Here is a 144,179-nt window from a genome sequence, read left to right as displayed (position 1 = left end):
GGAATGAACCCTTGGAGAAGAGAGTGGCAACCCACTCCAGTATTCTAGCCTGAATACCATGGACAGAGGAACCTGGTGGGCTACACTACATGACGTCGCAAAGACACACTTAGCAATTTACACACACACATATCATCTCTGTATTGTAATACTTGAGCTAGATACTCCTATGCTACATACTAAAATATAATAAATACAGGATTGTCCCTCTCTTTTTATACAAGTATAATGAAACTTCACTAATTTGGAAGGAACAAATCATTCTGATGAAGGTTGATCTAAAGCGTGTATTTTCATGATGTTTAAAAAGGGGTTAACTGGTCAAAAAAATAAGTAATACATATGTCAGTAGGGGCAGAATTTGACCTACTCCAGGAGGAAATATATATATATTTTTCAGTTCACTTCACTTCAGTTCAGTAGTTCAGTCGTGTCCGACTCTTTGCGACCCCATAAATCACAGCACACCAGGCCTTCCTGTCCATCACCAACTCCTGGAGTTCACCCAAACTCATGTCCATCGAGTCGGTGATGTAATCCAGCCATCTCATCCTCTATCGTCCCCTTCTCCTCCTGCCCCCAATCCCTCCCAGCATGAGTCTTTTCCAATGAGTCCACTCTTCACATGAAGTGGCCAAAGTATTGGAGTTTCAGCTTTAGCATCAGTCCTTCCAAAGAAATCCCAGGGCTGGTCTCCTTTAGAATGGACTGGTTGGATCTCCTTGCAGTCCAAGGAACTCTCAAGAGTCTTCTCCAATACCACAGTTCAAAAGCATCAATTCTTCAGTGCTCAGCTTTCTTCACAGTCCAACTCTCACATCCATACATGACTACTGGAAAACCATAGCCTTGACAAGACAGACGTTTGTTGGCAAAGTAATGTCTCTGCTTTTGAATATGCCATCTAGGTTGGTCATAACTTTCCTTCCAAGGAGTAAGCATCTTTTAATTTCATGGCTGCAATCCCCATCTGCAGTGATTTTGGAGCCCCCCAAAATAAAGTCTGACACTGTTTCCACTGTTTCCCCATCTATTTGCCATGAAGTGATGGGACCAGATGCCATGATCTTAGTTTTCTGAATGTTGAGCTTTAGGCCAACTTTTCCACTCTCCTCTTTCACTTTCATCAAGAGGCTTTTTGTTCCTCTTCATTTTCTGCCATAAGGGTGGTGTCATCTGCATATGTGAGGTTATTGATATTTCTCCCAGCAATCTTGATTCCAGCTTGTGCTTCTTCCAGTCCAGCATTTCTCATGTACTCTGCATATAAGTTAAAAAATCAGGGTGACAATATACAGTCTTGACGTGCTCCTTTTCCTATTTGGAACCAATCTGTTGATCCATGTCCAGTTCTGACTGTTGCTTCCTGACCTGCATATAGGTTACTCAAGAGGCAAGTCAGGTGGTCTGGTATTCCCATCTCTTTCAGAATTTTCCACAGTTTATTGTGATCCACACAGTCAAAGTCTTTGGCATAGTCAATAAAGCAGAAATAGATGTTTTTTCTGGAACTCTCTTACTTTTTCCATGATCCAGCGGATGTTGGCAATTTGATCTCTGGTTCCTCTGCCTTTCTAAAACCATCTTGAACATCAGGAAGTTCATGGTTCATGTATTGCTGAAGCCTGGCTTAGAGAATTTTGAGGATTTCTTTATTAGCATGTAAGATGAGTGGAATTGTGTGGTAGTTTGAGCATTCCTTGGCATTGCCTTTCTTTGGGATTGGAATGAAAACTGACCTTTTCCAGTCCTGTGGCCACTCCTGAGTTTTCCAAATTTGCTGGCAGTAGAAACATTCCTTTGCCAACAAGGGTCCATGGTTTTTCCACGTGGTCATGTATGGAAGTCAGAGTTGGACTGTGAAGAAAGCTGAGCACCGAAGATTCGATGCTTTTGAACTGTAGTGTTGGAGAAGACTCTTGAGAGTCCCTTGGACTACAAGGAGATCCAACCAGTCCATCCTAAAGGAGATCAGTCCTGGGTGTTTATTGGAAGGACTGATGCTAAAGCTGAAACTTCAATACTTTGGCCACCTCATGCGAAGAGTTGACTCATTGGAAAAGATTGTGATGCTGGGAGAGGTTTGGGGCAGGAGGAGAAGGGGATGACAGAAGATGAGATGGCTGAATGGCATCACTGACTCAAAGGACATGAGTTTGGGTGAATTCCGGGAGTTGGTGATGGACAGGGAGGCCTGGCATGCTGCAACTCATCGGGTCTCAAAGAGTTGGACACGACTGAGCAACTGAACTGAATGCACCACTTTCACAGCATCATCTTTCAAGATTTGAAATAGCTCAACTGGAATTTCATCACCTCCACTAGTGCTGTTCGTAGTGATGCTTTCTTTTTCTTTTTTTTTTTTTAAGAAAGTGATGCTTTCTAAGGCCCACTTGACTTCGCCTTCCAGGATGTCCGCCTCTAGGTGAGTAATCACACCATCCTGATTATCTTGGTCGTGAAGCTCTTTTTCGTATAGTTTTTCTGTATATTCTTGCCACCTTTTCTTAATATCTTCTGCTTCTTCTAGGTCCATACCATTTCTGTCTTTTATTGAGTCCATCTTTGCATGCCATGTTCCACTGGTATCTCTAATTTTCTTGAAGAGATCTCTAGTCTTTCCCCTTCTATTGTTTTCCTCTATTTCTTTGCATTAATCACTGAGGAAGGCTTTCTTATCTCTCCTTGCTATTCTTTGGAACTCTGCATTCAGATACCTATATCTTTCCTTTTCTCCTTTCCTTTTTGCTTCCCTCCTTTCCACAGCTATTTGTAAGGCTCCCCCACCCAGACAGCCATTTTGCTTTTTTGCATTTCTTTTCTGTGGGGATGGTCTTGATCCCTGTCTCCTGTACAATGTCACGAACCTCCTCACTTCCACTGTATATTCATATGGGACTTAAGTCATACATTAATGGTCATAGGTTTTTCCCTATTTTCTTCAATTTAAGTCTGAATTTTGCAATAAGGAGCTCATGATCTGAGCCACAGTCAGCTCCCGGTCTTGTTTTTGCTGACTGTATAGAGCTTCTCCATCTTTGGCTGCAAAGATTAATCAGATTGATTAATCTGATTTCGGTGTTGACCATCTGGTGATGTCCATGTGTAGAGTCTTCTCTTGTGTTGTTGGAACAGGGTGTTTGCTATGACTAGTGTGTTCTCTTGGCAAAACTCTATTAGCCTTGCTCTGCTTCATTCCATATTCCAAGGCCAAATTTGCCTGTTACCCCAGGTGTTTCTTGACTTCCTACTTTTAGAATGCTGCAAAGCAAATACATGAAAAAGTTATTTTTTATAGCCACAGAGCTCTGCTATGCTTAGTTACTCAGTCGTGTCTGACTCTTTGCAACCCTATGGACTGTAGCCACCAAGTTCCTCTGTCCATGGGGATTCTCCAGGCAAGAATACAGAACTAGTTTCCAGCAAAGTCCTATCTGGAATCCAGCTTCCTTATTTCTGTTCCATCATAAGCCTCAATAATCAATCTAAATATTTGATTCACTTATAAACACTCCTAGAGTAGAGCAGTTATTCAGAAAACACTTGTTTTATCAGAAAAGAAAGATGAGGATCACTGAGATTGCTCAGGTCCTCAGTTGTGTCTGACTCTTTGCAACCCCACGGACTGTATCTCACCAGGCTCCTCTGTCCACGGGACTTCCAAGGCGAGAACACTGGAGCAGCTTGCCATTTCTTTCTCTAGGGAATCGTCCTGACCCAAGGATCAAACCCTGTTGTCCCATAATCCAGGCTGATTCTTCACCACTGAGCCACCAGGGAAGCCCTGCCTTGTGGCTAACTGAGCGAAGTGAAAAACTAAAATATGACCTTGCTGGTTATACTAGTCAGTGGTTCCACAAGGACAGAGCTTCTCTCTGTTTTTGTTCACTGATGCACTCCCAGTGACTAGATCAGAGCCTGCCACAATGCAACTTAATTACTACTGAATGTTTAAATGGATGACTTCTATCTGTTTCTACACCGAGTGCCTGAAAATGGGTGGATATTATTTCCATTTTATAGACCAAAAAATAGAAGCTCAACAAGTTAAGTAACTTGCTCAAGTCTAGAGCTAGCTACACCCAGAACTAGAAACTGGGACTTTGCTCCCAGGAATCAATTAATTATTCTGTATCAGAGATAAAGATATGGAAATTTCGGCAACATTCTGAGAAAATGCACACCACTGCAGCATTTTCTACTGTCATTACGTACATTCTGGTCCCCATGAGAGGCATCATTTCTATCACAGGTCCTGTGATTCCATGCTATCAAGAAGAAGAAACAGTTTTGCTTCTTACTCTTCAAAGCTTTCTTTCTCTTCATTGCCTTCTTCTCAAAGAAATGAAAGAGGTATCTTAGTACCTGTCTTTCTAATAAAAGTCCTCATGTTCTCCATGAGAGTTTGTGCAGCTGGGAATACACTGAAGACTCTACTGTCTGACCATCTTCTCCTCAGGAGAACTTCATCTTCTGGGTTTTCACAGCCTTTCAGTCCAAAAGTATGACACTGAAACTTGGCTACATGCCTCTTCAATGCTTCTGTTTTAACCTAATCTTTTAAAGGCATTCTGCCTATTTTTCCTTCTAAAGCAAACTATTTTTTAAACAAATAGATCTTATAGTTCACACTGTTTTAATTACAATAGAACAGATTGTAGAAACCCCAAAAATTCAGAAGTGAAAGTGAAAGTTGCTCAGTCATGTCCATGTCCAAAAGTCCGTGGAATTCTCGAGGCCAGAATACTGGGGTAGATGCCCATTCCTTTCTCCAGAGAATCTTCCCAACCCAGGGATTGAACCCAGGTCTCCCACGTTGCAGGCAGATTCTTTACCAGCTGAGCCACCATGGAAGAATTCAGAGAGGGGAGAATTAAAAGTGATGTTTTGGGAGGAGAGACTGAGGTTTCATTAAGAGATATAGGGTGTGAAAAGAACTTGTAGAGGAAGAGGAGAAAAGCTTGAACAAAGAGGCTTTCTGTACAAGAGTCAGAAAAGCACAAGTACAGTTTGCAATTATGGGTATTTTGTTTGGGGACTAAGATTGAGTTAGAGCTAGGCAGCAGTGGGAGAGACAGAACAGCTACCCACCTCAAAGAATAAGACTTTGCCACAATTTGGGGGGTTACAAACTGATAATTGGTAGTTAAAAACCTCGTACAGGAAGGAAGGCTAAATGTTAACAATCCCTTCTGAGAGGAGCATTCCAGACTACACCTAGCAATAGTTGCTCCAGTCTCCGGCTCTCAGAATACCATCTACCCCCTCGCACTCCTGTTGCAGTGTTTCACAGCTGGCTCCTCAGGAGACTCTGAGAAGTTGAAATACACTGAAGTTGTACCTCATCCCAGAAATTTTACTTCATGCTACCAATAAAGGGAAAAATTAAGGGGGAAAGTTGTCCCTTCAGAAATCTGGCCTACATTATATAAATGAAGTTCAGGAGTTTCTCAACACCCTAAAAGCCTGGCCAGCCTTTTATGGGGAATATTTCAGGGCAGAGAAATTTTGACTGCAGACTACTTCTCTGTGAGAAGAGTATAATAGTTTCTCCCATAGCAGTTGATAGAATCTTTGGATACCATACTTTCAAAGAGCCAATTAGTCAGTTTTCCACTGCTAGGAAAATTCAAATCTCTTTTCCAAACAAAACAAACAAAAATAAATAGTTGTTTTTCACTAGGAGGACATTTTACTCAGATACTAATTTCAAAATTCCAAATCAAACTTATCACCAAATGTAAGTGATTTTTGTTTTTTATTTTTAATGTATTTGAGAAATCCTTTCTTCCCTAACCATACTGCATCTTTCTTAGTTCCTCTTCAATTACCTACGCACAGGGTCACTGCAACCTTCTTTCATTTCCTAACTGATTTCTGTGTCTCTAGTCTCTGCTATAACTCAACTCTCATAAAATCCCACATTCAGCCTATGGTATAGAAAAAAAGTGAATTCTAAAACAGAAACAGACTCACAGACATAGAAAACAGAATTGTGGTTGCCAAAGTAGAGAGAGAGAGGTAGAGGGGTGGACAGGGAGCTTGGGGTTGGCAGATGCAAGCTATTACATTTACACAAGGCCCCAATATATATAAATGACAAGGCCCTAATATATATAGCACAGGTGACCATATTCGATATCCTTTAATAAACCATAATGGAAAAAATAGCTTTTCATAGTGGGAAAAAATAGCATAAAAAAGCTTTAAAATAGCTGAGTCACTTTGCTGTACAGCAGAGATTGGCACAACATTGTAAATCAACTACACCTCAATAAAAAAAAAATTCATTATTGAAAAAAAAACCTTGTTAGAATACTGGTTCCACTAGTTATTAGCTGTGTGACCTTGAGCAAGTTACTTGGATTTGCAGGGCATTAGTTTCCTCAGCTGGAAGGACTGATGCTGAAGCTGAAACTCCAATACTTTGGCCACCTCATGCAAAGAGTTGACTTATTGGAGAAGACCCTGATGCTGGGAGGGATTGGGGGCAGGAGGAGAAGGGGACAACAGAGGATGAGATGGCTGGATGGCATCACCGACTCGATGGGCATGAGTTTGGGTAAACTCTGGGAGTTGGTGATGGGCAGGGAGGCCTGGCGTGCTGCGATTCACAGGGTTGCAAAGAGTTGGACACGACTGAGCAACTGAACTGAGTTCCCTCAGTTAAATGGGAACAGTAGTAGTTCTAGCCCATAATATTATCAGTAGGATTAAAAGGGAGAATGTACGGGAAGTCCTTAGAACAGAGCCTAACACAATGACACAAAGTAAGCTCTCAGGTAGTATTAGCTATTGCTATTGGATCAACCAAAAAGTCTATTGGCTTCTTCCATAAGATGTTATGGAAAAGCCTGAACGAACTTTTTGGCCAACCCAATATTTCAGCTACATTAGACATGTCATTCTTTATACCAGCTGACCTACAGACCCTTGTAAGGGAAGTTCTTCAGCACACAATACCACTGAAGGGGCATCCACACCATATTTTGTACAAGGATTATGAAGTGAAGAAGTGAAGTGAAGTCGCTCAGTCGTGTCCAACTCTTTGCGACCCCATGGACTGTAAACTACCAGGCTCCTCCCTCCATGGGATTCTCCTGGCAAGAATACTGGAGTGGGTTGCCATTTCCTCCTCCAGGGGATCTTTCTGACCCAGGGATTGAACAAGGATTATATATATATCATACTCAGTTGGACAAGGCATAAAACCTAAGACATTGCCTTGCCAGTCAAGGAACAATGAATTGACAGAGCAGATATTTGCTCTCTTGAGAATCTGAATTCAGAAATGTTGAGAAAATAAGGAAGTTAGCAGCAAGACCAGCACCAGGAGGAACCAGATATGGCAAGTAAGCAAAAATTATAAAGTTAAGAAGTTACATTGACAGGAGAGAGAAAGACTCAGCAGTTGAAAATGGAAACACAATCAAACAGGTAGAAAATAGCTAGATCCAGAGATGGTAGAAGACTAGCAAGGCTTTCATTTATTTCAACAGTTGATTCTCTGGATAGTGATCCACCCTCCAACTTCAGCCTACCTACTCCAGACCATAGTCCATTAAAATAAACCCCCCGTTGCTTGAGTTAACCTGAGTGGCACTCCATTGCTTACATCCCAAAGAAACTAAACGACAACATTGGTCCCTGAAGACACCTTGGTTGAGTTGGTAATTGGATCCCTATATTTAGCAATTATACTGCCCATTAATTAATCAACTCACTGCCCTCCAGTTCACCCTATATACTTTCCCTATAGTTCTCCTCATCCTGAATGGACTCCCATTCTTTTGGGGCATATGCACAGCTTAATTTTCTTCCAAGAACTATGTCAAACCCCACTTTTTTCATGAATACCTGGGACCCACACCAGATAGAACTAGATCCAGGCTTGCAGAATCTGAAGAATATACAGCTTTCTTTAGTTAAATACATGTAAAACTAGGCCCAGGACCTAGGAAAAGACCTATGAATGGAAAGGTTTTGAGGCCTGAGCTTCGCTAGCTTAACCATACATCTGTCTCTGGTGTGAACTTAGGAGAAGCTTTCCCTCTATCAAGTTATTCCACCAGGTACATTTACAGCAATGTGTATAATCATACAGACTTGCTAGAAAAATTGTTACAGTCTTACACCTTGCCTCCCACTTTGAGAACTTCATTTGTGACTGGGCTGCAACAGTCTTCCTTCCTTTTGGCTAGAAATAGGGATATTTGGGGGGTTCCCAATAGCACAAAGGGTAAAGAATCTGCCTGCAATGCAGGAAACACAAGTTCCATCCTTGAATCAGGAAGATCCCTTGGAGGAGGGCATGACAGCCCACTCCAGTATTCTTGCTTAGAGAACCCTATGAACAGAGAAGCCTGGCAGGCTACAGTCCATGGGTTCGCAAAGAGTCAGACATGACTGAGTGACTAACTCATACACACATACACAGGGATATTTGAACATAGTCAAATTCACTTAGAAGTGTCAATATCACCTGGTTATAAGCTCTGTGGAAGCAGAGTTCATATCTATTTTGTTTCTGCCTTAGGCCTACATATCACAGAGCTTTGCACAAAGGATGAACTCAATAAATATTTGCTGAATGAATGAATGAATGCACGATCTTTTCAAAAAGACCCTGGCTCTTTAAAACAGGGACTATGCTCTAAATACTCTCTAATGCCAAAGAGCCCATAATGATGTATGGCACAGAGTGACACTAGTTAGCATTTGCTGGCTGATTTATGATGCACTATGTATGTATAAAGGAGATTTTTTTCTTTAAGCTTCGTGATAACCATGCACACCTGGTCAAATTCACATCCTGCCTTATCTTGTATATACTCCCCAGGTCTGTAAAGGTAAATTGTGAAAAATGAAGACCAACTGATGGGCATCAGCAAGACAGTACAGTAGAGACTAACCCTTCCCTATACCTTCCTTGCTGCTCTCTAATTTATTGAATTTGGTTGGTTCATTCCACATCTGGAGTTTCCTGGGTCTCAGAACCAGGAGGATGTAGACATAGACATAAAGTCTGGATGGACATAGACTTTAATCTGAGCCTGGTTCCTAAAAATTTCTGAGCTGCTGGGTTTTATTGTCATGGAGACCTTGAACTGGCCAGAGGCCTATTAATGCACATAATTGTTGGGTTGAACAATGAAAACTTGTTGTTGCTGGATATACACTACTGTATGGCTTAGCTATTGTAGCTATCTGTTATGTTGCTAATTCATTTAAATAATAACACTATTTAGATTGATCAAAATAACAAAATTATTTTAATTATTTAAAATTACTAAGAAAAGAATAAAGGTAGCCTAGAAACTCACAACCTACTCATCAGTTTAAAGGGAAAATATTTTTTAAACTTATTATTTCAAGGATGGGAAAAAATGAATCTGTGAAGTTCAGAAAAATAGGGAAGGTATTTTGATGAAACAATATTCTTTGAAGTGTCAAATATCTCTTAATTTTTCTTTTTTCTTTTTTACTCAGTGAAAGTACTGCTTCCCATCTCCTCCCCACAGCCATGGAAAACCTTCCATCATTCATGTGTGTGTGCATGCTCAGTGGTGTCCCACTCCTTGTGACCTCGTGGACTGAGGCCACCAGGCTTCCCTGTCCTTGGAAGTCTCTGGTCAAGAATATTGGAGTGAGTTGCCATTTCTTTCTCCAAGGGATCTTCCCAACCAAGGGACTGAACCCATGTCTCTTGTGTCTCCTGTATTGGGAGGTAGATTCTTTACTTATAGCATCACTGGGGAAGCCATCATCATAGCTCCAGGCAAATGGGACCAGTTTAAGGAGGAGAAAATGGCTTAGAGGAAGACAAAAGTCCTTGTAGTGCTAGGAGGAGGGGATGATACAGAAAAGAAGGAAGAGAGATACCTTTACTTTTCTATTGCAACTGTCTCAGCATCAACCCCCAGAACTGGGAGGGCGACCAAAGAGATGTTGTGTTGTTTTAGTCACTAAGTCATTTCTGACTCTTTTGGGACCCCATGGACTATAGCCTCCCAAGCTTCTCTGTCCATGGGATTTCCCAAGCAAGAATACTGGAGTGGGTTGCCATTTCCTTCTCCAGGGGATCTTCCCAACCCAGAGATTGAACACACGTCTCCTGCATTGGCAGGCAAGTTCTTTACCACTGAGCCACCAGAGAAGCCCGACCAAAGAGTAGAAGCCTCAAATAGAAAGAAGGGATGGTTACAAATCTTTGAGGACACAGCCTCAGAGCATGCCTTGGCACACATATAGGGAAACTTCTGGATAAAGGCAATGGCAAAAAGAGGTCATGATGATTCTCTGAGTGTCCCTCAGCCCCCACATGATAAAGAAGTCTCCCCAGAATCTCCCTGAGGTGCATGGTAGGGAGAGGAAAGCTGAACTCCAGAGGGGGCTGCCAGGGAGCTGCTACATTTAGGGTCAGAGTGATTCCCTGGCATCACAGCAGTTCTTATGGATTGAACAGTTTCTGGAGGAAGGATGTGGCAGAGTCTTGAAGGTCTGCTGTGACAATGAGACAACAATGGGACCAAGTCAGCAAAGTAGGACCATAAGGTTCAAGTGTGCTGAGGAAACAGTTCACAGGCTTCACCAGCTCTGAATCAATGGGGGTTGCCAACAACTATCCAGCAACTGGAAAGACCAAAATCAACTCTAAGGAGGGTAGACAGGACCCAGTGGACAGATCCACGACCTGTGTGTGAACAAGCTGCCTCTTTTCTGCCCTCATGAGGGAATATTAGCTTTCTCCTTCACACAGATGCCATGTCAGCTAATGGAAGAAGGAGCTGGGAGAAGCCATGAAGAAAGAACATGTCTCTCAAAGAGACTCAGATTTAATGCCAACTGAGAAAGCAGACGGGCAGCATACTTTCAACTGTAAGTTTAAGAACCCATTCTCTACTGTCCCACCTCCCAGTCCCAGCAGAGAATGTTGACTTGTGAGGAAGTTCTGTTCTGTATAGAATATTTTTAATACATTTAAAAAATACCTATCAGCTTCCCTGATAGCTCAGTTACTGGCTTCTCCCAGTTCCTCCTTCCCTTAGCTGACATGGCATCTGTGTGAAGGAGAAAGCTTATTTTCCCTCATGGTCATGAGGTCAGAAAAAGAGGCAGCTTGTTCACACACAGGTTCTGGTTCTAAAAAAAATGCCTAAATTGTATCCTGTATAATTATCACCCTAGCCTTTAATAAAAGTAGAGACTCTAAGAGCCAAACACATGCTGATAGCATTAAATAAATACAGTGTTTTCCAGTTTAATGCATTCCAAAGATCAAGAGGAAGCTGAGACAGTGCTCAAGATGACTCATAAAAGAAGTCTGTCATAATTCAGAGCAAGTCAAGAATATACATCTAAAAGCCAAATTAAATCTAATATTGATTGTCAGTGTTGTTCTGTAGTATTACTTCCAATCACACATAGTCAATGGAGAGTCTCATTGCAATTTTATGTCCAGTTTTTAAAAGGTAAATCACAGGAAATATGGCTCAGATAAAAAGAAAATAATCAAACACATTGTTATCATATATTATCATAATGATAGCTGAGAAGGATTAAATAACATTAAAAACTATCATAAATATGGTAATTGCACTGAGTAATGGATTTCAAGAAAATTAGAGATACCAAGGGAATATTTCTTGCAAAGATGGGCTCAATAAAGGACAGAAATGGTATGGATCTAACAGAAGCAGAAGATATCAAGAAGAAGTGGCAAGAATACACAGAAGAACTGTACAAAAAAGATCTTCATGACCAAGATAATCACAATGGTGTGATCACTCACCTAGAGCCAGAGGTCCTGGAATGTGAAGTCAAGTGGGCCTTAGAAATCACCACTATGAACAAAGCTAGTGGAGGTGATGGAATTTCAGTTGAGCTATTTCAAATCCTGAAATAGCTGCATTCAATATGCCAGCAAATTTGGAAAACCCAGCAGTGGCCACAGGACTGGAAAAGGTCAGTTTTCATTCCAGTCCCAAAGAAAGGCAATGCCAAAGAATGCTCAAACTACCACACAATTGCACTCATCTCACATGCTAGTAAAGTAATGCTCAAAATTCTCCAAGCCAGGCTTCAGCAATACATGAATCATGAACTTCCAGATGTTCAAGATGGTTTTAGAAAAGGTAGAGGAACCAGAGATCAAATTGCCAGCATCTGCTAGATTGTGGAAAAAGCAAGAGAGTTCTAGAAAAACATCTACTTCTGCTTTATTGACTATGCCAAAGCCTTTGACTGTGTGGATCACAATAAACTGTGGAAAATTCTGAAAGAGATGGGAATACCAGACCACCTGGCCTGCTTCTTGAGAAACCTGTATGTAGGTCAGGAAGCAACAGTTAGAACTGGACCTGGAACAACAGACTGGTTCCAAATAGGAAAAGGAGTACATCAAGGCTGTATATTGTCACCCTGCTTATTTAACTTATATGCAGAGTACATCATGAGAAACGCTGGGCTGGAAGAATCACAAGCTGGAATCAAGATTTCTGGGAGGAATATCAATAACCTCAGATATATGATGACACCACCCTTATGGCAGAAAGTGAAGAGGAACAAAAAGCCTCTTGATGAAAGTGAAAGAGGAGAGTGAAAGAGTTGGCCTAAAGCTCAACATTCAGAAAACTAAGATCATGGCATCTGGTCCCATCACTTCATGGGAAATAGATGGGGAAACAGTGGAAACAGTGTCAGACTTTATTTTGGGGGGCTCCAAAATCACTGCAGATGGTGACTGCAGCCATGAAATGAAAAGACACTTACTCCTTGGAAGGAGAGTTATGACCAACCTAGATGGTATATTAAAAAGCAGAGACATTACTTTTCCAATAAAGGTCCGTCTAGTCAAGGCTATCGTTTTTCCAGTGGTCATGTATGGATGTGAGAGTTGGACTGTGAAGAAAGCTGAGCACTGAAAAATTCATGCTTTTGAAGTGTGGTGCTGGAGAAGACTCTTGAGAGTCCCTTGGACTGCAAGGAGATCCAACCAGTCCATTCTAAAGGAGATTGGTCCTGAGTGTTCTTTGGAAGGAATGGTGCTAAAGCTGAAACTCCAGTACTTTGGCCACCTCATGCAAAGATCTGACTCATTGGAAAAGACCCTGATGCTGGGAGGGATTGGGGGCAGGAGGAGAAGGGGACGACAGAAGATGAGATGGCTGGATGGCATGACTGACTCGATGGACATGAGTTTGAGTGAACTCCGGGAGTTGGTGACAGACAGGGAGGCCTGGCATGCTGCGATTCACGGGGTCACAAAGAGTCAGACAGGAGTGAGTGACTGAACCGAACTGAATGGATTTCATGATAAATTAATCCTTATCATCCAGTTTAGAGCTGATTTGCATGATCTCTATGCACTCGTGTATTCTGGAGGATTTCCCAGTCCCTGAAGGTGCAGGTATGGCCACTGTCTGAGGCAAAACACTTGTATATTTAGGAATTTACCTGATCCCCTGCAGTCCCTTCTATGCATCACAACAACCACAACCATCCAATACAATCAAATTAAACAAGAGCTAGAGTAACAATGTGTTGAGACTAATTGGACACCAACAGAAGTTGAGTCTTTATCAGGCAAATAAATTCCACAGAGCAGTGAAAGTAAATTCAACTCAGCACTCTTTGATTACATATCATGTGCATGTAAGACACTCTAAGAGGCTTTAAAGGGAAATCTTGACTCATCAATAAAAATGTTATAAGCTGTATATAACTAAACAGTATTCATTATGTGGTAAGTCATATATTTAATAGCTATGATAAGTTTAAATTCTCAACACATTCCTATTTCTCTAAGTGATGAGAGCAAAGAAAAATGGCTAAAGTCCCATTAGTCACAATTTGGCCATTTGGAATCTGGGTCTTATATGAAAGTAGTTTAAAAGCAAGATACTTAATTTTAAGTACAACATAATATAGTTAATCATTTAATATCCATCTTCTCTTATTCTTAGTAATATAATGATAATACAGTATATAATAAAATAATATAATAAGTATGAGACTCAGGTTGACGCTTGATAGATTCTTTGACATAAAATAATCAGTACATATAAAAGACAGTTAGAAAATCATGTAGTACAGCCATGAGAAAGAAAGACATCCTGCCATTTGTTGCAACTTGGATAGACCCTAAGGACATTGTGTTAAGTGAGATATCAGACAGAGAAAGATATGGTATGATACCACTTATATATGAAATCTAAACTAGATAAACTCATAGAAACAGAGAGTAAAATGGTGGTTTACCAAGGGATGGTGGGGAGGAGGGAGAGATGTTTAAGGATACAAACTTGCAACAGGTAGTAAATAAGCTCTAGAGATCTAATACACAGTTTAGTGAATACAGACAACCATATTGTATCATAATCATCAAACTTGCCAGGATACTAGAACTGAGTTATTACAACCACTAAAAAAAATTGGTAGTTATGTAATGTAATAGAGGTGTTAATGAGTGCTTCAATGACACATATCATTATATACAAATGGAGCAAATTAACATGTACACCTTAAATTTTACCTTGTTACATGTCAAATAAGTTTCAGTAAATATAAAATTTTAAAATAATTTTAAAGGTAGATAAAATAAGGAACCATTCTTTGTGGCAGAGATTGCCAGCTGTTTCCTGATTTCTACTCTCCTCTTCTTTATAATAGAATCCTGATGATTAGCTGAGAAAATTTCAATACTGCATTTCCAGCTCTGTCCAGTTAGGTGTGGCCATGTGAGACTCAACTCTGGCCAATTATATGAAACCAAGAAAGGGCATGCAGATCAGTGGCTAGAACTCAAGCAACCATATTGAGCCATGAATTAGTAGACCAAGAATGACAGCTAAAAATAGCATCAATTACTGATGATCAGGAAGTGGCCAGATTAGGATGCCTGAACTGACTACATACAGAGTTTATATGAGTAGAAGAGAAATACTTATGATTCTTTTAAGCCACTGTTATTTTAGATTTTTCTTTGCAGCCAATCAAAATCTAACATAATGACAAACCCCTCCCATCAGCCAATAAAAATGTCAAGAGAAAATCTGAAGTAGTGCAGAGAAATAATTCTGCACCCAGATAATAATTCTGGTATTTTAGATCCTGTGATGGGTCCTTTAGGTTTATGAGAGCTTTTTAAAATCTTTAGAGTCATTATTGAATTGTAGGACACCTAGCTGGTATCGAAAAATTAGTGGGGGGAAAAATCCTCATATTTGGTGTCATAACTTTTGAGAGTGTAGAAGAAACAGTTTTTTTTTTTTTTAAAGAAGCAGAACAATTTTTTAATGAAATTCCAATTAGAAGCCTAATAGGCATGACAGACAAAAGAGAGATCTTGAGCTCAGGCTGTGCTAGTAGCTGGTCTTGTACTGTTTAAAACCCAGCTCACCACCTGTTGCTCCTAATTCTGTCTTACACACACACACACACACACACACACACACACACACACACACACAGAGTCATTCCTGTAGATAGGGCTTTGTTGAACCCAGTTGAAATTCTCTTGACTCCCTGATCTCTTCTGCATCTTCCAGTTGTTAGATTCTATGTACAATTGTGTAGACAAATCTAGCAGTAAAATCTCAAAACATGCCCTCCTCTCTACAGTGTTCTCAAGTGGAAACAACCCAAGTTAGAAAAGAGGGCGAGGGCAAGTAAGCATTTCTTCATTTCATTTGATTTCCTTTAAGGCTCAAGCAAATAAAGAAATATAAATTTATAAGCCTCACCATATGCTATACATTTCTCTCAGGGAAACAGGAATGAGAAACGCAGTTTCTAAGCACTTAGAACTTAGCACAGTGACTGGCATCTTGTGCTTGTGCGTGATGGATGATCATTTTAACTCAATTGAATATTATGGCAAAATGTATCCAAGACTCACAACATAAATGGCTCCAACATCACTGGGCAGAACTCTTTGTGATTAATTCCATTAGATACTTGAAAATCAATTTCATTGACCTTATTTTTCCTCTTACTTCAATACAAGAACATATTTAGCCACTCAGTGTTGAGCGTCTTCCTCTTCTAACTCCAAACATAGATTTGAGAGCTGGATATGCAGGTAGTCTCTTAAGAACCTCATCCTTCCTCTTTACACAGTGGAACACATTCATCTTTAATTAATTTACTTTTCAGTATCATTATCCTACCCTGGGTATGCATTCTTTCTGAAAATAGCAGAACATATAACAGATGATGTCTCTTTTAAAAGGAAAGGTCCTCTAGAGACCAAAGAAGATCCCTCGGTTCTTCGTTTGCTTTGTCAAGTGCCTGCCTACACGTGGGACACTGGTGAACACACCTCTGGTGAGCGAGAAGACTCCTCACTTTCTCAGAAATTCACTGCAAGTAGTCTACAATAACAGTCGCTCAGTCGTGTCTGACTGTTTGTGACACCATGAACTGTAGCCTGCCAGGCTCCTCTGTCCATGGAGTTTTCCAAGCAAGAATCCTGGAGTGGGTTACCATTCCCTTCTCCAGAGTATCTTCCTGACCCAGGGATTGAATCCAGGTCTCCTGCACTGCAGGCAGGTCCTTTACCATCTGAGCCACCAGGGAAGCCCCCCAAATTCACTATGTATTGCCAAATGAGCTAGTCCTAGGCAGCAAACTACATTTTGCATAGTTAGGCTAAAACATCCAACACAACTCTCCTTTTGCTCCAGCGCTTTAAGAAGCCTGAGTATGGTTGAGGAGCATTAGTGGAAGATCTGTACTCTGTCTGAAGGGCTCGGAGCAGATTTTCAGGAATGACCTAAGGAGGCTGCTCAGGTGTGTTTTTGGGTTCTTCCAGCCTTTGAGGTGTGAGACATGCATGCATCACGCCTCTAGGTCAATTGGTATCCCTGTGGGGCCCAGCATAGAAACAGGCAGACAGGAGAGGTGAGTGGGTGAATGAAAGATGGAATGAGTGAGAAATAGAATTGATGGGGACACTCTGGTCTTAGTGATATGTGTTCCTGAGAGGAAGCAGAAAAGCATTTCCAAGCCTTAATGCCTTAAAGCTGGTCTGATATCTCCTAGTTCAGCTTCCTTGCAAGTCAAACGGAGGTGGTCAGAACTTGTCTCTCTTGAAAAAGCTACCTGTTCTTGGAAAGGAAGTGGTTTTTTTTTTTTTCCCCCCCCATCTGTATCAGCCTCTGACTCCACAGCTGTATTGCCGAAAGAGCTAGGAGCAAGCATGTGGGATCCAAAGCTCAGGCTATTTAGACCATGCAGCCAAAGGCTGCTCTGCTCCTCACACTATCCTACTAACCACAGGTGTCTTCTCTCTGCCAGCCTGGATGATTGCATCTTAGCCAGCCCAATCCCTAGCTAAGGTTATTCCACAAACAGATGAATCAACACAGGCAAGGTTTTCCCTTCTTGAAATTGAAAGTGTTAGTCACTCAGTTGTGTCTGATTTTTTGTGACCCCATGGGCTGTAGCCTGCCAGTCTCCTCTGTCCATGGAATTCTCCAGGCAAGAAAACTGGAGTGAGTATCCATTCTCCTCTCCAAGGGATTGTCCCAACTCAGAGATGGAACCCAGGTCTCCTGCACTGCAGGCAGATTCTTTACCATCTGAGCCAGCAGGGAAGCCTTCATGCCACCTTACAAACTTATCACAAGTAGAAGTATTTACCCACTGAGACTAATGGTCCCTCCAATTTAATATTGTGTCCAATAATGGCATCAAGGGACTTTTTACTGGGAAGGAATATGGGACATTCTGAGTACATGTATGCCAAAAGTTTGAACACTATCATCTCCAATTTCAGTCCCTAATGTAGTTAACAAATATTTGCTGAAACATGTACTGCAGGAAATTCCCTGGTGGTCCATTGGCTAAGATTCCATACTCTCAACGCAGTGGACTGGGGTTTGATCCCTGTTCAGAAAACTAGAACCCACATGCCACAGCTATGAGTTGGCAGCCCAAAGCTAAAGACCCTGCATGCCACAACTAATACCCAGTACAGCCAATTAACTAAAAATAAATGTTAAAAAATACCATATACTGTATATCTAGCACTGTGGTAAGAACTTTCAATCCCTTCCTTGAACATCCTTGCATTTTTGATTTGTACTATTTCCACTTTGGTCATTAAAATTGATCTAAAAGATATTTCTATGTCTACTATGTGTCTACACTTCAAAGTCTTCACTGGCTTGGAGGGTGGGGTGATGGTGAGGAAAGGAAATGAAAAGGCCTGAGATACTAAGAATAAAAAAAAATGTAGTCTCTTGTTTAAGGAACTAACAGTCCAGTCAGGGAGCTACAAAAATGCACAGCTGACTGTAATACAAGCCAAGCAGGGAGAAATGATCATAGAGGCATAAACAAGGTATTATTGCTGTTGCCTAGTTGCTAAGTTGGGTCTGATTGTTTTGCAACTCCATGGACTATAGCCCACCAGGCTCCTCTGTCTGTGGGATTTCCCAGGCAAGAATACTGGAGTTAGTTGTCATTTCCTTCTCCGGGGAATCTTCCTGCCTCGGGTATTGAACTCATGTCTCCTGCACTGGCAGGCAGATTCTTTACCCCTGAACAACCAGGGAAGCCCAAACAAGGTATGATTCTGCAAAGGAAGAGCTGGTGATTTCAAATCAAGCATTGGGAAAGAATTCTTAAGAATAGGTGTCATTTAAGCTGGACCCTAATGAATGAGTAGAAATTTTTCCCTTAAGAAGAATAACAGTCAAGTAAAGAAAATCGTAGGAACAGAATCGTGTCTAAGTGCACAGTGTATTTGAGGAAAGGATTCCCTAGAAGGCTGGGATCTGTGTTGCCAGATAAACCCAGAAAGGTGAACTGGGACTAGCTTAGCGAGAGCTTTGCATAAGTGAAAACAGTCATACTTTGTACAGTGGATACGGGGAAACATTAAAGATTTCTGAGGGCGTTGCTACTATCTCCACCCTCCAAATAAGAAAACTGAGGCTTAGAAAGAGCAAGAAACTCAATCTGAGGCAAGTATGAAGATGGTAGTTGAACTGAAGCTTTAACTACACCCTTTTTTGTGTCTTTCTTTTTAGGATATAATGCATCACATTAGTTTCAGGTGTAAAACATTATTTGATATTTGTATATACTGTAAAATAATCACTACAATAAGTCTACTTAGAATCCACCACTACATGTGTTAAGTGATTTTTTTTTCTTGTGATGAGAGCTTTTCTTTTTTTGTTGCAGCACTGAGGCTTTCTCTCGATGTGGTGTGTGGCCTTCGTTGCCCCATGGCATGTGGGATCTTAGTTACCCCAATTAGGGATTGAACTCGCATTCTCTGCACTGGAAGCACAGAGTCTTAAACACTGGACTGCCAGGGAAGTTCCAAAGAACTTTTAAGATATACTCTCTTAGCAAACTTCCAAATTCACATTTCCATATTATTAATGAAAGCCAACAAGCTGTACATTACCTCCTCATGACTTGCTTATTTTATACATGCATGCACGCTCAGTCATGTCTGACTTTTTGCAACCCTATGAACTGTAACCCCCAGACTCCTCTGCTAATGGGCTTTTTCCAGGCAAGAGTACTGGGGTGGGGTGCCATTTCCTCCTCCAGGGGATCTTCCCCTAGATCCATCTAGTCTTAGTTTTTACCTGTAAAGTATTGTTAATAATAATATTTCTTTATCTACCTAATAGTTTGATTAAATAAAATTATTTGGGTTGGTCAAAATTTTCATTCAGGTTTTTCCATAACAGCTTATGAAAAACCCTAACAAACTTTTTTGCCAACCCCAGTACATATGCTAAATGTTTTAGAAATTACAGAAGAAGTCTGTAAGTATTAATTTTTAGTACTATTTTATTGTTATCACAGTTACAACTAATATTATTCCTGAAGTCAGCATAAATGCATCTTTGCAAATGCAAGTAGTGTTATTGTTAATACTGGCTATAAGTGATTGAGTTCTACTCTGCTTTGTAGATGTATTATCTATTTCCTGTCACCATGCTGTGAGTCATTATCTCCAATTTACATTTAAGTAAACGAGGCAAAAAGAGATTAAAAAAAATTGTCCAGTCACGAGATAAAAAATATTGTCCAGTCACTTAGCCAATAAGTCAAGAACCAGGGAGCAAACCTAATGTCTTTGAATCCCCAAATTCTTTCCATAGACTGCCCACTACTTTCCCATTGATGATGTTACAAACCTGCCTGATGTCTTCAGGGAGAAATTAATGATGCCAGCAATTTCAACACTTTCAGCCAGAATGGCAGTGTCTGATTCTGTGTTTCCAGAAAGTTGTAATGATTTCTAACCTTGTTAAGAATCATGATAAATAAATAAAGATTATGTTTCTTTTAGGCTTAACTAGAAAACATGACTTATTCTGTCCTACCCTCTGAAAATGAAATGTTTTCTTTAGAAATAATTCCTTTGTTGACTTAAGAAACAAAACAAAATTCAATATGTAATTGCATTGATTTCTTAAGTTATTTTAAATTTTAAAAGCTTCTTTAACACCAACTGAATAATTTTAAAATATATTTCTTTTTTCTTCATCATTAATCTTAAAAGAAAACCCACTAAATAGTATTGATAATGTCCAAAAATTTGATGACTATTATTCATGCTCAGATTATTCTTCTAAAGTATGTATATTACATGTAGTAAGTTATCAGATAACAAGCTGACTTTTACCAAATTCATAATCTTGGCAGTTTTCATATATAATGAGGACAATGAGATACTCCAGGTAGTAAAGCCATTGATAATAAGGCCACCAGATATTCTGATTTAATTGGAAAATAATTGCTATTGCTCTTTTTTAATATAACATTCTTATTTTAATATAACATTCTCATTTTCTTGTTTTTTAATGTAACATTCTTATTTTTCAAAAAATGTTGTAAGCTTATAAGTGAATACAGAGCACTTGAAAGGCTGGCTTTGAGATTAGGTCCAACTGTGATTCAGTTAGTGTCACAAAAGTGTCACTTAGTGTTGAATGAGGGAGAATATAAAGTACATACAAATAGGGTTAGAAGCAGAGCACTAGACTCAAAAGCTGAATTCAGATAAGTTTCTTTCTCATCTTTTCAAACATTTTAGTCATTTTGTGACGGGTTTCATGCATAAAATTATAGACTCCTGAGTTGGAAGCAGACTTAAAGTATTCATATCCTCTCTTTCTACAGTGAAGTCATTAGTGCTTCCTGGTATTTGCTTGAAGATTTGCAGCAATAGAAACTCATTACTTACTAAGGTAGACCTTTCCACCTTTGAACACATGGCTTTGGCATCTCTTTAGATTAGATCAAAATCTTTTTCTATAGAGTTTCTTCCTATAAATATCAGTCCAACCTACAGGGAATATGAAATAAGACTCTATTTCATGTCACACTCCTTCAAACATGTGAGAGAATCTCACCACCGTTCTTAGAGGCAGCCTGGTTGGAGAAGAAACTTGTAAAGACAAGTATTTGAAAGGATACTGATTAAACACACACACACACAAATTTGCAATGGTTTACTTTGAGTGGTGAAGTAGTATTGGACATTTGTCCTTGGTCTTTGTTCTTCTTCATTGCTTGAATCCTATATGAATATATATTCTAATTAGAATGAAAAGAAAAATTAAACTTATTTACACTTTAAGAAACATTTTTAAGTCCTAAGTGTAATGGATGAAAATTGGTACTTCACTTCAAATAAACAGAGAATTTAAATGTGATATGTCCGAATGACAAGCCTTAGTCCTCCAAGACACTGACCCATATAGGGTCTCAGTAAAGATGTGTGGCCTTCCCTGATGGATCACATGGTAAAGAGTCTGCCTGCAATGAGGGAGTCCTGGGTTTGATCCCCCGGTTGGGAAGATCCCCTGGAGGAGGTCATGGCAACCCACTCCAGTATTATTGCCTGGAGAATCCCCATGGACAGAGGAGCCTGGAGGACTACAGTCCATGGGGTCACAAAGAGTCGGGCATGCCTAAGCAACTAAGCACGCACAGCACATGAAGAGTGTGAATGTTACATAAACCAAGCATTCATTCACTTAAGCAATGATCAAAATCTATCAAGTGAAGCGAAGTCGCTCAGTTGTATCCGACTCTTTGTGACCCCATGAACTGTATCCCACAAGGCTCCTCCATCCATGGAATTTTCCAGGCAAGAGTACTGGAGTGGGTTGGCATTTACTTCTCCAGGGAAAATCTATCAAAATCCAACACAAATAGTCATATTCTCATTTCTTTCTTTGTAGATATATTCATTGCTGGGAAGTAACAATTGCACTAAGGACCAATTTGTTATTGCCTTCATTCCAAGTACTAAAAGGAAAAAGATTAATTTTGTTCTAATTTAAAATAATTTAATGTCTTTTATTTGTATTTTATTCCAAATGCATCACAGTCCAAAAATTCTACAAGTGAAGAAAAATAAACGATCTTAAGTCACCCCAAAATAAAGTATTATTCTACTTGGTTGTGGTGAATCTATGAGGATTTTGCACATGAAATGATGACTGTGATGATGATAATGATTTAATCTGAGATGTATACCCGGTAGTTTGCATGCATTATCTCTTCTAGGATTTACAGTCAGCCTATAAACTAGAAAGTATTGTCCCCATTGTCCTTCATAGATTAGAAAGTTGAGGAGAGAGGTATGTGTTATACTTGTCTCTATTAGATAGTGGTGAGAAAGCATTAACAATTTCACCAGACCCTATTTGTTGCTTTTCAGACAAAAGCTGCTATCCTGAGACAAACCTCTCTGTCTTCATGCCTTTTATTTTTGACAGGATTCCACTTGCAGTTGTTACAGGACTTTGCAGATTAACTTTCTTGTATCCCTCAAAAATTAAAGCTAGAATTGCCATATGATCTAATAATTCCACTTTTAGATATATATCTGAGGGAAACAAAATCACCATCCCAAAGAGATATCTGCACTCTCATGTTCATGGCAGCATTATTTACAAAAGCCAAGGCATGGAAGCTGAAGGCAAGGAGAAAAGGAAAGATATACACATTTGAATGCAGAGTTCCAAAGAATAGCAAGGAGAGATAAGAAAGCCTTCCTCAGTGAACAATGCAAAGAAATAGAGAAAAACAATAGAATGGGAAAGACTAGAGATCTCTTCAAGAAAATTAGAGATACCAAGGGAACTTTTCATGCAAAGATGGGCTCAATAAAGGACAAAAATAGTATGGACCTAACAGAAGCAGAAGATACTAAGAAGAGGTGGCAAGAATACACAGAAGAACTGTATAAAAAAGATCTTCATGACTCAGATAACCATGATGGTGTGATCACTCACCTAGAGCCAGACATCCTGGAATGCAAAGCCAAGTGGGCCTTAGGAAGCATCACTATGAATAAAGCTAGTGGAGGTGATGGAATTCCAGTTGAGCTATTTCAAATCCTAAAAGATGATGCTGTGAAAGTGCTGTACTCAATATGCCAGCAAATTTGGAAAACCCAGCAGTGGCCACAGGACTGGAAAAAGTCAGTTTTCATTCCAATCCCAAAGAAAGGCAATGCCAAAGAATGTCAAAATACCACACAATTGCACTCATCTCATACGCTAGCAAAGTGATGCTCAAAATCCTCCAAGCCAGGCTTCAACAGTACATAAACCATGAACTTCCAGATGTTCAGGCTGGATTTAGAAAAGGCAGAGGAACCAGATATCCAATTGCCAATATCTGTTGGATCCTAGAAAAGGCAAGAGAGTTCCAGAAAAACATCTACTTACACCAAAGACTTTGACTGTGTTGATCACAACAAACTGTGGAAAATTCTGAAAGAGATGGGAATACCAGACCACCTGACCTGCCTTCTGAGAAATCTGTATCCAGGTCAAGAAGCAACAGTTAGAACTGGACATGGAACGAAGGACTTGCTCCAAATTGAGAAAGGAGTATGTTAAGGCTGCTTATTTAACTTATATGCAGAGTACATCATGCAAAATGCTGGACTGGAATAAGCACAAACTGGAATCAAGATTACCGGGAGAAATATCAATAACCTCATATATGCAGATGACACCACCGTTATGGCAGAAAGTGAAGAAGAAGTAAAGAGCCTCTTGATGAAAGTGAAAGAGGAGAGTGAAAAAGTTGGCTTAAAGCTCAATATTCAGAAAACTCAGATCATGGCATCTGGTTCCATCAGTTCATAGCAAATAGATGGGGAAACAATGGAAACAGTGACAGATTTTCTTTCCTTGGGCTCCAAAATCACTGCAGATGATGACTGCAGCCATGAAATTAAAAGATGCTTGCTCCTTGGAAGAAAAGCTATGACCAACCTAGACAGCATATTGAAAACCAGAGACATTACTTTGCCAGCAAAGGTCCATCTAGTCAAAGCTACGGTTTTTACAGTAGTCATGTATGGATGTGAGAGTTGGACTATAAAGAAAGCTGAGTGCCAAAGAATTGATATTTTTGAACTGTGGTGTTGGATAAGACTCTTGAGGGTTTCTTGGACTGCAAAGTGATCCAACCAATCAATTCTAAAGGAAATCAGTCCTGAATATTCATTGGAAGGATTGATGCTGAAGCTGAAACTCTAATCCTTTGGCCACCTGACGTGAAGAACTGACTCATTGGAAAAGACCCTGATGCTGGGAAAGATTGAAGGTTGGAGGAGAAGTTGTCGACAGAGGATGAGATGGTTGGATGGCATCACTGAATTGATGGACGTGAGTTTGAGTAAGCTCTGGGAGTTGGTGATGGACAGAGAAGCCTGGTGTGTTGCAGTCCATGGGGTCACAAGAGTCAGGCACGACTGAGTGACTGACCTGAAGGAATGGAAACAATCTGTCTATTAAGAGATGAGTACATTAACTTTCTTCTATATATGTGTATGTATATACATATATATATATACATAATACACATATACATATCACTCAACTCTAATAAAGGAAATCTTGCAGTTTACAACAACACAGATGGACCTTGAGGGAATCATGCTAAGTAAGGAAAATCAGATGGAGAAAGACTAATACTCTAGGACCTCAATTATATTCAGAATCTAAAAAGCCAAACTCAGAAAACAGAAAACAGATGGATGGGCACCAGAGGTAGGAGTGGGGAGTTGGGGAAATACGTGAAGTTGGTCAAAAAGTAAAAATCTCTAGTTATAAGAAAATAAATTCTGAGGATATAACGTACAGCCTGGTGACTATACAGTACTGTGTTTATATTTGAAAGTTCCTGGGAGTAAATCTTTAAAATTTTTAATCACAAGAAAAAAATTGTAGTGGTTTGAAGTGATAAATATTAACCAGACTAATTGTGGTCATAATTTTACAATATATTCATGTATCAAATCATTATATTGCACAGCACAAACTAATACAATGCTCTATGTCAATTATATCTCGATAAAACTGGAAAAGAAATAAATAAACAAACAAAATACCTCTTCTGTGCCCCTGGAATCATTTCCTTATCTCACAAAGATATACACTTAAAAGTCACAAAGAAAACTTAGTTAAATTTCTTTTTCTTTTTAGTCCTACTTCCCATAGAGTTGATCCACATTATTTTTTTTTCACCTTAAGTCTTAAGAAGTTTGAATAAAATGTGTATGCCTGTGAAGACATTCAGCCTAAGATGGAAACTGAGACAACTTGAAGTCTTCTGAGCTTGATTTTAATATTGGTGATCATAATTTATAGTAGTATAATAATAACCATGTATTGAGTGCTTATTATGTGCCAGGCAGTAGGTAAACACTTGCATGTACTGTTTCATTGAATGTTTGCAATAAATCTGTTAAATTTTAGATAAAATTATTATCCTCATTTAAGTTAAAAGAAACTGAGGTTTAGAAAGATTAGGTTAATAAGCTTGATTAAAGTCAGCCTACTAAGAAATTAACAGAACTAGGATGTGGCATCATATTTAGTCTAATATCAGTGCCTATCCTCTCAAACACAATGCTATATATTTAAATCTCCCACAGTAATACTAAGGAATTACTACAAAGGTTGAGATGTCTTTCTCTACATTCCCAATATGGTTTATGAATTCCTCAAGCAATTAATATTGTTACTGTGGCTACTATTCAGAGAAGGCAATGGCACCCCACTCCAGTACTTTGCCTGGAAAATCCCATGGACCAAGGAGTCTGGTGGGCTGCAGTCCATGGGGTCACACAGAGTCGGACACGACTGAGCGACTTCACTTTCACTTCTCACTTTCATGCATTGGAGAAGGAAATGGCAACCCACTCCAGTGTTCTTGCCTGGAGAATCCCAGGGACGGGGGAGCCTGGCGGGCTACCGTCTGTGGGGTCGCACAGAGTGGGACACGACTGAAGTGACTTAGCAGCAGCAGCAGCAGTGGCTACTATTGCCACTATTAATATAACATCAATAACAATGACTCTGCATATTTATGCACATTGGCTCAGAGGTTAAAGCGTCTGCTTGCAATGTGGAAGACCTGGGTTCGATCCCTGGGTCGGGAAGATCCCCTGGAGAAGGAAATGGCAACCTACTCCAGTATTCGTGCCTGGAGAATCCCATGGATGGAGGAGCCTGGTGGGCTATAGTCCATGGGGTCGCAAAGAGTCGGACAGACTGAGAGACTTCACTTTCACTTTTCATCATACCCACCACATGTCTGGAATATTTACACATTTAATCTTTACAGCTACCCTATAAAGTAAGTGCAAAAAATCCCAGTCTTCATCATAGGATTCAAAAATCTTACAGAGTTTAAGGAATCACTTTAAGGTTCCATAGCTATTAACCCAACGTTTGATCCCGGTCTGACTCCAAAACCGATCCTTTCATACCTCGGAAGGTAATCTGACCAGGACACTTCTCATCCAAATGAAGCTCCTACTAATTTAGTTGGCATCCTAGTTGCCTCTTGACTTTCTCCAAGGATATCACATTCCCTCCCAAATGGTTGTTTCTCACAACTGAGAAAAATACTCTAAATTGGAGTGGATCATTCTCCGTCCAATGAAATGGAGAATGGTGTTTCCCATTAAGAAATTTCAAGTAACGTCATCATTCATTGTTATTACTTTTTTTTTTTTTCCCTGAACCCATTCTCTTAAGAAAACTTACTCTTCTGAAATGAGGTTTATAAATTACTACATTATTTGGCAATCCACTCCAGTACTATTGCCTGGAAAATCCCATGGACAGAGGAGCCTGGTAGGCTACAGTCCATGGGGTCACAAAGAGTCGGACACGACCGAGCGACTTCACTACATTATTTTAAAAGTTATGTTATTATTAATCACAAACCATTATGAAGATCTTCAGGCTCTATTTCTCAAGCAAATTACATTAAAGTTGGCAGCTAGAAGGGAATTTATCCTTCAAACATTTGCCCTAAGCAGTGACTCATTTGATCTGGTTTAGCTAACTCCTGGGTTAGTAAAAAATTTAAAAAAAATTTTTTTAAATAAAGATTTACACGTCATTGGGTTGACATGTCAGTCTGTCCTGAATAATTGTTAATTGACCCCTGAGATGCCTGAGAATTGTTGACTACTGTTGCAAAATTAGACCAAAGATAAATTCCAAGATACAATGATCTTTTTTCATTGTCTCAAGTTAAACTGCTATTGATGGGTTACCATTTGAATTCACTTGTTAACATAGAATTCGAGTTTGAAGATCTTGCTGAGATATTATTCCCTTGAGCAAAATGTTCTGCACTGTTCTAACTAGTTCTATGGAAAACAGAGCAGCCAGTTGAACAGAAAACTGGAGAAGGAATAAAATGTCAGATACAAATAGATTTTGCTTGCCAGCAGCAAGAGAAGAAAGACTCAAAAACTGGGGACAGCATTTCCCTTTCTAAAATACACTCCATTCTGAAAGAGCATTGGATTTTGCAGGAAGAAGATAGAGCAAATTTCAAAATTAAACAGGTGATAAACAGAATCATGTCACTGCTGACAATGGTCTTGCTCTCCCTCTTGCCTGTCTTGAGTTTTACAAATTCTCAAAGGAGATCCTGTCATTAGGAAGTAAAACACTTTCTCAACAAGCCTGATCTTAAGTTACCTTACAAGTAGGAGAGGAAGTTTGAAAGGAAAAACAAACAAAACAAAAGAAATGAAAAACAAAAGGACTGAAAGAGATGTATACTTAATGGCCCAGATCATGATAACCTCTTCAGTTCAGTTCAGTCGCTCAGTTACGTCCGACTCTTTGTGACCCCATAGACTGCAGGATGCCAGGCTTCTGTGTCCATCACCAACTCCTGGAGCTTGCTCAAACTCATGTCCATCAATTCAGTGATGCCATCCAACCATCTCATCCTCTGTTGTCCCCTTCTCCTCCTGCCTTCAATCTTTTCCAGCATCAGGGTCTTTTCCAAGGAATCAGTTTTTCTCATCAGGTGGCCAAAGTATTGGAGCTTCAGCATCAGTCCTTCCAATGAATATTCAGGACTGATTTCCTTCAGAATTGACTGGTTTGATCACCTTGCAGTCCAAGCGACTCTCAAGTCTTCTCTACCACAGTTCAAAAGCATCAGTAATCTCTCTTCAGTTCAGTTCAGTTCAGTTGCTCAGTCGTGTCCGACTCTTTGCGACACCGTGAGTTGCAGCAAGCCAGGCCTTCCTGTCCATCACCAACTCCTGGAGTTCACCCAAACTGATGTCCATCGAGTCAGTGATGCCATCCAGCCATCTCATCCTGGGTCATCCCCTTCTCCTCCTGCCCTCAATCCCTCCCAGGATCAGAGTCTTTTCCAATGAGTCAACTCTTCGCATGAGGTGGCCAGAGTATTGGAGTTTCAGCTTTAGCATCAGTCCTTCCAATGAACACCCAGAACTGATATCCTTTAGAATGGACTGGTTGGATCTCCTTGCAGTCCAAGGGACTCTCAAGAGTCTTCTCCAACACCACAGTTCAAAAGCTTCAATTCTTCAGCCCTCAGCTTTCTTGACAGTCCAACTCTCACATCCATACATGACCACTGGAAAAAACATAGCCTTGACTAGACGGACCTTTGTTGGCAAAGTAATGTCTCTGCTTTTGAATAGGCTATCTAGGTTGGTCATAACTTTCCTTCCAAGGAGTAAGCATATTTTAATTTCATGGCTGCAATCACCATCTGCAGTGATTTTGGAGCCCTCAAAAATAAAGTCTGACACTCTTTCCACTGTTTCCCCATCTATTTCCCATGAAGTGATGGGACCAGATGCCATGATCTTAGTTGTCTGAATGCTGAGCTTTAAGCCAACTTTTTGACTGTCCTCTTTCACTTTCGTCAAGAGGCTCCTTAGTTCCTCTTCATTTTCTGCCATAAGGATAGTGTCATCTGCATATCTGAGGTTATTGATATTTCTCCCAGCAATCTTGATTCCAGCTTGTGCTTCCTCCAGCCCAGCGTTTCTCATGATGTACTCTGCATATAAGTTAAATAAGCAGGGTAATAATATATAGCCTTGATGTACTTCTTTTCCTATTAATAGCTAAATTGAAGCTGTCATCTTGGTTAAGCTGTCACCTTGTTTTTCCATGTCCAGCTCTAACTGTTGCTTCCTGACCTGCATATAGGTTTCTCAACAGGCAGGTCAGGTAGTCTGGTATTCCCATCTCTTTCAGAATTTTCCAGTTTATTGTGATCCACACAATCAAAGGCTTGGCATAGTCAATAATCTCTCTTAGCTTTTAGCAAAAGGAAAAGCTAAGAGGGCAGCAAGAAGAAGTGCCCTATTTTTGTGCAACCATCTACTACAGAAGCAGCCCACATCTAACAAGGAAGGGTCTGAGTGTTTGCAGTAGTGTGCACACGCCCAGATTTGACATAAGGACTATATTTTTGTTGAAAATCTTGTTTGCTGGATCTAATCTGTCCTGTTGAAAAAAACACCCCCTGACTGCTGTGCATGATTGTTTCTGGCACTTGAAAATGCCCAGGCCTCGAAACAGAGTGAAAGCCTTTCTTTCATGTGGCCTTAGAGCATCTCTCCACGATAAGCTTCATGCTTCAGAAAATAACTATAGCAGAAATTCTTCACAAAGGGAATTTGTGGCAATTGTATTCTAACCCGAAATTAGATAAGAATCCTAGCCACATTTTTCATTAATTCTGTGGACTTGGCCGTGTGATTTACCCTCCCAGAGCCTCAGACTTCTCATATGGAAGGTGGTGATAATAGCACCTACTTTGTGGCATTAGCTTGAGAATTTGATAACATGTCAGTTCAGTTGTGTCTGATTCTGCAACCCTCTAGACTGTAGCCCACCAGGCTCCTCCAGCCATTGGATTATCCAGGCAAGAATAGTGTAGTGGGTTGCCATACCCTCCTCCAGGAGATCTTCCCAACCCATGGATCTAACTTGCATCTCCTGCATTGCAGGTGGATTCTTTTACCACTGAGCCACCAGGGAAGCCACATGTACAATATATGTGCTCATAAAATGATATCTGCCTCTAATATTATTTTCACTATTATTATTAGTGTTCATGTTTATTTATGACCATTTTATTTTCTAGGAGTTTGGTTCCTTACATTTTTTTTTCTATTAAAAAGCCCTTTTAAAAGCATATGTGATCAAATGAGTGAATTTTTCAGAAATACAAGACATGAGATCTAGGAAACAGCTTGGGTGCATGCCAGTTTGCTTCAATCATGTCCAACTCTGTGTGACCCTGTGGACTGTAGCCTGCCAGGTTCCTCAGTCCATGGGATTCTCCAGGCCAGAATACTGGAGTGGGTTGCCATGACTTTCTCCAGGGGATCTTCCCGAACCAGGTATCAAACCTGCATCTCCTGCATTGGCAGGAAGATTCTTTACCACCAGTGCCACCTGGGAACTGCCTAGGAAATAAAGTGAAAGTGAAAGTCGCTCAGGCATGTTCGACTCTTTGCGACCCCATGGACTAAACAGTCCAAGGAATTCCCCGGGCCAGAATACAGGAGTGGGTAGCCTTTCCCTTTTCCAGGGAATCATCCCAACCCAGGGATCAAACCCAGGTCTCCTGCATTGCAGGCGAATTCTTTACCAGCTGAGCCACAAGGGAAGCCGCCTAGAAAATGGGGTACCTCATAAAAAAGAGGCAATATGCTGAATTGAGGAGCAACTTTTTAAAAATTTTACTCTAAAAGAGGTAAAGATTATCTGATAGGTTTGAATACCTGGAAAGCTGTTAAAATTTAGTTATTAGCACAAAGAAAGTTAAGCAAATTTAACTTGGTAAGTTCTTAACTCTAGAAAATGAAAAACATGTCCAAGAAAGGAAACATGATGATGGTTCTACTGATTCTTCAGTTAAGGTTATTTACATTGCCATAAAAACGAAAACACTGAATTGTGTCAATAAAACTGCATTATAACCATAATGGGACAGTTAGTGAGGAGAGAGTTAAATCCAGTAAAATAGAAAAGCAACCTATAAGGTCCAAAGTTGATGAATCGGGACACAGCAACATAAATACATTATTTAAAAATATAATAGTATATGACAGAAGAAATGTTGAAAAAAAAAGGAAAGTATTGGAGTTGTTTGGAGAACAGGGTGGTGGGGAGAGGGTTAGAATAAGGAGTGTGGGTATAAACTTTTTTAAAATAAACTTTTTTATTGAGTGAAAGATTCTTTAAATTCTGTGTTTGTCTGCTCAGTCATGTCCAACTCTTTGTAATCCCATGGACTGTGGCCCACCAGGCTCCTCTGTCCATGGGATTTTCCAGGCAAGAATACTGGAGTGGGTTGCCATTTCCTGCTTCAGGGCATCTTCCTGACCCAGGAATAGAACTCACACCTCCTGTATCTCATGCATTGACAGGCAGACCCTTTACCACTGCACCACCTAGGAAACCCTTTAAATTCTATAGTGCTTTATAATTTTCAAAAGTTTCATATATGTTATTTCATATAATCACAACCCTTTTATTTATCCCCTATTCCTATATTGCCCTTTCCCTCTCCCTGCTGGCAACCACTGGTTTGTTCTCTGTATCTGTGAGTCTGCCTCTCTTCTTTGTTCTATTCATATTTCTTTATATTTTAGATTCCACATATAAGTGATCATAAAATACTTGTCCTTCTCCATCTGACTTATTTCACTTAGCATAAAGCCCTCCAAGTCAATTTATGTTGCTGCAAATTGCAATATTTCATTCTTTTTCGTGGCTGAGTAGTATTCCATTGTATATACCACATCCTTATCCTTCAGTTGTCATAATAAGTTTTTAGTGCCATTTGACTTTTTAAAGGGATGAACATAATATTCTGATTAAAAATGAAACTTTTTAAAGAAAAGAAATACACATTTGTGATATAATGGACATCCCATACACACACACACACGCATATTAATAAACCCAAGTGTATGAAAATCTACACAATCTAATCTTTGTAATATTTCCTGAGCCAATATTAAAGAAGTAAATGAGATCTATCATCTAACATGGAGAAGGCAATGGCACCCCACTCCAGTACTCTTGCCTGGAAAATCCCATGGACGGAGGAGCCTGGTAGTCTGCAGTCCATGGGGTCGCGGAGTCGGACACGACTGAAGCGACTTAGCAGCAGTAGCAGCATCATCTAATAACTAATACAGGATTTGGTAGTTTGGATGAAGTGTGTGTGTGTTCAGTCACTCAGTTGTATCCAACTCTTTTGCAACCCCATGGACTATAACCCATCCAGCATTGTTGTCCATGGGATTCTCCAGGCAAGAATGATGGAGTGAGTTGCCATTTCCTCCTCCAGGGGATCTTCTTGACCCAGGGGTAGAACTCACAACTCTTACTGTCTCTTGCATTGGCAGGCAGATTCTTTACCACTAAAAGTGCTTTAAAGTATTTTAAACACACAATCTCCTAGTAGCGATCAAATATTAATTAAATTAATAAATGAATTATTCCAGGTTTCAATGATAATTCTGCTGAAGGGATAGTAACAAGAGTATTCAAAATGGCCATGGTGGAAGAAAGTCTGTGGTGAGGAGTAGAGTCATGCACATCTAACTAAGATTGCAAAACTTTTGAGGCAGTATTTCCCCTTTAGAACTTGGCAAGAAATCAATATTATTTCTTCAAAATTTCTCAAATAAAGTAAATTCTGTCATTGCAATTCTTAAAGACACTAGGCAAAAATAAATAAATAAATAACAGTCAAGGAATGTTGAAAGTAAGTAACAAAGCACAATTTCTTTTCTTCTTGAAATGGCTTTTCATGGATCTTCTAAGAAGACTCCAAACCACTGACTTTTGAAAATCAGCTTGCAATTGCATGCACACTACCTACAGTTGTCCATTCAAATAACCACATCCTGAATGTAGGATGCACTGGTATCAAAGTGCTGTTTCCAAAATATAAATATTTCAGTGCTGAAAGGTGGCATTTTCTTTTTCCTCACTAAGGCAAGAAAAATGCAAAGATAAATGTCATTAATTGTTCCAGACATTTCCCTTTAGTGAAATACAAACTATAAACATCAATACCACATTCCACTAATAGCTTCAAGCATTGGCTTAAAGCATCATTAATTTTACATTTGTAAAAAGGTCTGAAAGTGTATACCTTGCATTTTACTGAAAGGTTCAATCAATAAGTCCTCCTTGTTGCTTTCATTCTAAATAGCAACACAAAAATGTAGTACTTACATAAGTGTAAATATATATTTATTCATATATGTATCATAACATAAAGTTATATAACAGAAAATAATAAGAAATTATATCCTAGCCATTTTCAAGGTTTCATGTTTCAGGTGGGATGTTATTTTTTTAATTGATTTTTTTAATAGTTTTGTTTTAATCTTTCTTGAGGGATCAACACAAGGCAGAATGAAAATAAGCTCTGTGGAAGGCAAATGTGTCATTGGAAGAGATGTAATTCTTTATTTAAATAATGGTCTTTTCATTTTTCAACCTGTTTTTGGCAAATAACCTATAATGTTCCTCTTCTGGTTAGGATTATGCTATTTTTTTTGCCCCACATGATGCCAATTTTTTTAAAATGATTGCCATTCCTTTTAATAATTCTACCCCCCCCATTATGTTGATTTACTATTATGGGCATACAATGAGATGTCAAGGAATTTTGGCATTCACAGGGAAGTAATTATGTTGATCTAGCTCCAGTTTTGGATTTTAGCTTTCTAACCAAACATGGAAACTTGTGAGGTTCCTTAAATCACAAAAATTCTCTCACAGCAAGAATTCTTAACCTGTGTCTATAAATTTCCAGGACATCTGTAGACAGACTTAGGACTGCATAATCTCTGACACTATAAAAAAGAAAGAAAGAAAGAAAGAAAGAAATTCTGTGTGCTTTTTGTAAGAAAGAGATCCAAACCTTTCACCAGACTATTAGAGGTGTCTCTGACCCACAGTGTTTAAGAACTAGTGTTCTATTCGGCGTGCTTGCTGTGCTAAGTCACTTCAGTAATGTCCAACTCTGTGCAACCCTGTAGTCTGTAGTCTGCCAGGTTCCTCTGTCCATGAGATTCTCCAGGCAAGAAGACTAGAGTGGGTTGCCATGACCTCCTCCATGGGATGTTTCCAAATCAGGGATTGAACCCACGTCTCTTATTATCTCTGCATTGGCAGGTGGGTTCTTTATCACTAGTGTCCCTGGGAATCTTGTTCTACTGGGTACTTCCAGTTAAATCTAATTTTAAAAGGCCTCAGTGGGTGGTAATGGTTTCAGAATTATTTTCTTCCAATGCTCTTTTCAAAACTGAATTCCAACAACCTGATATGTAATATTCAAAGCCTTCTTTTAAAAAGATTACATAAGAATCTTAGGCATAAGCACTGATTATCCATAGTCCTTTCTTACTTTACCTCAGAAATTTACAGTAGATTAATGAGTACCTTCATGTTAATTTTAATTTTGACCAGAGTTAGGGTTTAAGTTTTTAAACTTTTTATTTCACACAACCTATGGGTGAATTTAATTCAGATGACCATCACATCTACTACTGTGGGAAAGAATCCCTTAGAAGAAATGGAATAGCCATCATAGTCAACAAAACAGTCTGAAATGCAGTATTTGGATGCAATCTCAAAAACGACAGAATGATCTCTGTTCATTTCCAAGGCAAACCATTCAATATCACGGTAATTCAAGCCTATGCCCTGACCAGTAACACTGAAGAAACTGAAGTTGAACCGTTCTATGAAGACCTACAAGACCTTTTAGAACTAACACCCAAAGAAGATGTCCTTTTCATTACAGGGGACTGGAATGCAAAAGTAGGAAGTCAAGAAACACCTGGAGTAACAGACAATTTTGGCCCTGGAGTACAGAATGAAGCAGAGCAAAGGCTAATAGAGTTTTCCCAAGAGAACACACTGGTCATAGAAAACACCCTTTCCAACAACACAAGAGAAGACTCTACACATGGCCATCACCAGATGGCTAACACTGAAATCAGATTGATTATATTCTTTGCAGCCAAAGATGGAGAAGCTCTACACAGTCAGGAAAAACAAGACCAGGAGCTGACTGTGCCTCAGATCATGAATTCCTTATTGCTAAATTCAGATTAAACTGAAGAAAGTGGGGAAAACCACTAGACTACCCAGAAATGACCCAAATCAAATCCCTTATGATTATACAATGGAAGTGAGAAACAGATTTAAGGGCCTAGATCTGATAGACAGAGCGCCTGATGAACTATGGAATGAGGTTCGTGACATTGTACAGGAGACAGGGATCAAGATCATCCACAAGAAAAAGAAATGCAAAAAGGCAAGATGGCTGTCTGAGGAGGCCTTACAAATAGCTGTGCAAAGAAGAGAAGTGAAAAGTAAAGGAGAAAAGAAAATATATAAGCATCTGAATGCAGAGTTCCAAAGAATAGCAAGAAGAGATAAGAAAGCCTTCCTCAGCGAACAATGTAAAGAAATAGAGGAAAATAATAGAATGGGAAAGACTAGAGATCTCCTCAAGAAAATTAGAGATAACCAGGGAACATTTCAGGCAAAGATGGCCTCAATAAACGACAGAAATGGTATGGAATTAACAGAAGCAGAAGATATTAAGAAGAGGTGGCAAGAATACACAGACGAACTGTACAAAAAAGATCTTCACGACCCAAATAACTGCGATGGTGTGATCACTCACCTAGAGCCAAGCATCCTGGAATTTGAGGTCAAGTGGGCCTTAGGAAGCATCACTATGAACAAAGCTAGTGGAGTGATGGAATTCCAGTTGAGCTATTTCAAATTCTAAAAGATGATGCTGTGAAAGTGCTGCACTCGATATGTCAACAAATTTGGAAAACTCAGCAGTGGCCACAGGACTGGAAAAGGTTAGTTTTCATTCCAACCCCAAAGAAAGGCAATGCCAAAGAATGTTCAAACTACCACACAATAGAATTCATCTCACACACTAGTAAAGTAATGCTCAAATTCTCAAGCCAGGCTTCAGCAATACGTGAACCATGAACTTTCAGATGTTCAAGCTGGCTTTAGAAAAGACAGAGGAACCAGAGGTCAAATTGCCAACATTCACTGGATTATCAAAAAAGCAAGAGAGTTCCAGTAAAACATCTATTTCTGCTTTATTGACTATGCCAAAGCCTTTGACTGTGTGGATCACAAGAAACTGTGGAAAATTCTGAAAGATATGGGAATACCGGACCACCTGACCTGCCTCCTGAGAAATCTGTATGCAGGTCAGGAAGCAACAGTTAGAACTGGACATGGAACAACAGACTGGTTCCAAATAGAAAAAGGAGTATGTCAAGGCTGTATATTGTCACAGTGTTAAATATAACTTATATGCAGAGTATATCATGAGAAATGCTGGGATGGAAGAAACACAAGCTGGAATCAAGATTGCTGGGAGAAATATCCATAACCTCAGATTTGTAGATGATACCACCCTTATGGCAGAAAGTGAAGAGGAACTAAAAAGCCTCTTGATGAAAGTGAAAGAGGAGAGTGAAAAAGTTGGCTTAAAACTCAACATTCAGAAAACTAAGATCATGGCATCTTGTCCCATCACATCATGGCAAATAGATGGGGGAACAGTGGCTGACTTAATTTTGACTTCAGAATCACTGCAGATGGTGACTTCAGCCATGAAATGACACTTACTCCTTGGAAGGAAAGTTATGGACAACCTAGATAGCATATTAAAAAGCAGAGACATTAAAAAGCAGATATTGTCAACAAAGGTCTGTCTAATCAAGGCTATGGTTTTTCCAGTGGTCATTTATGGATGTGAGAGTTGGACTATAAAGAAAGCTGAGCACCAAAGAATTGATGCTTTTGAACTGTGCTTTTGGAGAAGACTCTTGAGGGTTCCTTGGACTGCAAGGAGATCCAACCAGTCCATTCTAAAGGAGATCAGTCCTGGGTGTTCATTGAAAGGACTGATGTTGAAGCTAAAACTCCAGTACTTTGGCCACCTCATGCGAAGAGATGACTCATTTGAAAAGACCCCAATGGTGGGAAAGATTGAGGGCAGGAGGAGAAAGGGACGACAGAGGATGAAAGGGTTGGATGGCATCACCAACTCAAAGGACATGAGTTTGGGTGAACTCTGCGGTTTGGTGATGGACAGGGAGGCCTAGTGTGCTGTGGTTCATGGGGTCACAAAGAGTCAGACATGACTGAGTGATTGAACTGAACTGAGAGTTTAAATTTTAGATGTTGAGCACAAGACTTGAACTCTGTCAGCAAAATGTATGGTAATAGCTTCATACCTGAAATATTGCAGACTGGCACAAACTCAGAAAGGCATAGGCTGATTTGCCCCAAATTTGACTGCTCTTTAATAAAAATCATATCTCAGATTAAATAAAGCTCTTACAACACTGTAAGATAGACCAGACATGAAAAAATTCCATTAAAGACAAAATTCGGTAAATTAGTCTCTCTAGCTAAAGTACCTTACCTAGAAATGTAAAGTGAATTAAGAGGAATCTTAACAGATTTTTTAAGGTCCTGGGAGAAATGGACTGTCTTTAGATGTCACTTTGAGAGACATATTACCCTAGGCCCTCTTATCAAGAACAAAATAAGGATTGGAGCATCAATGGAAAAACGATACTTTCTAAGAAATTGTACCTCTTCGTTCGTGAATAGGTTTATGTGATTACGGAAGTGGATCAGGGCCCATGGTGATCCAGGCATTGTTGTACTGGCAGCACCACATTTTTGCGCATTCAGACACAAACTGGCATTCTAGTGCTTGCTTCCTTGGGAAAAGCCAGAATGGTGCCCGTCTGGACCAAGACCCCACAGATGACCTTGTCCTGCCAACCCTCACACACATAGCCTCCTCTTGGTGACCATGATCCTTGCCCTAAGGCAGAGACTCTCAACTATGAGCCAATATGTCCTCTATGGTGCATTTGGCAATATCTGGGGACATTTTTGATTGCCACAACTAGGGCACTATTAGTGGCATCCAATAAGTAGCTGCTAAACAGCTTACAATGTACAAGATACTGTACCCCCCAAAAAAGAATTCTCTGCCCCCATGGGCCAATAGTTCCAAGATTCAGAAATCCTGTCCTAAGACCTTTCCCCCACTCTACAAGATTACAGAGGCATGCACTCTTCAGAACCACGTTTTTTAGTGGGCCACTAGAATTTAATAAGTGTGAATGTCTTGCAAATTGTACTGCTTTGGGCACAGTGGAGTGAAAAAATATTCTAAAATGTGCCTCTGCCTTCCTGGTTAACACCAGCTCCTTTCTCCAAAAAAAAAACCACATAGGACTAAGTCGTGTCTGACTCTTGCGACCTCTTGAACTGTATAGCATGCTAGACTCCTCTGTCCATGGGATTCTCCAGGCAAGAATACTGGAGTGGGTTGCCATTTCCTTTCCTTCTCCAAGGGAACTTCCTGACCCCCAAAATTGAACCCAGTCTCTCACATTGCAGGCAGATTCTTTACCAACTGAGCTACACAGGAACCCAAAGGCAAATTAAATGTCATCTCCTACATGAAACTATTTCCTATTTCATCATCACCTTCCCCACATAGTACTTATAGGCTTACCCCAATAGCAGCTCTGTTCAAATTACTTCCCATTTCCCTACTAGATTATAAATTCACTGAAAGCTATGTTTGTTTATTTTAAAATCCTTGTATCTTCGCGCTTACTAGAATGCTTAGCACATTACATGTACAGAGCAAATATGTGTGGAAGAAAAGAACAAGGCTGGAGCACTGGCTTGGATTCTGAGTACCTACCTCCAAAATAGGTTTACTCAAGACTGTTTTAGGGAATTGCCCTCGTGGTCCAGTGACTAAGACTCTCCACTCCCAATGCAGGGACCCTGGGTTCAGTCCCTGGTTGGGAAACTAGATCCCACATCCACAACTAAGAGTTCACATGCCACAGCTAAAGATTCTGCATGCTGCAACTATAGACCCAGTGCAGCCAAATATCTAAGGATGTCTGACTGCCTGTCCTCCAAGGACATGAAACTGAGCAACGTCTCATTCCTGGTACGTAGGATCATCAGCATTTTAGCGGAAATTCTTGGCCTACTAGAAGATAGCCATAATGATGTTTACCTGAAATGCCACAAGACAAAGACTGTAGAGATCATAAGATCTAGTTGGGGGTTTACGTCAGCACTCTCCCTAAATGCCTTTTCTTAGCGGAAAGAGGGCAAGGCTGACATGCTACTTTTAATAAGCCTGGCGTTGCAGCCTGTGTTCTATAGAACTTCTTCCTTCACCAAAGGAGGAAAAAGTAGAGTGAACTTAATGAACACATGAACAGAGTAGTGAGGTAGTCCAACACTCATCTCAACTAGTAGCCAGCTCACACCAATACCCATGTTCAAATCTACTAAAGGAGCTGACTATGAACAAGGACAGTTCTTTTGTTGGCTGCCTATAGATTATACGCAAGTCCACAGGGGGAGAATTAAATTTAAGAAAATTTATAAATGTGCTTTTGTACTAAAAGCAAAAAAGTTGGATTATAACATGAATAGGCATCAAATTAGAGATACCAAGGGAACATTTGATGCAAAGGTGGGCACAATAAAGGACAGAAACAGTATGGAGCTAAAAGAAACAGAAGATATTAAGAAGAGGTGGCAAGAATACACAGAACTGTACAAAAAAGGTCTTCATGACCCAGATAACCGTGATGGTGTGATCACTCATCTAGAGCCAGACATCGTGCAATGTGAAGTGAAGTTGGCCTTAAGAAGCATCACTATGAACAAACCTAGTGGAGGTGATGGAATTTCAGTTAAGCTATTTCAAATCCTAAAAGATGATGCTGTGAAAGTGCAGCACTCAATATGCCAATAAATTTTGAAAGCTGACCACAGGACTGGAAAAGGTCAGTTGTCATTCCAATCCCAAAGAAAGGCAATGCCAAAGAATGTTCAAACTACTGCACAATTGCATTCATCTCACATGCCAGTAAAGTATTGCTCCAAATTCTCCAAGCAAGGCTTCAATAGTATGTGAACCGAGAACTTCCAGATGTTCAAGCTGGATTCAGAAAAGGCAGAGGAACCAGAGATCAAATTGCCAACAACTGTTGGGTCATAGAAAAAGCAAGAGAGTTCCAGAAAAACATCTACTTCTACTTTATTGGCTACTCCAAAGCCTTTGACTGTGTGGATCACAACACATTGTGGAAAAGTCTTCAAGAGATGGGAATACCAGATCACCTGACCTGCCTCCTGAGAAATCTGTATCCAGGTCAAGAAGCAATAGTTAGAACCAGACATGGAAAAACAGACTGGTTCCAAATAGGAAAAGGAGTATGTCAAGGCTCTATATTGTCACCTTGCTTATTTAGCTTATATGCAGAGTTCATCATGTGAAATGCCAGGCTGGATGAAGCACAAGCTGAAATCAAGATTGCCGGGAGAAATATCAATAACCTCAGATATACAGATGACACCACCCTTATTGCAGAAAGTGAAGAAGAAATAAAGAGCCTCTTGATGAAAGCGAAAGTGGAGAGTGAAAAAGTTGGCTTGAAACTCAACATTCAGAAAACTAAGATCATGGCATCTGGTCCCATCTCTTCATGGCAAATAGATGGGGAAACAATGGAAACAGTGACAGACTTTCTTTTCTTGAGCTCCAAAATCACTGCAGATGGTGACTAAAGCCATGAAATTAAAAGATGCTTGCTCCTTGGAAGAAAAGCTATGACCAACCTAGACAGCACATAAAAAGCAGAGACATTACTTTGCTGACAAAAGTCCATCTAGTCAAAGCTACGGTTTTTCCAGTAGTCACATATGGATGTGAGAGTTGGATTCTAAGAAAGCTGAGTGCCGAAGAATTGATGCTTTTGAACTGTGGTGTTGGAGAAGACTCTTGAGAGTCCCTTGTACTGCAAGGAGATCCAACCAGTCCATCCTAATGGAGATCAGTCCTGGGTATTCATTGGAAGGACTGATGTTGAAGCTGAAACTCCAATACTTTGGCCACCCAATGTGAAGAGCTGACTCATTTGGAAAGACCCTGGTGCTGGTAAAGATTGAAGGCAGAAGGAGAAGGGGATGACGGAGGATGAGATGGTTGGATGGCATCACTGACTCAATGGACATGAGTTTGAGTAAACTCCAGGAGTTAGTGATGGACAGGGAAGCCTGATGTGCTGCAGTCCATGGGGTTGCAAAGAGTTGGATATGACTGAGTTACTGAACTGAACTGATTGCATTATATTGTGCTATTATTTTGATAAAGCAAGTCTAATAGGATTTCAGCAAAATACTAAATGCAATTATCAGTAAAACATTCCTGACATGAGTTGGCATCAGGAAAGAAAGACAGGGCCATTTCAGAACATTCAACTTTATTTTCCATTGACAAACACAACATAAATAACATACATTTGTTAAATATACAGACTAGCTATGACTTGAATGCCATCAAAATTCGGATGTATTTTTCAGTCTTTTATTCTTTGTCTCCACAATATTGAAGACTATCCTTTCAAACATAGTGGAAGATACGTTTAGATATACTTAACATAACTTGTGGAAAAATTTTACACAAAGATGACAAAAGTATACCTTCCCATTTAACCCAATGGAATGGAATGCTGAGTAGAAGAGGTGGAGAAACATACAATTTCTATACTGAGCTTTACATCATTTATTAAAGTGTCAATGATTTCAATTCTCACTTAGATACATTTTGAAAATAATATATTCATTTGTTGTAAATAGATTAAGATAATCAGTGCCCATTTTTAATTTGCTTGCTTACAGAAAGGTTCAACTTTATGCTATCTGTACAAAACTGTTTTGTCAAAGAAGATGGAAAATGTAAGATATTCTATCTATATATGGAGGCTTGGGAAGAAAAAGAGTTTGGTAGTCAGTGATGACTTGAGTGAATTAAACATTTGCTTTTACAGAAAAGAACACTGGCCACTCCTCACTTTGTCCTACAGATGCTCAAGTGTATGAAGATAAATGTGGCCCCTTCCTCTCCTTGCTTCTGTGAAATGGCCTAAAAGGATGAAGAATCTTGACAAGTTGGAAATATATAGGTTTTCCTTCATCTCTGTGTCTTTGTTCTCTGTCCCACCCTCCATGTCTATTCCATAGGAGTGTCCTTTCAAAAGCTGAAAGAACATTGAGGTCCATCAGTAAGTTATATGCATTTTCTCCTGCTAAACATTACAGCTTTGATTTCTACAGAAATTGAAAACCATAGAAAGAAACTATTTTCATATTAAAGTCTGGTGATTGGCAAGCTTTTGGCTAGATATCTGATTCACTTTAATTAAAAAGCCAAACTATTCTAATTCTAAAGCAACTGACAGGGACTTCCCTGGTGGTCCAGTAGTTAAGACTCCGTGCTTCCAATGCAGGGGACCCGGGTTCGATCCCTGGTCGGGGAACTAGGATCCCACATGCTGCGGGGTGAGGCCAAAAAAAAAAAAAGAAGAAGAAGAAAAAAAAGTAAAGCAACTGACAAAGGAATTTAAGAGCTGATCAAAAAATTTTAGAAGTGCTATCATCTCTAAAATGCTTGATAAGCCTGAAAACCTAATTGTACCTGATGTTAATCTCTTTCCTTCTTATCTTTACTCCCACAATAAAATTATTTCATTAAAGCAGATATTAAAAAACAGACTCAGATCTGTTTCATAGATTAGTATATTAGCACATTAGAAATGTGAAACCATTCTCTCTCTTAAAAACAATCCCAGCTTCACCAATAGTAAATATTTCTGTTACTTTCTCTCCATGAGAAAATGGATAAAGAGGCTGGAGGCAAGGAAGCCAGGGAAACAGTCTTCTTTCTAATGAAGAAATTAGCATTTCGGTAGATATATGAGTTGTTTACAATTTAAAACAAATTGATGTAAAATTTCTGAAAATAGAATAATTTTCATTCTAAATTTTAAAATGTGTAATCTATATATGAGCAAATGTGGTATATGCCTGATTGAACTTCATTTCTAGAGAATCAAAATATAGTAGGCTTGTGGTATCATAATGTAATGGTTTACAGCTCAACTTGTATAAACGGCAAGCCTTTAAGTAGAATCCTCACTTAAGATTTACAAAATAGAGACTCCATAAAATTAAAATTTTGTGCTCCTTCATTATTTAAAAGAGTAGAGAGTAGGGAAGAGTGAGAAAAAAAATGTAAAGCAGCATGTATTGAAGATATAATTCCATTTGATTTAAAAACTAATTGTTGACCTCCTTTGGGGGAAAAAAACCTTACTTCTAGAAGTGCTGAAGTCTTTCATAGATGTGCACATAGATGTCACTGTGAGAACAGTCACCCTGTACTGCTCTTTTCACTTTCTTTAGTTTTATTCAAGGTGGACTCAATCCAAAAAAGGCATTCAGGGAAGGCATGTGAAAGATTTTACTTAATAGCTACAACACGAATCATTATAAAATTGAAACCTTTTGGGTGAGAGTAATCCAGGGGTAATGAACTTTCACATGTAATTAGTATCCATATACATGATACCAGTATAATGAAGTTCTAATTTTTAAATTTGCCATAATTCTCTGTTTCGTGATTCATATGTAATCACTACCTATTAGTTGTCTTAGAGTTTTGAACTGACAGCACCTTCTTAACAAATGTGCATGTGAGTTTTAGTTTGATTTTCAAAGTTTGTAAATAGATTATATCATAACCTCCATTATGAAACATCATAGATGTATGTCACCTCTTATTAACATTGTATTGCAACTCAGAAAACAGTTCTATCAATATAGCCACAGTATTAAATGCTCTTTATTTAAAAAATGATATAATCTCATTAATTGAACAATTCTGTTCACTTATTTAGACCTCAGCTTTAGTAGATTTGAGACACACAATCACAAAGACAGCAATAAACAAGCAGCTGTGAAGATATGGCATGCTTGATGACCTAAACATTTTACAGAAGTAAATCATGGAAACGTCATCAGTTATTCCACAATAAACTTTTAATATGTTTGTAGTAATAAATACTCTACAGTCTCTCTGTGTCACTCACCTTCTAGTAACCTGCATATTTCAAAAGAAGCTTTGGGAATAGAGTATGAAAATAAATGGGCAATACATGTGTTTAAAATTTCAAAGAATAAGATTTTTCTATTTTCTTAGCTGACTTAATCCCAATACAAAAGGGCTATGATTATCAACATGGGGAAAACTGAAAACAGAGCACTAATCTGGGGTCAAAACCAACAAAAACATACAAAGTATTAAATAAAAGGCCTAATTCTTGAAAACCTAAGAATACGGCCACAGATTGTCCACTTTATTAATATACTGTTTTGTTAGAGTTTTTAGTTTGTCTATTACTCAATGCCAGTGTGTTCTCAGGGTCTTTTACAGTTGACTTTTACATGAGCTTCTAAAATTTTATTCCATAACATGGTCAAGAGGTCTTTTATATAATAAATGTGTTCAGTATATATATGTGGCTTTAAATTGGCAATCATTTGAATCTGGCATGATTAAATGCTTATGTTTACTTAAAATGACTTGGTATATAGCTTAGGCAGATTTGCTAAATCCTTGGATAACACATTTAATTTCTTCAATTTAAAATATTTTAAAGATATCTACCATACTTATTTCATTTGAAAAGTAAACTGTTCTTATTGGTTGACATGTCATCATTCTCTTCTGTGATACAACATAGCTGAATAAATTCACTGTGTGGAAAATCAGAATAGCTTTGTAAAATCTATAATAGTCGATATTACATCTATTTTTACATTGCACTCACTTCTTTTTATTTGGTTTCCTAGGTCTCTGGTTTTTTAAACCAGTATTGAGAAGTTTTGGGATTGTCATAATTTTTTCATGCATTTTTTTTCCTGCTCAAAACTAAGTATACTTGAGTGAACTTAAAGACTAAGGAACTTAAACTTGGAAACCGATATATTCGTCTGCAGTGACTTTAGATGTTTTCTTCCTTACCACATTTAGGGCTTCTGAACATCCTGAAATCTAACCTCAGCTATCATCCAAAGGCCAATATCATTTAGGACTAACATTTCTTACCAGGTTTTTCATGTACTAACAAGTCACATGCTGTTTACGTAACTCTTCCTTTCCACTTCCTTTTCAAGCTTGTTCAAAAACTGCCATCAACCACAGCTACCATCTATCCCTGGGCGGGAAACTATTCCATAGTTAAGCATGGGTTTTAGGTTGTTTTGTCTTTATGAATTTCTGTGGTTGGATGAAAAGTGATATTTCTTTGACTGTCATCTCAATTACCACTTGGGGATAGTAGTTTCTCAAATTATTAATACAAATGATGTACTTCGTTATGAAGCAATATAATGCTGAACATTTGAAGATAAATTTGTATTTCTGTAATTAAACAAGCAGAGTTCATTTACTTTATCAGCTTGATGGTCTGTACAGTCATGAAGCACTTCAACCATATAGTGGGACCCCAATGATGTGCACTTGGTTTTGGCAGATAATTATTCATTCATTCACTGAACAAAGAGTCACTGAACACTTTCCATATTCCAAGTGCAAGGTGCTGGAAGAAATAACCCATTCAAGCTCACACTACTTGAATCTATGCTATGTATGTGCCTAAACCTAGAGCCTAAAGCCTCTTAATTATAAAGTCATTTAAGTACACTTTTTTTTTTTAAAGTATATAGTTTTGTCTCATCCTCCATGAGGTGACTTGTGGAATTATTTAATTCTATGGTATAGAGAAATTTTTAAATGTCCTTTTAGTATAGGTTATTTGTCATCATTTTTTTTTTTTCCAAAACCTAGACTAGTGGAACCACCATGAGTTACATAAGCACTCTCAGCAGATTTTGCCTTCTCACTCAGTTTGACATGAGCATTTAAATTGATTCCTCCTAATTGACTTAGCCTGGTAAACATATTAATCTAATAGATATTTTGCACCTCTTAAAATTAATTCTTTCCCAGATGCCTATTGAATACACACACAAAAAGGTAGTTACTATAAAGGAGTATAAATAAATTTCAAGTTTCTTAAAACTGGGAAAACAATAAAGGAAAAAGCAAGTTAAACTCTGAATGAGAAACAGTAAGTTTGCAAAACAAATGCTCTAAAGAGTACAAAGAACATTTTATGTAGGTCTGATTTGAAAGATTGTTGTGTTTGTTGGGGAGTTGCTTTTATTTTTTTAAGTGTAATTCTCAAAATTTAATGTAGTGACCTACTTGTGCCAAAAAGATATCAAGCTTAGTTGTCAAGGTTTGTGCACATAATAAGAGATACATTTTAATAATAAATATTTAGATAGAAACTTTGAAGAGAGGGCAGAGAAAGTGCTGTGAGGTATCAATATTATAATTTCCTTATCCTATAACTAGGCTAAACTATGGAAAGTCTTTATGGAAGCTTTAAAATATTTACTGGTCTTAGAATAGGAGTTAGTATTTAAATACACAAAAGACTGAAGAGAATACTTTGGGTGGAAAAATCAGGGAAAATAATTAGCCAAAGTACCTATATTTAGGGCTCAAATCAGTCCTTAAATAGAATCTTGAAAAAAATCACTTCACTGACTCCCAAATACAGTTTCAGGAATCTTCTCCAGGCTTGCAGGAATTAAAAATGTAATCTAAAGGAAGAACATTTAACAATTTGGATGTTCACAAATTGTCATGTTTGAAATAAATGGAATTAACTAACTCATTCAGGTAATGAATAAACCTAATTACCAACCCAACCAAAACAGACTCTAAGGTTAGCAGCTAATTTGCATATTGAATGACATTTAAGTAACATCAGTATCAATGAATACTGTGAATATGTTATGCATTTTTTCATCCTAAATCAACATTTTTAAAAAATTTAAGGGGAATAAAAGTGACACAGAGAGAATGAGAGAGAGTAAAAGAGAAAGCAGAAGACCAAGGCCTTTGAGCAAAAACAAACTGTTGCCTTGTCTTCAAATATCTGTGTGTTGAATTCCCCATAGAATATTAACTATCCCTACACAGCCCCCACCACAGACCAAGATCATTTATAAAAATGAAAGAAGTGCTTTCACCTAATAAATAATCACACATTCAGCTACATATGGAAGAGACCCCAAAACACTAGACTGTTATTAATCTATTTTCCTTTGCTTGTGTTTCAATACTTTTGGCATATAGGGGATTATTAATATTTATGCTTCTGAGACCATTTAGGCCTTATATAAAAAATTCTACTTCAATGCATAAATAGCGGCATGCCAGAGATGCCTAAATTCACAGTAAGATTTAGGGCTATTTTTTGCCAAAAGCTGTGAACATGCAAGTTGATTAAGTGTTCTCTTTCATGCTCCTGGTCTGTGTTATTTCATTGGATAGTGAGATAGGCGGCACTTTAGGTCCATCATTAAAGTAGCTGGAGACAGCATTTGCTACCTGGCAAAACTTTTGAAGAAGGATCTTTCTTAGCAGCAGATAGACCCAGGGATCCAAGATCTGGTTCAGTGAAGCCAGGCGAACAGCTATTAAGAAGAAGTTGCACTCATCCTGATTTTCTGTGTATGTCTTGCAGTGCTCAACTGACGTGTGATTGAAGATCATTTTCAACATCATTATCTAAGAAAAAGGGACATATTATTATTCCAAAGATTAATAAAGTCATATGCATCTCCCCACATGGTTCTTTGCACATGGTTAGTTTACAATAAGTTGGTTGTTGGATTAAAACGATTAATTCAAGCAACATTTATACTCACAGAATACAGCCCTGAATTATATAAAATATCCCTCTGGATTTTCCCACCTTTTTGCCTATTCAACATGAGGCAGATTTTTTAAAAATACATATTCTCTGGCTCTTGGTCCTTGTCAGGCAAAACATGTAATCTTAAACTTTGGCAGTTGTAACTTAAAAAAACAAAAAAAGACTACTTAAGAAAAGATAGAAGTAAGAAAGGGGAAAATAGCAGTTACGTATTATTAGTATTATTATTATTGCCAGTAGCATTTTTTGATGCCTTACAATTTGCCTGACATTGTGTCAAGTTCTTCATATGTTTTAATAAATAATAGAAAATAAATACTACTGCCATCTCATTTTTATAATTGCAGAAACCAAGCTTTAATGACATAAGATAGCTGAGTCAGACTTAAACCCAGGTTCACTAACATATTACAGATAGCATATGACCCCTTCCGGGTCTCTACCCAGTCACTGCATATACACCAGAATGCAAATTCCATAAAGGTAGGATCTGGGCCAATATCTTTTTTCCCCACTATTTCCTCAGTACCTAGACTAATAATTAGCAGGTTGTGTTCAATAAACATCTGTGAATGAATATGTGATACATATATGAATATATTAATATATGACATCTATAATATACATAATATATTTATATTTGAATGAATAAATATTTGTGATTTTCACAGGAGAGAAAAAAAGTGAAGATTTATGCACATCAGAAAAGACATTCAAGCTTGTTAGTCCATCAGAGAAATGAATGTTATGACAAAGAAACCATTTTATATTCACTAGTTTGAGAAAAATGAAGCATGACTTTTCCAAATGTTAGTGAGGATGGGGAGCAATATAGACTCTTGCACACAGTACTACCAGGAGCGTGAGCTGGAGCAGCCACCTCAGAAGACAATCAAACTCTGTCTCACCTGTTACCTTGCAGAAGTCCCACTCCCAAGAATGCACTGCCTTGAATTCCTGCACCTGAGGTTGTGTGTCTGACTGTTCATTACAGCATTGTTCATAACAGCAATAAAAAAGCAGGAACAACCTCAAAACAGATTCACACTTGCAAGCAAAGAAAGGTACTGACTTTATTACCAGCTCCTAAATTGGTCTTTCTAGACATGCACAGCTATTAAGCACTTCAAATGTGGCTGAAGAAAATTGGGACGTTGGGATAGGTAATGATTACATAATGAAATGATAATATATTTATATAGTGTTTTAAAATACATTGTTAAACTTAGCATCATTTGTTTCTTGTTACGTTTTAAAAACATTTTGTAAAATATTACACTAGTAGAAAATTTAAAATTATATATGTGGCATGCATTTGTTGTTCACATTATATTTTGACTGAACTCAAAGTGTTGCTTAAGACCCACATTTATTTGGATGGTCTGTCCTCAGGTCGTATATCCCAAATTGAAGGGTTCAAAACATCCCTGAGCATCCTAAACACCCACAAACCTACTATCCACAGCCACAGCACTTACTTTCTTACAGTCACCCTGACTCAACACGTCAGGGTCACCTGTGAAACCCTTTACCTCATCCTCTGCAATGCAGTTTGCTCTTTTTCCAGTCTCATCTTAGTCCAGCACTTCCTCTTATCTGATTTATAGTAATAACGGACACCCCGACAGAGCAAACAGATGTCAGCATGACACAAATTCGGCACCCTAAATCCCAGCTCTGATCAAATCCTCATCAGCTATACAAATGTCAACTTGGTCTCACTGGACAGAGTTGTATGTGTGGTAGTCACTCAGTCGTGTCCGACTCTTGGTGATCCCATAGACTGTAGCCCGCCAGGCTCCTCTGTGGAATTCTCCAGGCAAGAATACTGGCATAGGTAGCCATTCCCTTCTCCAGAGGATCTTCCCGACCCAGGGATTGAACCCAGGTCTCCTGCATCGCAGGCAGATTCTTTATCATCTGAGCTACCAGGGAAGTCCTACCAGGGACAGAGTTGAGTCACAGGTTAATTCTTAAAACAATCACTGGCAAAGGGAATGGAAATGTCCAGGTATTGCTTATAATATGGGTCCCTAACTGGCAACTCACTCCAGTATTCTTGCCTGGAGAATTCCATGGACAGAGGAGCCTGGCAGGCTATAGTCCATGGGATCACAAAGAGTTGGACATGACTGTGCGACTAACTTTCACTTTTTAACCCCCAGACCATGGACGAGTACCAGTCCATGGCCTTTTAGGAACCAGACTGCACAGCAGGAGGTGGGCAGTGGGCAAGGGAGCCAAACTTCACCTACCCTGAGCTCCCCACACTCACAGTTCCCCACACTCACATTATCATCTGCACCATTTCATTCCCCCAGCTGCCCCCATGTCCCTACCCACCCCCACGCCCCTTACCCCCACCCCCCACTGTGGAAAAACTGTCTTCCACAAAACTGGCCCCTGGTGCCAAAAAGGCTGGGGTCCACTAGCTTATAAGACAAAACCATTCTCTGTGGCTTACTTCAGTCCTTGACCAATTTACACCTACTATCTGAACAAAATTATGGCTCTATAAACAAAAAGAAGAGAAAAATGTGTAGACATATAATCTGTCATTTCTTTCAAAGAAACTTTTCCCAAGGGATTTATTCAATAAAAGGAAAAATCAATTGGACAAATAAGTGAATGGTCAATGAAGAATAATCTAGTAAGAAACTGCAAACATATAAATCTCTAGTATCAGGAATAAAGCTTAATAAAATACAGGTGGCTGCATAATTATATATATGTATACAAATTAAGTGAAAAAAAACCAGAATGTAAGATAGTATCATGTATATAAAGTTATATTGTTATTAAAATTAAATGTAAAATATGTATTTTGATTTGTGGAAGGCAATGGAATTATTACTATTAAATAATTATTCAATTATTAAAAAAATTTTATGTGTATAAAAACATTTCAAACAATTTAGGAAAGTCTTTTGTTTAAAGGAAATTGATTATTCTCTTCATTAATAAATATGAATTATTATAACCAAATTTATTTAAAATGAATAATCTAGTATCTTCTGGTGCTGGCTCATAGCCCTGTGAACTGAACACTACCTCCCACATGTGATTAGTGTTTAGGGCCTCAAGATGGGGAGATTATCCTGAATTATCTGGGTAGGTTCAATGTAACCACATGGATCCTTAAAATCTGAGAACCTTTCCAGCTGTGGTCAGAGGGAGATGGATCCAATAATTAAATATGTTGGGCCATTTGCTACTTTTCAGGAAGTGTTCTGACCCTCATCTAAAATAATTTAAGAACTCACATAAGTTACATCTTCATTTTCTTTTACAAAATAAAATATTGAATTTCTCCCACTTTGTATAATCAGGAAAATTCACAAAATTACTTATTAAGATGGAATTTCAGTCATTATATAGTCCTCCTTGATTATTCTAAGATTAATTTTTATGAGGCTAATAATTTAAAATTATTTCATTAGGCTAATACAGGTTTCATATGGCTAACATTGGTTGGTCTACTATAATTTCCCATAATTTCCTATTGACAATGCAGCGATTATGAAATTATGAAATCAAGCCCTGGAAGCAATAGCTGGCACATGGGGAGAGACACTCTAGCTTTTCCCAGAATTCATGACATGTGCAGTATGAAGATAATTGGAATTAGAGGCAGTGAGTGTGATATTACCATTTCCAAATGGCAGCAGGGATGGAAAATAGAACTCCTAATTTCTTGTCTAATTGTGAACATAAATGCAAGTTGTTATTTAGTTGCTCAGTTGTGTCTGATTCTTTGTGACCCCATGGACTGTAGCTCTCCAGGCTCCTCTGTCCATTGGGTTTCCCAGGCAAGAATACTGGAGTGGGTTGCTATTTCCTTCTCCATGGGATCTTCCCGACCCAGGGATTGAACCCACATCTCCTGCACTGGCAGGTGGCTTCTTTACCACTGAGCTACCAGGGCAGCCCAAATGCAAGTTAGCATCGATGAAAATAGCAAGGAAATGAGTCTTCGACACTCCTTCAGAGCTTCCAGCAGGGAATCCAGCCCTGTCGACACCTTGGTATCCTATAAGTGTCTTATATTAGACTTCCTTCTATTTAGGGAGCCAAACAGAGATTACAATTTTTGCAAATTTTTTTTTAGATGATCAGACTTCAGGAGAAAAACTCTGACATCAGTATGTAGATTTATGGTAGATTGGTAGAATGGTAGATATGGTAGAATCATTAATCTACCATATCTACCATTCTACCAATGGTAGATATGGTAGAATCATTAATCTACAGGGCTGGATTCCCTGCTGGAAGCTCTGAAGGAGTGTCGAAGACTCATTTCCTTACTATTTTCATCGATGCTAACTTGCATTTGGGCTGCCCTGGTAGCTCAGTGGTAAAGAAGCCACCTGCCAGTGCAGGAGATTTGTAGTCCCATTCTACCAGGGGCAAGGGACAAACCAAAAACAGGCTGCTTGGCCACCATGGAAGCTATTTTTTTTTTAAGAAACACACCGCACAACTGCACCTTCAAAATGGCCTCATATAACAATCCAGTCAAGAGAGCTGTGAGACCAACTCTGGTTGAAGGGAGCAGTTATTTTTCTTCCTGAATCTTCCCCAGGCTTCATGTGACTCTCCCAGGCAGGCCTCTTGCCTCTCCTCTGGTTATCAGCAGGAAGAGAGAGTTCTTTTTGTACCAGGATAAGAATGAACACAACCACATCAGTAACCCCTAAATTCTCCATCCCTGCTTAGTGTCAAAGGCAATTACTTTTCTTCATCCTAAAGAAAAAAACAAGATTTGTCCCTTCCCCAGTGAGAATGATCTTTAAAACGTACAAAACTAACACTAAAAGGAAACCTGTTCTTTGGGTTTTTTTTTTTTTTTTTTTTTAATCACGCCGCACGGCTTGCAGTATCTTAGCTCCCCACCAGAGATTGAACCAGCCCCAGCAGGGAAAGCACAGAATCCTAACCACTGAACCTCCAGAGGGTCCTTTGGAAGACTGTTTTTAATATTCTGCATTTGGATTTTATTTTACTGCAGTAGGATTTTTTAAACACACATTTAAAAACCGTCAGAACTTTATTTCCTGGTTCAAAACTGCCTTGGGTTATAGACTACATGTATCTATTGAAGATGATACATAAGAAAATACAGAAAAATTAACTTACGGGGAGGGAATAAAACTTTTATTTTTCCCTTATGCTCTATTATGTGGTTTTTATGATTTCCAAATTATTCCTAATATAAGCGCGTAAAAGAGCTTTCCTTACAGCCAGTCTTGTCTATGCTGCTTTGTTCTCTGTAATTCTCTGTTGTCAGGCTACAGGAGAATAAACCTGCTTTACTGGAAACTCCCTGTACAGTGTGATAAATGTGCTTGTTATAATACACTCAAACCAGCCTGGGCCCTTTGAACCACTTAATCACATAATTTGAAGGACTTTCATGGCAGGAAGCTTCACTGTAGATTTAAGAAATAACTGTAGTCTTTCTGGTCTGATTACAACTCTGTTCTCAGGTTGCCAAATCATCTCAGCATTCTAGACTCTGTTTCAGAAGCCTTGTCTAATCTGAAAACTTTGGAAATAAACAGTTCACACACATTAAGAAAAGTTACTAGAAGTGGCATTATTTCATCTCCACTATTATGCAGTTTTATTAAATGTTTCAAAACAACAACGGGCCAAGAATCAGAAAAAAAGCAAATCTTACCCTGGCTCTGCCAGCATTTATGACTTTAGGCAAGTCACTTACTCTCCATGCTTTATTAAATTTAATATTAAACCCTGGGGCTGTACTGGATGGTCTCTCATATATTCTTCTATGGCTAAATTTTTTCTGATGAATTCTGGGGCAAAGCTAGAAAATGAATAAGGGTTAAATTTGGAGGAAAAAAAAAAAAAAAAGAAAAAGAAACCAAAAGGTAAAAGGTGTAGAACAAAAGACAAAACTTTTCTGTAGGAAAACTTCACATGTGATTTTTGGGAAATGGAGGAGAGGAAAACTACAAAGTTAGAAAGTGGACAGTATAAGACGACAAGGGACAAGATTCATGAGGCTCTAGGGGAGATATTACAGAAGTTGCAGACAGGCAAACACACAGATCAGAGTTAAAGACCTGCCATCAATCTGACTCAACTTTGTTTCTAGTTTGGGGTCCAGTTACCTAGCTTTGGATCTTGATTTCTCCTCTTCTCTAAAACATCGTTCATCTACGCTTACTGAGCATCTTCTCACCTAGTAGTGCAGTTGTGAAAATTAAAATGAGATAAGGATAATTGACACCTTCAATCTACACAGCATACCTCTCCCCAGCCCCAGGCTATTGTACTATTGCACAGGCTTCCAGAACAGAATGCTTTGATGTTCAGAGAAAGAACAGGAATGCTTATGGGGAAAAGTGCAAGGAAATGAATGCATGATCTATAGGTCTGCTTTCCTTAAAATTCTATCTAATAGAGTCATTTCAAAAAACCCCCCAAAACTTCCAAATTTGCACCTTAAAAATACTTGAAAATGCATAATTACCATTCAGTCAATATGCAGGAGGGACCTCAAAATTACGAAGAAGCTTGAAGTCTGCCACCACATTACTTGGTACCGAGGAATTACTCTCTCCTCTCAGCTAGTATGAATTGTAAAATCGGTGTGGCTCAGTGTAACTGGGTACATGTGTTATGTCTAGATAAATTTTTAATCTTTCTATTAGAATAGTCCAAAAATGTCAGTAACAAGAATACAAACTCTGGCTGAAAAGAGGAAGGCAAAAATCTACTCTATAAAAATATTCATTCTTTGGATTATAGATGATGGATTAGCTTTGTAATACATGTCAGAAGAGGTACTTTATTATATTTCAAACTTTTGTATCCCAGGTGTCAAGAGAAAGTCTAGACAATATGTCTTTGTCAAAGTGTAAGGAACATTAACCTAAAAATATTTAGAGTTAAGACAGGTTTTTTTGGTGCCAAAGTATAGTTTTCTTTAAACCCCAAATACTCTATCCTACTACTGTCTTACACTCAGAAAACCACAGTATTAGTGACAAGAGCAGCTAAGTGGTTAAGGAAGGAATCAGAGGTGTGGGCTAGGTTTTGTGGGCAGGGATATTTTCCTCAATATAAATATAACAGAAAATTAAAAACAAGTTACCAATAAAAGGATATTGTTCAAATTATGGAACATCTATCAGTGTGCATAATATATATCAGTATACATCTCAATGCTAACATTTAAAATCATGTTTTTGAAGAATAATTAATAATACAAAGAAATGTTCAAGATTTAAAAGTGAAAACAAATGAAATCAAATGTTTATTATATAACATAATCCAAAAGGATAAAATTACTCTGTGTATATATAGAAAAATATTAGAAATAGTTAACTTGGAGTAGGAAATTAAGGTCATTTCTATTTTCTTCTCTATATTTTTCTTTGTTTTCCAGATTCTCCACAACATATGTATTATTTTCATACTTAGAAAACAAGCATTCATGTTCAAAAAGTTGAAACCTTAGGTATAAACAATGGCCTATTATATAATTTACTGGCAAAATTTTAGAACCTAGAACCATCATGTGGTCATTTTAGCTTGAATTCTTAGGTAGTTGATGTGAGAATAATTTAACAACTAATAGGTACAGTATGGGACTCTATAATGGGTCAAAACATTTAATAGACAAATGTATTTCGGTTTGTTAAAGAGAATGTGATGTCTGGCTATACTTTACCAGCCTCTGTGACTCATGGATAGTACAGCCATGGCATACAAGAGTCCCTTCTTGTGCCACAGTTAAGTATACAACACAGGCTAACGACTGAGATTCTAACCTGACAACTTCTTCCTTTGTTTCATGTCAAAATGACACTCTTTTTTAAGACCTATGCTGTGAGACAACATTACCTCACAGAGGGATTCAAATAGACAGTCATGTACTTGGGATGGGCACTGGGTAAATATGGGCACATTGGGCTCTCCTTTCGAATTCTTGGTCCTCAGTCTCCTTATCTCATTCCCTAGTTAACTCATTTCTCTCTCTTTTTCTCCCTCTCTCTGTCTCTCACTTTTATTCACCACAATGACTATTTTACGCATCTTCTTCTATCCTAATCACATCACAGAAAAAAAAAAAAAAAGCTCTTTAGGTGCCTTTCACCTTCTTAGGACCAAGGTCAGCATTAGCAGCTATCCATTCCTCCTTTCCTCTTGCTCAAACAGAAAAGTCTCTATCTCCTAGCTAAGACTAACCCTCTATTTGTGCCTTGGATCCTATCCTTCATGCATGTCAGAGGTCTTATTTTCTCAGTTACCTCCTTCCTCTTTTATCTTTAACTTTTGGCTTTTCCCCATTATCATTTTACCTTCTGTGGAATTCTCATCTCTTTACAAATACTGCTCCAGAAGTTACAGCTGAATTCTCCAAAAAGTTGTCTATCCTCTTTATCTTCAAATTTATTCCTAAACCTGCTATAATGTGACCTCAGTGCACATAAATCCTCAGGATAGGCTGTTTCCAAGCCAGCCAGCAAGGGTTTGAAATGCCCTGGACACTCACCAGCCTTTCTTGAAACATTCTTCTCTAAAATTCAGGTTGCCAAACATTCGGGATTCTATTTTCCAAACATTCCAAATGCCATTTGTTCTGATTTTCTTCCTAATTTTCCCAGTATCTCTCTGAGTGCTCATTTGCAGTGTCCTTTATGGCCCCTATTTCTCTATCCATCCTGAAAATGTTAGCATTTTTTTAGTTCTATCTCATATACATGGGAAGGAGCCTCTATGAACAAACTCATTGGGCAAACTCTTCTACCCCGAAGACTTCAAAACCCATCTATGAACTATAGGCTGTACCTCTTCTCTAATCTCCAGATTGATTGATTCAAGCACAATTCTGCCTAGATGTCTTATATTAAATTTAGCAAGTTCAAACTGAAATCATTATCGTCTTCAAAGCTGCTTCTCCATCAATCTTCCCTATCTCAGTAAACCCAGTTCCCTAAGACAGAAACGTAAGAATTATTCTTTGTTCATCTTGATTTATCGCTCTCTCTGTGTTTCTCATCTCTAGCTGTTTCTCTCCTATTCTACCTCATTAGTAATATTATTCACACTCAATCACAAATTGTCCAATAAGTTCCTAATATTTTTTAATCGATCACATTTCATTTTCATTCCCATTGACCCTGAAGTCAGACAACCATCATCTCTGTCTAACCTACTACCGTTGTCTATTATATGATTTGTTAGACTCCATTCTGGGCCCCTTTGTGCTGTTTACAAGGATGCTCCTGAAATAAAAATTTGACTGTTATTCCACTTTAAAAAGCTTTTCAATGGCTTTTCATTGCCCTGAGCATAAAGTCTAAACCTTTTAAGGTGGACATTGAAGGCTCAACATCACTTGGACCCTGTAGACTAAATGCTCACCATTTTTATTCCCACATCTATACTTCAATTACTTTGAACTTCTTTGAGTTCTTCAAAAGTACCAGTTTTCTTTCTTCTAAACTTTTATAACTGTAGATCCTAGGTCTTATAACTCTCACTCCCCTCTCTGAACTAATTTCAACTTATTTTTTGTATATATTTGAAATGTCAGTTTATCTGTTATTTCCTCTGCCAAAAGCTTGGTCAGTTCAATTCAGTCACTCAGTTGTGTCTGACTCTTTGCAACTCCATGGGCTGCAACACCCCAGGCTTCTCTGTCCATCACCAACTCCTGAAGTTAACTTAAACTCATGTCCTTTGAGTTGGTGATGCCATCCAACCATCTTATCCTCTGTTGTCCCCTTCTCCTCCTGTCTTCAATCTTTCCCAGCATCAGGGTCTTTTCAAATGAGCCAGCATCTTTTAATTTCATGGCTGCAGTCACCATCTGCAGTGATTTTGGAGCCCAAAAAAATAAAGTCTGACACTGTTTCCATTATTTCCCAATCTATTTGCCATGAAGTGATGGGACCAGATGCCATGATCTTCGTTTTCTGAATATTGATCTTTAAGCCAACTTTTTCACTCTCCTCTTTCACTTTCATCAAGAGGCTTGTTAGTTCCTCTTCACTTTCTGCCATAAGGGTGGTGTCATCTGCATATCTGAGGTTATTGATATTTCTCCCGGCAATCTTGATTCCAGCTTGTGCTTTATCCAGCCCAGCATTTCACATGATTACTCTACATACAAGTTAAATAAGCACAGTGACAATATACAGCCTTGATGTACTCCTTTCCCTATTTCAAACAAGTCTGTTCCATGTCCAGTTCTAACTATTGCTTCTTGATCTGCATGGTCAGGTGGTCTGGTAGTCCCATCTCTCAGAATTTTCCACAGTTTGTTGTGATCCACACAGTCAAATGCTTTGGCATAGCCAATAAAGCACAAGTAGATGTTTTTCTGGAATTCTCTTGCTTTTTTGATGATCCTATAGATGTTGGCAATTTGATCTCTAGTTACTCTGCCTTTTCTAATCCAGCTTGAACATCTGGAAGTTCACGGTTCACGTACTGTTGAAAAACCTGGTAGATAATTCATAATATGGACCCCCCAAAGTCTTCACTACCTTTATCTCTCCTGCACATTTTACATTATTTTTTAACTGTTAGCCTCGCCTAGTAGATGAAAATTGTTACAAGAGTAGGACTTATTCCTATATTTTTAGGTATATCTCAGGACAGGCCTAGACCAGAATATGTTACACTGTAGATTTATAGATAGTTTTGAATTAGCAAATGAACAAATAATAATAGTAAAGTTCATCCTACCCATCTGTTGGTAAGAGATTCTAGAGTTTTCACCTAAGGCTCAAATTTATTAATATTTATTCTTTATTCAAGACTCTGGTCTTTTTTTCTTTATGTTATTATGATTAACCAAGATGACAGCTTCAATTTAGCTATTAATAGGAAAAGGAGTATGCCAAGGCTGTATACTGTCACCCTGCTTATTTAACTTATACGCAGAGTACATCATGAGAAACGCTGGGCTGGAGGAAGCACAAGCTGGAATAAAGTTTGCTGGGAGAAATATCAATAACCTCAGATATGCAGATGATACCACACTTATAGCAGAAAGTGAAGAGGAACTAAAAAGCCTCTTGATGAAAGTGAAAGAGGAGAGTAAAAAAGTTGGCTTAAAGCTCAACACTCAGAAAACGAAGATCATGGCATCTGATCCCATCACTTCCTGGGAAATATATGGAGAAACAGTGGAAACAGTGTCAGACTTTATTTTTGGGGGCTCCAAAATCACTGCAGATGGTGACTGCAGCCATGAAATTAAAAGACGCTTACTCCTTGGAAGGAAACTTATGACCAACCTAGATAGCATATTGAAAAGCAGAGACATTACTTTGCCAACAAAGGTCCATCTAGTCAAGGCTATGATTTTTCCAGTGGTCATGTATGGATGTGAGAGTTGGACTGTCAAGAAAGCTGCGTGCCAAAGAATTGATGCTTTTAATCTGTAGTGTTGGAGAAGACTCTTGAGAGTCCCTTGGACTGCAAGGAGATCCAACCAGTCCATTCTGAAGGAGATCAGCCCTGGGATTTCTTTGGAGGGAATGATGCTGAAGCTGAAACTCCAGTACTTTGGCCACCTCATGCGAAGAGTTGACTCATTGGAAAAGACTCTGATGCTGGGAGGGATTGGGGGCAGGAGGAGAGGGGGACAACAGAGGATGAGATGGCTGGATGGCATCACTGACTCGATGGACGTGAGTCTGAGTGAACTCCAGGAGTTGGTGATGGACAGGGAGGCCTGGCGTGCTGCAATTCATGGGGTCGCAAAGACTCAGACCCAACTGAGTGACTGAACTGAATTGAACTGAAGCACATCTTCCCTTGTGGTTCAAATGGTAAAGAATCTGCCTGCAATGAGGGAGGCCTAGGTTTGATCCCTGGGTTGGGAAGATCCCCAGAAAATGGAAAGGCTACCCACTCCAGTATTCTGGCCTAGAGAATTCCATGGACTGTGTAGTTCATGGGGTCACAAAGAGCTGGACATGACTGAGCGACTTTCACTTCACAAGAACATCTTATCATTCATGATTTTAAGTAGAATATTCATAGTTACAGCAATATCCTGGAAAAGGCTAGAAATCTGGGCTATAAACTCAACAGGAGAAGCAAATATTTATAATAAAACAGAGGTGTGACCAAGATGGTGGAGTAGAAAGATTCTGAGCTTGAATCCTCCAATAAGCACACCAAAATTATAGCTTTTTGCAGAGACACTGGCTATGAGAACTACCTGAAGACTAGCAGAAAAGATTTTTCACAACTGAAGATATAAAGAAGGAACCGCAACAAGATGAGTTGGAGGGATGGAGATGCAGGATAGTCAAGATCCATACCCCTAAGTAGGTGATCCATAAACAGAAGGACTATAATGGCAGAGGTGCTCCCCAAAGATTCAGGGGTCCAAGCTCCACAAAGGGCTCTTCAGCCCAGTGGTCCTGCACTGGGAAGATGAGCATCCAGATGTTGGGTTTCGAAGGCCAGCAGGGCTTGCGTATGGGAGAACTATGGGGTCATAGGAAACAGAGACTCTACTCTTAAAGACTGCAGGCTAAATCTCGTACTCCCCAAGACCCAGCTCAGAGGCAGGAATTTGAAAGAAGCCTGGGTCAGGCCCACTTGCTGATCTTGGAGAGCTTCCTGGAGAAGGGAATAGTCAACTGGGACACCTTTTGGGGAGACAGATTCTGGTGACCGTCATTCTGAGGAGTTCATTCTACCTCAAGGAAACAGGTATTGAAAGCGCCATTTTGGAATCCAGGGGCTTACCTGCCCCCACCAGTGGGTTGGCACCAGCCCCGACTGACCCCCTCCCCACAAACCTCAGACCCCTGCAGCCAGCTGCCCCAGGACCTGGTCCTGCCACCAGCAGACTAGTAGCCACCTGGGTCAGGGCCAGCCCTGCTTACCAGTGCACCCATGGCAGTGGGCCCTGCCGTAACAGAACAGCCTATACAGCCCACAGAGAGGGTGCCCCTAGAGCATATGGACCTGGTGAAAAGAGGGGTGTGTGCTGCTGGGTGCTGTAAGACGTCTCCTACATAAGGCCACTTCTCCAAGGTCAGGGATTGTAACTGACCCACTTAATACTTACAAGTAAATCCAGAGAATTATCCAAATGAGGAGATGGGAGAATATATTTCAAATAAAGGAACAAGACCAAAACCTCAGAAAAAAAAAAAAAAAAAAAAAGAATGAAGTAAAGATAAGCAAGCTACCCAGTAAAGAGTTTGAGGTAATGATCATAAAGATGTTCAACAAAACTCAGGAGAAGAATGGATAAACAGTGAGAATTTTAACAAAGAGTTAGAAAATACAGAGAAAAATCAAACAGAGCTGAAGAATATAATAACTGAAATTAAAAGAAAATACACTAGAAGGCTTCAGTAGCAGATAAGATGATATAGAGGAACAGATCAGTGGACTGGAAGGCAGAGCAGTGGAAATCACTCTAGCTGAACATAAAAAAGAATTTAAAAAATGAGAATAATTAAAGAGATCTATGGGACAGCTCAAGCATCTGAATGTTCACACTGGACTTCCCTGGTGGCTCAGATGGTAAAGAATCTGCCTTCAGTGCAGGAGATCTGGGTTCTATCCCTGGGTTGGGACAATCCCCTGGAGAAGGGAATGGCAACTCACCCCAGTATTCTTGCCTGGAGAATTCCATGGACAGAGGTGTGTTCAGATTATAAAGGTCCAAAAAGGATGTGAGAGAGAAAAAGAAAGAGAACTTATTTAAAGAAATAATAGCTGAAACCATTTCTAAATTGGGTAAAGAAACAGATATTCAGGTCCAAGATGCACAGACAGTCCCAATCAAGATGAATCCAAAGGGGTCCACATCAAGAAACATTATAATTAACTGGTAAAAAAAAAAAATTAAAGATAAGGAGAAATCTTAAAAGTAACAAGAGAAAAGTAGCAAAATATACATTTTTTTTTTCAAGTGCATACAGAAAGTTTTCCAGGATAGATTCCATGCTGGGCAAAAAACAAGTCTTAGTAAATTTAGGAAAACTGAAATCATATCAAGCACCTTTGCTGACCACAGAATGAGACTAGAAATCAACCAATAGGAAAAAGCTGCAAAAAAACACACAAACATATGGAGGCCAAACAATGCTACTAAAGAGCCAATGAGTGACTGAAGCATAAAACAAGAAATTAAATACCTGGAGACAAACGAAAATGGAAACATAATTATCTAAAAGCTGTGGGACACAATAACAATAATTCTAGGAAGGAGGTTTATAGTGATGTGAATCTATCTTTGGAAGCAAACACACAAAAAATCTAAAATAAACATTCTAACCTTACACCTAAAGGTACTAAAAAAGAGGAACAAACAAAACCCAAAGTTATTAGAAGGGAAGAAATAATAAAGGTTAGAGCAGAAATAAATGAAATAGAGACTAAAAAAACAATAGAAAACAGATTCAGAGATACAGAGAACAATTAGTTGCCAGGAAGAGAGGGAGGTGAGAGCACAAAATACTTCAAAGAGATTAAGAGTTACAAACCTCCACTTATATAATAAATAGTAATGCAGATGTAAAACACAACACAAGGCACATGGCCACTAATAGTGTAATAACGTTGTGTGGGACAGATGGTACTGATGTATGCAAATGCTGAATCATTTTTTAGTACACCTAAAACTAACATAATATTGAACATAATATTGTATGTCAACTATATTTCAATAAGAAAATAATTTTTTTTCCAACCTACAAATAATAAATGCTGGACAGGTTGTGGAGAAAAAGGACCCCTCCTACACTGCTGGTGGGAATGTAAATTGGTACAGCCACTATGGAGAACAGTATAGACTTTCCTTAGAAAAATTAAAAATAGAGTTATATGATTCTGCAGCCTACTCCTGAGCATTTATCTGGAGAAAACTACAATTCAAAAAGATACACGAATGTCCTTATTCACTGCAGCACTATTTTTAATAGCCAAGACATAAGAGCAACCTAAATGTCTGTCAACAGATGAATAGATAAAGAAAATATGGTATATGTATACACACACAAAAGAATAATGCATGCATGCCAAGTTGCTTCAATTGTGTCAGACTCTTTAGAACCCCATGGACTATAGCCCCAGGCTCCTCTGTCCGTGGGATTCTCCAGGCAAGGATACTGGAGTGGGTTGCCATACCCTCCTCCAGGGCATCTTCCCAACCCAGGGATTGAACCCGTGTCTCATACTTCTCCTACATTGGCAGGCAGGTATTTTACCACTAGTGCCACCTGGGAAGCCATATCTTATGCCTATATTATAATAAATGTGTAAAATGCCCCTCAGAGTCTAACAGATAATGCATCAATAACAGTTTAGAATTTATTTACAAAATTTCCTGCCAATGTTAGGTTTCTAGTTATGTTAGCATAGGAATTTCCTGACACTATATATTTTTTTTTCCCCAACACAAAACACTCCCTCTGAAAATTTGCCAGCTTTCTTTACAGTTAACTCTTGTTCTGTTGACTATAAATAGGGGCTAAGCAATAGGGCAATGCCAGATCCACAACTTGAGCGGAGCAAAGTCTCATATAGCAGGATCGTTTTTTCCTTGATCTTAAGGAGAACTTTCTATGATTCCTCATTATGACATGAAGTTTAGCTGCCAATGCCTCAACCTTTTAAAAGAGAACTGTGTAAACTGGGTTTAACTTGCACTTTTACTGCTTGGGTTTTGTGAAGCGGAAAAGTGGCAACCAAATATTTCTGGTGACTGACTATGCTTTTGGGTTTCAAAGTAGCAGAACTGAAGACATTGATTTCTGCAACCCACTCACCTTCCAGGTCGTTGAGTTAACAGACATAGAGATAGACAGTATTGTAATCTGGCTTATAATAAGTACTATGTAAGTATTTGTTATTATTGTTTCGGGTATTATTCTTATTTTGATGTGAAGAACAATACAATGAAGCATAAAAGAGCTCTTCACTATCACCTCCTAACTAGTACATAAATTCCAGTGCAGAAGACTGCGGCTATAACACACAACAGAATGGTAACTTGCCATGGCCAGTAGAGGCACAAGTCCCTTTTTAACCCCATAATCCATTAAGGTTTATGTAGCAGCTTTGAAATTCATCTTAACAATCACTCTTTCCTTTCAGGCACTGTACAGATGGCAGATGAACACCATCAAGTATCATGTGGTGTTTATATTATAAATGATGTTTTATGTTTCAAAATACTCTAATGAAGATTCTGCTCTCCATTTTCATTGTATCTGAATTTGGAGTGATCACATTTCAAGTGTCTAATAACCAAGTGGCCAGTGCTACCATATTGGACAGTGCAGGTCCCAGTGCCTTATACATTTTGATGGGCTTCCACCTATATTCTCTCAATTAAATGGCAGAAAGATCATCACCACAGTGTCCATTTTTTCCTTTCTCCATCTCCCATCTCCCCTTCTCACCAGAACACCTATTTTCATTGGAGCCTAAGTACTTCAAGGCTGACCCATCCCTAGCTGCTGGAAATGTCTGGATCAAGGATGATGATATGACCCCATACTAGGCAATAAGTTCTAAGAGGAAGCTCTCCAGGGACATCCCAGGAAAAGTTTCTTCATTTTTAGGAGAGAGCCATTGAAAAACAAAGCTTCTTTGTCCTGCAAGAGATGAACAAAGAAGCATGTACTAGCAACCAGCCTACTCCCCGAGGGGAACAAGCCATAGACAGGATGAGGCCAAAACCGTAGACTGTGTAAGAAGGGGCAAGCTTTCTTGATTACAGTGCTGAGCTTCTGGATTAATCAACTCTGAAGGCTGTCCCAACGCTAGATTTGTAATTATGTTCTTTATTCTGAAGAATAGAAATAATCTGAAGAATATTATATCATCTCTAATAATACCAAGTTATACCATCTCTAATAACAACTGAGGGCAACACTGATATACTGAAACTTTTAGGCATCTTTTGAAGCATTGTTTTTCCCTGCCTTTGTTAGTTTTACTGTTTCCCTATTGTTGCTAAAATTCCTCACTGTTTAATTGTTATCTGCAGGGCACCTTCCGAAACATCCTTTTTGTTTTTCTCTTCTTTGGATACTGGGCATTAGAGCAGCTGTTTGCCACTGCTTCTACCCACTGTTTCTAATTAATTTCTCTCTTGTTTACAAAAACAATGCTGTGTCTCCCATTCTTACAGTTTTCAGGCTTTATAAGAATTTTTACTACTAACAACAATGTAGAAACAATAAAAGCTAGCAAATAAAGGGAAAGGCGTAATGTTTTTTTGTTTTTTTTATATAATGCTCACAGTTTTACTGTTTAAATTAGTACCATCATTCATTAGACTCAAGCTGCATTCCAAAGCTCCTTGGTGGTTTTGGAATAAAAAACATTTGGGCTTGATTTGCTCAATACCATTTACCAACTGTGGGTCTTAAAGCAAGTTGCTTACCCAGCAAAGAAAAAAAATAAAAAGATAAATGTCTCCTGCCTTGAAAAGTTCATGTGAAGATTATAAAACACGTAATATATGTAAAACTTAGGGCTTAAACTTGTGATTTTCTGATTCTAAATCAATTTTCTGATTCTAAATCTCATGTCCCCTTCAGTTTACTACAACTTCATTTCTTCATTCACTCATTCCACAATCATTCATTGAGTGGCTGCTATGGGCCAGGAAGACTTATAGACAAATATGGTAAGGTCTCTGCTCTTTCGCAGTTTACAGTGAATCAGACAAATAAGTGGATATTAACAAGAGGGAGGCCTTTTAATTTAGCAGTTCATTACATAGGCTATAAACCTAGACAAATCTGGATTTGAGGGTCAGCTCCACTTCTCATTAACTTTGTGACCCTGGTAAAGTTACTTAACATCTCCAAACCAATTTCCTCATCTGAAAAAAGAGATAACACTATCCCCTTGTAGAGTTATTGACAGAAGAAAATGAGATTATGTCTATGGAATGCTTAGCTCAGTTCCTATTGTGAAGTAAGCGTTTGTCTACTGTGGGTAATCATCCTTATTGTCATAATAAATATTATGACAACTGTAAATATAACTGTGCAGAATTAAATGAAAAGGGTATGTGCATGCCTATGGAGTATAGAAGCAGGGCATTTAAGTCAGTCTCCAGGATTAGAAAAGCTCTGTCTTCTAAAATGGGCTTCCCAGGCTGCACAGTGGTAAAAAATAAACCCCCCTGGTCAGTGCAGGAGACATGAGACAAGGGTTCGATCGCTAGGTCGGGAAGATTGCCTGGAGAAGGGCATGGCAACCCACTTTAGTATTCTTCCTCCCTTCCCCGCGAGGCGGATCTCCATGGTCTCCCACCGGCCACCCTGGAGTCCAGCGACGGTGTGACGGTCAAGTGTGTCCAGCAGCGCCATGAGCGGCTCATGCCCACCCGACCATAAAGCGGCTGAGGTCTGAGACGCAGCGGATGCCACGACGGAACCATCAGCGGTGAGCGTCGCTGTGTCTCCTCCCAGGTGACAGTCACAGACACTGTTAAGGGAGAATGGCGCTGTTTACAGTTACATCCTGCCAATTTCAGAATTCACCAGTGGTTTCTCGCGTTTGTCCACTCGCCTGATCTTCCTGTTTTCTCCCAGGTGGTATCGAAACCCCAGACTTCCCAGCCTTGGAGGGGAAGCCCCGCAGCGCCTGCCCCCGACCACGCCAAGCTATCGCCCTCCCACCCCCACTCACCCAGGCCCCCACGGCTCCCGGGGACGCAGGAGGGCTCCGGATCTCCACAGTCACCCTTCTGTCTGGCTCCTCGTGGGGTCACTTTGCCATATGCAGACTGTCCAGGAGCTGATCTGACCATTCTCTCATGTGGAGGACCACATAAAAAAGGCAATTTTAGTGTATTAATCATAGATTATTACAAACTATAAACTCAAGGGCAAGAAGTTTATTACAATGTATCTTTATGAAAACCAAAGGGTGTACAGTGTTCACACACTGTGACAATAGTGTAAAAACTACATTGTGAGCTCTGATTATTTCTTTTCTGTACCACAGAAGCATATTGTATAAAAACTGTCGGAAAACTGATGTGAAGGATTACTGCCTTATTTGTCTGTAAAAATGCAGCTCGGTCACATGACTGCTTCCTGGAGCTTGGGAATAGTTTATCCTGTATTCTTGGTTGAATTCTCCCTCTATTTAAGATGTATTCATAGAATTGAAGTGTCGATGTAATAGCTCTCTCCTCTTGCCTGCAGGCCAGTTGTAATAAGTCTAGGATGTGATGGAAAAACAACAAAAACCACCTGTCAGTGCAGGAGACATGAGACAAGGGTTCCATCTCAAGGTTGGGAAGATGCCCTGGAGAAGGGCATGGCAACACACTTCAGTATTCTTGCCTGGAGAATCCCATGGATGGGGGAGCCTGGCAGGCTACAGACCATGGGGTCAAAAAGAGTCTGACGTGACTGAAGCGACTTAGCACACACCTCCTCTAAAATAGGGGCTTCCTTTGTGGCTCAGCTGGTAAAGAATGCCCCCACCAATGAAGGAGACCTGGGTTGGGAAGATCCCCTGGAGAAGGGAAAGGCTACCCACTCCAGTATTCTGGCCTGGAGAATTCCATGGACTGTATATAGTCCATGGGGTCACAAAGAATCGGACACGACTGAGTGACTTTCACTTTCACTTTCCCCTAAAATAGGAGAAGTTTCTGGAGAGGTTTGCAATATGGAGCTCACACTTCTAGATGTGTAATTCTGCGAGTTATTCTAGGCACTACAGGTTGATTTCTACAACTAATGGTAGGGATGCTGGGGAGGAATGGAAAATGAGTGGTAAACGTGGCCAAATCCAAGATTTTTAGGATTAAACTAAGGAATCTGAAGCCTCTTAATCTGGGTGAGAGAGTGCTAGATGGAAAAAATGCCCGAATTCCATATTATAGGATCACTGTGAACACACTAAGGTTCAGTAGGGCTCTTTTTCTTCTCTATGATTATAAAGGGGGGGGGGGTGGGGCAGATAAAAGCAGGTTAGAATAAAAGAATCCCAATTGCATTGTATTATGCTGCTGCTGCTGCTAAGTTGCTTCAGTCGTGTCCGACTCCGTGCAACCCCATAGACAGCAGCCCACCAGGCTCCCCCGTCCCTGGGATTCTCCAGGCAAGAACACTGGAGTGGGTTGCCATTTCCTTCTCCAATGCATGAAAGTGAAAAGTGAAAGTGAAGTTGCTCAGTCGTGTCCGACTCTTAGTGACCCCATGGACTGCAGCCTACCAGGCTTCTCCATCCATGGGATTTTCCAGGCAAGAGTACTGGAGTGGGGTGCCATTGCCTTCTCCCTTGTATTATGCTAGAAGTTTTAAAAGTGTCAAAACAAATTTTCTAATTTTGACTGTAGTCAAACACTTTCCCGCTAAGCAAAGAGAACTCAGTAACAACAGTTTTATTTGTTTTATAAATAGTTTAGTAAAAAAGAATAATATTTGTGGATTGTACTAGCTGAAAAATGTTGGCCTAGTAAAATTTTACCAATGTATGTGAGTTTTCTAAACCTGAAGAGACAGAAGGAACCAGATGAAATTAATGTTGCCCCTTTCCAGAGAAAGCCTCCTAAATTGTACGCGCTATGTTGAATGGAATCCTTCAACAGTTTGCTATAGAACAGTCAAAATTCTTGTCACTTCTACAGGGATTTTCACAGTATTTCTCTAGAAACTCAAGCTCTTAAGAATGGCAGTCAATTAATGAATCAACAAAGATATTTCAGGAAACCTTTAATCACTATAATTATGTGACCCAGACAGTTTCCATGATCATTGACCATTCTCAGTCAATCTGTTCTTTTTGTGTGTGACATTTTCAGTGAAGTAACCTGAAAATATTTTGTGTGTTAGTTGTTCAGTCGTGTCGTGTCCGACTCTTTGCAATCCCATGGACTGTGGCCTGACAGGCTCCTCTGTCCATGGAATTTTCCAGGCAAGACTACTGCAGAGGGTAGCCATTTCCTTCTCCAGGAGGTCTTTCTGACCCAAGGACTGAATACAGGTCTGCTCCACTGCAGGCAGATTCTTTACCATCTGAGCCACCAGTAGGCTAATAAGAGACAATGAATGTGAAAGAGATTATTACAACATTAAAAAGTCCAACTTCTACTAATTTCTAGGGGTAGGACTGGGGAAAGTTTTCTAATTGTTTAAAGTATAGTCTGTACAACTGAAAGATGGGGATAAAAAAATACCAAACTGATAAACTTGTGCTAATTAAATTAGATAATAAAGTAATTCTCAAGTGCTTGCAGGAGAAGGCAATGGCACCCCACTCCAGTACTCTTGCCTGGAGAATCCCATGGATGGAGTAGCCTGGTGGGCTGCTGCAGTCCATGGGGTCGCTAGGAGTCGGACATGACTGAGCAACTTCACTTTCACTTTTCACTTTCATGCACTGGAGAAGGAAACGGCAACCCACTCCAGTGTTCTTGCCTGGAGAATCCCCAGGATGGGGGAGCCTGGTGAGCTGCCGTCTATGGGGTCGCACAGAGTCAGACACGACTGAAGAGACTTAGAAGCAGCAGCAGCAAGTGCTTGCATGTAGTAGGCATTCAATAAGTATGTCCTTTTGTGGATCTTTTCAGCTTCCTCTCCATTAGTCTGACTGCCGTTCCAACTCCTCTCCTCAATAAGTGACATGAACACATACACACAGGACTTAAAAGATACAACTTTACTGTCATAATGTTTCTAAGGATGATTTAGATGTTAACAATGAACCCCCATCTTTTGTTATTAATACCCCAATTTTGAAAAACTTTTTCTATGTGTTCTAGGTGGGAGAGAAATCCTAGCACTTATTTCTCACTATCAGGTCCTACTTCAAGTTGCTGCAGTTGCCTGATCCTTCTTCTAATAACCTCTTTATTTGGCCAGGAGGCAAAGAAACCAAGCTAAAGCAGTCAGGTTTGCTCCTAGGACACAAAGAGCAACAGAAACTGTTTTGCAGTAGGATCTTGGCCTGATGCTCAGCATCTAGAACAGCCTCTGTCCTTCCTATCTTCCAAATCTGCCAGCTTTCTATGGATACTGTGAGCCCCCAGTATCCTTTTTTACACATGCCCTTTGTGTTTAGTGTTAGACTTTATTGTTTGCGACCAAATATCAAGTAGAGGGAGAAGACTAGAGCTCTGAAGTCAGAGGGTATTCTCATGCTTCCTGAAATTGACCTACAGCACGATTTAATAAGAAATAGATGCGAGAGGAAAAAAAATCAAGACATCCCCTAATATTTTTTATAGAACAAAATTGAAGAAGAAATTTACCTTGTGGATCCAGGCAAATCCTTAATCTATACTTGAGGAAATTATTACCATTAAATGAATTGAAAAATATGCCACCCAGAATGTTGGTCATTAGTACATCCAATGGTTTATACAGATAGTTGCCAGATTAGCATCAAACCCAGACTGCATTTCACCCTTTATGGAAAAATCAAGAAAAAAATTTCTTTTTTCCTTTTCTTGTTGCCTCTCTGTGGTGTTGATGGAGTATTTGTGAGCTTTCAGAAACTTATATACCTACCTCTGTCCCACTAGAAACCTCAAGCTATACCCAACTCACTTCTGGACAATTCTCTAAGTCTAAATCCTTAATTGTAATTTAACAAAACTCACAATGTCTTTGAAGATGAAGTGGGGTCCTGAAACATTATGTCACATATAACCGTTTCTTGTATTTGCTAAATAAGTAAATAAATAGCAAATAAAAAGGAGGGAGAGAGGAAAAAATTTGTTGAAACAGGGCTTCATAGTCACTGAAATACTGTATTGCTATAAAAGCAAAATTAAGGCTTCCCTGGTGGCTCAGTGGTGGAGAAACAACCCGCCAATGTGGGAGACATGGGTTCAATGCCTGATCACAGAAGAGAAGATCCCACATGACGTGGAGTGGCTAAGCCTGTGCGCCACAACTATTAAGTCTGAGCTTTGGAGCCCGAGAGCTGCAACTTCTGAGCCCATGTGCCCTAGAGCCTGTGTTCTGCAACAGGAGAAGCCATCACAGTGAGAAGCCGCACACTGCAACTAGAGAGGAGTCCCTGCTCGCCACAGCTAGAGAAAAGCCCGTGCAACAACAGAGACCCAGGACAACCAGAAATAAAGTTAATCTAAACATTATTTTAAATAGCAAAATTAGACCACTTCATGCAGCCTGTAAATATAAACCTATTAACCAAAAGCTATGGGGAAAAGTACATGGAACCTGGCCAGTAAGCTGCAAGAGTATATCCAAGGTTAGTTCCTTAGAAACAGAGCCTGAATTGGAGATTCTGACACAGGCAGGAAGTCGAAATGAAAGATACAGAGAGTCCTGGCTTCGTCTTCCACAGGGTCACCTCCACTCTTGGCATCACCAGCAATTTATATGAGCCAAGAAATCCACCTTCCCCTCCCCTTTTTCCCCCTTAAACTAGCTTGCTTTAGCTTGGTCTGGATCTTCTTCAGGGATGATGAGTCTTATAACATCCTACTATTTCACAAGCAAACTTTGCTTATTTCCCTTTCTCTCTGGCTATTCCAATTCACATCTCAGAACAAAAAAATAGCCCCCATTAGATAGAACGTAATTCTAAATCTGCCCATTACTAGCTCGGAGTAGTCACTTCCACCTTAAGGAGGTTGAGGTGAGGTTGAGGTGAAGTCGCTCAGTCGTGTCCGACTCTGCGACCCCGTGGACTGTAACCTACTAGGCTTCTCCATCCATGCGATTCTCCAGGCAAGAATACTGGAGTGGGTTGTCATTTCCTTCTCCAGGGGATCTTCCCGACCCAGGGATCGAAGCCAGGTCTCCCGTATTGGAGGCAGACGCTTTAACCTCTGAGCCACCAATTCTTTTCCACCTTAAGGAACTAGATGGCAAGTCATTTGTGGACAGATAGCCATTTCCTTACCAGAGGTCCAGAGAGGAAGATGGGACCTTATTTCCTGTCAGAGTCACAGGACAAGGATTAGAGAAGTCGCAGAAGGTCTTGCAAAGTCTATCTCCAAAACACTCTGTGTGAATATATCCAATTCTCCATTCCAACCTCAGCTGTCATCATTCCCCATCAGGACAGTTTCAATACCTTCTACTTGGTCTCCCTACTTTCACTCTGGCCCTTCTGCAACCCAGTCCTCACACAGCTTCGAGAAGAATCTTTTAAAGACATAAATCCAATAATGTCACTCCCTTTGCTTCAGATCTTCCAGTGTTTTCTTAAAATAGTATCAAAACTCATCTGCAGGGCCTCACACAATCTGGCCCCCAACACTGTCTCTACCTCAATTCACAGACTCTTACTCTCTCCACACCCCTCTCACTTCAGCCACACAGGACTTCCTTCTACCCCTTGAACTTACCAAGTATTCCTCCTGGAGATCACTCATACCTGGTTCTTTCCTTTCCCTCAGATATCAGCTTAAATATTACCTCTCATTTAAGAGGCACCTTTCTCCAATGTTTCCATCTACGAAAGTTTCCCAGGCTTCCTCTATCACATCACATTGCTTTATTTTCTTAACAGTATTTACCACAATCTGACTTCTCATCTAATTTATTGACATTCTCCTTCCCGTAGAATGCATGTTTGCTGAGACAAGGAAGCTAGTCTGCTTATTTCATTGCTATATTTACAGCACCTATAGCTGTGTCTGACATATAGTAGGTACTCAGTAAACAATCACTGAACATAAGAATAGGTAAATAAATTCTGAATGGTCCCAACTTTTTTTCCTATATTCATAATTGATAAAGAAAAATAACATTGCTGCTTTGAGTCACAACCTCAAGTTTCTCCAGGAAATCATTCAGTAAACAACATATTCCTTAAAGACAAGGACCATGTCATTGCTGTATCAGGTTGTAGTACACTGTCTTGCACACAACTGATAGTAAGTGTCACTTAAATGAATTAATACATCATGGCTTCTGTCCCTGACATTGTCAAGATAATTTCACGTTATTTTACTGTTTATTTACACAGATTTAGTAGAACTCCTTGATACTTAATTGAGAAGTATAGTGTCATATAACTTTAAAAATAAAGTGAAGTTGCTCAGCTGTATCTGATTCTTTGTGACCCCATGGACTGTAGCCTGCCAGGCTCCTCCATCCATGGGATTTTCCAGGCAAGGATACTGGAGTGAGTTAACATTTCCTTCTCCATTAAAAATAAAAGATATCTCTAATTAAATTTAGTATTGTTCCACACAAACCAAGAACTAGAATTAGCAACACTTAATTCAAGCAATATGCGTGTGTACATGCATGCTTTGTTGCTTCAGTTGTTTCTGACTCTTGGCAACCCTATAGACTGTAGCCTGCCAGGCTTCTCTGTCCATGGGATTCTCCAGGCAAGCATACTGGAGTGGTTTGCCATGCCCTCCTCCAGGGGATCTTCCCCACCCAGGGAACGAACCTGTGTGCCCTGCAGCTCCTACATTATAGGCAGATTCTTTTACTGATAAGCTACGGGGAAGCCCAGTTGTTAAGCGATTATTAAGTGTGATATGGTGTTAAAGTGTTTTACATATATTATTAGTACTATGTTTGACCATAAACAAGAAAGGAAGAAAGAGAGGGAAGGAGGCAGGAGGGAGAGAAAGAGAAAGAACCTCTAAGAAAATTCTTTGTGCCTCTTGCTGCTGCTGCTGCTGCTAAGTCGCTTCAGTTGTGTCCGACTCTGTGCGACCCCACAGACGGCAGCCCACCAGGCTCCCCCATCCCTGGGATTCTCCAGGCAAGAACACTGGAGGGGGTTGCCATTTCCTTCTCCAATGCATGAAAGTGAAAAGTGAAAGTGAAGTCGCTCAGTCGTGTCCGACTCCTAGCAACCCCATGGACTGCAGCCCACCAGGCTCCTCCGTCCATGGGATTTTCCAGGCAAGAGTACTGGAGTGGGGTGCCATTGCCTTCTCCATTGTGCCCCTTAAAAAGCAATAAATTTCCAATAAGTAAAGGTATTCAAACAAAATGGAAAATTTCACCAAGAATATTCTAGAAATAGATTAAACATTAGATGAGTTATTTTACTAAATGACCTTTTATAAATCAAGAGGTTTTATAAGGTCAACCCTCTTCTTTTACAAATATGGAACAGAAGTACAGACAAGCAATACAACTTGCCCAAGATGAAATGCAAATTCCTATTTCTAATCTTCAAGGCAATCTACCAGTGCACTCCTTCCTTCCTTACTCCTCAGTACTTGACTCATAATATTTCTTGACATTCTCAAACATACTTCAACAAAAACATATTTGCTTACCATTCCTAGCACACCTGGCTCAATTTTTCCCTATGCGCTTCTGAACAGACTTCCACTACCACTGTCAATTCTATGCCAAGCTTTGTCTCTCCTTTTAAAGCAACACTTAAGGAAAAAAAAATTTTTTTTAAAATTAATGTCTCTACATTTCCATCTGATCTCAGTACTCAAGGGCTCTGATACCTCTTCTAATTCATAAGGCAGTCTGAGTAATCTTCTTAATACACAAAGCAGATCATTATCACTCCCTCACTCAAAGCTAGTTGTTTTCCAAGATACTTAAGATAAAAATCTATAAACTCCGAAACAAAAATGACAAGGTTCTGCATGGTCTGGCCTTGCCTCCCTTCCTAGTTTTACCTTAAAGCTACTGTTCCTTTTACTCGTGCTAATGTACCTCTCTGGCACTCTTTAAGTTCCTCAAATGCTTCCAGCTCTTTCCTACACTGATAGTTTCACACGTTGTTCTTTCTTCCTTAACGTACCAACTTCCAAGATTCACCATAAATGATGTTTTCTTAGGGAGATCCTCTTTAAGCACCCCCACATTCACCAATGCATCAAAAGAAGGTCCTCCTTGACACTTTGCCAAAGCACCTTTTTCTTGCCTTTATAACACATCCATTGTTTTAATGTGGGCTTCCCAGGTGACACAGTGGTAAAGAACCTGCCTGCCAGTGCAGGTGACATAAAAGACACAGGTTCGATCCCTGGTTTGGGAAGATCCCCTGGAGAAGGAAATGGCAACCTACTCCAGTATTCTTGCCTAGAAAATTCCATGGGCAGAAGAGCCTAGAGGACTACAGTCCACAGAGTCGCAAAGAGTTAGACACAACTGAAGCGACTTCATACACACACACATTGTTTTCATGATGTATGTAGGGGGATGCCAGAAGCTGCCCTGCTCTTCCCTGTTCAGGTGGGCAGAGCAAGTCACATTGGAGCAGGTATCACAGAAATAAGAAACATTCAGTGTGGTAAATGTTGACTGAGTTGGTTTTCATAGTGGAAAGTTGTGTGGTACAACAAAGGAAATCCATACAACACCCTCGGTATAAATTGCTGGTTACCTGGGAAGAAGTAGACCATCATAGTTATCATATTTTCTGGGGGAAAATAAAAAGCAGAGAAATCTAACCTCCTCTCCCAACATCTGAAGCCAAGAAACTTAGTAGAGAGCAACTTTGGCTGCATTCAGTAGCGGGAAAAGACATGGAATGTCTTAAAAGAAAACTTACTGGCAGAGAAAGACAAACTTGCGAGAAAGTCATCTGAGTACAACCCAGAGCCTAAGGACCCCAGAAGGAGGTTCCAGGCAGTACGTGGCCAGAGGCCAGCCGCTCTCTGGGTCCTTACATTCTAGTACAGTGGCTGTGCTTCAGAAAATTGCTGCTGAGCTTCATGGCTGAAGTTAGAGGGTGTGAATGAATGGGACTCCTAACAATGGCGCCCAAGCACAGACCCATTGCAGCCTGGGCAGGGACATGCTCCATGAGGACTTCACAGTGGCCGTGGACCAGCACTGCCCTTCAGCCCAGACAAGATCAACCTGCAGCAGCTGCACCATGTGGCAGTGAAAGCAACTAGGGTGATGACCAGATCACCCTGGTCATCTGATTGACCAGGTGGTAACCAGCTACATCTGGTTACAAACGTAACCAGGCTGGTTACATTTATTTACTGGATCAATGGTTTATTTTCTGTGGGTCTACCTTAGTAGATTGAAAGTTTCATGGAAGAAGCTAGCATGTCTGTTTGGCTTATGCTCAGGGCTACCAAGTACAGCACAGATGGCACCCAGCTCCACAAGGACGGTTTTTCACATGGAACATGACATGAAGACTGTCCCTTAGAGCCAGGTAACTGCTCAATGTCTTCAACCTTACCCTAGTCATCACTGTATCACCAGGGAGGCAGACACGAAACAAGCACTCAGTACATATTTACAGAATAATTATATAACAATGCATGATCTATTCTGTTCATTTGTATACATTTCTATGATTCTTCTTAAGACGTTTTTGGGTATTTTCCCCCCACATACCTAATATGGTATGTCTAAAAGGGATGATTTTATCTATTTTGAGCCACAGGAAGTCAGAACGGAAAAGAAGGTTAGAGTGATAAGTGTTTTTATTGTACTCACGAGGAAAGGGAAAACCAGAAAGATAGGATGACTTTAATCCTTTGGTAGAAAAGCCAAGATGAGAACCGCGGGCTCTGTGCCTTTTACTCTCTCTAGCCCCCATCTGCTCTTCAGTAGCTTTCTCTTGTTCTTATGAAACAGAGGCAGAGGTCACTTAATCACTGACTGCTGTTGGTGCCTTTGACTGCCAAGGCACTGGATTAATTAGGGAAATGCGGATGTGTGTGCTCTACTTGACCCAAAGTGGTAGTACGTTATCAGGGAGATTTCGTATGTCAAGACCACAATGAAAGCTCCACTTTATTAGACTGGTGAATTCTTCAAAACACACTGTATTTTTTAGAATCTCTCTTTCAGTATTTTCAGCATTAACAGCATTACTTCTTTTTCCAAATGCTCATGAGTCATACCAACAGCAGCATATTCTCAAGCACAGAAAATAACACACTGAATATTCAGAAAGAGGAACAAAAAGATCAAATCTACTTAAAGGAAATAAAGGATTAGTGAAAAGTATGTTCTTAAAATTATATTTTATTTTTATTAGATCAATAATTGCTTAAAATAGGCAACTTCCCTGGTGACCCTGTGGCTAAGACTCTGTGCTCCCTATCCAGGGGGGGCAGATTCAGGGGACTAGATCCCACATGCAACAACTAAGACCCAGCACAGTCAAATATATATGTATGTATGTATCTATATATATGTGTATGTATATATATTATATATATATATAATGTTTTTTAGAAAACTAAAATATTGCTTAAAATAAATATACTTCCGGCTCCAACTTGGCCATCTGTCTTTGTATTACCAAGATTTATAAAAAGCTTGTTTGGTGTAAAATTTATCCTCTACTTATATGATATGACTCTTGGAGTTCCCTTGTGGCTCAGCTGGTAAAGAATCTGCCTGCAGTACATGAGACCTGGGTTTGATCCCTGAGTTGAGAAGATCCCCTGGAGAAGGGAAAGGCTACCCACTACAGTATTCCAGCCTGGAGAATTCTATGGACTGTATAATCCATGGGGTCACAAAGAGTTGGACATGACTGAGAGACTTTCACTTCACTATATGATATGCTGCTGCTGCTGCTGCTAAGTTGCTTCAGTCGTGTCTGACTCTGTGCGACCCCACAGACGGCAGCCCACCAGGCTCCCCCGTCCCTGGGATTCTCCAGGCAAGAACACTGGAGTGGGTTGCCATTTCCTTCTCCAATGCATGAAGGTGAAAAGTGAAAGTGAAGTCGCTCAGTAAGTGTCCGACTCTTCATGACCCCATGGACTGCAGCCCACCAGGCTGCTCCGTCCATGGGATTCTCCAGGCAAGAACACTGGAGGGGGTTGCCATTTCCTTCTCCAATGCATGAAGGTGAAAAGTGAAAGTGAAGTCGCTCAGTAAGTGTCCGACTCTTCATGACCCCATGGACTGCAGCCCACCAGGCTGCTCCGTCCATGGGATTCTCCAGGCAAGAGTACTGGACTGGTTGCCATTGCCTTCTTCATCACTATATGATATGACTCTTACCTAAATTAGCACCTAATTTCCTTCCAACAGAATTAAAGTGAGGAAAATCAAGCCTCCTCTTCTATCTCTGCCACCATCTTTCATTTTTAGGTTTAGAGTCCTCAAACACCTATCATAAAAATCAGCAATGGTAAAATAAAACACTGATTTTGAATAGGTAACCAGACCAGCTGCTGAAATGTTCTCCTTGTAAATGATGACCAAGAGAATTCTAGGAGGGCTACTGGATGGGAAAATTACACTTTGTGTTATTTGCAGACTACAAATAATATTAATGCCTTGTCAGGACCTAGACTAACTGTGAGGCAGTTTACAACTGTGTGTTTCTCATGCTTTGATCTGATTTAAGGTTCATGTAAACTCAGTTCTGGACTGTGAGTCAGTGGTGGAGAATCTGTGCAGCCCCAACACTCTGGATCACCTGTGAAGAGATGAGGACCACCAAGGCACAGGCTCTAGCCTTAAGAGGTCTGCAGAATGATTTGACCTAGGACAGCAACTAAACGCACAATTAATTCGACTCATTTACATGAGGAGAGGTCTGAGCACATGGAGTCCCTGACTGGAAAAACAAGAGACATATTCTAGACAGAGGTCTTCAGAGCACGAGGTGGTGGGTACTCCTCCAAGTTCAAGGGAAGGGGAGGTGGGATCCAGCATGTCTTAGCTTTAGAGAGTTAACTGGTAGTTGTGAGGGGGAAAGCATCCCAGAACTGAGAGAATGGTGATGGTGATGGGGGCAGGGAGGAGGGATGAATTACAATACCTTGCCAAGATTTACAAATATTTATCTTACAATATTTATTTGCCTGCTTTCTTAATTTTTTTTTTTCTGAAAAGTTACATTCTCCACCACATTTCCCCACCAGTTAATTATAACTAATCAAGCTGTGAAACATCATGTCTCTCTTTCCTCCAGTTTCCTGGGAGAAAGTTCTATCTGAAGATAAGAAGTCAACACGGTCATCTATAAAACATCACAGTAGTATTCTTAATATGGAAGAAATAGTCTCAACTATTTTCACATACATTTATTTTGCTTTTTATTACAATCTGTGAAATAAGTTCAGTTGGTGTTTTTATTCCTCTTTTACAGGAAAAAAAGAAAAGTGCTCACAAAGATATCACGCAAGCTGTTTAAGGTCACACAGTGGATTGTGTTATGTCACTGGAACAAGAACCTGTCTTCTGATTTATGTGCTCAGATATTTACTCAATAGGCTTGTGGTGGACATACCTTGTATGGCTGGTCATCATGGTAGTTCCCAGGAAAAGAACAATTTACCGGGTAGTTACTATATCTGCCCTCAGGAGGTCAGTTAATCCAGAATGTTCAGTAAAGTGTGACTCAGATCAAGACACTGGATCCGCAAGGTAAGTGTTGTGGAACCAAAGAGCTGCAGCCCCCAACCAAGCCTAAAGAGGCCCAAGGAAGGTTCCTCTAACAAAGTCACTGCCAACTTGGGACCTTAGCCAATCCAAGACAGTGACTGCTCGGCAGCTGTCCTGAATGGCTGAGGGGTGAGGTGTAAAGTTGGAAAGTGGAGACAAAAGTGTTCCAAATAAAGGGAGCAGAGTCACTACTCCACACTGTTATTTCCATGTGTGTGTGTACGTGTGCACACATGCGTGAGTATGCATCCCTCTCATTTAAAAAAGTTACACACTGTCCAGTTGTCATTTCTGTTTAAGAATGAATTACTATGTTTACCATAAAATGCTGACATACACTCAGGAGACAAGATATAAGAGGAACCCCAAGAAAAATAACGTCCCTTCTTGGGTTACCCTCATTAATCTCTGAAAATTAGAATTTTTCTAGGGAAAAGAAGGACTTAAGAGGCCATCTAATAATTCTCAAGAAGCAAGGCAGGAATTGAAATACAAACCACTTACTTACTTCTATGATAAGGAATTGAGGGAAAAGAGGGGTTCAGAATATGACATGCTATAGTTGTAGATTCCAAGAGTTGCCAAGTGTGAAAGAGGTGCATGTAGAACCCGGGTGGACTATAAACGTGCTACCCGTATGTGAGGAGTTTGAAGGAGAACTTCTCTCCCTGCTTTCTAGCTCTGCAAGGCAAGGACTGAAAATCGAACATGACACCCAGTACCTCTCACTACCGCCTCTCAGCTCCCCCAGACAAATCATCGATCATCCTCTGTTACAAATGCCTGTAGTGCATATTCCTGAGTGTAATTCCCAGAAAAATGATCCTATGGAAACTTTCATAATTGAGTTATTGACCTTTACAGCTTTTTCAAAGGAGGAAGTCCAATGAGTCACATGTATGCTACAATTCTAGACCATCTGAATGTCTTCAAATAAGATGGCTTAAGAATTTGTTTAATTCCTGGCTCTCTTTAACAAACTCAAGATACAAAAACCTACATTTTAAGCCCTGATTTATCTCATTAATCTTCAAGTTATGTTTGCTTCTGGATATATCACTTAGATAACCTGCCATCTCTTTACGTACAGCGTCCAAAAGCCCAAGTCACTCAGAAGCCCTCACTCTTCACTTCAGTGCAGTCACTCAGTTGTGTTTGATTCTTTGTGACCCCATGGACTGCAGCACGCCAGGCTTCCCTGTCCTTCACCAACTCCTGGAGCTAGCTCAAACTCATGTCCATTGAGTCGGTGATGCCACCCATCTCATCCTCTGTTGTCCCCTTCTCTTCCTGCCTTCAATCTTTCCCAGCATGAGGGTCTTTTCCAATGAGTCAGTTCTCATCAGGTGGCCAAAGTATTGGAGTTTCAGCTTCAGCCTCAGTCCTTCCAATGAATATTCAGGACTGATTTCCTTTAGCATTGATTGGTGGGATCTCCTTGCAGTCCAAGGGACTCTCAAGAGTCTTCTCCAACACCACAGTTCAAAAGTATCAATTCTTTGGCACTGCCCCCTTTCTTTATACTCCAACTCTCACATCCATACATGACTACTAGAAAACCCCATTCTTACAAAAGTACAATTGACCAAGCAGTCTCCTTCTCAAATTTCTCATTCTGGGTCATTAAACCATGATTCTCCCAAATAAGAGAAACTGAGCATAACACATGGAAAAAGACCTTAGATATCTATTAGCTCTACTTTTGCATTTTAAGAGGATATATAATTTCCCCAGTACTATGATTAGCACTAGAACTGCTGGCTTTTAGCTAAGTCAAACAAACAAATCAATACAACAGAAAAAAGATTAAAAATAAACTCAGAGTCAAATATCTTGAATTAGAAATCTGGTTCTAATATTCTTAACAATATTCTAATACTGTTATTTTTATAACACTATAAAACACCATTACTTCTGTAAAATAACCTATTGCATCTATTTTTCACATGTAGTGCATTTAAGGCAAATTTTCTATGTCAAAAAATGTCAGTGATTCCTCAAACTTAAAAAACACTACATCTATGTTGCAAAATATCTCCTTGAGTCAAAGCATTCTCTGCCCACATCTGTGGCTATTGAGCAGGGAATTTGCTGGTTCAAGATTAAAGGCAAAGTTCCTAAGGCTGCTTTTATACAGTTTCCAAGTTGTGGATGAGAAACTCTGTTGCTCATTATCTCTTTTCACAGTGTAGATAGCTTTTCGTCTACTATTTTTAAGATGGCTACAGTATTAGTCACTTACGGCTTTAGTATTGTAGCTGTTGTACCTGTTTGAGGAGTGCCAGATGTACAAAAGTACAAACTGCCGTCAGGGGTTCCTCTGAACAACAGCCTCGGGTTATTCCTGCTACTGGAAACTTGGCTATCATGTCAAACAACTGGACTATTTGGTGATTGTAGTCCATAAAAAATCTAATGATAATAAGTCAAACAGATTGTATTGCTGAGCCAATTGACTGATTTCAACAGAATTTGATGCTTTATATTGACTAAGAAGTGTAGGTCATCTATCAATGGTGACACCACTTCCCACTGTATTTTCACTTAATTTCAGATTTTTTATTGTATAGCTTCTGAAGGAAAAAGTTTAAAAGCTTTTGTTTGCACCAGATAAACCTCTATTTAAACCAGATAAACTGAGCAATGGCTCCTATTTACACAGCAGGAATTTGCAGCAGTTGGGATGTTTTCTTATTATGGTATCTATTCTCTGCTAAGTTTTTCAGCAGTGACAACTGAACATTATTATCATCACATTAGTCCTCCAAGACAAGATACACTCAGAGTCCTTTTAAGTAAGAATTTTGGATAATTAAATTAGTATCCTGTGCCCATTTTTTTTAAAAAAGCTAACAGGGAATCTATATTTTATAATTAGGAAAAACATATTAAAAAAAAAAAAAACCCTCTCACTTCAGCATTAATACACTAAAAATTCAGTTCACTAAATTCTAGTGTTTTCATTCTTATAATTCCGTAACCTATTAAGAGAGCAGTTTTGCCATTTTCTTTCCTTTGAAATAATTCCAACTTTGTACTGCAGATCTTTCTGAAGATATTTGGAGATTTAACTTCAGTGGTACACAAAACAGAAGACAGAGTAATTCCTTTAGCTCAAAAAATACCCATTTTGAAAACCACAAATTCTTCTCTTTGATATGATCACATGTTGAATTTGTTTAATGTTTTTATGAGAACTGACCCAATAAACTTTGATAAAATACTGCAAACCAATAAAGTTTATATGCAAATATTAATTGAAATTAGGATGAATTCCAAATACAAAGTTTCTTAAGAGTGAGTCTGGTCATCCTAGGCTTCAGTTTTCAGAACTGATCAAAAGTCTTCATAAGGCCACTGTGCCCATCATATTAGAAGCATAGTTTTGAAATAAAAAACACACTGCTTATTTTCTCTCCTACTTAAAAAGAAAGCAACTATACATCTGGTTAACTGTATGAGTAAGTATTTTACTCATATGATTTACCTTTTTCCTTGGATATATAGAGCACACATATAAAGAGTGTGATAGAACTCAAATATGTGGGACTCAAATGACTGTTGTGAGAAATTCAAATATTCTGTTTGCCTTTAAAGCTACATTTATAGTAACGTGCTTATTATTTAGAATTCTTTTTTTCTTCTATTTGGCTACCTACACACAGTAGAAGTAAATATGTCTAAAATTGGTGCTGGCTTTGATAAGCCACGGTGATGACATCAGCCTGACTTCTAGCTTCTGGAATGCAGAACTGAGACCTTACAGCGATTTGTGGGCTATGAGGTCCCAACATAACTCTCCTTGTCACCACCTATGATCCATTCCAAGCCAAGGCTCCTGCTCTAAATATACTACACAATGAAACAAGAGTATTCTGGAATATCGGTGTTGTCAAATGCAGGAGTGGTTGGGGTGGCGTGGGGTGAGAGGAGAAAAGGAACTACGGTTCTGTTAAAAAGTACAAAGATTTTTAAATTGTACATGGTGTACTACAATGTTAATGTACTTAATATAACTTAACTGCACACTTAAACTAGTGGGAAATTTCATGTTATGTGTATTTTATCACAATTAAAAAAAGAAAAGCTCCAGAATTCCATGGTCCTGCCATAAAGATTCCAAGCTCCCAATGCAGGAGACACCGGTTGGATCCCTGGTGGCAGAACTAAGATTCCACAAGCCCCAAGATACAGATAAAAACTTAAACAAGAAAAAAAAAAAAAAAAAAAAAAAAAACCCAAACCCTATACGTGCGTGGTTTCTGAAAACTGTGCCATGGATTCCAGGAGTTTTTCACAACTGTCTAATAAATTTCTAGGTCCGATATGTCATCTGTTGTAACCCTGTCACAGTGACCAGGTCGCTCTTGCAGGAATATTTACTGAGCCAGGTTGCTGGGGGCCTAAAAAAGCAACCATTCATCAGGAATTAGTAATAGCTCTTACACCAAATGTCGAGCTAAAAGGACCGCAGAGGAAAACCTGGAAAGTAAGATTAAGAGCGGGTGTTAGACAGGCAGCATATGGAAATATCACTTGCTCCCGGGCTGTGGGCCCCCCGAGGAGCTGGTAAGTGCAGAAACCTCTACGAAGGGCCTTGCCATCAGCCCCGTGCAGTGACCACAAGGACAAGCAAAGGCTGGTACGAGGGAGTTAGTAGGCCTCGGGGCCCACGGGATGACCGTGGGTTCTGGCACTTCCTAGAGGGCGCAGTGCAATTTCAAAGGACGGAGGGCTGGCCGAGGGAGAGACGCCCCTCCACTCTCCTGCCTCGCGTCTGCCTGCTAGCAAAGCGAGCTGCGGCTGCTGCGGGAGGGCGCGCACTAGCTCAGAGGCTGTGCCTGTCGCGAGGGGGGGGGGGGGGGGGCTGCGGGGCGGGGCGCCGGTAAAGTACTGCAGAGTGAAAATCAATCGACCCAACGGGCGAGAGGTATTTGAAATAAGGAGAAAACCCAGAGAACGGGGCTAGAGTTGTCATCGCCATTCTATTCAGCTCCTAGTACTCCTGGGAGAAACCAGTTTCTGCACCAGCAGTGAACTAACACCTGGGTGTCTTTTAACTCTCTCCGATTAGAATGTGAGCACCCCTGGGGTCTCCAGGCGTGCACAGCCAGAGCCTAATACGATGCCTAGCACTTGGAAGATGCTCAGCAAGTAAATGAGGAGCTATGCTCTGAAGCCGAGACCAAGACAGCGCAGGTAGAGCCCTCTCCAAAGTTCTCTGCTTGCAGACACGCCCCTGCAGGTGCTGTCACTTTCCAAAGTCTTCATTGCCCGCCGGCGCGCACGCGCCCACCTCGAACTCCCCAAGCCCAGGAACTACCTACCAGCAACGGCGACCAGCAGACCGACAGCACGCACATGATCCCCATGAGCTGGATGGCCGTCTCTGTCGTGATTCGGCCCCATTGGGCGCTGGACTGCGACGCCGTGGCCTTGGCCCTGCAGCGGGACACCAGGGCCTTAATGGTGGCCAGGTTGCAGGCGAAGGTGACCACCAGCGCCGAGAGCCCCAGGATGGCAAAAGCAGAAGCGAAGAAAACGTTGCCCCAGTTTTGCCGGGAGTTAGTCCCGTTGCCCCCAGGCCCAGTGCTAATGAAGCACCAAGTCCCGGGCCACTGGACAGTATACTGACCTACCCCCAGCACCGGCAACAGGGCGAAGGCGAGCACCGCCAGCCATACGCCTAGCAGCACGGCGCGGGTGACGCTGGTCTTCATGTGGCTTGAGTACCAGTGCGGCGCCCGGGTGGCCAGAGCCCGCTCGACGGCCATGGCGCTGGCAATGAAGAGCGAGGAGAGCCCAAAGACGGTCATGGTCAGGCCGAAGAAGGTGCACAACCTCCCCGACGGGTCGAGCTGCTCCCAGCGCTGGTGGGACAGGTAGAGGACGATGACCACCGGGCTGGTGAGCAGCTGCCCGACCATGTCGGTGAGCGCCAGCCAGCCGATGCACAGCAGGAACGACCTCTTGCGCTTGCCCTCCCGGCGCCTGTAGCTCTTCGACACGAGCGTTATGGCCAGCGCGTTGCCCACGAACCCGGTGATCATCATGGTCATCGAAAAGGCTACGGACACCGAGCCGCAGTCCTCGCTGGGTTCCTGGGGCAGCGTGAGGTTGTTCGGCGCCTCAGCGGCGCGCTCGGCCGCCCAGATGCCCGGGCCGGAGTGGTTGAAGCGCGTACAGAAAGGGGCGCTCGCGTGGTCCCGGGTCGCCTTCATATCGCCTTGGCGGTGAGGGAGGGACGGCACCTTGAGAACAGCGACGAGAGCCGGCAGGCCCGGCGCGGGAGGCGGCGGCTGTCGGTGGCGACCGGGGCTGGGGCTGGGGTCGCGGCTAGGCTGCCCTCCATGATGCGGGGCGCAGCCGCCGCCTCACTTCGCCACTAAGGCGGCGGCGCCGGGGCTCCCGGGCCAAGCAGGCAGCCGCGCCGTCGGCTCCCGGGCGTCCGGAGGTGCCCGGCGGCTGCTATAAGCCCGAGGGGGGCGGGGCGCCCGTGGGCGTGGGCCCAAGTGCAGTGGGAGGAGGATGCAGAAGCAGCCGAGAGCCTCCCTCTCTCTCTTTCCCTCTCTCTCTCTTTCTTGCTGCGGCTTGATCACTGCTTTGGCCGCCTGGGCTCCGAACATCCTTCCGCCCCCGGAAGACTGCTCTCGAAATGCCCCAGCTCCTGCCAGGACCGGCTGCCCAGCCAGGCTGCCCCGCGCCTCCTCAGGTTCTCTGCCAGAGGAGAGTTCGTGGAGAGGCTGGGACTAAAAGGTCTCCCTCGGCTACCCCACCTCAGACAAGTTGCCAAGGTGCCCTGCTTCCTCCTTCTCCACCCACGGAGGCTCGCGCAAGGACCGGATCTTCCTCCTGACGCTCTTTTGTAACCCTGGCAAGTGTATCTTACCTACCTGACCCTGAGCAATCTAGGCAAACCACACTCCTGATGCGTAGATGAGCGTGAACATTTCTCCCTTTCTGCTTTGAGACTCTCGCATGATCTTAAGCAGGCCAGGTTGCTCTGTCCCCAGGGGCGCACTGAAACTGTAAAACCAACAGTGCCGTAAGATTTAAGGGAATAGGTACAGGAAGACAAAATCAGACTGTCGGATTCAAAAATAAAGAAATCCCAACTACCAACTCCTTCCTTCACCCGCTTAAATTCTGCTTCTTCCTTAACATTAAATATATATATTAATTAATTAAAAATATTTTTAAAAGTTAGCTAAGGCAAAAGGGGCTAGAGGCAGGTGGCTGGCACTCACTATTTCACTGTCTCAGCACATCTGAAATATTGAAATCAAAGGCTGCTAGCCTGCTTGAGTGGGGGGAGGTAGGGCAGAGAAACAAGGCAAACTCTTACAAAGCCATCTTTCTCCACCCTGGACCATTCTTATGCAATTAGGACTAGAAACTGCATTTAGATGTTATGGTCTTCACATTTAGTGAAAATGCGCATAATCGCTTAGTAACATCTTTTATTAAGCCAATATTTTATGTTTCACAACCATTTCCCCATTTTTTTCCAGACATCCTCCAAGTATTGTTATTACTCCCCCTTTAAGGTGAGGTAACTGAGGCTCCTGAAGCTAAAGGATGTGCCCAAGTCTTTCAGCAATTCTCCAGTCTCCAACTTATCTGAAGCACAGTATTCTTTACGTAGATACCATAACCACTCTCAACAGGTGATAAGACCAGCAGTTCTCAAATCTAGGGAGAGTCTAGTTTTTCTGCCTTTTCATCTTGTCGGGGAAATGGAAAGATTTTAAAAATTATTTTTGAACTTCATTTTTCCTCATATTTAAGAAATTAGACCTAATCATTCAGCTCAGTCGTTTCCATCGTGTCCGACTCTGTGCGACCCTATGCGCTGTAACCTGTGAGGCTCCTCAGTCCATGGGATTCTCCAGACAAGAATACTGCAGCGGGTTGCCATGCCCTCCTCCAGGGGAGCTTCCTGTTCCAGGGATGGACCCCGTGGCATCTCCTGCATTTTCTGTATCACAGGCGGATTCTTTACCGCTGAGCCAGTTGGGAAGCCCATTTACTCAGCCCTATGAAGACCATTACTCAGACTTTCAGAGCAAGACTGGGTCAGTTCAGTTGTTTGTCTTTTCCAGCATAGTTGATCTCCTTATTGGATGTAAAATAGTGGTAGGATATGAGAATGGAGTATATTCCCTTGCATTCTTTCTATGCTGTTGTTTTGAATCTGTATGAGAGTCTGAAAAAAAAAATCATTATAGGGCTATATAGTTTTTAAAGGAGAAAAAGCAAAAATGAAATGTAAACTCTATTTTAACAACATGCATTAATCACATCCCTGTTTTCATTTTTTTACTTTTTTCTTTTACTTTTTTGAAATTTATTTGTAATGCCATGTGTCTAATGAGAACTAAGAAGGAATACAGAAGTGGTTCATTTTTTAAATCTTCCCCCAAGCTTTTATTAGTTTTAATTAGTCTCAAACTCATATTTGTGAAATGTTTTTCTAAAGTGTCATTTGAAAAGTAAAATAATATTCGATGGTATTCCCAGATACAAGTTTTATCCAAAGCACTGGATTGAAAGTACGCATCAAAATTTAATGTTATAGCAATAAAACTCTAGTGTAACTGTATATTTATTTTAAAATTTAAGACCTTTCCATGATTTATACATCAAAAAAAAAAAAACCCAAAGCCAATATACAGTGACATCAAAAATTATTTTTATTTTTATTTGACCTCTTTGAACCTTTGTTTTACCGTTACTGCAGTACACGTTAGACTATATAAGAGTTAAAAGTATAAGCGCATATAGTATCAGTTAATGTTAGCCTCTAACTCACCTCCACCAATGCCTTAAATGTATCACATTTCAGAATTTTTGTATAACAATTTACTCCTTTCCGTGTAGATTGCTTCATCTTATCCTAAGTTGTTTGTTTTGTAGCTATTCACCTTGAAAACAAGTAATTTGGAGGATCTGAGATGTCACTATAGAATGCGGGCACAGAATGACTCCAGATCCACACTTCTTGGTGTCAGAACAGAAATAGTCTGAATTGTGTTGGCCTGAAACATCACCGCCCTCTAGTGACCCAAAGGTTAATAACATGCCATATAATTTCTGAAGAATACAAGCTTTGCTTAGGGACATCTGATACTTTTCATAGGGGCCTAACTCATTAATACATAACTATTGTCATTCTGTCTTTCTTTGAGAGTCTGTTTAATCAATATTCCAGTGAGGATTAAAGTTATAGAGTAAGGTAACTGAAGGACCACATATTCAAAAAATTTACAAAAGATTTTAAAGCGTGTGTTCACCCATTATGTATTTTTAACTGATATCATGCCTAGAAGTGATGATGAATTTATTGTATATACTTCTACTGAACTTCTATTAGGAAATCTTAAAATAGACATAAATTAAAAAAATTAAATCACTGAATAGTCACTGGGAGGACTGATGCTGAAGCTGAAGCTCTAATACTTTGTCCATCTGATGCAAAGAACTGACTCACTGGAAAAGACCCTGATGCTGGGAAAGACTGAAGGCAGGAGAAGGGAACAAGTTGGTGATGGACAAGGAAGCCTGGTGTGTTGCAGTCCATGGGATAGCAAAGAGTCAGAAATGACTAACTGAATTGGAAAAACTAATAAGTAGTTTCACACAATCAAGCCCTTGATTACCTGAAGATATCTGCAGTTCTTACTCTATAGAGCCAACTACTAATTTCAGGATATTTTCAAGTCATTTATTCAATAAATATTGAGATTTGTCTGCCAGTCTAGTAGTTAAGACTCCTTGCTTCCAATGGAGGGGATGCAGCTTCAATTTTTGGTGGGGGAACTAAGATCTCACATGCTGCGTGGTGCACCCAAAAATAAATAAATAGTGAGCACCCAATCTATGTCAGACACCATACAGTCTTCAAGGACACAAGAAAAACAAAAGTTTCGACATTTATGGAGTTTATATTTTAATGGGAACTCTTTCCTACCCAAAATAACAGAAGAATGCTAAACTCAGTGGCTTTTGTTATTTGTCATGCAGATCAAGAAACCCAATTTTAGAAACAATGTATAGTTTTAAATAAAAAGTGGAAAAATGTGTATAGTATTCAGGATCAAATAAGATTTATCTCAGGAACACAAGGTAGATGTAGCTCTCAAACATTAATCAATATAATTAGTAGTTCAACAAAATAGACACTTTAAGTCTTTTCTAAATCAATTATCTGGATACCCTAAGTCCTTTTTATTGACTGCCTCTTTTCCAAACTTTTCTGTTTCATTATGTGCCTAGTAATTTTTAACTGAAAACTGGACATTAAAGTTCATATACTGTAGTGACTGTGGATTTCATTTTTCTTCTGGAGATTACTGATTTGGTGGTGATGGGGTGGTCTTTTGGCAGTTAATGTGCCTGGATTCAAAATGCTAACATTTTCTCTCCTGATAGGCAGCTACTGTTATCTCTTGTCTCTTCATGACTGCTCTTTAAGCCTGGTTTCTTGTGAATTGATCTATCCTATCTAATGCAAAGAGCCAACTCATCGGAAAATACCCTGATGCTGGGAAACACTGAAGGCAAAAGAAAAAGGGGGTAGCAGAGGATGAGATGGTTAGATGGCATCACTGCCTCAGTGGACATGAATTTGAGCAAACTTTGGGAGAGAGCAAAGGACAGAGGAGCCTAGCATGCTACAATCCATGGAATCACAAAGAGCTAGACATGACTTACCAGCTGAACAACATAACTATATGATTTGTTGGTTGTTCAGTGATGGGGATCATTCTGTCTGGTTTATTTGCTTATAGGGGGTCTCTTCTGATTTCTAGCTGTTCTGTCAGTTTGGAGCTGTGCCTTGGTATTTCAAGCCTGTGAAGCTTCAGCTTGCTTTTTAAAATTAGGTTCCAGGGCGATTCTGTCATTCGCATATAGTTTGGCTGTCAAACGTAGATTTGGGCAGAAGTTCCAGTTCACTCTTTCTGTGGTTCTCATTGTTTGAATTTCCTATTTAAATTTGCAGTGGTTTTTCTAAACTTGAACTCCCATCTCTTGCACTTTTTGCCAATGAGGGCACTTTGTCTACCATTGTTTCCTATGAGATAGTCATGAGGATTGGTTATCACCTCAGTCCAAAAGGCCAGAAGTCTTAATTCTTACCCCTGTCAGTTGCAGTTTTTGAGATTAATTTTTTTCTCTCAGTTCTGTGTGCTTCTGAATGCTTTCCAATGAATTTAAATAGTTGTTTTAAATTGTTATCTGAAGGACAGTGATATTGGCATAATGATATACATGCCGTTCAATGGAATAGATGTGCGTGTGTGAGCTCAGTCGTGTCCAACTCTGTGCAACCCCATGATAACTCAACAGGCTTCTCTGTCCATGGAATTTTCTAGGCAAGAACACCGGAGCGGGTTGCTATTTCCTTTTCCAGGGAATCTTCCCAACCCAGGGATGGAACCCTTGGCTCTTGTGTCTCCTGAACTGGTAGGTGGCTTCTTTACCACTAGCTCCATCTGGGAAGCCCACTTTATATAAATATGTAGTTATATATCTATATAATGTTTATATAGATATATAAATATACAGAGATATAGATACAAAGATATGTATACACACATACATACATAAATGCAAATTCAGTTTTCAGCAGTGTTAAAGTAATTCAGTAAAGTCTTCACAAATGGTGCTGGGAAAACTGGATACCTATATGCAAATAAAAATGAACACAATCCTTATCTCACACCACACACAGAGTATCATACATTAAAGTGATTTAATCTTAAGACTATAAACCTTCTAAATTAAAATAGAAAAACTCTTGTGATTTCTTTACCCTCTCATTGTTACTAGAAGTACTCCTACAGCTTTTTCTTGTCTTTTGAACATCTAACAAACGTGATTATCTCTTTTGGTCATTATATATAGAAATCCCTTATAGTCTCAAATGCCAGGAACAATCTTTTTTTTCTTGAATGTTTGCAGCATAATTTTTCTGAATGTTTAGGTTATAATTTTTTATTAGCAGCAATTACAATAACATTTTTATATTTATTGGTGTGTACATTTGTGGGGCTTATTCTTATCATGATAAATCCTTAGGAGAGGATTGATACATCCCAAATTTGTATCCACAGCCTGTATTTCCCCTGGAATTCTAGCCTCATTTATCCAACTGACTGTCATCCCACCTGGATAACCCAATAACACCACAGTATGTTCAAATGGTACTTCAAATTTTCTTTTTCATTCCTGGTTATACCTGAGTCTTCTCCATTGCAATGTATAATAGTGCCATCCACAAACTCAAGCCAGAAATCAAATGGCCATCCTTAACTCTTCCTTTTCCATTGTTTCTCTTTTCCAATCCATTATCCAGTAATATTAATTCTATTTCCAAAATATTCATTCACTGTATCCATCTCCACAGCTACTATCTTGGTTCGGGTCACTGCCATCATTTACCTAATCTACTGCTATTGTTTTTATTTTTTCTTGGTTTTATCATTTTAAATTTTATTGTGACAAAATAAGCAAAGCTTAAATAGCATGTAGATTTTATTTTAAACAAATGATTTAGCTGTGCTTTGTTGCTGTGTGCGGGCTTCTCACTGTGGTGGCTTCTCTTGTGGCATTCAGGCTCTAGAGCGTGCGAGCTTCAGTAGTTGCAGGGCCTGGGCCCCAGGCTCTAGAGCACAGGCACAGTAGCTGTGGTGCACGGGCTTAGCTGCCCCGAGGCGTGTGGGATCTTCCTGGATCAGAGATTAAACCTGTGTCTCCTGCATTGGTGGATTCTTTACCACTGGGTCACCAGGGAAGCCCATATATTTTTAAAGGTTGATGATATTTTCTACACCTGTCCTTATTTTCACTTCCAAATTAACCAATATGAACAGGTTGTGGTATACTTCAGAGTTTTCTTTATGCTCATATAAAGATACATTCACTTACAATACATGGGTTCCTGCTGCTCTGTTTGCCAGCTCTGAATTACAATCTGAGTAAAATGTACTTTACTCTTAGTTTGGATCTCCCTAACTAGTAAAGTTAAATCCATTTTCCCATGTCTATTAACTTCCTCGTTGATTTTTGTGCACTGCCCATTGGATTATCATTATGCTATTAATTTGCAGGAGCTCTTTGGATATTTAGATATCCACTACCTGTTTCTCATTTTCCTACCCTATCATTTTGCTTGTTTTTGTCATGTTTATTACCATATGTAGAAAATTTGTTGAGTAAAATGTTCATCTTTCCCTTTATGATTTTCAGGATTATTGCTTAAGAAAGTTAAAGTTTCTCCTTAATTTCTATACTCGTTACATTTTGGAAAATACTGCTTTAATAATCATGTTAAATCAAATAGATTTAAATTTTTACTTTTTAGCAAATAAAGTGGAAGTTTAACTTTTTTTGATAATTATATGGCTAACTAGCACTATTTATTAAGTAAATCATAATTCTTCTCTTAAATACCATTTTATCATATACTAAATTTCTATATAGCCTAGAATCTAGGTCTTGCTTTCTAAATATCATTCTTCAATAAGAACCACCAGAGCTCCTTGGAGAAATGACTGATGGAGGGCTGAGGCAGGGAAATGATGAGCCTACAGCATCTGTATTATCAAAAATTAGACTGCTCAAAAGACAAAAGGATGGTGATATGTCAAAGAAACACAGGAGTCAATGTAAAACAGTCCCCAATGGATTGGAACAATTTGACCAATAAAATATATAATAGAATCCTGAATATAATCTAAATGTAAATATACACAGGTCCATACTGATATAAATGAGTAAAAAAGAGGCAAACCTGCTTAATATATGTAGATACTCCCCTCTCCAGGAACTGAGACATAGTCCCCCTTATTGAGAGTATGCTTGATTTCATGACTTTCAGGCATTTATTGTGCTTTGAGTTTCAGATACTGCATTTTTAGATAGAAGATTGGTGGCAATCCTGCACCATCAGAAAATGGTTAGTATTTTAAAAAATAAGAGTATTTTAGACTTAAGGTATGTATATTGTCGTTTTAGACATAATATCACACACTTAATAGACTTTGGTATAGGGTAAACATAACTTTTATATGCACTAGCAAGCCAGTAAGTTTGTGTGAATCGCTTTACTGTGATACCTGGTTTACTGTGGTGGTCTGGAATTGAACCGGCAGTTATCTCCAACGTATGCCTGTGCTTCCAAAGAACATAGTATTAAAAAGAAAATAGTAGTACCTTTATGACGGAGAACTCTGGCAAACCCTGTCTTAACAAAGTGATGGTTAACATCTCCAGTAATGTCATGTGGATACATCTCTTTGATATGTGATGAGGAAGTCACTTCACTCCTACAGTAACCATTCCAAACCCTATAACACCAGTCTAATCATGAAAAGAAAGTAACAGATAAACCCCAAATGAAGATCATTCTACAGGACACCAGAAAAATACTCTGGTGGTCAGGTATTCTGTAGAAAACCTGGTAAACTGGTGGAAATTAAAGGAAATCTGGAGTTAACAGTAACGTGTGAATATTGGGTTTCTTGTATTCCTGCAAATTATGCCAAATATTAAGGGTACAGAAACTCTGATTATCTTGGCAAGTTTTCTATATATATAAAATTATCCCCCAAAAGATATATAAGGGTGTATTCTTTTCTATAATCTCATACTTTATTCCACTAAGTTACTTATATTTCTAGGTGAATAGTTTTGACTGGCTTAGGTCATGAACTCTTTATTGCAAAATTCAGACTTAAATTGAAGAAAGTAGGGAAAACCACTAGACCATTAAATGACCTAAATCAAATCCATTACCATTATACAGTGGAAGTGACAAATAGATTCAAAGGATTAGATCTGACAGAGTGCCTGAAGAACTGTGGATGGGGTTTGTAACACTGTATAGGAGGCCGTGATCAAAACAATCCCCAAGAAAAAGAAATGCAAAAAGGCAAAATGGTTGCGTGAGGAGGACTTACAAATAACTGAGAAAAGAGAAGGAAAGGCAAAGGAGAAAAGGAAAGATATACCTATCTAAATGCAGAGTTCCAAAGGATAGCAAGGAGAGATAAGAAAGCCTTCCTCAGTGATCAATGCAAATAGAGGAAACCAATAGATTGGGAAAGACTAGAGACCTCTTCAAGAAAATCAGACATACCAAGGAAACATTCCATGCAAAGATGAGCACAATAAAGGACAGAAATGGTGTGGATCTAACAGAAGCAGAAGATAATTAATAAGATGTGGCAAGAATACACATAAGAACTATACAGAAAAGATCTTAATGACCCAGATAACCACAATAGTGTGATCACTCACCTAGAGCCAGACATCCTGGAATGCAAAGTCAAGTGGGCCTTAGGAAGCATCACCACGAACAAAGCTAGTGATGGTGATGGAATTCCAGCTGAGCTATTTCAAATCCTAAAAGATGCTGTGAAAATGCTGCACTCAATATGCCAGCAAATTTGGAAAACTCAGCAGCGGCCACTGGACTGGAAAAGGTCAGTTTTCATTCCAATCCCATTCCAATCCAATTGTGCAGTTCAAACTACTGCACAATTGCACTCATCCCATATGCTAGCAAACTAATGCTCAAAATTCTCTAACCTAGCCTTCAGCAGTATGTGAACTGAAAACTTGGATTTTCAAGCTGGATTTAGAAAAGGCAGAGGAACCAGAGATCAAATTGCCAAGATCCGTTGGATCAAAGAAAAAGCAAGAGTTTCAAAAAAATTTCCGCTTCTGCTTTACTGACTACTCCAAAGCCTTTGACTGTGTGGATCACAACCACCTGCGGAAAATCTTCAAGAGATGGGAATACCAGACCACCTGATCTGCCTCCTGAGAAATTTGTATGCAGGTCAAGAAGCAATAGTTAGAACCAGACATGGAAAAACAGACTGGTTTCAAATTGGGAAAGGAGTACATCAAGGCTGTATAGTCGCCCTGCTTATTTAACTTATATGCAAAATACATCCTGTGAAATGCCAGGCTAGATGAAGCACAACCTGGAATCAAGATTGCCAGGAGAAATATCAATAACCTGAGATATGCAGACACCACCCTTATGGCAGAAAGAGAAGAGGGACTCAAGAGCCTCTTGATTAAAGTGAAAGAGTGAAAAAGCTGGCTTAAAACTCAATATTCAAGAAAGATCATGGCATCTGGTTCCATCAGTTCATGGCAAATAGAAGGGGAAACAATGGAAACCATGACAGACTTTATTTTCTTGGGCTCCAAAATCACTACAGATGGTGACTGCAGCCATTAAAAGATGCTCGCTCCTTGGAAGAAACATATGACAAACAAACAGTATATTAAAAAGCAGACATTTTGCCAACAAAGGCCTGCCAGTCAAAGCTATGGTTTTTCCAGTAGTAATGTATGGATGTGAGTTGGACTATAAAGCTGAGTGCTGATGAATTGATGTTTTTGAACTGTGGTGTTGAAGACTCGAGTCCCTTGGACTGCAAAATCAAACCAGTCAAACCTAATGGAAATCAGTCCTGAATATTCATTGGAAAGACTTGCTGAAACTCCAGGACTTTGGCCATCTGATGCAAAGAACTGACTCATTGGGGAAAGACCCTGATGCTCGGCAAGACTGAAAGCAGAAGGGGACGACAGAAGATGATATGGTTGAATGGCATCAGACTTGATGGAGAAGTTTAAGCAAGCTCAGGGAGTTGGTGATGGACAGGGAAGCCTGGAGTGCTGCAGTCCATGGGGTTGCAAGGAGTCACACACGACTGAGTGACCAAACTGAACTGACCTTCATGTAAACAGGATCAAATAGAGCACACATACTTAAACTCCCCAGGTGTATTTGAAGAGTATTTTTTGTTGCTAGTGAGTTGTGTGTCAATTAGGTCAAGTTGACTGATCTCCCCATTTTTGCCATACAGTTTTATCAAGTTTTGCTTCATGTTTTCAACTATTACATGTATAAACGCTTATGATTGATTATGCTTTTGACTTACGTGATTTATTCCTATTCTTTCCTCAGTTTTTACTACAACTATAGTATTTCCACCCTTTCACTTCCAACCTATTTGTATCTTTACGTTCACAATAGATTTAAGAGCATATGTGTCTTGCTCCATTTATCTAGTGTGACAGTCTCCTTTATTATGGTGAGTGTTTGAACAGTGGTTGGGCTTAAACCTACTACCATTTTCCATCACGTTTCTTTTTTCTGCCTCCTTTTGCACTATTTGTGATTCCATTTTTTCCCTTTTTAAGTGTATTATGTGTAACTCCTGGTTAGGTTCGGTGGTGCTTTTATAGCATACATCTTATCAAAGTACCTTCAAGATATGTACAACTTTGTTTATAACCCTACAAATGGCTCACTTCCATTTCCCCGCTTTTGACCTGAGTAACTTCTGCTGTTTACTTGCACCTAAGTCTCACAGTCTATTTGCTTTAAACAACTCTTTTAGTGACTTAAAAAAAAATCTTATTTTTGTATTAGAGATTCAGCTTTGGAGAAGTTAAAGTTTATACATTTGAACGGGTATATATAGAATAGTAGGCCGATTTTTTAAAATACCTTTAAAGATACTGCATGATCTTCTGTTTTTCCCTGTTCAGACAGTACTGGCTGTCATCCTTATCATTTCTCTATAAACGACTTTTTCTCTGGCTGTTTTTCATCTTTATCACAGGCTTTCAACAACTTGATTATCAATAGATCTGCTTAAATTTCCATATCTATGCTTAGACCTTGATATGGAATGCTTTGTGAGAAGCATTTAAACTCAAGGATTTTACATCAAGTGTTTTAGATTCATTTCCATAATTTGGGGAAAATATTACAAGTGAAATTTCCCAATATCCTCTTGGTATTTTTTCTATTGCAGGGTTTTAGTAATACAGGTGCCCGCACCGGGTTATGCAGCCTGAGAAGTACTTACAGGGTCTTCATTTCTGGTAGAGAATTAACGAGAATACTTTGCAACCTTTCCTCTTTAGTGTTTCTTATGTATTAAGAACAGTGTGATTATACAGCAATGCAATTCTGTAATTCCAACCAAACCATTTACAAAGGTGCAGATATTTAACTTTCTCTGATCATGGTCACTAGTATCACACTAAAATTCTTAAACTGTAATAGCCACATAATCTAAATTACAATAAGATGATTTATCTTTTCTGCTCAGAATTCTGATGTGAAGTATTTAAGCATTGAAAAGGCAACATTTTCAGATTTGAATAACTAGAGGTAATGTCATTAAGAGGATTAATGTAATTACTAATTTATAAGATTTGTGTCATACACATCACTTCCATGTTTTTTCAGATCTTTAGTTCACTAAAGAGCAAATAACTCCTAATTTCAGTTCAGTTCAGTCGCTCAGTCGTGTCTGACTCTTTGCAACCCCATGAATCGCAGCACGCCAGGCCTCCCTGTCCATCACTATCTCCCGGAGTTCACTCAGACTCACGTCCATTGAGTCCGTGATGCCATCCAGCCATCTCATCCTCGGTCGTCCCCTTCTCCTGCCCCCAATCCCTCCCAGCATCAGAGTCTTTTCCAATGAGTCAACTCTTCGCATGAAGTGGCCAAAGTACTGGAGCTTCAGCATTCCTTCTAAAGAAATCCCAGGGTTGATCTCCTTCAGAACTCCTAATTTACATTTCTTATAATAAATGTCCAAATCTTTGCCAATAAAATGAACTTCACTGTTGTAGTTACCAATCGATAATATTTTATGCTATTTTCTCTTAAAAGCTTTTAGGGCCTCAAAACCTATTAAATACGGTTGTAGTCTATGTTTACTGTTCTAAAATTTTAAGTAAACATATGACAGTATTTTAATAAACACAAAGGCTTATTTTTAAACTCATTGCTTACTTTGCAAATGACACACTCCAATGTACTTAGTTCCAAGAGTTATACATTCTAAAGGAATTCAATTTACCAATTCATAAGCAAATTTGCTTAGGTTGGTATTTTTGCAGAGACATGTTAGGAATAAACCAAGAGCTTACTAAAATTCTCTTGCTGCTGCTGCTAAGTTGCTTCAGTTGTGTCTGACTCTATGCAACCCCACAGACGGCAGCCCACCAGGCTCTGCCATCCCAGGATCAGAGTAATTCTGTGCTTCTGTCCTTGGGAATATAAAAAGAAATTAAACAAATTTCAAAACATGTACCAGTAAGGCTTGGTTTCCAATCTTCTCTTCAGTTCAGTTGCTCAGTCGTGACCAACTCTTTACAACCCCATGGAAACCTTCTCTTAGCTGTTTACAATAAACCTAAGTTGGTGTTTTACCGGGCTTTCTGCTGGCTTAGATGGTAAAGAATCTGCCTGTAAGGCAGGAGACCTGGGTTCAAACCCTGGGTTGGGAAGTTCCTCTGGAGAAGGAAACAGCCACCCACTCCAGTATTCTTGCCTGGAGAGTTTCACGGACAAAGAAGCCTGGCAGGCTACAATCCATGGGGTTGCAAAGAGTTGGAGCCAACTGAGTGACTTAACCCTTTTATGTTGGCATACATCGAAGGCAACAGTGTTTACATGCAATTTCTACAGATTCTATACTACACTGAAACATACAGCTGGATGAGTAAATGCAAACCTTATTAGCTTGTGATGAAATGGAACTATTAAACTGGGGAAAAAAAAAAAAAAAGTCCAGTTTGGCAACTGGCTATCATAACTTCAGAAAGAAAACTCCTGCAACCAAATGTTTTCCAGTAAAGAATAAGCATTTCCTTCAGTAAGTATTGGAGGAAAAAGCTGACTAAACTCTTTAAGAAACATGAGATATTTATATTTATTCCCTTGTCAAACATTTGGGTGCTAGCTATAGAATGCTGAAAGAGCTAGAAATACTGCATAAAAGACTTTCAAGAAATTCACCTGAACTATGGAAACTCAGGAATCACGGAGAGCATCTGAGTGTTCTGAATCGAGTCATGAAGATCAAGTGAAAAAGGGATGGTAACGAGATGTGTACAGGGCATAGGAAACTTGCAGATAAATGGAAATTTATCACAAGTAGTCAGCATGGCTCATGGGGATAGCTATATAGGCTTTGTGCCCAGTTTGCTGGAACTGGCAGGGGAAAGCGAAGGTGTGGTAGTCACAAGATTTTAGTTTAATCCTGAGAACCATAGGAAAATTTTTAAACAAGGAAACTACATGAACATAAACAGCTAAAAACCACTCTGAGTACTAAAAGGATAACTACTTGGTTAAATATCATTTAGCAGACTGTGGAAGACCTCTACTATATGTCAGAGGGGTGGTGAGTGAGTGCTGGTCGCTCAGTTGTGCCCAACTCTTTGGAATCCCAAGGACTGTAGCTTGCTAGGCTCCTCTGTCCATGGGATTCTCCAAGCAAGAATACTGGGAGTGGGTTTTCATTCCCTTTTCCAGATGATCTTCCCAATCCAGTGATCGAACCCAGGTCTCCTGCATTGAAGGCGGATTCTTTACCATCTGCATACGCCATATGCCAGCCTGCCGCTGCTACTGCTGCTAAGTCGCTTCAGCCGTGTACGACTCCGTGTGACCCCATAGATGGCAGCCCACCAGGCTCCCCCATCCATGGGATTTTCCAGCAAAGAGTTCTGGAGTGGGCTCCCATTGCCTTCTCTGACTCAAAGTTAAATCAGATTTATTGGAGGTGGGAAGGCAAAAGAGAAATCTAAGAGGACTCTCCACCCTACCTTACTGATAATGTTGTTTATCAATGTGAAATATACTAGTTTTGATGGACAGATTGCATGGGTAGAAATTAGATATGTTGAAACCGTTTGACATTTAAAAAGAAGGCACACAGTATGCAGTTTAATGGATCTGGTGCTATAGAAAGGGGTGAGTAGGAACACTTTAGTACTACCATACAAAATATCTGAGGCCACGGGTAGGGAGTAATAGTTAATTGCTGTATACTCATACGCTAGTCATAAAAATGTCCAATGTCATACAGCTTCCATGAAGTAAAAATTCAAATCTGGATCTGATTCCAGGGAAAGAGTACAGATAGAAATGAACTATCATTGCCAAATCCACCACTGGGATCACATCCATTCACTTCATATTACATTCAGGCCAGAGGTACTCAGTCTCTGATAATGGCACAGAGAACAGGTCACAGATGTTTCAGTTTGTGGGTAGATACAAAACTCTTTGTTCTGACTGCCCGATTAAGGTCTTTAATTGTCACTGTTTTTAGGCACTTTTCAATGTGGTGCAGTTTCTTTCTGACAGCATTATTACTCGGTCCCTTCTTTTTCTAAGGTTCTAAACCACCACAGTATTTTGGATCTCCTAGAACACAACCAAATCTTGAGGCTCCACAAATTAGCTCACCTTATTCATCAGTAAACCTGTCCTTCAAGACTGCTCAAGTCAATTCCTTAAGAGTTTGCCTCTTCATTCAGACAAGACTGATTTTCTTCCCACTTTAGCAGAGACTTATTGCTTCTATAAGTAAGACTATTTCCCCACTAGATTGAGATTATGTGAAAGGGGTTGTCCTACATACATTTTGGCTTCAAATCCAGGTCTTACTCAGTTGAATAATGTATATACCATCATTCTTCTTATGTATATTTTAATCATTTATGTATAAGTTACCAGTTATTGTTATTTTCTTATGCTACTATGTTTACTTTGCTAAATACAAGCATTTGCAAACTATTAGTTATCACATGTTCATCTTTTAACCATGTGCAATGCTACAATACCCTCTTGTAAGCATCCGTGTGGTTCAATGTGGCTGGGAAAAAAAAACTGTGTTGGCTCCAATGCCACCTGAATTCATTCTTACTGATATTATATTTAACTGTCAAGGTTCCTCCTTAAGGTCAAAGCTATCACCATCACCAAGGTCTAGATTTTATTCCCTCAACTACCTGATGATAAACCTCCCTCTCCAACAATTCTTCCTTCCTTCCCTTTCTCCATCATCTACCAGAGAATGGAGGCAAGTCAAAGGTTAAGAGTCAATCTGAAAAAGACACTCAATGGCCAAAGTTGGAAGTTTGAGCAGAAAATAACACAGCATTCAACTATGACTTAAAGAATAAATATGCAGAAGTCCATACAAGTGTAAATAAATAGGAGACAAATCTACAAGTGAATTCAAATATGCGTAGACAGCCTTTTACCACAGGGGGTTGTGGAATTTAATTCTCCCCATCCCTACTCTGAAGGTGAGCTACACTTAGTGACTTGCTGACAAAGAATGGAGTAGATTAAGGGCAAAAAACTGAACTACAATGGTGATTTCAGGCAATTTCTGTAAGAAGGGCACTTTTCTTCTGTGGTATCTGCTCTGAAACTCAAAAACTCAGTCCAATCACAAGAAAAACCAGACAAACTCAGAATGAGGGACATTCTAAAGGATACCCAGCCAGTACTCCTCTTAAGTCATCAAAGGCAAGGAAGGAATGACAACCTGTCAGACCAGAGGAGACTGGAGATATATGAGAAACAAGTGGAAGTGTAATGTAGCACCCTGGATTAGAGTAATGGAAAAATACTGAAATTCAAATAAAACCTGTACTGTAAGTAACAGTAACATATCAGTGTTGGTTTCTTAGTTTTGACAAACTCACAGTGATATGCTAATGATGGTGGAGACTGGGTGGGAGCACATGGGAACTTTCTGTTCAACCTTTGCAACTTTTCTGTAAAGTTTTTTAAATTTATTTTAATTGGAGGTTAATTACTTTACAATATTGTATTCAGAATAGTATGTCTACTTATCCACCTACTTATAAAAGACCAAAATTAACACCTTCTTACTAAATCAGATTTTTTAAAAAATCTATTTGACTTAACATTTATCTCCTCAAACAGGTTATTTGGTTGTTGCTAGAGGTAATACTGGTATCTGCCATGAGACTTGGGGATGAATCCCCATTAAGCCACTCCTGTGGTTCCCTTGGGCAAATTTTAATTTCCTTAAACTGTAATCTGTTTGTAAAACATGGGATGATATACAATAGTATGTAAAGATGACAGGAAGAATTAGCCAGGAAATCAGTATTACATACCTTCAACTGCCTTTAAACAAAACTCCATTGTTTTCCAGAAATAAAACTATTTCCAGTTTAGGAAAGCTATCAAGTTATTTCTATTAAAAAACAAAACATCTAACACTTATGTCAAAATTGTTAGGGAAGAAGAGAGAAATTTCATACCTTCTTACCAGCATCTATTAAAACAGCATTGGCTGTGGAAGCCAAATATCAAGAAGATGTGAGAAAAAAAAAACAACAGTTTTACCCTGGTATATGTGCTAGAGAGTTTTATGCTTGCAGCTTGCTCTGAACTTGGAATCTGTTGCCAATACCAACTATTCAATATTGTTTAGATAAAAAGGATTCTAAATAGAAATTAAGAACACTTAACAGTTAAAAAAGATACTTGTTAAGTGCTAAGAAGCACACTGTGACATGTTGCTCCTGTGAGGGGCTTGGCTTTACTACGTGGTAAGCATGGGTTTGGTGTGTCATTATGTGTTATCATGCAGGTATAGGCTAACTAGGAGGGTAAATACGTAGGCTTGAATTATAGCTACTGAGAATTCGAGAATTGTTAGTAGAACTAGAATAATGAATGTGATAAATGCTGTTGTGGCACTGATGCTTATTAATGCAAGGGTGGCTCCTCCAATTAAGTGAATTAACAAATGTCCTGCCGTGATATTGGCTGTTAATCGTACGGCGAGATTTGCCACATGGAATAAGATATTTTCTGGTGCAGAGTGTTTAACTAGTTTGGGTACTCTCTGTTTAAAAAAAGTCAAAAATTGCTGAGTGACAAAGATTATAGTGATCATGGCTTTGGCATGTTTTAAACCAAACATTCATATATAAAAATAAGGTGACTTTACATAAAGGTAAGTGAACATAGGGAGTCTAAAATGCACAATCAAAAGTAATAAACCAGACTGCAAATAGTTTAAAAATGAACATTAAATCAGAGCTTAAAAATTCTAATTTATTTCTAACAAACATCACTTGATGCTTGACTCACAAGCTTTATTTACATTTGTCTACAGCATCATTTCCTTATGAAATATACTAGTACAGCTTAAACCAAATAAAATCATAATCATTCAAATTGTCTGTAAACTACTATTAGCTAAATTTATAACCTTGCATTTGCTTATTAGTACAGTCAAAGTTTTAAATACAGAAAGCACAAGAATAAACCAACAATAGCATGTAGAATCTAGAAGATCATCTGGGCAATTTAGAAGGTGGACTTTCAAGAAGTCTGAGGCACAATTACAAGAGAGTAAAAGTTCTTGTGCAACCTACAGTAAATGTAGCAAAAAAAATTTAAGACATAAAAAAGGCAGGGGAAGTTCACTGTAAAAATATCATCAAAATATTTCTACATATGCTATTTTGCTTTCATCTTTAGATAAACTGAAGAGAAAAATCACTCATTTCAAAATAAAGAACAAATGTAATTTTTATCTGTCTACTAAGTACCTTAAAACATTTTAATTTTCAGCTGCAGTAGACATGAATGTTAAGGAAAAACAAACAAAAAACAAAAACAAAAAATGTGGGTATTGATTTCCATGCACAAAAAGTTCCCAAGCACATCTGTCAACTTCCCTTAATATACTTACCTTGCATTGTCACTGAAGATACTGTTAAGAGAAACCTTTTTTTTAAAAACCAGAAGACAAAATAGAGCTCAAATGACCAGGTTTTGAGAAATAAAACAAATCTTGAAAGTATTTTAAGCCATAAGTAATTTCAAGTGAATAGGAGCAATTATTTCTGCTTATGTCATGAGGAAATAAGCATTTGTTACTCAGGAGAAAATTTTATGCAGTGTTTAAACACCTCAAAGCAAATGTTCATTTAAATTCACAATGTCTTGTCTCTGTTGGTCTTATACCCAAAAAGAAATATATTCCAAAGCTTTCTTCAATTTATTCATTAACTAGGATTTAATTTTGTCTACCCTATTGTGTGATAACTGACTTTTTAAAAGGTATCACACAAAGGTTCTGAAAAGATTAAACACTTATATGTTTTTCTCATCAACCACATTAGTAGAGATGAACTGCTAGGCATTCTTGTTCAAAATCACTGTGTCAGAAAGGCAGAAACTAATATCTTTCTCCTCTGCAATTCACAAAACTTTTCTGTATTAATCTTGGTGGTGCAAGAAGTAAAACTAGATAGAGACAATGATTCTAAGGCACCCTTAACAGGGAATTTCAAAATAAAGAAGTTTCTAGTTAACTGTTTAACAATCTGTTCAACTTTTTCTAGTAAGAATCACTTTGAAACAGGTTAACAAACAGGCTGAGTCCTTTCCCCAGATTAACATAAACAGATTGTTTCCAACTACTTTACCACAGTCTTGCCTCCATGCCCAAAGTCCAGACAAGCCTAGATAATGCTCATATTTGGAGATGAGAAAAACAAGAGTTTAAATTAGAAAACAAAGTACTTTGTTATAGCTGAGATGTTATAGCTTAAAAAAACAAATGGATGTAAATAATGAATGACAAACAAAGCATCTATTTTGGGACATCATGGCTTAAAATACTGTTTACTTTTAACTTCACAAATAAACAGCTGTATTTTTCTGAAAAGCAATGAAAGGCATGCACCTCTACTAGCAGAGTTAGCACTTCTGACCAAGTAAGACACCAACTTCTTAAAAAATATGCTTCATGCATTATATTGGACTTTTTTTTAAGATGTAAATTTTAATACATTATTTCTTTTTTGAACTTGAACGGGAACCAGAATGGGATGATCCAGAAGGTGACCTGTGGTGCCTGTAAGACATAATGGGGAAAACAGGTAATCTGGTAAGCTGGAGCTGAATATCAACTTCCTTTATATGACTTTGAGAATATGAAAAATTAAACCTCATTAAACTGGTAAAAGGAATAATTAAAATCTAAGATATAAACTTACACACATAAAATTAACTAGTATTTAACTTTGGATATGAGCCCAGTAGCAGTGCAACCATAATTAAAAAATCTCTTAAGATATAGCCACCTCTCAATTATTTAAGGCAATGAAGGAAAGCCTTGCAAAGTTGTATACAACTACAGATTAATACAACAAAGGCATATAAACTGGGTAATGGCAGTGTGACTAAATCGTTCTTTCTGATATACTGTACATAGTGTGGTAAAGCTATACGTAAAACAGATATAGCAAGGCTTCTGACTGTGTATGCGAATATATATCCAAAAATAATTATGTTTTGGAAATCTAGGTCGCACAAGATGACTGTACAATTAAGTTACAGGATTATATTCATGCAGCTAGTATGAATAAGTCAATATATCAACCTGGGTAAAGTAGTGGTGTTCCGAGGGGTTGGCCCTGGGCTCAGGGTTGTTTAGTGTTTTCACCAATCACCTGGCTTATGGAATAGAGAACATGTTCATTAAGTTTAGATGACAACAAACTAGGGGGATTATATGTGGCTAAGATAAAAATTTGAAGAAGTGGTAAAAAAGCAACAGAATGAATTTCATAATTTTTTTTAACAAAGGAATAAATGCACAGAAATGAAACTAGCTGTGTGTAACCTTGATATCTACACTTCAAAATGGGAAGACGCAAAACCAATCATTATGTACAAGAAGAGGTAACTCTAGCATTGACAGGAAAAATCAGATTTTATCTAATCCTTATTTTTCACAAGCCGAAGGGATATAAAAATTTGCAAAGATTATTAAGGAAGCCATTAAAATGGCTATATAATTAGACACTGAGGAAAAAGAGAAAAATAATGAAACTGAATAATTATTTAGTCTGCTGCAGAAAAGGCTGACAGATGACACACTCTCCAAATTTTAAAAATATCAACACAGGTAAAGTAATCTAGTCAAGATCTGTTTCTACAAAAAAGGAATTCGGACTGAAAGATAAAAATATATTAGCTATAAGTACAATTTCTTTATAAAGGGAACAAAAACAACAATTTGTTGTGGAAATGTATTTATACATATTTAAATAAGGACAGACTTCCAATTATCTATAATAGTTAATTTGCTTATTAGATGCCCTAGAATCCTACAGTTTCTAATATTTAATGTAAAATAGATAGCATAAATTAACTTATACAACTCAATCTCTAAATTACATCAACACACAGCTTTTGAATTAGAAACTTAAGAGAAATAACCGAGAGTTGGCTATAATAATTATATATGAAAATAAAAATTTAAACAATAAAATAATCAGAGAGTGGAAGAGAGTAGTTGGATCTACTTTTCTAAACAACCTGATTAAAACACATAAACAAAGTAATTAATCTGTTTTTTGAAGTTCACAGTTGAGTTTAAAGTGGGTAACAAAGGAGATAATGAAAACCTAATCCTTGACTAAGAAGTTCAGTTAATCTACTAAACACACTTAAGAACACCCATTCTTATTTCTACAGAAACCCAAACCTTTCAGGTGACCGTGATCTTGTTCGTCTTTTTTTTCGATCACCAGATGAAGAAGATCTAGAACGACTTCTCTTTCTGTTCCTCTCAGGAGATGATGATGAACTTGAGTAAGATCTTTTTCGTGGGGAAGAAGAACCCCTGTGGGACCTGGAGCTGGATCTTCATTGATTGAGAAACAAATCAAACATTTCATTAAAAGAAGAAATGAGGCAGATGGTTTAGTTTCTAGCTCCAAAAATAAACAAACAATTTATAGCTACAGAAATTTTATAAGAAAGAATACTTACTGCTTACTCAACAGAAGACTTCTGGTTCAACCATGAAATCAATTCTATTTAATTTAAATTCACCACTAGATAAGTGCTCACTACTTTAATTAAAAACTAGTCTAATGTATTAAAATAGAATCTTAAATTCGTTTTCTAAAATTTAAAGGCTTCCATTTTAAAGTGTAAGTAGCAAAACTAACAGGTAAGCATTTATATAACTTTATGTCTAGAAACTACATCCTTCCATTTGGGGAAAAAATATGTATTATACAACTTCCTGAAGAAAATAATAACAGTTTGTTGTGGAATTAAGCAACTTAATAGTTAAGTTGCTTTAGTAAAAGCAGGTATACGAGGACAAAATGACATAAAACAGTAGCTATTAAACCATTAAACATTCAAAGAAAAATAAAGTAACTTTAAAACTTGATTAACAATATTTGTTTTTATGAAGGATTACTATCCATGAAGTATGAAGTGTTGACATTCACATGTTTCAGGTAGAGGTAAATGTGCAAATGTTTAAATACAGTATTTCTTCATTTACATATTTTGGTTGAAGTAATTTAGCTCAAACTTCCCAAAAAATTCACCTTTGGGCTTAAAATAAAATCAGAAAGCCCAAAAGGAGAATTCTTTGGAAAGTTATAAGCAATGAAAAAAATGTTTGAAAAGAATATGAAGGCTGTTCTGTAAACCTTAAAGTGCTTCCCAAAGGAACTAGGACCTAAGGATCTTCATCTAAGAAGCACTCAAATAAAACTGAAACACTGATAATACATAATAACAATAATCTAACTTGCTTTCTATCATATTAACTTAATACACGTGTGTATATCATTCTTTTCTTCTTAATGTTATTGAATTGTAGTTGCCCTCTAATGCTACAGATTTGGCTCTAAAATAAGCTATTAAGTAATTATTTTTACCAACTAGCTAACACTACACTTCAGTGTAATTCCATTTAAGTGGAATTTTAGTTATTTTCTTATTCTTGTTAGATGTTTTTAATAGATCAACAAATTAAATTAAAAATAATGGCAGCATATTTTGATCAAGTCTAGAAAAAACTTTAAGAGACCAAAAGCTAGTTTCTCACTTGCTTCTTTACAAATTATTTTTCCCTCTGCAGTGCTAACTAAATGCAACCTGAAGTTAACAAAAATGCTTCAAGATCACATTCTACCTAAACCACCAACCAACTACTTAATTTGTGGAATTTAAGTGTCTATACTTCTTACATACTACACACACTGTGTATAATATTCCTTGTTGTATTACAGAGAAGTGAAAATAAAACCCACTTTATCTGATGTAAATTACAGAATTATTTCTGTAAATACTGAAATAATTGCCTTGCAAAACTGTGTTGAGGCAGTTATTTTTCTACCTTTTAAACATGAAGTAAACTTTTTCTTTTTATCTGCATACTTATTATAATTCCTACTGCAAAATAACTTTAATGAGTAGGCATTTGGTGATAAACCTTGGCTGCATCTTCCCATTTCATTACATTTTAGCACAAAAATAGCAAACCTTGCACAATGCAAAATAACCACCTTAATTCAATCATGGGAATGTCTTGGCACACTGCTGGCAATGGAGACATCTCACGGTGAGAAAATTAAGCTGAGGCAAGTGCATTAGTTTTCTAATGCTAAAATAAAATTGACAAATAGAAGCAAAATAAGAGGAAAAAAAGCAACGCCTTCTGCAGCCTTTAAATATTTTCTCTCTCTGCTTTACAGAGAGATGCTACCTCATTCACCTTGATTTCGACCCACGAGATCTCGAACGTTCTCTGGAACTGGAACGAGATCTTGACTGCGAACTGGAAGAACTTCTTGAACGCGACCTGGAACAACATGGAAGGATATTTTTTTCCAGGACCATTTAATTAAGCTTTGTGATATGAACACTGAAAGAAAACTATGCATTAGGATTCATTTTCATATAATAACTATTTGGGATACTATATTTTCAAAACACAGTATATTAAGGTTCATTTAAAACTTTTATTCTGTATTAACAATTATGCCAAAACTTAAATTAACAATTTTTGAAAATAATCAACTACTTTTCAAGTTCATGGGATTGCAAAGAGTTGGACATGACTTAGCGAGACTGAACAACTTTCCAAGTTTGACAAGATTTCTTTAAAAACGCTTTTAAGATTGTACAGATAAAATTCAATACTTTTTTGTATTGAAAAAAGTATTGAATACTTTTTGTTCACAAATACTTAAAAGTAACCTGGGAGGGACTGATACATTCAGGAATATGGCAGTTTATATTTAACTTGAAATCTATTTTCTTGGTCATTAGTTAGCATAAAGCTTCAGTACTGACATGGTATGTTTTTAACCTGTATGTTTTCTGTCTACTCAAAGATTTGAGAATTAAAGGGAAACTACACTGATAATCCTGTCACTGTTTTAGGAAATTATTGAAAAATGACAGGAAATACGGTCCACTTGCATTTAAAAAGTCAACAAATTAAATAAATTTCATTTAGTAATTTAATTTATACTTAATTTGTTCCTGAAAATAACAATTTGCAGAAAAACATTAACTTTTACCTTAAAAGTATCTTTATATACACTGTTTTAACTTTTCAGGCTTTACAATAACTCAAAAATTACCTAAGTACTTAGTTAATATTTTATTCCTAAATACAGTTGAAATTAATTGCACATAGTTTCACTTAACTAAATAGGAGTTCTTCAAGGGAATTTTGCTTACATAAAGTGTTGCTTTTTCTCAACTAAAACTTTTTATTGTTGACTACACAATCAGTGACTTTTTATTAAAACTTTACATTACTAACAAAATAATATGCAAGTATAACACAAATTAAATCCTCTAATTTATTCCTGGACAGCTCTAAAGTATGAGCATTAGGATAATAGAATACAGCCAAATTTCTCCTGTATTCAGAGTACCTATGCCAAATAAAACACTGTAATAAGCAGCAGTTCAATCAATGCCTAGAAAATTTCTGTACTAGTGTTTAAAATCATCAGTGGAAATAGAAATCTTCACTTTGAGTTTTCTGAACGTAAAACTGTCTCTTTAGATAACTAAGTATCTATAAATAATGATTTAATTGAATTTTTAGAGTCTATTTTAATAAAAGGCATGGTGCTAAACTGGACTAAGGAGTTTCATATTAAAATTGTGTACTTCTGAAATACTCGATAATAACTCCACAGCACTAAGATAGAAAAAAATGATCTTTTAAACGATAACTTGAATGAAAACTCTAAAATAAAAGGAAAGTTTAGTTAGGAAAAACGAAATTTATAAGTAAAGAAGTTAGATACTGACATTTTGACTGGTGTTACCCTTGACCTGTACCCGTTTACCTGGACCTAGACCTTGAACTGGAGGGGGAGGATGAGCGTGATGAAGATCGTGAGTGTGAAGACCGAGACTTTGAGCGACTTCGTCTGTTAGATTTCTTTTTATTACTATCTTCTTCTTCACTGGCATCAAGATTATATTTTGAGAGATCAGCATCATCTTCATCCTCATCCTAACAAAAATCCACAATCAATTATATTTAGACCTTGAGGTATCAATGTTGTCTACTAGGAATGATGAATAATAGTTCTATATAATGGACATCTTCATATGAACATATTTTATCACTAACATCTCAACAAATTCACTCTCAATCCTGAAATCTGACTACTACATTCCTGATCTCAGCTAAACAGACTGAATGACTGTCTCAGGCATTTCAAAGATGTAAATGTAGAAATCATACTCATTTTCTTTTTCACACAATGTATTACCATATAAACTGTCAAGAATAAAAGTTCTTAAATGCATCTCCTTTAAGACTTAGTTCAGAACTTCATTCCTTCCTCTAGTACACCCTTTTAGGAAGTCTAACTGTGGGAATTCATTCTGCCTCCCCAATATTTCAGTATGTTGACAGTCATCTCTAAAACACAGATCAGATAAATATACCTCATTTGTTTCTTTTTCAAACTTGTTCCATATTGTTTTATGTGCATTTGAGGGCCTCCTATGCTCAGACCTCAAAGCACCCTTAATCTGCATCTATTCATCCATAAAATTTTACACTCAGGCCCCACAGAATAAACATCACCAGACTTGATGTGTTTGCTGACCCCCTTATTACCGTCTCCCCTCTGTTCTAACCACACTAGCCCATGTATGATTTTTTGGATGTTGCTAGCTTGTTTCCTACTATGGGAAACTTTATTTGCTGTTCTCACTGCCCTAAAAATGCTCTGATCCCAGCCCTTACAGCGGGCTCCTTCATATCACTCATCACTGAAGTCTCAACACAAATTTCACTGTCTCAGAAATCCCCCATTCACTGAAACCAAAGTAGCTCTTCTAATGATCTACCACATCATGCATCTTCATAATATTATTGCTATTGAAATTAGACTGTTTATGTTTTTTCCTCTCTGCAATTTAAGTTAAGAGAAGCATGTTCTGTCTCAGTCACTACTGTGTATCTCAAGTCAGAATAACGCTTGGTAAAACAGATCATAATTTTTGTGGAAACAAATGATGATACTGTAGAACACATCTTCACCATAAGCCAAAGGTTGTCAAAGACATTCATATGCCATAGCTTGAACAAGACAAAGGGGAAATATGGTAAGGAAAGAAGCTACCTCATCTAATTTATATTTAGAAAGATCTTCATCCTCATCCTCTTCTTCTCCCTCTGACTCTTTATCTTCAACTTCCTTTAAAATAGATGCAGGGCCAACTGCCTTCCCTCTGTATTTTTTCTTCTTACGTCCAAACTAGAGAAAAAGTTTCAATATATTTCTGTTAGCTAAAAGTATTAAAATATTTTTCTTAAGAAATTACTTTTATATATTTAGGTGTCAACATGTATTTTTAAGTCAATTATGTTTAAGTCAATTATGACCTCCAACAAAATGATAAGCTGGTCTAAAAGACTTAACGTGTACTTACAAAAATGAGATACATATAGTATTTTCTTTTTTTATTTAAGATATTTTCTAACATGTTTCTCTAAGTTGCATTCAACCTACACACTAATGTATATCTTACCTCATCATATTCACCATCAGATTCTTCTCTTTCTATGTACTCAACATTTTCTCTTTCATTAAAACCACCACCATATCCTAAGGAGAGGGGAACACAAATTGTTATAATTCACCAAAATCACCTACAAGTAATAGGAAAAATAAAATCTTATCAAAGACATCTGTTTATCCTTTTAATAAACTATTGGTCTCAAAAATAAAAAATAAAAAAAATAAAGTATCACTACAGAGAACAGCCTCAAAGTTGGATATAGCTGGAAAAGTCCCATGGCTACAATTTTAGCTCTTCTCAATTTCAAAATGTTCTGCCTATATGATTTCAGTAATACATGGAATATATGGATGGAAAACATCTCCTTAAACATCTGCTATAACCAAGTTTTAAAATGACTTTCCTCTGTGGTTTTAATCATAATTATTTTGGGAGAAGTGGGCTCAGTAAGAACTAATAATCAAATTTCACTGTTTGCTAGTTAAAAATAGCTTGAAATCTTTTGATACACTGAAATTTTGCTGGGCTAAAATACAGTTAGAGCTTGGAAAATAATTATATAGGCAAATATAATGATGTAATGAAAAACATAAAAATCAGTTTAAAATACACAAAGTCACTCAGCTTTTCTGAAGAAGCCAGTAAACTTTTCAACTGAAAATATTCTAATGAAGACCAATCAGGATCAATACACCATTATTTACTGCCACAGCTACTATCTACAATTAGACTTACAGATCTGTGACATAGGCTTAACAAAGATTAGAAGAAAGTGAGTTAGTTTTAGAGAAAATGAGATGGGAACTTCTGAAAAATATCTCCCACTGAAAAAAATACAGAGGTGGTTAAGAGTAACATAACCTAACTACCTCACATATTTCAGAACAGTACCACCACACAAAGAGTGATTCCCAGATTTAAGGATTTAATGAATCAGCAAAATGTTAAATTTATAGATGAAAAAAGCATTTTTTTAAAATTTAAGATTTGCAACTTTAAATCTGTCAGTCACAGGCATTAAAAAACTCACTCTCTCATCATTTTGTAAGAGCCACAAGCTAATAGTAGAGAGGATGTAAGTGTCCCAGTAAAATAATGCAATAAAATTAACTCACTTAAAAAAAAATCCCACATTAATGCAGTGTCCTTTCTTTTCCTCACTATACTCTGTACCGGTGAAAACTGCAATATATCTGTGTCTATCCTCAGAATACTTGATATCATCCCTTTTTCCCTCTTCCTACCTTGTTCCAGAGATAAAACAGACTTCAACTGTAATATACAAGAATTTCCTCATTTCTATGCATATGATCCAAAAGTGAAGTGTTTTAAATTATAAATAACAACTTTTCCTTAGTAAAATCCTGGCTCTAGTTTTTCATAGCATCAAATATTAAAAGAAAAAAAAATCAAGTAAAATTAGGTATATGCTCATCTCAAGAAAATACCTCAGGGATTTCCTTGGTGGTCTAGTGACTAAGATTCCATGTTCCCAAAGCAGGGCCCCAGATTCAGTCCCTGGTCAGGGAACTAGATCCTATATGCTGCAACTAAAAGCTTCCATGCAACTAAAAGCTAAAAAGCATCCTGCATGCTGAAATGAATATCAAAGATCCTGCATGCTGTGACTAAGACTAGTAATTTAAAAAAAGAAAAAGGCTCATATTCAATGATAATTTGAGAGATAAATGCTGTAGAAAATTATAATTCAACAATATAGTTTCTTGGCTCTAGATATATATTTAATATTGTGGCAGTATGTCCTGAGACGTAAGAGATGTAAAGACTTAAACCTCACAATACTTTTAAGTAGGTAAAAAGTTAATGCAAAATGATTCACGTAAGAAAAAAGGAAAAAAAAATTATATAATACGATGACTGTAAGTCAATAGTACAGAAAAACTGGACTATTTACATGTGGAAATGTAAACATATTAAGCACTACTGTTTAAAATCAATAGGCTTTCAGTAGAGTTCTTTGTCCAGTCAGTAATCTGAAAGTAAAATAATGGTAAGGCAAACATGGTGAGCCAAAGAATCAATTATCCAAGATAGGTATAACAGGTAGTTTTGCATAGGTGTGTAAGCAAAATTACTGCAAAATAAGCATGACAGCAAACACAAAGCTATTTTCATGTTCTCTCACACAGTTATAGAAGAACCTAATCTGCTAGCAATTCATTATTAAGGTATGTTGTATGAGCTCATACAACAAATACACCTCATGAAGTCTTTCTATGTGAGAAATTAGTAGCTATAACATTAAAAAAAAAAAAAAAGCCTTCAGCATCATCTCCACTGAATAACAAGGGACAGGAATAACTGGCTTATTTATGTGTTTCCCTCACTCTACTGGTTTGAAGCTTTCAGGGAATATTGTAAAAATTGGTCTTCTTGCTTCCATGCTTGCCACTCCCACCCCCTAATTCTTCTTCTATAAACCAGTAATATTTAAAAATTAGAAATGTCAATCCCTTGTTAAAAATTATTTCCCATTATATTTAGAATAAAATAAAACTTCTTACTATGATTTACATGGCCTTTGCCTATTTCTGAAGCTGCTAGAATTCACCCAATATGCTAAATTCTTTTAAGTGTCAGGGCCTGATTCATATAAGCTGTTTGCTTTTGCTTGGAATGATCTCTCAACTTGCTACTAACTTTCACTTCTTAGCCTAAACATTGCTCTCTTGAAGACTTCATTAATTTTTGCCTTTACATTTCTAGTTTGCTTAACCAAGTATTCCCCTGCATCGTGCCCAATGGCCAATAAATATTTCCTCAATTCTATACTCAATATTTGAGTATAGGAAACACCACAGTTCTGGCATCATTTATGATACAGTTTATATGAAACAAGCAACCTCTATAGATTTTTAGCAAGTGTTAAAATAAAATCTTAAGATTTGTCTCAAAAAATGTAAAATGTGAGCAAAGATCAGTAAAGGATCAAACAGATTTAAAATAGGCCTGAATTAGGGTTGTGACAATGGAAGTGAAGAGAGAAAAGGGTATGAACGTAACATGTGCTTCAAAGAAGAACTGAGACACTACTTTGAAAATTCTGAGAATCTATATTTTGATTAACCAGCAAAGAGAACAAATAATAAAGACAAACTAGACAGTAACAGTATATCATTAGTTTACATCTTCAACAATGACGGGCTATGACAACTACTTATATCAAGGGAAATGGTAAAGGATCAGGACACAAAAAAGATAATGGGTAAAGGAAAGTAAGGTTATTAAACTTCGACAACTTCAGTTGTTAAGATTTTAGCTCTTGCATTAGTGAAACTTTTAAAGGAGGAATCACAAAACAGGTCAAAGAGAATGTGAATAAATAAAAGGCTTCTGGGGATTACAATTCTTATAACTGTTAAGATTCTGGACTTTTTCCTAAAAGCAATCAAAGCAAAATGTTTTAAACAAATGGAATTTTAGTTGCAAACAAAGAACTCCTGGCTGTGTGGGATATATGTACAACAAGGTGGCTGTTTTTTTTTTTTTTTTTCCCCCCAAGAAACAGGATAAAGTTGAATCTCTGCCTAGGGAAATGATGGAGAAGACTTTTGGGGGAACAAGAGAGATGAAGGAGTTATTAAGAAGAATGTCTAAGTTTCTGGTTTATGTAACAAGCATATGGTGGGTGGTACCAATCATGAGAAAGAGATCACTAGAAGAGGGCCAGGTCCTAGGGGAAAATCGCGAATTCAGTTTAGATATAATGAGTTTGACATTTACGTAGTGATGATAAATAGGTAGCTGAATATACAGGTCAAAGAAGTCTGAGCTAGAGACATAAATTTGGTTATCATGGTGTGCCAATGCTTACTTAAACTTAGGTCTTCAAGAAAATGCCCAGAAAACACGGCATAAAAGAGAGCTTAGGAATTGGAACTAGAAGAAACCCAACATTCTGTGACCACAAAAATACAAAAAGGAAACAGAGTAACCAACCAAAGGGGTTTATGTATTGGGGGTGTGTGCGAGTGTTAGATTTTTAAAAAAGGGGGGGAAATATAAATGTTAAAGAGGTAAGAGAAGGAAAAAAAGGCCTTATTAAAAGGCCTTAATCTATAGACAGTGCAACTGTCTAAAGTCAGGGAGGAAAAGGAAACAGAGAAGTAGTTTATTAAGCCTAGGTCTAATAAGGTAACTAATGTATCAACAGAAGGAAGCCTTTGACTGTTCAAGCTGTTGAATGACAAAATCAGATGCGAAGTATACTGATAATGTGTTTGCTCTAACTGATGATAATGGGAAACTACATTCTATCAGGTAAATATTTTCATCCAACTACTGACAACAAACAGAGGCTTTCCTGGTGGCTCAGACAGTAAAGAATCTGCCTGCAATGCAAGAGACCTGGGTTCAATCCCTAGAGGAGCAAGATCCACTAGAGAAAAGAATGGCAATCCACTCCAGAATTTCTGCCTGGAGAATTCCATGGACAGAGGAGCCTGGCCAGCTACAGTCCATGGGGTTGCAAAGAGCTGGACATGACTGAGAGACTAACAATGCTGACAATGCAATAACTGATAACACACAGAGTCGATGATGGGTTATTATTTAGATCAATGGTGACCAAATACCATCTAAAACACCTGCAAATTTGGGGGACCCACCACTAAAGAGCTTTGTCAGCTGTTTAGGATTCTGGATTTTCAGTTTCTCAAATGATTCTAATGAATGGCTAACTTTTTTAGACAAATATTTTAAAAGGTGCCCAATGTTTGGTTTTGTCATACTAAGAAATCAAACAAATGAAAAAAATGGTATTATCCTGTCATTATTAATAACAAACATTTAGACTAGCAAAGGATAGAGAGGAATAAAGCATTTCTAAAACTATCCTAATGTCGACTATTTGTTAGGATACAGTTTCCTCATGCTGTACTTTGTAAACTGTGAAATTACCATACAAAACATGACTTTGGATGAGAGGAAAAAAAAAAATCAAGGTAAAAAATATAAGAGCAGAATAAACAATCCTCATTTACTGTGCTCTTATGAAGCGATTAATTATCCATTTCAATGTTTAGTTGTTTTAAAATCATTTAGTTGGAATGAGTTTGACTTTTACCTGTTCTTTCTTCCAGTTTAGCATACTTTGGAGTATTACACATATTACACTCTGATCTTCTGGCCCAATTCACGTTACTGCAACTTTAAAAGTGAAAAATGTCAAATTAGTAGATTATAACATAAGACAAATAGTCAATTCAAAAATATTTAAGAATTTTAAAATAAAAAGTAGAGTGAACTCACTACCATAAAGAAATGTTTACTAAGGATGCTACAAAGGAAATGTACCAATGTACTTTTTCTGAGCAGAGAGTATGGTTAGAATAGACTGAACTACTTAAGCAGAGAAGCAAAAGCTATACAGTATGAAGAGTGCCTGTCTTTTTATGAGAAATCAATGAGAAATTGTATCTGCTGTCTTGTGGGGGGTGGGGGTGGGGGGAATACCACTTTAAATTAAATGTTCTATTAATTTCCCAGTCTACAAATTCACCTCAAGAGTAAGGTTATACCCTGCAAATAAAAGTTAAAAAAATTTTTTTTCTCCTGCAGAATCAGTTCATGCACTGAATCCCAAATTCAGTGACTTAATTTGTTGCTGGAAAATTATTCAATACTAATTTAGTATTTTTAAGACCAGAAATTTGTGTAAGACCCTCTTCTGATTCAGCCCTTTCATGTGTGTTTGATTCATCTGGTTAAGAGACAAGATGGATATTGGAAAAATCAATATAGCATGTGAAAACCAGAAATATTAAGAAACCTAATTAGGAATAATTATCTATAGGATGCAACTTATGATTCTAAAATTTAAAAGTTCTTTATACTTAAATATCAGATACAGAATGAATAACAATCAACAGATCTTTCATTTAAAGTCTATACTGTGGCTTGCCAATGTGACTAGAAAGAGTAGGTAGTATTAACAAGTAGTGGCTATATACATTATTATGGGAAAAAAGTCAGGATGATCATTAAAACACATACGTTTTACACTGCCAGTCATTAGCACTAAATAAGCCTCGGCTCTTTTCTGCGAGTGTCTTTCCTATTTCAGTGCCCCCTGCTTTCATCATCTTAGCCTCAGTTGTTTTCTCTGAAAATAGAAAAATGCAGTATGAATCTGGGGAAATAAAGAAATGGTCTGCAGAACAGTCTTAACAGAAGGTTCCTTAAGTGCTTACCTCGACCACATCTATTACAGCTAGTTCTTCTAGCAAAGTTTACATTTCCACATCTGAAAATAAAGCAAAAAATACTTAGACACGTATTAAACTTACGTAATTTTAAAGAGTCTATTACACAGTTTTTTAATGTGTCTTCCCTATATACCTGGGTCCAGAACTTCTACTTCTCTTTTTATGTTAACGTCAATGTTAACTACAAAAAAAAAAAAAAAACAACCAAAAAACCCCTCACAATTTAGGTGGAAAAAATACAAGACCTGAAGTTAAAAGTCATGGATAAGAAACTCCAATCTCTCAATTACCAATTACGTGATTCTGGTAAGTTACTTAAGGATCTCTATGCCTCAGTGTTCTCATATTGGCACACATCATTAAGTACAAGATACCCTTACAAAGTTTAAGTGAGATGTGAGTCCACTTGAACAATTACTGATGAAGCACCAGGGAGTTCAGAAAGATTTAAAGTAACTCTCATATAGAAAATAAGATTATACAAAATTTTGTTAAGAATTATCATACAAAATCCTAAAGGTGAACCAAGGGGGAGAAAATGGCTAAGTCAGAAATGGCTTCATGGATCTTAATACTACCCTCTTGTTAGAAACAGAAGGTGGGATGGTAAAAAGACAAAGGAAAATTAAGAAAAAATAGAAATAGGTTCAATAATTAAAAGAAAACTCAGTTTTGGGGGTATCTATTAAACCTCTGAAACCTAGCTGGAAAACTACAACCAATAATGTCAACACATAAAAGTAACATATTGTAACTTTATGCTGATACTAAACAACCAAAAAACATGGGTTCATGAACATGGTTTTTATAGTGCATCTGCAAATCATAAAAGCATGCTAAATGCTCTGAATAACATGTAAAGCTTAAACTTACGTTGATTATTTTTTTTTTAGGTATTATACTAGAATGGAATAAAGATGCAAAGTATGGAAGAGACACTTAACTGAAGTACATCAGTTACTTTTAGGTCATTCACCCTGCCCCCCCGCCCCCCCCAAATAAAGAATATCCTTTAGGACTCCAATAAGCACTAGAAATACATTCTGAAAATGTTTTCTGGATTTATATACATTGTAGAAGTTAGTCTGTTCATATATTTGTAACTGAATTGAAATGCACTCTTTTAGAAATACGTTCAAATATCTGAGTATACTGTCATTAATGACACTGTCAAAAGCACATTATTCTACAAGTGACCAACAACACAAAAAGTCAGTTGTTTGTTCTACTCAAAATTGACTTGATACCCTTCAAGTAATCTTAAATCTTTATGTAATCGAGAACCATCAACTTTTTATGTAAAGAAGCATGGTACTTCATTTCAGTTCAGTTGCTCAATCCTGTCTGACTCTTTGTGACCCCACGGACTGCAGCCCACCAGACTTCACTTAAATTGCTCAAAATAAGAATGGAAGACAAATGCTGCGGAAATAAGCCCTTAATCTTCTTTGACATTTGATTCTAAAACTAATATTCATAGTTATTGATTGATGAGTATTTGCTACATCTTATTGCTCTACACAATCTATGCTATATCATTTTAAGGGAGATCTTCTGTTTTTTTTAGGCAAAGTAAAATAGCCTAGGTAACGTCACATAAACAATAGGATTGGAATTAATTTTCAAAGTTTTCACTCTTTACTACCAGGCACTCCATATGCCATCTGTGGCTTGCTTAGAGACAAGTATTCAAAAGTTTTTACTGGAACACGAGATGCGCATTCTTTTTTTGACAATTACTTTCCATAATAATTTTTGTATATCTCCAAATAGATACACCTACTTAAACACCCGCCAATAAAAATCTTCCTAAACAATTTAATAAAGGACACTGGTTTCAGCAGAGCCACTAAAACACGTGCTTCTTTGAAGCAGGCATTCTCCAGGGCTGAGCAGGCGAAAACACAGACCTCATATGTTTCGGTTCTGAAGAGGTGAAAGGTTTAATTCTTGTGGGGAAATTAAAGACCAATTGAAAAAAAAAAAGCCAGAATTCCTCCAACCAAAGAGGTTAGCGTTCGGCAGGAAAAAGTAAAAACAATACGGAAACAAAGTTTGAATTTAAAAAAAAACAGCAAAATAAACTAGGTGAAGCAAACAAATGAATTCAAGAAAGCAACGTTTTCTGAACAAGAGTCAGGCTCTGCAGGAGAAGTCACGTGGGGGAGATCCGACACCGAGCTGGCCTCCACCGGGGAGGTTTCCTTATCGCAGAAACCTGGCCGGGGGTGGGGTGGGGAGTGAGGAAAAGGGGCGGCCATCTCCCTCTCCATACCGGCTGCCTCGGAGAGAGATAATCGAGGAGACGCTGAAGACTTAATCAAAAGAAAGGTTCTTGAAAGACCCCATCGTGAGGAGACTAAGAGCCTCCTTCCCGCCAGGGATCGGGCAGTTCTCCACCACTCGGCTGACGGCATCAGCGACCGTAAAAACGGAAAATGCTCAATCGACTCGAGAAAGCTTCCAACGACCAACCCCGCAGCAGACTCGGGACCCTTCACGAACTCACTTTTTGTCCGGGCAAATCCAGTCACCGTCACTGACTCTGAAATTCTTGGTCGACATCTTGGACGCCGCCACCACAACCACCCGCAGCTACGTCTTCACTGGAGGGAGCGGGCCGGGGACTTTTGGCGCTCCGGGGCTGTCCTCACACCGCCTGACTCCTTTCCAACACTGCGACAGGGTTTGATAGTGCAAACACTCGGCCTAGATTGGGTTTGAACGTTATTATCCAGAAAAAGATGCCTGTGAGATTTTTTTTTCTGGCCGAAAGAGTTACAGTGAAAATATATTCTCTAGGACAAAACTAACAGGCGCCGCCAGGACAGCCCAGGCGGGAGGCCTTCGTGGCACAACTAGAGGGCTCGGAGAGCCCCCTACAGGCAGGAGGACCTGAAAGGAAAGTACTTCCGCTCAGATGGGCGGGGCTAGGGAGGTGGGGCGGAAGTGACCCTCCGGGGCTGGCAAAGGCGGGTTTCGCTAATCGGTAGGGGTGAAGTGGGCTTTTCGTATTTTTGGAAAAGTGATGTTTAATAAAGTCTCGAGAACTCTGTTCTTTCACCATGTACATAGGATGTCGTTTAAAACATATTGTTTTGGGGTACTTAAATAGATGTAACAGATAAGCAATATTCACTTGAGAACTGAGCAGTAATTTTGGAACTAGGAGGTTGCCACTATGGTTAAAAGACCTGACTTTCCCCCCATTCCATTCCGTTGCTTTCCTCCAGAGGTAATACTCACTTGTATTTGGGGTTTATTCCTTTGCTTTTAAAACTGTAGCTTATGGCTAATAAACGGTTGAATTTTACAAGGATAGTTTATTGTTATATAATCGTCTGCAGCTTTCTTTTCCTCAACAATATGCCTTTAAAACGTCCTAGATTGTTGCATGTATTTGTATTTGTTTAGTTTTGCTGTTATTTATTGGTAATGTTGCTTCGTGTGACAGTTTATCCCTCTGTTTCTCAACTTTTGTCAAATTTGGATACAAAAATGCAAGAATTTTTCTAGGGTACAGCTTGTATCTACAGATAACATTTTCATCTACTTTCTAATTATAATTGCTTTATTGGCAGCTGTTTATTTTTCCTTAATAACTGGCCCTATTTTTCCAGTTCTTTGTTTATTGAGTAATTGTGATTTTTATCCAAGACATTTTGAATATTTTGTTGCATAGACTCTGGGTTCTGATTAAAGCCTTTGGGGAATGTTGATTTTTTTTGTTTGTTTTCTTTTAGGAGGCCATCAATCCAGTTTGGTTCATATTTTAAAAGTTGAGTCTCATCTGTGAGTGCTGGTTCCATGTCAGTTCGGTTTTCAGAGGCTTTATTGTGTTGCATTGAATCGTTCTATACATACAACACTCAAGAATTATTTTGGAATTTGGGAAGTAATTTAAATTATAGTTCACATATCTTTTTCTATGCAGCTTTTTTCTGCCCTGCAGGTGCTTAGTTCAAGGTATGAGCAGAAACTTAGTCAGATTCATACAAAGAACTAGGGAGTTTGCTTCTCCAGCTTTTCCTGGTTGTGATGTTCCTCTCCTCTCGGTTTTGCAGAGTCTCGTTTTCTTGCTAGAAATATGAGGTTTTTCTTGGAGTTTTAGCTTGATGCCATAGCTACAGCATCTGACTAGGGTGCACACTGGAGCAAAGAGGTGAGAGAAAAGAGCAAAACAAAAGATGAATTCCCTCCCAGAGGTGCCCTTTCCCAGTTTCCTTGTTTAGAAAGACAGGGTTTTTCTTGGTGTCCTGACTGCCCAAGCCTGGCCCTAACTCTCAGTCAAGACCAGAGGGAAAAAAGGAGAAAAAAAGCCAAATATTCCCCCACAGACTTTAGCTCGTGGAAGCTCTCTTTCCCCATTCATCTGGCTAGAAATATGGGGTTTCTCTCTGTTTTTGTTTCCTGTGCCACCACCACAGTATCACTGGGTGTCAGACCTCCAGTCAAATCTGTAAGAGAAAGTAGGAAAAACAAACACTGTTTTTGCTTACATTTTTTTAGAATCCTCAGGTAGTTGCTTATTGTATTTTGCCTTGAACTTTTAGTTGTGATTAGTAGGAAAGATAGGCTGTCAAGGTCTTACTCCATTTTGGCTGGCACTGCAAGTCATGGAAATAGAAATTACCACTACACATCCGTTAGAATTATTACAATGAAAAATTTAGACAATATCAAGTGTTGGAGAAGGTATTGAACAACAACCAGAATTCTTATACACTGCTAGTGAAAGTTTCAATGGATACATTTACTTTGGAAAGTGTTTGTTAGAGTCTGTTAAATCTTAGCATATGCATACCCTATGACCCTAAGATTCCACTCCCAAGTATATTTCCAATAGAAATGCCCATATGTTCACTAAAGAGGTATATAATAGTGTTCATCACTGTACTATAATGGCCCCAGACCAGAAGTTCCCATTTGCTTGTGAATGGTAGCCTGGGTAAATAAACTGTTACAGGTTCACACAGTGGAATTCTAATGCACCACAGTGACAATAAACAAATTGCCATCACTTTGAAGAGTATAACTGTCACTCACAAATATAGTATTGAATTGGAAAAGCCATATATAAACTAGCACATGCTATATAATTCCATTTACATGGACTTCAGATCAGGCTAAACTAATCTAGGATTATGGTTACTCTAGGGAGTGGGGAGGAGATAGTGCCTGGAAAGGGACATGAGCTTTTTGTTAGTCCTGACCATATTCTTTGTCATGGTTGGGTTCTGGTTATACAAGTAACTTCATTTTATAAAAACTCTTAAGTTTTTATAAAGCTGTGTGCCCTTATGATTTAGGCCGTTTGCTTTTAAACTTCAGTGAAGTGTAAAAAAATAAATACTTAAATGTGCCCATTTCACCACACCTATCTCACATTCAGTAGATCCTTGCAAAATATTACACTAACTTTAGAGACAAAGGAAATGATCACAGACCCCCTTGTGACTTTCTGAGTATGACTGGTACAAGGATGCCTTTTGGCCTTAATGGTAATTGAAGTTTCTTACAGTTGAGATGTTGAATCTGCAGTAACTCATATCAAGTTGTATTACAAAGCTGTTAAGAAAAGATATATTCTCAGTTGTACAGTTAACTGAGAGTTTCAAGTGGTTAACTTCTGAGGTTTTTCGTTTTTAAACTCAGAGAGAATTTTCTTAAAATATGGATTAAATCAAGCAGATTTTGTTCATACATGTTCAGATACATGCAGGGGAAAAAAAAAATTTCTATTCAGAGACAATGAAAATAACTTTTTGAAGTTCCAAATCTTAAAAATTCCCTGCATAAGTCACAGTTGAAATATATTAAAACAATATTTTTTTAACTGACTAGAATTTTAAAAATTTATAATGTATAAATCCATGTGTTATAAAATATCTGGAATTATAACTTAACAAGCTGCCACAGAATGTTTGCTCTTGAAACAAATAGGTCTTCCTCAGAAGAATAAGGATTTTATTAAACAAATGAGTAAATCTGTGAACTTAATACCCTTACCTAAGTAATTCCATAATTTTAATCTGGGGATGTGTGAAAAGTTGGAGTTACTTCTTTGGTCACAGGAAGCAGCAGTGACCCTAGGCAAGTTGGGGAGTGTGTGAAGTTGTGGCTGAGTTTTGTGTAGTCTGCAAGATGGAGTGGTGGGTAGCTGTAACCTCTAAAAAGGTACTCATAATTGGAAATTGGTTAATAAAATATCATCATTTGGATTTGAGGTTAGAAATATTAGCATGTGATTGTTTATATCAGTCACCTGGAAATAGAATTAACTCACTCTAAAATCTGGTTTGTGTTTATGATTTAAGGTGAACAGAAATCTAATCTATATTCCTGAGGGAATTATTTTAATAATAGCTATTTACTATATATTTGGTATATGTAGAGCTAAGAGCTTTACATTAATCATCACGTTTAGACTCCCAACAGTCTTTAGGAAAGATATTATTAGCTTTGTTTACAGATGAGAAATTAAGATTTAGAAAATATAAGGACCTTGTGAAAGGTTTTGAAATGTAATATATGATGACTCTGGAGTCAGATTTCTGGGGTTCAGATCTCAGCTCTACTACTCATTAGGCAAATCACTTAAACTAGCTGTATTTTGTTTCTTTATCTTTTATCTAGAGATGATGGTAATAGTATTTTAGAATTGCTAAAAGGATTAAGTGAGAAAGCTCACTTTAGCTGCCAATGGTTATTGTTGTTCAATTAAAGGCTCATGGGTAATAGATGCTAAAGAATCTATTTGCAATGCAGATAGATCCCTGGGTTGGGAAGATCCTTTGGAGAAGGGAATGACTACCCATTTCCCTTTCCAGTATTTTTACTTGGAGATTTCCATGGACAGAAGATCCTGGTGGGCAATGGTCCATAGGGCTGCAAAGAGTAGGCCGTGACTAAGAGACTAACACTTTCCCTTTTCAGGTAATGGATGCTAGGGGTGGTGAATAACATGTAGTTAAGGTACCAAAAAATTAACCAACTATAGTTAGTAAAATTTTTCTGGGAGAATCACATGTCAACAGAAAGATGGCTTGAGATAAGTCTAGGATAACAGTACACAAAATATAAGGATAAATCTGGCAATGACCAGAGGAGAAGGCTATTTGTGTTCAAGGACTATAACTAATTTTTCAAAGAGAAACATTCCTAGAATAGGGAAGCAGTTTCCATTATCCTATTTTGAAAGAAAAGTCCATCGATAGGACCTATTCTCTCTCTTCTAATTGTCATAGACCCTTGAACAAGGGTTTGGACTGCAGAGATCTACTTATATACAGACTTTTTTTCAATAAATACACACAGTAATACATAACCCAGGTTGGTTGAACCTGTGGATGTGGAACTGCAGATTGGGAAGGCCAACTGCTGAACCTGAGCATCTGCTGATTTTAGTATCTGCATAGAGTTCAGAAACCAATACACCAAAGAAACCAAGGAACAACTGTATATGATCATCAAACAACCCTCTAATTGGTAATTTGCTTTCCTGAGTGCATTTAAACTACCATGGTGAGATACCCAGAGTGAATTGTCTATACAAGTTCTTCTTTCTAGATTTAGCTTTTTATATATTGATAAATTGACATTCTGAGGGGCATATTAATTTCTTATGAGTCTTCTTAACATGTTGATCCCCGAAAGATTGATTTGTTCTAAGTTAGTAAGTGAAGGTCACTCAGTCATGTCCAGCTCTTTGCAACCCCAAGGACTATGTAGTCCATAGAATTCTCCAGGCCAGAATACTGGAGTGGGTAGTCTCTCCCTTCTCCAGAGGATTTTCTCAACCCAGGGATCTAACACAGGTCTTCCACATTGCAGGTGGATTCTTTACCAGCTGACCCACAAGGGAAGCCCTAATTTGTTCTGGTAGAAATGATAAACTTGAGCCTCCAAACCTATAAAACTAAAAATCTAGCTTTGAATATTGCATTAGAGCTCTCTATGCTGGCAAGTAACGAAAATAAAAATGGCTTAAATAACAAAAAAAGGGAGAGAGTTAATGTTATAAAGAGAAGATATTTGATGGGATAGGAAGGCAAGAATACAGCACAGATTCGGAAAGAAACTAAAGGAAGTCACCTCACATCTAAGCAGCATGCTTTCTCCTCTCTTGCTGCTCCCTCTGCTTACACATAATCTTCTATTTGCAAACCTCTTTCCCCTGCTGTTTAGTTCACAGGACAGACAGAAGCAGTTACCATCATTAGACCTGAGCAATAAGGACTATTAATCCAGCCCTGCTCCTCTGGGGGACAGGTCTAGGAGACACTTTGGAGAGCCTCCAAAGGTTCCAAGTCCTCTGTGTGTCTGGGCTGAGTCTGAGAGGCAGAACCCAGTCCTGTGTGGGTCCTGGAAATGAAAGCCCTGAAATGTTCTGTTGTCTGCTGGAGACTGGCCAGGTTAGCAGGCCTTTCTGGGCAGGACACCCTAAATCTGTACCAGCACTTTTTTAGCCTCAGTCTCTGGTTCTGCTTTTTAGTACTCTCTCAACAATACCCCCCTCACCGTGCATGGGGTCTGCTAGGTCCCTGCAATACGCCCCTCACCGTGCATGGGGTCTGCTAGGTCCTGCAATACCCCCCTCACTGTGCATGGGGTCTGCTAGGTCCCTGAAGAGCTCTAGGTCTTGCACTTGTGGGGTGGCTCTTGGTTCTTCGATTAGTTTTCTAATGCTGTGTAACAAATTACTACAAATTTAGCAGCTTATAGTGACATTTTATTATCTGTCAGTTTCTGTAGATAGAAAGTCTGGGGATGGATTCTTTGCTTAGGATCTCACCAGATCACACTCAGAGTATTGACTAGGAGTGTAGTTTCCTCCGAGGCTCAGGGTCATCTTCCATAGTCATTCAGGTTGTTGATAAAATTCAGTTCCTTGTAGCTAGAGGGCTGGGGCCCCTGTCTTCTTGCCAGACAGTAGCTGGGGTTTTCCCTCAGAGACTGCCCTCAGGTCCTAATCACACAGCCCTCCAGCAATGTAGAACATTACTTCTCCAAAACCTGCAGGAGAATTTCTCTACAACCCCTTCCTGCTGCTGCTAGTATTAGTATCACCAATACCACCCCTATAACTGCAGTGTTACCTAACATAAAGTGATCATAGCAGAAATGATCAATCACCTTTGCTCTGTACGTACTAAGTTGCTTCAGTCCTGTCTGACTTTGTGACCCCATGGACTGTAGCTCGCCAGCCTCCTCTGTTCATGGGATTCTTCAGACAAGAATACTGTGGTGGGTTGCCATGCCCTCCTCCACGGGATCTTCCCAACCGAGGGATCAAACCCACATCTTTTACGTCTCCCGCATTGGCAGGTGGGTTCTTTTCCACTGTTGCCACCTGGGAAGGTTATGTTCTGTAGTATAAACTAATTGAAGGAGTGACATCATGTTAACAGGTCCTGCCCAGACTCAACGGGAGGGTATAACATAGGTCATGTATGTGTACCAGGGGGTCAAGAGTCTTGGGGGCCATCTTAAAAATTCTGCCTTGGTCTCATTCTGGGCTCTTGAATCGGTAAATATTCCCACAGATGATCCTTACACTACTCATTATCTCAAGGCATTGACAAATCCTTAAACTGACTGTCCACCTTTCTCTCTTTCATAGTCTTTGAAGAATGATATCGTTTACTACAGTGCTTGAGATGTATGACTATTCATAGACATGCAAGTTTCACATACCCCAAGTGTGCATCTCTAAGAATTTTTTGTCACACAGATTTCTTTCTATAATTTACATGTGCTGAAATGACAAGAAGTTATTAAACATTGTTTACTTAGTACACTTTACAAATTGACATTCCTAGAAATTCAGTGGATTAAAAAATGTGAGTATCCATCTCTAAACACTTCACAAATATCCTGCAACTTAAATGCTCTTTTTGTTCTTTAAAAACCATTAGTAGGAAGTTATTGCCAGCTGGTGTTTCAGAGTCCTTTATAAATTAATTATAGTATTTACTAGCCATGTGGGAGTGGAGAAGTCTAATTAGGTCAAGGAGGCTAGCCCTGCTTGAGGCTGAAAGACAAAGCAAGTATAAGGTGTCAGTTACAAATTTAATGCAGTACTTTGTAGGCCACATGTTTTGAAAAAAAATAGTGGATAATACTGAGATTACATGCAAATTTATGTAAAAAATCATCATAATTAGAATAAAAATTTGTTAAAATCTGTCTTAGATCTATGACAAAAATAAGATATTTTAGCTGACACAGGACTTTGTGGGTGTTCTGTGTCACAGGAGGAATGGGATGCTTGATGTTAACAAAATATTCATTCATTTATTCACTCAGCAAGGCAAGCTATTTTTGCTGCAAAGAAGACAATATGACAGCTTCTTTCTTTAAGGAGTTCACAGAATGCTGGTGAATACAGATGTATAAGAGATAGAAAGTAGTATTGGAAGTGTATTAGAGGGTATTAAGAGTGTTCCTAGGGGCTTCTCTGGTAGCTCAGATGGTAAAGAATCTGCCTGCAGTGCAAGAGACCAAGTTTCGATCCCTGGGTGGGGAAAATCCCTGTAGAAGGAAATGGCAGCTTCCATGGACAGAGGAGCCTGGTGGGCTTTAGTCCATGGGGTGGCAAAGAGTCAAACACTACTGAGTGACTAATAGTCTTCCTAGGTGGAACAACTCTTTGAGTTCATAGGTGAAAAAGGGAAATGCATCAGGGTTATTTCAATACAAGTAACAAACCAAAAATGGTTAAAGGGTCTCCTTTTAGGACTGGGTCAAGAATGAGGCAAGCATGTCACATGGTACATGAAATTTAAGGAGGCCCTCTTTCTTATGTGCTGAGCCTAGAGGTGTCACCTGAGAGTGCCTCCTTAAATTTTGTGCACTAGGTGTCTAGGTAACCCTAGTCCTGGCCCAGTCCTTATTCCTTCAGTCTTAACTTTGGTCACAACCCTTTTCTCCTAGTTTTTTTTTTTCTTGATAAAAACAGTCGAGGACTGACATAAATAACTGAAAACAATTATGTTGACATTCTTTTAAAAGGAATTTTCAGTTTAGTAGAAGTCACGACCTTAAAGTATGACTCAAAAACTCAAATGTTTACAGGGACCAGGCAGTAGCATAAATGAATAGAGCAGGCCAGTGTCAGACATTAGATAGTGGAAAGAGATTGTGACAAACTAGTCAAAGACATTCAATACTGTTTTAGCCAAACAAAAATGCTTGCTGAAGTATTAGGTCAGTAGGACAAGCATTTGTTTCCCTTGCCTAAGGTTAAAGAAATTCAATTGTTATGTTAGAATTTCTGTAGGCAAATGGATGTGAAGACATTAAGATAATTGGATGGAAAATACCTACCTGAGATAATCTTTATGAGATTCCTATGAGGCCTCATTAGACATTTCTTTGACTTTCCTGCAGACCATGAGATTGGCTTTCCTTGTTCCCATTCTTCACTGTCACTGCTTGTTCTTTTGTCTTTCTTCAGCGAGCCACAGGACAAAACTGGAGAATTTTTCACAGCTAGAAACTAGAGAAAAGTAGAGTTTAGGAACAGGAAAGTTGGTAGCATTGCTAGAAATCTTAAAAGTCTCTTATCTGGACAAATAGTAGAGTGGACCAAAGCAGTCATAGTTTATATATGTGCTTTCCTTTTGTGATTTTATACACTAGGTGCTTCTTTGGGGAAGGTCTGATAGACCTTAACCCCAAGCGTAGTTTGGGATTCTTGTCCCAGGCCATCCAATCTGGATGGACTCCCAGTCCCCTGAAGGGGAATTCAGTTCAGTTACTCAGTTGTGTCTGACTCTTTGCACCCCCTTGGACTGCAGCACACCAGGCCTCCCTGTCAGTCACCAACTCCTGGAGCTTGCTCAAACTCATGTCCATTGAGTCAGTGATGCCATCCGACCATCTCATCCTCTGTCATCCCCTTCTCCTCCCGCCTTTAATCTCTCCCAGCATCAGGGTCTTTTCCAGTGAGTCAGTTCTTTGCATCAGGTGGCCAAAAGATTGGAGTTTCAGCTTCAGCATCAGCCCTTGCAATGAATATTCAGGACCGATTTCTTTAGGATGGACTGGTTTGATCTCTTTGCAGTCCAAGGGACTCTAAAGAGTCTTCTTCAACACCACAGTTCAAAAGCATCAATTTTTTGGTGCTCAGCTTTCTTTATAGTCCAACTCTCACATCCATACATGACTACTGGAAAAAAACATAGCCTTGACTAGACAGACCTTTGTTGGCAAAGTAATGTCTCTGCATTTTAATATGCTGTCTAGGTTGGTCATAGCTTTTCTTCCATGGAGCAAATATCTTTTAATTTCATGGCTGCAGTCACCATCTGCAGATTTTGGAGTGCAAAAAAAGAGTCTCTCACTGTTTCCATTGTTTCCCCCATCTATTTGCATAAAGTGAAGGGACTGGATGCCATGATCTTAGTTATCTAAATATTGAGTTTTAAGCCAACTTTTTTACTCCTCTCTTTCACTGTGACATTCCCTTACTTTACTTGAGAAACAGCACTAGGAAAAAGAGAATAAGGGAGGTGATCTGGTCTAATCTCAACTGGACTTCCAGGTAAATAGAGTAAGGACTTCAGACAGGAGAATGCCCTTAGCAGGCTCTCCCTTGGTAAGGATTGCTTACAGTATTTAGATCTAAAATCTATTGATTTATGGGACAGAGCTGCCCAAGAGAATGTTCATGTAAGCTACAGAACTCTCTGAGGTATTTTTGTTGTTGATCAGTTACTAAGTTGTGTCCAGCTCTTTGTGACCCCATGGACTACAGCAGGCTAGGCTCCCCATCCTTCACTATCTCCTGGAGTTTGCTCCAATTCATGTCTATTGAGTTGGTGATGCCATCCAACCATCTCATCCTCTGCTATCCCCTTCTTCTCCTGCCCTCAATCTTTCCCAGCATCAGTGTCTTTTCCAATGAGTTGGCTCTTCACATCAGGTGGAGCTTCAGCATCAGTCCCTCCAGAGTTTGCAGGACTGATTTCTTTTAGGAGTGATTGGTTTGATCTCCTTGCTGTCCAAGGGACTCGCAAGAGTCTTCTCCAGCACCACAATTGGAAAATATCAATTCTTCAGCACTCACATCCATAGATGACTACTGGAAAAAAACCATAGCTTTGATTATATGTACCTTTGAGGTATAAAATGGAGATTTTTATTTCACAGAATAAAGCGTGTAATTTCTAAGATATCTCTGTGAAGGATCTTGTCTTTTATTCTGGGCTGGTGGATAGGAAGGACCTGGCAAGGATGTCCCAGACCTTTCTCTGCTTTGTCTTTGTCTCTTGATTGCCTGTACTCTTGGAATTTTTAGTAAAGCTTGATGCTAGGTAAAATCTCTGATCTGTGTGATGCTGATTTGATAATCCAGTCCTGAGTTTTAGCTGGCCTGATCATGATGATTGGTTCAAGAATGACTATATGAATCAGTGTAGACCAATCAGAACTATTACCTAGGATTTGATTAGGAATATTGGGAGATAGAAATTCTCTCTCCATTTGAGTTCCCAAGCTGGTAATGGGAGTGTGCCAATATATAGAGAGAACCCACTCGCAAAAATAAGTCAATGAGAAACGATGAGAAGTGATAGATGTAGAGAATTAAAGCAGGGATAGAGGATGAGGAGTCAGGATGGGGATAGGGTAAAGGATAGAGAGAGAAGGTGAACTGTGGATAAAGCATTTGAGTCCATGAATTTTGTTCTGTCTAAAGCCATGTCTATTTCCTTGACTTCCCAGTTACACAAGCCAAGTCAACACATTCTCTTTTTGCTTAAGCTAAATTGCACTGGGTCTCTGTCACTTGCAACACAGGAATTCTGACTAGTATTATAGCCAGAATTTGGTATGGGCTAGATTGGGAGAAGGACTGGGAGCTCGAGAACAAACAAGTCTGCTAGGAAAATAGTTCTCAGAGGTAAAAATCAGATGAGAAACAAGGAAAATACTTATCATAAAGTTATTTCAAATTCCTACCTCTAGTTTATACATAAATATTATTGAAATTTTAAATAAGATTGCAATGTTATAATAATATTGTAACCATCTTACCCTATGCAGTATGGAGGATGCTCTTTTGCCAGCTGTACCCTGTGTATAATTTCTTTTTGTGAATGATGCTAAAGCTGAAACTCCAGTACTTTGGTCACGTCATGAGAAGAGTTGACTCATTGGAAAATACTCTGATGCTGGGAGGGATTGGGGGCAGGAGGAGAAGGGGACGACCGAGGATGAGATGGCTGGATGGCATCACTGACTTAATGGACGTGAGTCTGAGTGAACTCCGGGAGTTGGTGATGGACAGGGAGGCCTGGCGTGCTGCGATTCATGGGGTTGCAAAGAGTTGGACATGACTGAGCGACTGAACTAACTAACTGTGACAAGGTCACGTACAGTGGTTTGTAGCTTTGGCTTTTGCTTAGAAGGCAAAACTTTATTTTAGCAATTTTCCCTTTATGTTGTAATTACTTATTTGTTTTATTTCTCCCAAATTCCCTATAGATAGCGAATAAATCTCATTTATTTCTTTAATGTCAGCACCTGGGACATAGTTAGTGCTCAGTATTTGTAGAACACAATTTTACTTCTGCTGTCTTTGAAACTATGTGCAAGGCTGATCAGTGTGAAATTGTACAGGCTTGGTTCCCTCCTACTCCCTACCAAATGTGCAGAATTATATTACTTGGTATGCAACAAAATGTTTGATTATGATGAATGCTATTATAGTTAAGGCATGTTGCTAACATTTGCTGCAATAAACAAGGAATGACTACTTTAAATTGTTCCACCATTTAGAGTAGTTAGTGGTTAAAATCATGGGCTTTTTGAATTGGAATTCCTGCTCTGCTGACACAAGTAGGCCCTGCACTGATGGGTGTGGTGACTGCTCCTCCTTCACCTGATAGGGCCCCAGGATGGACAAGGGAAAGGTAGTTTAAAGACAAACACAGGGGGACCAATTCTTCACTTTCCCAGAAAAGGTCAAAATGCTGCTTCTCATTTTCCACATTTGTATAATAGGAATAATAATACATCATTTTGTTGTTGTGACTATTAAATAAGTACTATATTCTAAACTCTTTGAGAGAAGAGTGTCTAGCATATAGTAATGCCACGTTTGCTGTGATTATTCTCATTATTGTTATAATTAAACAGATATTCTGTTATAAACAGATATTCTCCAAATCTGTTTTATCAGAGCCAGATGGGAATGATATTATGTATGTACGTGAATTTCAAATAAGGTGATGCATGTAAAATACTCGACAGTAAATGCATAATAAGGAATACGTATTGATAGCTATTAGTAGGTGAGTTTGATTACTTGAAAGTTACCATGTGTACCAAACATATATTCCTAATTTTCAAAAACAAAACAATAATATAACTCACTTAACATTAAAGTATTAATATATTCCCACACTCGTAAGTAGTATAAGGTTGGGATTGACAGTACAGGCACGGGAAACAGTTTGCCTAGGTTCAGATGTTGGCATTACTACATATTATTTGTGTGATCTTGGGCAAGTTATTTAACTTCACTGAGTCTTGCTTAATAAAAGGAGAATAATGATACCACCTACTCCATAATGTGGTTCTGAGGATTAATTGAGGCAAAACCTCTAAATTAATAAACACAATGCCAGGAAAATCGTAAGCTGCAAGTAAATGTTGGTTCTTATTGTGTCTCTGAGCTTTGGTCCTACTCAGTGTGAAAATGACGATAACAATGTTTACCTGACCAGGCTGTTATATGGATAATATGTGATAGTGAAAATGCCTGTTGAATAGTAGGTATTTGATAAACGCCAGTTTTCTTTCCCACTTTTATGATTCATGAAACAACTTGGAATTTTACAATGCGTTCAGGTTATCAGTATAAATATCATTTAGATTTCTATGTGTGTGGTTATAGGACAGAAAGGATTAGGTAGAATTTGATCAGTGATACTTATTTATTGAATCAATATCATTCTGTTTGCTTATTAATTGCTCTTTCCTTATAAAGGTAGATTATATCAGAAATACCCTATTTTGTATATTATTTTGATTTATGTCACAGATAAGTGGCAATTTATTCTATTCAGAGAAGGAGAGAAAAGTAGACTGGTATCCCAGGTTTCTTGCAGCGAGCATTGGTGCACAATCTGCTGGAACTGGCGGAGAATGTTATTAATCAAAAGATGCACTAGGAGGCAAAGGGCTTCATTATGCTGTTTTGCTCCCACAACTTGCACCTGGAGCTTTTTAATGACTGTGCCCTTTGGAGACAGGTGGCACTCTGCAAAGTGTAAACCTCTCTAAACCTCTTCTTGTCTCAAACTGACATGTCTTCCTGGTACTGTGAATAATCAATCTAAGTTTTAAATGATGTGAAAGGCTTTGGTAGGACTATAATTAGTTGAATTTTTTTTTTCCTGGTCTTTAAGGAGTACACATGGCTAGAACAAGGGGAAAAAAAGAATGTCAAGAAACAGCTGGGGGATAAATTCACATATTCATTGAAAAAGGCAAGCCTGTAAAAGATGATATTGTGTACTGGATGAATAAGCACAGTAGATGGCAGTTTAGTAACATACAATATTATTTTATGTTTTGGAGTCATCTTTGTTAAAGACTATCTAGAAAAATATCCTTAAGAGTTATATATTAGTATTTATTGTCATCTTTTTTTTGAGGGCAAAGTTCTGTTTGTGATCTCTGCTTATAGAAACGGATTAGTATAAACTTGTCAAATAGCTTAGACTGTAAAGGGGACATTGGAGTACACCAGGAATGTTTCACCATATTTTATTTGCATCCTGTTCATTTTGATGCACACTTTTTTTGATATCTGAAACTGAAGCACACCAGGATGACTCTCAGATAAAATAATACCACAACCAACCTTTGATTCCCCTGAAAAACTGGCTATAATTTTAGCACTTCATGCTTGTTGAATTGTTAAAATATTTAGCAAGTTAAGAGCAATGTGGAAAGGGAGTAGAGACAGAAAGGATATCAGAAAGAAAAGACAAAATTCCCAAGACTATTTGAGTATTAAAGGAGAAACAAATAAGAGCTCACCTTTCCCTGAGATACAAGCTCAAGATTGTGTCTTGGTTAAGGTGCTGTGTTGTGCTTAGTTGCTCAGTCATGTCTGACTCTTTGCGACCCCATGGCCTGTAGCCTGCCAGGCTCCTCTGTCTATGGGGATTCTCCAGGCAAGAATACTGGAGTGGGTTGCCATGCCCTCCTCCAGTTACACAGAATTCACCAAAAAAGTTCAGGCATTAGGAAAATTCTGATCCCAGAACAGAAAGCTGACAGTTCTTCCTAAGATGGAATCAGACCATTACACACTCTGTATTGGTTTAATTGAGCATACCTTATTTCCTTCAGCAAAGAGTCTTCTGCCATGGTACCCTATTTTCTTGGGCACCAGTGCTTGACAGATTTCTCACACAAGTAAGCAGTCGAGAGTGATACAATTTTGACATGAACTGTGCTTATACTTTGAAAGCCATTAAACAAGACTTGTTTGCTTATAATTTTCTAATAAAATAAAGGACCTTCTGTGGAAAGCAGTTTTAAAAACACATCATAACATTTTAAGTGTGTAGGTCTTGCAACGTTTATTCCAATTTTCTAGTGACAGACACAGAGTGATAAGATTTCCCTAACAGCTGCTTGGTGCTGGGTACTCACATGTCACTCAAACTGACAAGATTTTAGGGGAAAAAAAAAAAGCTTTCTTCACTGTGTTCTCATTTTGAAAGATCAGCTATTGAACATAATTCAATTTTGCTTAATTGCAAAGTATTAACTTCACAAAATATAAATTGTTAAAGGTAATATGATAGAATTAATTAGAAACACACTCTAAACAACTCATTAGATCTCATTCTACAAATTTGTGTGTCCCAGAAAAATTCTAATCCTAAATGCCTGAGAAAAGCTTAGTTCAGTTCACAGTAATATCATAGAATTTTGGATTTGGGGAAAATACATAGAGAGCATGTATTTCAAATTAGTGCCTACATTTGAGGATTTTCTCTTTTTGTATATAGGAACTATTTGGATTTAATTCATATTTAAATAATGTATAGCCAGCACCATTCAGGCTACATAGTTTCTTTGTTCACTCATTCATTCTCAACAATTTATCAAGCATTTCACATGTACTGGTATATCCCAGGAACTATATTAGACATTGGTAATGTAAGAATAAATATTTCACTATTCCTGTCTCTGAGGAGGAACTCAGAGTATAGCTAGGCAAACAAATAAATTAATAGCTATATTGTAGTGCAGTCAAGGCTGTGACAGGTTTGTATGCAGTCTTATGGGAAAACAGATGAGGGAGTGATCTCTGTCCTTGGGGGTTCTGAGAGGACAACACAGAGGAAATCACATTTGAGTTGGAGCAAGAATCCTCAGAGGAGAGGTGGGGACTGAGGATGCTGGGAAGGAAATAGAGTATGTTGGGAAGGCAGAAGAATATGTTTGGAGAATTATAGTGTAGAATCTAGGAATGGTGAAAAATGATGTACAGTTAGACTGTAAAGGTAATTCAGGGAAAGAAGGCAAACATCAGATTCTAAAGAGTTTGTAATTAGTTTTTTTTTTTCTTAGTTTGTCATTACTTTTGTAGGAAGTAGACAGTTAAATTTTGAAGTGAAGGCCTTTGTATTCTTGAAATGCTATCTCTGACACTGGTCTGAAAGACAGTTTAGATTAGTCATGTGCATTTGGAGTATGCTTTAGTATGCTTGGGCAGTGGAAGGGACAATGGACAAAGGCATGTATTAAGATGCATTTTAGAAATGGAATTAATAGGGCTTTGTGGTCAGTTGCTTGGGAGAGTCAGGTGCTATGGGAAAGGAAAAAGTTAAGGATGACTTCAGGAGGTCTAGTTTGCATAATTAGTTTTGAAGGGTTGGATAGGTATTTATTTAATCCTCTTCACAAGCTTTTGAGGATTATAACAGATGACAGAAACTGAAGCTTTGAAAAGATAAGTAATTTGCCAAAGTTATGTGGGTAGTAAATTTATGAAGGACAGATTCAAGTTAATCCCAGAACCCAAGCTCTCAAACATTGTGCTATTTCTTTCTATACTGGCCAAATGGGCAGTGAAACCCTTTACTGGACTGGGAAATACAGGAGGAAAATCATGGCTTGAATATAGAAGGTAATCAGTTTTGCCATTTAACATCTTGACTTTGATACATCGAAAAGGCCAGAAAGTGGAGATATTCAAGAGAGAGTTTGAAATACCCATGCTGAAGCTCACAAAAGATTAGGGGTGAAGAAGTTCAGATTTAGTGATGGTTGAAGTCATAAGAGAGACTCAGATGGCCAAGAGAATAGGTGAAGGGAAGAGAATTGAGCAGAAAACTTTTGGTGACTGTGGAACAAAAGGATTCAGGGGGAGGAGACTGAGAAGGCACACTCAAATAGATTATTGGAAAACCAGAATAATATATAGAAGTCTGTGAAGTAGAGATTTACTTTTTCTCCCTTGAGTGTACATTGGGCAGAAGATTGACCCCTCATCATGTTAATTGCCCATCAGCTTTAAGAATATTGTTATAGTTGTGAAAAACTGTCACTCACACACAGACTTTATTTTTCTGAGGTTGCCAATCTCCCCCCATTCAGAATCACCATCTTTTGCACCACACAAATTCCATCATCATCCTAGGTCACAAGTCCACATCCTCAATGATGCATCCACTCTCACCTCAATTCCTAGATTGTATCTGAGCCAACTTCACCTCCAACATGTTTCCATATTTTTCCAGAAACAGCTCCACTTGTGAAATGTTTAACCATAAAATTCCAATGACTAGTTCAGTTCAGTCGCTCAGTCATGTCCAACTCTTCATGATCCCATGGACCACAGCTCGCCAGGCCTCCCTGTCCATCACCAACTCCTGGAGGTTGCTCAAACTCATCTCCATTGAGTCAGTGATACCATCCAACCATCCCATCCTCTGTCACCCCCTCTCCTCCCGCCCTCTATTTCTCCCAGCATCAGGGTCTTTTCCAGTGAGTCAGCTCTTCTCATCAGGTGGCCAAAGTTTTGGAGTTTCAGCTTCAACATCAGTCCTTCCAATGAATACTCAGGACTGATTTCCTTTAGGATGGACTGGTTGGATTTCCTTGCAGTTCAAGAGACTCTCAAGTCTTCTCCAACACCACAGTTCAAAGGCACCAACTCTTCGGCACTAAGCATAGCGTTTTCATTTCTCACTCGCTCCCTTCCACTGACTCAATTTAGGTTCAACTTAGTTCACGTCATTTATTGAGTATCTATTATATGTTTTGTGTTATATACACACTTGCACTGACACATTTCACAGAATGGGGAGTGGATATGAAAACATTTCTTGCAATCCTAGTGTGATAAGTAGAATAATAGGGGTATATTTTAAGTACAGTAGTATGATGCAGTGGCAAGTTTGAGCAGTTGCTCTTGACTTGCAAATGGAAGATATATAATTAGTCTATAATTTCATAATCAAACCCTCAAATTTAGTGGCTTAAAATAGCACTGATTTATTTCTCACAATTCTGTGGGATGACTGGGCTCCACCTACATTCAACTGGTTGCTAGAATGGACAGGAAGGGTCAGGAACGTATTATTTACACGTCTGGGGGTATAGGTGCTATATGCCAACTCTCCTCCATCGGCCTTTTTTTCTGCATGCTATCTTATACTCTATGTAGGATAGCCTGACATTTATAGCATGGTAGTTGGGTTAAGCTGGAACTATGTGTGTGTGCTGAGTTGCTTCAGTAGTGTCCGACTCTTTGTGACCCTATGGACTGTAGCCCATGAAGCTCCTCTGTCCATGGGATTCTCTAGGCAAGAATACTGGAGTGGGCTGCCATGCCCTCCTCCAGGGGATCTTCCCGACCCAGGGATTGAACCCACATCTCTTATGTCTCCTGCATTGGCAGGTGGGTTCTTTACCTCTAGCATCACTTGGGAAGCCCAAGCTGGAACTGACACAGTGCCAGTTCCTTAGCATTCTATTGGCCTGCCCATAATCAAGGGCTTTTTGTTGGAGCAATAGCATGAGTATACTGGGATGGGATGATAATTGGTATCTATCTTTTGCACACAGATTAACACAGGAAACTTTAAAAAGGAAAAGATTGTCAAGATGAGTCTCAAAGTCTGGGCAGTTCATCAGATGAGTGAGGATTTAAGAGAAGAGGAGCTCTTCAGGAAGGATGGCAGTGACTTGAAAACAGAAAGCGGCATAATCACTGGGTAGACCAGGACACGTGGATTCCTTGGAGTATTTGGGGAAGGAATGAGAAATGAACTGACTAGGCAGGCAAGATTATAGAAAGCCTTGTTATAGGCAGTAAATTAAACTCTACATTCCAGATTGCAGAATGCCCTTCTGCAGGGAAGCAGCTGCTCTTCCCTCTCATTGATTCTTCTACTTTGTTGGCTTCATATGTTGTTGATCGATAAGCTCCTTTGGCCTCATTTCCTTATTCAATCCAACTGACCACCCATAGTACTTCAGCTGGATCACCCTGTCACCAGTACTCTCAATTCTCAACACTCTTATGACCTTGTTATTCCATTATTCTAATCCTCAATTCTAGAGTAATCTAACCATCTGTTTGTTCTAATCCTGGAACCAGCCATTGAATAATACTGAATCAAAATATATAACCATAAGGAAAAAAATCAACAGCCTTATACATTTATGACTTCCAACTACTGATTTTCAATATTATCTAGCAAATTGTGACATATCCTTGCCCAGTCCCTATGCTGGTAATTTTTATTACTGCTAATAACATTTATGCTTAATACCGCACTATTTTCTCTTGGTAGATTACTTTGAATACTTCACAGAGGAAATAGCTGTGATAGCTGTGAAAAATTTCTTCACATCTCCTTGAAGTTCATTTATTCTTTTTCTTCTGGATCATCCTGTTCCTTTCCTTCCAATTCGTGCCATCATCCTAGGACATATTTAGCTTCTTCTACATCTCCAAATTAATTTATACTTCTCATCCATCCTTTCAGTTATTCTTCCTCCTTTCTTTCACCTAAGCTCATGATCTCATGCCTTCTATCTCTTGTAAGTTCTTGCTCTAATAATTATGCCCTTTCTTAATTGCTTTTTTCAGCCTATCTCTTTCCACAACTTTCTCCTCAGTCTAAAGTATGAAAAAAATTCTCTATCATGTAAACATTTTCTTCAGTTTTTCTTCTAGAACAATCAGTGTTCCCACTTAATCTTCTTTATTTCATATTTACTCCTTAGCAGCCTGCAACGTCTTGATCAAGTGCCAATCACACTTTCTGACACATGGTACATGTGTAGTAAATATGAATTAATGATCAATTTATATTTGCCAATACTATAATTTCTTTTTAGCCCTCATCCTCATCTTTGTTATGGTGGGAGGAAGCATTGCATTTTAAGATCTTGTCCCTGGTTCTGTGGAAACTTGCAAACCACACATACAAGTAGACACAATGGCTGAGATTGTGTATACCATAGATTTCTTCCAAAATCAATCCTGTTCTACCATTTTGGTTTGTTGGGACCTTGCTGTACCAGTCGGTAAATATACTGGATACTATCATTGATTACATATATGAACTTTTTTTGAAATGATATTACTAAATAAGAATGATTATTATTTAATCATGTTCTTCTTAAAGTGTGGTACCTGTTTAACACATGATAATCACAGGTGTTTAGAGCAACAAAAATTCTTCTATGCTAAACAGATTTTTGCAGAGACAGGAACCATGGTTTTCTGGCATATAATATAGATATTTTTGTGGAGTGAGTAGATGAATGTTCTTTATATGTAACCCCAGTCAAATTTTTCTAAATGAACATAGAATGTATTTCTGATATTTCAAATTAAATTACCATTTGTTATTAGGGCTTAGACTTTTCACACATTCTAAGTGACTTGTTGCTATCCTTATTGAAAGGGAAAAAAACTTTACCAATCAGTTCAGAAATTCACAAGTAAATATTGTTTATTTTCTCTGGTAAATTTCATCTGTTAGAGTGTTGTTTCAGATAAGGTTTTTCCGTAGAAGTATATATAAACTCTTAAAAAATTAAGAGTTTGAACTTAAACTACTGGTATAAAACTAGGCACTTATTGGCCTTCAGTTTATCTAACTTTTATCTTAGAGACTGTGAGCTCACCTAATAGCATCAAGTGAAGGAAACTGGAATAGGATCCCCTGTACTGCATACCTTTGGGAACTTCCTGTGTAATGTTGACATTCAGTCTCAGCCAACCTGACAATAAAGTGATCCATTTATCCAACACAAGCAGGCAGAGAATGAGATACTGCATCCTTCTCTCTGCCTCCCACTCCCAGAGTCAGTCCGATGCTTCCTCTGGGCCAAACACATGCACTTATAAAGCACTTCTTCAACAATTTGTCATGTTTTCTGTTAAATTGGGTTTACTCTTCTTATGTAAATTTTCCCCTAGATAATTTTCCCAAATAGCACAGAAAGTATTTGAGGTGAGCTGAAACTTCTTAATAATAAAGTTTGTGATTTTAAGTGGGCTTTTTTGCTGGCTTAGGGGTAAAAGAATTCACCTGCAATGCAGGAGGCACAGGAAACACACGTTTGAATCCTGGATCAGGAAGATCCCCTGGAAGAGGGCATGGTAACCCACTCTAGTATTCCTGCCTGGAGAATCCTATGGACAGAGGAGTCTGGAGGGTTACAGTACATAGCATCACAAAGAGCTGGACACAACTGAAGCAACTTAGCATGCATGCACGTGATTATAGTGCCCTTGGACTAAGAAACACTTATCACCGTATAAAAATGACCAGCTTTACCACTATACATACAGGACTACTGAGGAGCTTAGGGAAAATCACTGTTGCTTGCTATACATACACACACACACACACACACACACACACACACACACACACACACGTGTGTGTGTGTGCCTAAATTTTATTTTATTTTTAAAATTAATTTATTTTATTTTTTTAGCTGTTCTGGGTCTTCATTGCTGTACACTGGCTTTCTCTAGTTGCAGCAAGTGGGGGTACTCTTGGTTGCAGTGTGCAGGCTTTTCATTGGAGTGGTTTGTCTTATTGCAGAGCTCAGGCTCAAGGTGTGACAGCTCAGTAGTTGTGGTACACAGGTTTAGTTGCTCTGTAGCCTGTGGAATCTTCCTGGACCAGGGATCAAACTGGTGTATCCTACATTGGCAGGCAGATTCTTATCCACTGTACCACCAAGGAAGTCCATGCCTAAATTTTAAAATCCAACTTTTCAAAGGGGAAGTATTGTTTAATTAAGGACTTTTATAAATTCCCTGGAGTCTACTCCATAAAATAATTATTTTAATCACTAAGAGTATTGAGTAAAATTTTTGCTTCCTTAATTCTTCTCCCTGGCAGGTCTGTTTACTTTTGTTTTCATTTTTTTTTTTGTGAAAGCACCAAAAGCAGTTGTTTTACCTAAATAATCTATGACCATATTGTTACTTACTTAGATTTTCTTTTTTCATACTGAAACTAAATCATTCCTTGTTGGTCGTCTTTTGGTGCCACTAAAGAATTCTAGAAGGACTAGACAGATTTGAAATACTGAAACATTCTGACTGCATTATAAGTAATAGTGTAATTATCTGAGAAGAACCCAAAGTACCAGTGTCCCTAAAGTATCTTTTTATCAGTTTATCAAAGTACCTAAAAACTCTGACATCCTTCTCTTGTAAATGCTCTTTTCTTGAATGCCCTTATTAAAATAAAAATATGTTATTGATAGGCTAACAGTATGTCAATGACAAAAGTAGGATTCTCACTAAAAAAAAAATGACACCTGGACAGAAAGATTTTAGACAGGAAATGGTGGCAGAAAGGCTGTCAGGAAAGCATGTGATGCTCAATGAAAAGCTCTACTTAGCTGTACTGTGGGTGGTATGGGGACTGGATCTTATACCAGTCAGCAGTTTTTCCACTGAAATATTCAGAAAATACAATAGAAAGTGGCTAAAACAAAAATGGAATTTATGGCTCTCATGACCCGTGTACCACTTATCCAATTATTGCCTCTCAGTTATTAGGGCTTCCTGATAGCTCAGTTGGTAAAGAATCAGCCTGCAATGTGGGAGACGTGAGTTCAATCCCTGGGTTGGGAAGATCCCCTGGAGAAGGAAAAGGCTTCCCAGTCCTGGCCTGGAGAATTCCATGAACAGTCCATGGGGTGGAAAAGAGTCAGACACAACTGAGTGACTTTCACTGTCAGCTTCAAATTCACCTTTCAGTTTCTTTTAGTATTTATCTCCTTTAAAGTAGACCTGTATTAAGCATTCTCAGTAGAGGGCACTGGAGGAAGGCACTCTCCTACCTTGTCTGATTGATGCCTAGAGGTGGGTATCAGGAAATAGGGTGAATCTCTGCCCCAGTCGTGTGCCTAGAAGATGGTCCTTTGGCCTTGGCCTGACAGTAACCTAACTGCTATGCACTTGAGATAGAAATTAGCACTCTAAAGACTTCCTTTCTGAATCAGTGCCCCATTTTCTTTTGCTCCTACTTGTGCAACCTGCCTGTGCTCCAGAGGGTTTAGCCACCAAGCCAGCCACAGCTCCCACTGGAGGCTTTGCTAGCTTTGACTGTGACCCAGAAGGTTTCTGGCCTTTACCATTGTAGATCACCTGCTCCTTACCTGCACACTGCAGACTTGCTTCCTAATTGCTCAGTGACTGCAGAACAGCTTCAGTCTCAGTTCAGTTCAGTTCAGTCACTCAGTCGTGTCCGACTCTTTGCGACCCCATGAATCGCAGCACGCCAGGCCTCCCTGTCCATCCACCAACTCCTGGAGTT

The 144,179-nt window shown here is 38.8% G+C and overlaps 2 protein-coding genes and 1 long non-coding RNA gene across 7 annotated transcripts in view; 1 reads left to right on the top strand and 2 right to left on the bottom strand.

Moving 5' to 3' along the window:
• The window catches only part of LOC138073130 (uncharacterized), a 15,169-nt gene extending 4,655 nt beyond the window's left edge, over positions 1-10,514 (top strand). The window contains exons 2-3 of the long non-coding RNA XR_011144421.1: positions 2,370-2,425; positions 9,490-10,514. This is a non-coding gene — a long non-coding RNA (uncharacterized lncRNA). The remainder of the gene's footprint in view (positions 1-2,369; positions 2,426-9,489) is intronic.
• Positions 10,515-41,789: 31,275 nt separating this feature from the next.
• Positions 41,790-85,604, bottom strand: PTGER3 (prostaglandin E receptor 3). 3 transcript variants are annotated; one of them, XM_068963677.1, is made up of 3 exons: positions 84,711-85,604; positions 47,764-47,943; positions 41,790-42,496 (listed from the first exon to the last, which is right to left on the bottom strand). In XM_068963677.1, the coding sequence occupies exons 1-3, from the start codon at positions 85,602-85,604 to the stop codon at positions 42,317-42,319; spliced, it is 1,254 nt and encodes a 417-aa protein (XP_068819778.1). In that variant the 3' UTR covers positions 41,790-42,316. The 3 variants fall into 3 exon arrangements, with proteins under 3 accessions (XP_068819778.1, XP_068819780.1, XP_068819779.1); XM_068963679.1 differs by having other exon boundaries at positions 42,362-42,805; positions 47,765-47,943; XM_068963678.1 differs by lacking the exon at positions 41,790-42,496 and having other exon boundaries at positions 47,537-47,943.
• A 17,776-nt stretch (positions 85,605-103,380) lies between these two features.
• On the bottom strand, positions 103,381-120,913 carry ZRANB2 (zinc finger RANBP2-type containing 2). Of its 3 annotated transcripts, XM_068963705.1 has the most exons (11): positions 120,848-120,913; positions 118,324-118,376; positions 118,127-118,235; positions 117,198-117,280; positions 112,121-112,197; positions 111,712-111,846; positions 110,419-110,588; positions 108,822-108,908; positions 106,785-106,943; positions 105,675-105,748; positions 103,381-105,146 (listed from the first exon to the last, which is right to left on the bottom strand). In XM_068963705.1, the coding sequence occupies exons 1-10, from the start codon at positions 120,901-120,903 to the stop codon at positions 105,715-105,717; spliced, it is 963 nt and encodes a 320-aa protein (XP_068819806.1). In that variant the 5' UTR covers positions 120,904-120,913; the 3' UTR covers positions 103,381-105,146; positions 105,675-105,714. The 3 variants fall into 3 exon arrangements, with proteins under 3 accessions (XP_068819806.1, XP_068819805.1, XP_068819807.1); XM_068963704.1 differs by lacking the exon at positions 105,675-105,748; XM_068963706.1 differs by lacking the exon at positions 103,381-105,146 and having other exon boundaries at positions 105,675-105,744.
• Positions 120,914-144,179: the final 23,266 nt, after the last annotated feature.

This window comes from Capricornis sumatraensis, chromosome 2 (assembly GCF_032405125.1).
Source record: "Capricornis sumatraensis isolate serow.1 chromosome 2, serow.2, whole genome shotgun sequence".
NCBI classification, from domain to species: Eukaryota; Metazoa; Chordata; class Mammalia; order Artiodactyla; family Bovidae; genus Capricornis; species Capricornis sumatraensis.
This window is presented reverse-complemented; position numbering and strand designations above follow the sequence as displayed.

Bases quoted from the DNA above. Each gene is read 5' to 3' on its own strand.
- PTGER3 (XM_068963677.1), bottom strand. From the start codon at position 85,604: ATGAAGGCGACCCGGGACCACGCGAGCGCCCCTTTCTGTACGCGCTTC. The intron at 47,944-84,710 runs GTAGGTAGTTCC...CCTTTTTCTTAG, and splicing joins TCTGCTGGTCGCCGTTGCTG to ATAATGATGTTGAAAATGAT. The intron at 42,497-47,763 runs GTAGCAAATGCT...ATGTTCTTTCAG, and splicing joins TTCTTCAAAAGTTTTGCCAG to CTTTTGAAAGGACACTCCTA.
- ZRANB2 (XM_068963704.1), bottom strand. From the start codon at position 120,903: ATGTCGACCAAGAATTTCAGAGTCAGTGACGGTGACTGGATTTGCCCG. The intron at 118,236-118,323 runs GTAAGCACTTAA...TTCTATTTTCAG, and splicing joins CTGTAATAGATGTGGTCGAG to AGAAAACAACTGAGGCTAAG. The intron at 112,198-117,197 runs GTAAAAGTCAAA...CCCTCTCCTTAG, and splicing joins TAAACTGGAAGAAAGAACAG to GATATGGTGGTGGTTTTAAT.